At 50.9% G+C, this 120604-nt stretch overlaps 2 protein-coding genes and 1 long non-coding RNA gene across 7 annotated transcripts; 2 read left to right on the top strand and 1 right to left on the bottom strand.

Annotated features, from left to right (window-relative positions):
* Window positions 1–8146: 8146 nt before the first annotated feature.
* RCC1L (RCC1 like) lies at window positions 8147–31925 on the top strand. The gene is made up of 11 exons (NM_001192346.1): window positions 8147–8505; window positions 12303–12432; window positions 15155–15283; window positions 16240–16306; window positions 16775–16826; window positions 17579–17663; window positions 19955–20136; window positions 23062–23149; window positions 23955–24128; window positions 26470–26555; window positions 31155–31925. The coding sequence occupies exons 1-11, from the start codon at window positions 8182–8184 to the stop codon at window positions 31230–31232; spliced, it is 1395 nt and encodes a 464-aa protein (NP_001179275.1). The 5' UTR covers window positions 8147–8181; the 3' UTR covers window positions 31233–31925.
* A 4636-nt stretch (window positions 31926–36561) lies between these two features.
* CASTOR2 (cytosolic arginine sensor for mTORC1 subunit 2) lies at window positions 36562–91055 on the bottom strand. Of its 3 annotated transcripts, none has more exons than XM_002698179.7 (9): window positions 90799–91055; window positions 52385–52455; window positions 48125–48318; window positions 47019–47151; window positions 46366–46489; window positions 45544–45654; window positions 45013–45095; window positions 42344–42438; window positions 36562–42264 (listed from the first exon to the last, which is right to left on the bottom strand). In XM_002698179.7, the coding sequence occupies exons 1-9, from the start codon at window positions 90909–90911 to the stop codon at window positions 42199–42201; spliced, it is 990 nt and encodes a 329-aa protein (XP_002698225.2). In that variant the 5' UTR covers window positions 90912–91055; the 3' UTR covers window positions 36562–42198. The 3 variants fall into 3 exon arrangements, with proteins under 3 accessions (XP_002698225.2, XP_024841192.1, XP_059737573.1); XM_024985424.1 differs by lacking the exon at window positions 90799–91055 and adding an exon at window positions 90437–90462; XM_059881590.1 differs by lacking the exon at window positions 90799–91055 and adding an exon at window positions 56667–56939.
* LOC132343867 (uncharacterized) lies at window positions 82376–90269 on the top strand. Of its 3 annotated transcripts, XR_009492866.1 has the most exons (5): window positions 82376–82681; window positions 86012–86321; window positions 88033–88146; window positions 88469–88994; window positions 89787–90269. It is a non-coding gene; the product is annotated as an uncharacterized lncRNA (long non-coding RNA). The 3 variants fall into 3 exon arrangements; XR_009492867.1 differs by having other exon boundaries at window positions 86191–86321; window positions 88033–88994; XR_009492865.1 differs by having other exon boundaries at window positions 88033–88994.
* Window positions 91056–120604: the final 29549 nt, after the last annotated feature.

The raw sequence follows: 120604 nt of genomic DNA, 5'->3' as shown, positions 1-120604 counted from the left end.
AAGCAGAGACATTACTTTGCCAACAGAGGTCCGTCTAGTCAAGGCTGTGGTTTTTCCTGTGGTCATGTATGGATGTGAGAGTTGGACTGTGAAGAAAGCTGAGCACTGAAGAATTGATGCTTTTGAACTGTGGTGTTGGAGAAGACTCTTGAGAGTCCCTTGGACTGCAAGGAAATCCAACCAATCCATCCTAAAGGAGGAGACCAGTCCTGGGTGTTCATTGGAAAGACTGATGCTGAGGCTGAAACTCCAATACTTTGGCCACCTCATGCGAAGAGTTGACTCATTGGAAAAGACGCTGATGCTGGGAGGGATTGGGGGCAGGAGGAAAAGGGGACGACAGAGGATGAGATGGCTGGATGGCATCACCGATTCGATGCACATGAGTTTGAGTAGACTCCGGGAGTTGGTGATGGACAGGGAGGCCTGGCGTGCTGCGATTAGCTGAGCTGGTACCTGCTTTATGATATTTTTAAAAGCGATGTTTGAAAATCCTCGTGGTATGTTGAGTCTTCATTATTCAGAAGAGTCATGGCCTGTAAAGTCTTAGCAAACAGGATTCTGCCAGCCTCTTCACATTTTTGCTGCTACTGCTGCTGCTAAGTCACTTCAGTCGTGTCTGACTCTGTATGACCCCATAGATGGCAGCCCACCAGGCTCCCCAGTCCCTGGGATTCTCCAGGCAAGAACACTGGAGTGGATTGCCATTTCCTTCTCCAATGCATGAAAGTGAAAAGTGAAAGTGAAGTCGCTCAGTCGTGTCCAACTCTTAGCGACCTCATGGACTGCAGCCTACCAGGCTCCTCCGTCCATGGGATTTTCCAGGCAAGAGTACTGGAGTGCGGTGCCATTGTGACACTATTAAACATAACTTTGTTTTTTGTGTGTGTCTATTTAAAGACACCGTATTTCATGTATTTTGTAGATTCATTACTTGAACTCAACAGTGTTGTGAAGGAAGGAAGCTTAGCTAACACAAAGTGTTTTCTACCTAATGCTCATTGCTGTCTTCAGTGCTTACAGTTTGAGGACCATTTTAAATAGCAAAGTCATAAAAAAAAAAAAAAAAAGCAGAAAATGTGGAAAGTGTGGCATTAAATAGACCAGGAAAATGACACATTTACAGTGTAAGAGCTGGTGCCGCCCTATTCTACCTCAGCCTGGAACGGGTGTGGCAGACAAAACAACTTCCCAAATCTGGAGCTAGTGAATAATAATGATTGATTTAAAACTTAACCTGTATATCAAGAGCTTCAGGCTTCCCTGGTGGCTCAGTGATAAAGAATCTGCCTGCAATACAGGAGATGTGGGTTTAGTCCCTGGATTGGGAAGATCCCCTGGAGAAGGAAATGGCAACCTGCTCCAGTACTCTTGCTTGGAGAATTCCATGGACAGAGGAGCCTGGCAGGCTACAGTCCATGGGGTGGCAAAATAGTCAGGCATGACTTAGTGACTCAACAACAATAATATGTAGAAAAGAAATGGAAATTTAGCTAAAATAAATAAGACATTTGTTTTAAAATTATTGTTTATTTAATCTTTATCTCATTATTTAAATAATTTCCTTGTATATTTCATAAACTTCATATTAGTATCAGTTCAGTCACTCAGTCGTGTCTGACTCTTTGTGACCCCATGAACTGCAGCACACCAGGCCTCCCTGTCCATCACCAACTCCCGGAGTCCACCCAAACCCATGTCCATTGAGTCAGTGATGCCATCCAAGCATCTCATCCTCTGTCGTCCCCTTCTCCTCCTGCCCTCAATCTTTGCCAGCATCACGGTCTTTTCAGATGAGTCAGCTCTTTGCATCAGGTAGCCAAAGTATTGGAGTTTCAGCCTCAACATCAGTCCTTCCAATGAACACCCAGGACTGATCTCCTTTAGGATGGACTGGTTGGATCTCCTTGCAGTCTAAGGAACTCTCAAGAGTCTTCTCTAACACCACAGTTCAAAAGCATCAGTTCTTTGGCGCTCAGCTTTCTTTGTAGTTCAACTCTCACATCCATACATGACTACTGGAAAAACCATAGCCTTGACTAGATGGACCTTTGTTGACAAAGTAAATGTCTCTGCTTTTTAATATGCTGTCTAGGTTGATCATAACTTTCATATGCAAATAACTTGTATATATTTTCTCATGCTTACCAATTTTTCCCATAGGGATGCATAATCAAAATAATTTGAAGACTAATGCCCTAAAAAGTTGAAAGTACCCTTTTCTTAGAAAATTGAAAGAAGAATTTATCCCCAAGTAGTGAGCTGAATTCATCAAGCAGATGGCTGAAACCAATGGAAATATTAAAGTATACCACATTTATGTGACACGGGAAGACTCAAGATTGTAAAAATGCCATTTCTTCTAGTTAATTTCTCTAAATTAGCTCATGAATTTAATGCAACTCCAATAAAAAAAATCCCAGTGGGATTTTTTTAATGCAACTTGGCAAGATGATTTTAAAATTTATATGAAAGTAAATGTTATGAATAGCAAAGGCAATTTTGTAAAAGAACAAAGAAGAGGGATTTGATTGAATAAAAGAACATATTGTAAAACTGTAGCAGGTGAAACATTGTCATGTTAGTTGAGAATAAATCAGTAGAAACAAAAATTGAGTTCAGAAGTTGACCAGTGTATAAGGAGATTTATCATATGTTATAAATGGCATTTCAGATCTTCAGATAAAGTCTGTTAACAGCCAATAATTTGGGGACAGTGAGATATCTGTTTGAAAGAAGAATTATACAGTCTGGTCTCACACCACTCATAAAAATCAACTCAATACAAGTGTTACATTAAGAGCTTTACAAATATTACATAATATCCTTATTTTCTTGGGTAGTACTTTTCCTAAACAAGACATAGAAAGCAAAAGCTCGAAATGATAAATTTAGTAAAACTAACTATAAGAGAATGAAATTGTATAGGACAAAAGACACCATAAATTAAAAAAATAAAAATTTTCAACACATTTCAACACATAACAATTTCTATGTTATATATCAGTCATTTCTATAAATTGGTAAGACAAACAACCCAATAGAAATGTCTCCAAGAATATGAATAGACGATTCTCTGTAAAGGAAAAGCACGAAATGCTAGTAAGCGTGTTTAAACCTTCTAGAGATTACAGAAATAAAAAGTGAATCAGTAATGAAATGTGCTTTAGGTATTAGATTGACAAAAAATTGAAAAGTTTGTATCCAGGTGTTGGGTGTATGGAAAAATGAATCTACCCATATTCTATTGAAGCACAACTTTTGGAAATTGAAATCATTTATTAAATTTTCCAAATGAGTATTTTCTGTGACCCAGCAGTTTTGTTTTTCGGTATTTACCCTGGTTGGGGAGGTTGCGTGTATGTGCTCAGTCACGTGACTATTTGCCACCCCATGGACTGTAGCCAACCAGGTTCCTCTGTCCATGGAATTTTCCAGGCAAGAATACTATAGTAGGTTGCCATTTCCTCCTCTAGGGGATCTTCCCAAGCCACGGATAGAACCCTCATCTCCTACATTGCAGCCCCAGTGGGGCTTCCCATCTACCCAAGAGATACCCTCAAATAAATGCAAAAGGAACATATACAAGAATATTCACTATAATAGAAAAAACTGGAAACAACTCGAATGTCCATCAGAAGAATGGTTAAATAAGATGTAGTTCACTTACACTGATATCCAAGAGTGGAAAAGAATGGGGTAAATCCAAACACATTGTTGTGAAAGTATTTCCAATATAGTTTTGAGTGAGAAAATGAAGTTGAAGCATGAAATACATATTATCTAATTTTAAAAAAACACACATGTAGCAAAAATAAAATATTTTTCCATAGTACCATATATATGTGGTGCTGTGGTTAAATGAGTCTTTAGCCTTAGCCATGTATAGTGTTTTATTAGTTCTTCTACAAAGGTAAAAGTCATAGATTAATTGTGTAATTCAAAGTTAATAATAAAAATATATAGGACTAATTAAGTTCACTCTTTCCCTAACTGGAGAATTTCATCTATCACAAAGTAACAAAGAAATTAGGATGTCTACAGAAAGATGACATTATGAGTGGGGAGAAGATTTAGTTTGGCTAACAATTCGCAGACATTTTAACATTTGGGGGTAACTGATATTTTACTGTAGGACCGTCTATTCAGAATAGCAATTTGGACAAAAATGTAAGTCTTTGCCAGCATAAAGCCAGTATAAAAAACCACCCGGGCTTTGATAGCAAAATGTAAAAGCCCAGGTGTGACTAAATTCAGGTCTCCTTGGGCCAAACTCAACTTTCCCGCTGTTTTATCTGTGTCTTCCTTAGTGGGAGCCAGAAAATTAACGGGCAAACATTGCCACCCAGTGGCTCTGGTTCACCTTGCAGAGTATGAAATGGCGCCCTTTTGTTCCTAAATCCCAAACCAATGGTTCTGTCAGATATCCCTTAAAAGAAAAATGTTCTGGAAATTCAAAAGTCTCGTGTAGGGCTATTGATTATTTAATCCTGGCAAGTATTGTCAGCATTGTCAGTTTTGCAAAAAAACAGATATTTAAAACCCAAAACTGCACTAAATAAAAAGACAGCCCGGCGTATGAAAGAACAGTTGACAATTATATATGCATTTTATACATATGCAAGTATATCGTAACTATATTACTAATTGTGATGCTTGATTTAATATGTCAACTGAGCTGGGCCGAAGGATGCCCAGAGGTGGTTAAACATTTCTGAGTGTGCCTGTGATGGTGTTTCTGGAAGAGATGATGAGCATTTGTATGGGTGGACTGAGAACAGAAACTGGCTCTCCCCAACGTGCCTGGGCCTCAGCCAGCCCACTGACAGCCCCAGTTGAACAGAAAGGCAGAGAAGGTTGAATGTTCTTTTTCTTTCTCTCTGCCTGTTTGACCTGGGGCATTGATCTTCCCCTGCCCTCAATCTGGAACCTCCAGCATGGCTACTCTGGTTCTCAGGTCTTTGGGCTCAGACTGGAACTACACCAGAACTACAGTGGAATGACACCAGCAGTGTAGTTCTACACTCAGTCTACAACTACACCCAGGCTCCTGGGTCTCCAGCTTGCAGATGGCACATAGTGAGAATCCTGTTCCCCCTGTCGGTTTTCAGGAGAACCCGTATACAGTAATCTTTACATAGTTCTCCTTTATCAATATATGTCTCAGATTTATCAATAAAAGCAGAGATGGACACAAAGTCTTGTACACAGAGCCTCAGTTTTGGAGGTTTCAGGAGTGAGGGCAGGGAGAAGTAACGAGTAGGAGCATCCTTTCCATACAGAGGCAAGCTGCCTTTGGTCCTCTTTACCACTGGGATTGAAAAGAACCCATTCACCAGATCAGTATTATCTGGAAGTTCCAGAAACCGTGTCGATCTGTTCTAGTAAAATACTACCCTTGACTCAAAAGCTATGATTGGATTAAGCAACTGGCTAAGTTCATAGTAGTTTACAGTTGTCTGCCATTATCCATCTGGTGTTTGCAGGAGCCAAACATGCTCTCAGGTCTACAGTTCCAACTGGGGTGCAGTGTGGCTTCTCATTTAATACTGCCTAGGTCAAGACATCCAACCGGAGAAGGCAATGGCACCCCACTCCAGTACTCTTGCCTGGAAAATCCCATGGATGGAGGAGCCTGGTAGGCTGCAGTCCATGGGGTTGCTAAGAGTCGGACACGACTGAGCGACTTCCCTTTCACTTTTCACTTTCATGCATTGGAGAAGGAAATGGCAACCCACTCCGGTGTTCTTGCCTGAAGAATCCCAGGGATGGGGGAGCCTGGTGGGCTGCCGTCTATGGGGTCGCACAGAGTTGGACACAACTGAAGCGACAGCAGCAGCAGCAGCAGGTCAAGACATCCAACCAGTCCATCCTAAAGGAGATCAGTCCTGGGTGTTCATTGGAAGGACTGATGTTGAAGCTGAAACTCTAATACTTTGGCCACTGCATGCAAAGAGTTGATTCATTGGAAAAGACCCTGATGCTGGGAGGGATTGGGGGCAGGAGGAGAAGGGGATGACAGAGGATGAGATGGCTGGATGGCATCACCGACTCGATGGATGTGAGTCTCAGTGAACTCCAGGAGTTGGTGATGGACAGGGAGGCCTGGCGTGCTGCGATTCATGGGGTGGCAAAGAGTCAGACACGACTGAGCGACTGAACTGAACTGAACTGAACTGAAGATCAGTTGGCACCCCACTCCAGTGTTCTTGCCTGGAAAATCCCAGGGACGGTGGAGCCTGATGGGCTGCCGTCTATGGGGTCGCACAGAGTCGGACACGACTGAAGTGACTTAGCAGCAGCAAGATCAGTTGGTGAAGAATCTGCCTGTAATGCAGGAGACCCTGGTTCGATTCCTGGGTCGGGAAGATGCCCTGGAGAAGGGAGCGGCTACCCACTCCAGTATTCTGGTCTGGAGAATTCCATGGACTGTATGGTACCTGGGGTCCCAAAGAGTCGGACACGACTGAGTGACTTTCACTTTCCCTAGATTAGCCGGTAAAGAATCTGCCTGCAATGCAGGAGACCAGGGTTCGATCCCCGGGTTGGGAAGATCTCCTGGAGGAGGGCATGGCAATCCACTCCAGTATTCTTGCCTGGAGAATCTCATGGACAGAGAAGCCTGGTTGGGCTACAACCCTTGGGGTCCCATAGAGTCAGACACAACTGAGCAACTAACACACAGCTAAAATTGGGCGTCGGGACAGGCCTGTAGGTGAGGGCTTGTGTGCCTCACCATGTATCTTCAGTTATTCCAAATAGGAATAGACAAATCCCTACATCTGGGACAGGAAGATGCCTCTACCCCACCAATGGGAAGTCACCATACTTTGGAGTCCCGGCTTCTTCCAAAGGACTCTGGTTATCACAGCCCTTCCAACTTGGTTATCACAGCCTCTTCCAACTATGCCCCTTTCCCTATAAAAGCAATCCCTTCCTTGTTCTCTGGATTTGCCTGTGGTCTACCATAGGGTGTGCTCCCTGATTTGCGATTTCTCTTCCTATTCCTAAATAACCTCACTTTTGCTGGTTAAATAACTGGCTCTTACATTATTAAAGTTGACACAGGTATCACGCTTATAAAAAAAAGAGAAAAGGGAGGAAGAGGAGGGGAAAAAAAGAAATAATTTGCCCTTAGCATTTGGGACTAATTTCGGATCATGGATCATAAAGGGCTGCAAGAGATCCCATAGGCCATGATGTTCAAACATCACATTTATTTAAAAAAAAAGATTACTTTCATGTATTGATTTAACCTTCTCATTTTAGAGGTGAAACAACTTCCCAACGTCACTGGACAAGTCAGTAGTGGAGCCAGGACAGGAACCCAGGCCCCTAGACTCCCAAATGGTTCACGAGGGCCTCCCTTGTTCCTGGCTGCACGTTAAACTCTAGGACAAAACTGGTGAGGACCATCTGAGTGAACTGGTTCTTGGCTTCATGGAACTTCAAAGGAGGTGCTCCCGCTGGATCTTAGATGAGCAGGAGTTTGCTAGATACAAGTAGGGAGAACAGGGTATCTGGACAAGCATTCAAGGCACTGTGTGCAAAGTAAGGCCTGAAACGTCCCTGGGATTCAGAAATTACAAGTGGGACCACTTGACTTCAGTGGAGTGGTGATGGGCTGAGGGGTTGAGGAGACGCTGAGAGGACGCTGCACTGTTAAGACAGCAGGGAGCTCTCTGTGGCTGGAGCACGAACTGAGTGGTGTGCAAGCGGGAGCAGCAGCGACAAGGCCAGGTAAGAAACGACAGGGACAGTGGATGGGGGGAGCACTACGCTGGAGTCGTGCAGAGCGGGCAACCCCTAACATTTTACTTCTGGTTGCCAGAAAAGCAAAGGGCCTTTGTAAGATGAAAGGGCTCGCCAGGGGCGGGAAGGTGCTCAGCAAACGTGCGCTGTGGGGGAAGGTGAGTGAGTTCAGGGTGGTTTCGGGAGACCGAAGAAAGGCTGCGCGTTAAGTCGGGCCGAGACGGATCCCACAGGATCTCTCAGGATCGGCGGATACCGGCTTCGGCCTAGTCCAGCCCAGCCATCCCGTTCGCCCTCAGCCATCGGCTGCCCTCAAGGCCTTTGCTTTCAGCCAATAGTAAACGAGGCCGCAGGCTCTTCCGCCGGGGCGTAAGGTCAAGGGTCACCAATATGGCGGCGCCCAGGAGCTGTTAAGGCGTGAGACGGAGGATGGCGGTGGTGACGCTGGCGGCGGTGGCTCGGCTGGGGCGCCGGCTGAGTGGGCTGGGGCCGGGCCGCGGACACTGGACAGCGGCCGGACGCTCGCGGAGCCGGCGCGAGGCGGCGGAGGCCGAGGCGGATGCGCCCGTGTTCCAGTACGTGGGTGAGCGTGCAACTCGCGCCGACCGAATCTTCGTGTGGGGCTTCAGCTTCTCCGGGGCGCTGGGCGTGCCCACCTTCGTGCTGCCCGGCTCCGGACCCCAGCCCCGCGCCGGCTCGCGGCCGCGCCGCAGGATCCAGCCCGTGCCCTACCGCCTGGAGCTGGACCAAAAGGTGAGGACTGCGGCTTCTTCCCTCCCTCCCTCGGTGCCGCTCTCTAGTCTTCGCCGTTCCTCCTGAGACCCTCTTGGAGGGTTGGCGACTCTGGGTGGACAAACTTCGGGGAGAACGACCCTCCCCGAAGGGGAGGGTGTTGTGTCCGGCTCGCGTCATTCTCGCGACACCCCGTGAGCCGGGGTCGTTGCCACAGTTACGGGAGAGGAAAGGGAGGCTCAGAGAGGTTAAGGGACGGGCCCATTGCCCCAAGGTTCGTAGGTGTTCGGTACTTAGGGATTCGCCCTCGGGCTAGACCCCAGAAGTTCTTCTGCTAGGAAAGTGAAAATGAAGTCGCTCAGTCGGTTCCGACTCTTTGCGACTCGTGGACTGTAGCCCACCAAGCTCCTCTGTCCATGGGATTCTCCAGGCAAGAATACTGGAGTGGGTTGCCATCTCCTTCTCCAGGGGATCTTCCCGATCCAGGGATCGAACGCAGGTCTCCCACATTGCAGGCAAACACTTTAAACCTCTGCGCCACCAGGGAAGCCCTTAAATACAAGAAAACAGTCTCTCAGAAAACCTCCTATAGAGACACGGAACTTAAGTGGACTTCAAAAGGTCTGAGAAAATGTGGGCCGGTTGGAGTCGGTGAATAGCTCGGAAAGGAAATGTTAACTGGAGAAGTAACAGGAATGACAGCGAGGATGAAAGGTCTAAACACACTGGAATGGTTGCACAGGAGGCCCGTGAGTTGACTCAGACTTGAAGAGATGCAGTAAAGAACAGCTCCTGGAGGGCGCCTTATTGTGGCAGCCAGTATATAGAAAAGCAGAAAAGGATGTTTAGGATAGGTTCTTGCTTGGTGTGGTTGTGGACATCTTGGTAGGCGGTGGAAAAGAAGCAGATTGGACCGCTTTGGCTTCTGACTTTTCTGTCAAGGATAACACATGATCTTTTGCCCTAAATAGGGAGCACGTAAACAGGGATTATTAAGCTTCAGTGAAAGGTTTACTTCTTAATGTTGAGTTGTGAGAGTTATTTATGTGTTCTGGATGTAGGTGCTTTATCGCATATATGATATGTGCATATATTTTCTGCCAGTTCTTGATTTTCTTTTTATTTTAATAGTGTCCTTCAGGAAGCAAAAGTTTTTAATTGAATAAAGTTCAGTTGATGAGGTTTTCTGGTGTGGATCAGGCATTTGGTATATCTAAGAAGTCTTTGCCCATCCCAAGATTGCAAAGATAATTTTCGTATGTTTTTGTTTAGGATCTTCATAGTTTGAGTTCTTATACTTTGGTCTGTGAGCCAGTCATTTGAGTTAATTTTTGTGTATGGTATGTGGGCCTCCCTCGTGGCTCAGTGGTAAAGAATATGCCTGCCAATGCAGAAGATGCGGTCCTGGAGGAGGAAATGGCTGGCTAGCCACTCCAGTATCCTTGCTTGGGAAATCCCAAGGACAGAGGAGCCTGGCAGGTTCGTGGGGTCGCCACAGAGTCGGACAGACTTAGCAACTAACTTTTCTGTAATCTAGGACGTCAGTCTCCTCTGCTGTGTGTGGCTGCTGACATTGCTTGTGTTTTTGTTTTGTTCCGCCCCCCTCCCCCAACTGTCCTTTTTTTTTTTTTTTAAGTCAGCCTTCTTGGCGTTTGCCAATGATTTGGGCAGAGGCTGTGCTCAGACACCTTGAGCTAGTAAGTCTTCTGCTCTCCACTTTGATTCTGTGTGTGGGTTGGGGATCACATTCAAAGTTCAGCCTGATCTCAAGTCGGCCTCAGCTTTTCTTCCCACTGGGAGCTCCTTGTGCAGTTTCCCTGTCAGCCATGCAGGTGTGAAGAGCTTTCTGTGACTCTCATTTCTAGGACCTGCCTGTTACATTTCTCCTCTTACCGGAGTCAGGATTGCAACCTCAGACTCAGTGAATCGCGAATCTTCCTTGTTTGTTTCCTGCTGAATTTGCTGTGGGGCATGAGTTTTCACCTTTTACCGCAAATTAAGTCTGTCTAAGCAACAAAACTGATGGTTTTCACTGTCAGCGCTGCCCTTTTCTAACTCCTGTGCCAACTGAGCTGGGTTAGCTGGAGCAACTCCGGACAAGAAGTCTACAAACCCTGGTATTTCTTGCCTGTAGGTCTAGCAGCACTTTGTGAGTAATTTCTTGATTTGTTTGCCTTTGATTGACTTCTGGAGCCCTGAAATGGTTGTGGTTTTTTTTTTTTTTTTTTTTTCCAGTTTTCTCCAGTTTTTTACTTGTTTTTTGGGGGAAAGATTAGCTAACCTCTTTACACCACCAGAGTTGGAAAGTCCCCTTCTGGTGCTTTATTATAACAAACATTGCTTAATGCTGACTCTGTGTTAGGTACTGTTCAATGCCTTTTCACATACTGGCAGATTTAATAATATAGCAGGTGCTACCCAAATATTTGTTGGCTGTTGAACAAACAGATGAGAGTAATCGTATCGTGTGCTGGGCAGCGGCTTCAGAACTGTTTTCTGTGTTTCCTGCTGTGTGGTCAGGGGTTGTATCCGGCCTCCCCAGTGGGTCATTTCCTTGGAGGTGGAGCCGTTCCAAGAGACCAGGGGACTGAGGTGCTTTTCCGTTTTTCCTGATGTAGTGGTGCATCTGTGTATGCTCCATGTGAGTGTTAGGAGAGCAAGTGTCACAGGGCAGAAGGAGGGGTCTGTAACTTTTGGATGGCTCGATTAAACAGGTCATCAACTTTAAAAAGAAATATTTAGCTCGCTTTCTTCAAGATATGCTGGAGTTAAAAAATGTAAAAACAAAACAACACTCCTGTTTGTTCATTATCGTGGTAAGCTAGCATTTTCATCAGGATCAGGTTAGATTTCCAGGTAGTCTCTGAGATCAACTATATAGGTCTTTGGTAAACTATAAACAGCCAAGAGATAATGGAGGAACGTTAGGGTGACCATGCGATGTGTTCTCATTTGCTTGAGAGTGAACTTTAGGGCATCAGGTGTAAACCAGGATTGTCTCAGGCTGCTCTGGGTATTGTGGAAAGGGAGTTGACCTTAAAGCCAGGCTGCCTTTGGTTTGTTACCAGCCCCACTGAAGACTCAGTTTCCTTATCTGATCTTGAAGGTGGGGATCAGTCAGTGTGTCATATTCATGGTAGCTGTGATAACTAATTCTTCTTCATGGAAGTAGTGGTTTGAGACTATTAACACTGTAGCATAAGGATTAATAGCATGCGCTCCGCAATCAGACAGCTTAGGCAAGGTACCTAATCTCTAGGAGGTTTGAATTTCTTATATACCAAATACTACTATTACTACCCTTAGTAATAATAATAAGCACATTATATAGCTCTTACATTAAGCCAGGTACTGTTTACTCTTAAAGTTTTAACTATATTAACTCATTTAGTCTTCACAACTACTCCTAACTATTATAGGAGAGACACTGTTGTTAACTATTTTGCATATAGGGAAAGAGACACAGAGAAGTTAAGTAGTCTGTCTCAGGTTACACAGCTGGTAAAGGTCTACCCAGTGGTCAACCCTTTGATCTTGCCAAGATTCAAACTAAAACTAAGGTAGTCTTCAAGTTTACTATGCGAGACTATGTCTTGGTGAATGGGGATCATTTGATACCTAGACAACTGGGTGACAAGATTAAATGAGGTTGTGCATATCAAGCCCTTAACACATGGTAAACCTCCAGTAAGTGTTAGTTGCTATAGTAATAGTGGTGGTTCTTGAAATGGATAAATAACCTGTGATTTATTGCTGGGAAAACTTATGTCCCATATCAGTCAATGCTTTATGGGATTTTTTTTTTTTTTTCCATTCAGATTTCATCTGCCGCCTGTGGATATGGATTCACATTGCTGTCCTCTAAAACCAAGGATATTACCAAAGTTTGGGGTATGGGGCTCAACAAAGATTCTCAGCTTGGATTTCACAGGAGCCGGAAAGATAAAAGTAAGTATTCTCACCTTGATTTCTCTCTGCTGTGAGTGGTCTGAAAAGGTACTCTTTGACTTTTAAGAAAATGGTTTCATAAACCAAACCATAGCAACAAAATAGATGGAGTCTTTAAAGTGTTGTTTGAAACCATCTAGACCAGATTATTTTCCAGTCTGTTTGGTAATAACATTGAAACTTTAGGCAAAGGAGCATTTGCTGATGAGTAAAGGTATTCTTTTTGGCCCCAAAGAGATGCCCCTTTTTTCCCTAGGTTGGAGATCACTTGAAATATTCTGCAGTGCCTACAATATGGTCTAAGAGGAAAAATTCAATGAAATCCTTAAGATGGAGATTTGATTCCAGGTATTCGAAACTTGAATTGTAAGAACGTTAATTATTTATAATGACAGCTTTATAAGTAGACAGTAGTAAATCAATTATAAGTACAATAAGAAGCATTTATTTTTTTAAATAAAGGAGTAATTACCAGAAATATACTGGATAAGCCTCCCCCCCCATTTTTTCCTATTCCTTTATTCATATGCAAATATATTTAAAAATATAATTTTGATTACAGCATATGTTTTGTTTTCTGCCTTTCTTCACTTAATTTTATATTGGGAGTCTTTTATAAATTAGTAATGAAGGCTTTATTAGCTGCAAGATACCACATTACTAAGAGTCTAGCGCACCCCATGTACTGCCACCAGCTCCAGCAGTCATCAGCTCACTCGTCGTGTTTTATTCAGCCTCCACCATCCCCCTCAACAAATTTGAAGCAAATCCTAACATTATTGATTTTTTTCATGAATATTTCAGTACATATCTAAAAAAATTAAGAATTCTTAAAAAAAAAAAAGATACTATTATCACACCCAAAAATAATTAGCAGTATAGTCATTTGATATCATCAGATATCCAGTGTTTATTTTATTTTTTTTTATGGCTGTGCTGCTTGGCTTGCAGGATCTGTTACCTGACCAGAGATTAAACCCCGGGTAATTAAACTTTCACAGCAGTGAAAGTGCCAAATCCTGACCACCAGGGAGCTCCCCCTCAGTGTTTAAATTGCCTATTATCTCATAAATATCATTAGGCTTATATTTTTAAAAATTTATTTGAATCAAGGTCCAGATAAAGGCCAGACATTGATTGGTTGGTAAGACTTTTGAAAGTCTTTTGCGTTTGTGTCCGTCTTTTTCTCCTTGATATTTATTTATTGAAGGAATCATGGCGATTGTCCTGTAGAAGCGTCCAGGCTGGAGTTTGCTGATTGCATCCCTGTGGCGCTCTGTGGCGTGCTCTGCTGTCCTTTGTTTCCTGTCAGTTGGTAGCTGGAAGTGGAGTCAGATTCCCCGAGAGCTGTAACACTTCCGATTCCCTTCAAATGTTATGTCTTTGCTGCTTCCCAGGCCCTTAGGGGTCAGTGACTATAGTAATAGGAGATGTGAAGTTTTTAGTATTTTAAAATACAGTATTACACTAATAGCGTTATCCAGTGCCTTTGGTTTAGCTTAGAGTTACATCATCTTCTTGTGATAAATTACAGTTATTCCATGCTGATCAAAAGCTCTGTTTGAAAATTGTATCAGTCACAAGTGAATACCAACAGGCATGTATGATGGTAACGCCATATATTTGGTAAATGAAATGTTTTTAAACGTGGGGTTCATGGGAGAAAAGAGGAGGGTCATGAGTGGTTGAGAACCAGGACATTGGCAGATCTTAACTCCAGCCTCTGTTACAAATATTCAGAAGTTCATCGTTTAGAACCTACCGTAGTGAAAGTGTTATACCTCAGTCATGTCCCTCTCTTTGTGACCCCATGGACTGTAGCCTCAGGCTCTTCTATCCATGGAATTCTCCAGGCAAGAATACTGGAGTAGAGTGCTGTTTCCTCCTCCAGGGGATCTTCCCAACCTAGGTAGGAATCGCCTGCATTCCAGGCAGATTCTTTACTGTCTGAGCCACCAGGGAAGCCCAAAACGTACTGTAGGATTTCCCTATGTAGGCCAATCTGGCTTCTCCAGTAGGATTATAAAGAACAATAAGATTCTTCTTTGGGGTGCCTTCTAAAACACTTTCCTCCCTTTCTTGCTTATTTAAATATTAAAATTTTCTTTTTTGAATAGATAACATACATACTTCAGAATCCTAAAGGCGCAGTTAAATATACAGTGACAAGTCTGCTTTCCACCTCTGTCCTCCAAGCCACACAGCTTTTCTCCCTGAAGACAACATATGTCAGGAGTTTCCAGTTTATCCTCCTAGAGAGATTTTGTGCATATGGAAGGAAGCACATGCATCTATGTATTCTTTTTACTTTTACTCTAAGTTGTATCATACTGTATATGCTATTCTTCAGTCTACTGATGAATTCTAATGGTGCTTGCAGGAAGAAAGTGCTTTTCCTTTCCTTAAAAATCCAGAAGGTGGGACTTCCCTGGTGGTCTAGCAGTTAAGACTCCACACTACCAGTGTAGGGGGTGTGGGTTTGATCCCTGGTTGCTAATATTTCTGCAGGCTGTGTGTTGTGGCCAAAAAAAGAAAAAAAAATCCAGCAGGTTTTAAATGACATGGGAAGAAATTTCTTTAATAGGACTAAGTATGCTTTACAGTAACTCATCGTGTGATGGACGCCGGGGGCAGGGAGCGGGGCTGGAGTTCTCTCCGCTCTGCCAATAACGTCCGTCTCCGGGCCGTGTAACGCGTGTGCGCCTGCGCATTCTCGTTTCAGCGAGGGGATACGAGTACGTGCTGGAGCCCTCGCCCGTGCCGCTGCCGCTGGACAGGCCCCAGGAGACGCGGGTGCTGCAGGTCTCCTGTGGCAGAGCCCACTCGCTCGTCCTGACGGACGGCGAAGGAGGTGATGGACGTGTTCCGGGGGTGTGGGAGAGTGGGGGCCGCTTTCCGGCGGCCGGGCCTGAAGGGGTTCGTGGGGTTGGGCCCCATCTAGTTAGTGAAGCTGTTGGCATTTCCTGAGCAAGTCAGTGGGATGGCTCAAGAGAGCGGTGTGGGGCCGACCTTGGCAACTCTTGCATGTTCTCTGCCCTCTGTGGCTCTTGGGAAATCTCGGTCTGTATTTATAAACGTGATAGCGCGCACCGGATCATGACCTACTTCTCCTTAGCCCTGGAGCCACCAAGCCGGACTCTGTGTGTGTGTGTAGATGGCTTTTTCCCTCGTACTGAAAGCAGCCTGTTTGCTGACACGCCAGACTGTGTGTGTGTGTGTGTGTGTGTGTAGGTGGATTTTTCTCTTGTACTGAGAGTAGCCTGTTTGCTGACAGTTCTTCCACATGGGGTGGGGGTGGAGAGTTTCCCTAGTTCAAGCTCCTGGCTCACCCCCGGCCCTCTTCAGAAGAGCGGTTGTTTCCAGGGGAAGGTCAACTTCACTAAAGTTTTCAAATTTCACTCTTTTGGCTCAGTATGCTTTGTAGGAAATGGTGAAGGTGGTGTTAGGAGCTCTTTTAGCGGGGGAGGCTTGGCGTTGAGGGCAGCCTTGTGACAGGTCCAGGGAATGGGGTTGCTGAGGCCTTCCTTCCACGAGATGTGCTCACCTCATCATGTAGCATTCCTGAGAAGCACTCCCAGGGCCCACGTGGGGAGGCAGAAGGCATGGCAACAGTGGCCTGAGCTGTCCTGGCCGGCCTGCACTCCAGCACTGCCGTAGGGGTGCCTGCAGAGGCTGGGAATGTTGGAGAAGGAGGCTGAGTGGCAGCTGGGGCAAGTGGTTGCACTAGAACCGCATGTGAGACTCTCCTCCCAGTCCTGAGGATTCCAGGACCTGCAGAGCTCATTTGATTGGCGTTTTATCCTTTAGTTTTCAGCATGGGGAATAATTCTTACGGGCAGTGTGGAAGAAAGGTGGTCGAGAATGAAATTTATAGGTGAGTTCCTGAAATTGCTACCCCTTCCCCAGGTTGTGTGGAGTGTTAAACACCTTGTGAGATGTGAGAGACCCCAGAGTCATAAAACGCAGTGGGAGGTCCCCGGAAGGTGTGGAGAGTGGGAGGGAGGGAGCCTGAGCCCTGTCTGATGTGGGAATGTCTTTGATTTCATTTGCTGCTTTCACCAGACTGATTAACTTAAAAATTCTGCTAATCTTTAAAAAAATTTCCCTCTAGCTCCTCATATTATGCTGGTAGATCTAAATTACACTCAGAAGTCTGCAGCATATTAAAGTCACCAAAGGATTTTGTTTTACTTTCATGCCCAGACCTCCCTCTCCTTGTATTTGACCCTGAGATCTCCCTGACGTTACCGTGTGCATGTGGGGGCCACCGGTTGGGGTGACGAGAGGGGCTGGAATTACCCAGTGCTTACCATGCTTCTTCCCAAATTTCTCCTGGCTGTAGTGAAAGTCACAGAGTTCATAGGATGCAGGACTTCGATGGACAGGTGGTCCAGGTAAGAGATGGGGGCTGAGGACCACTGGTCTTGCACCCCCACCCCACACCCGGGGGTGATTTTGAAAGGGTGAAAGTTGGGTGAGCTGATGGCAAACTATTACGGTGATTTTCTGAATTAATAAATTATTTTGGTAAGCATTGTTGCCAGCCTATTCTAGGTCAGGGCTTACGCCAGCTTGTGGGGATACAAAGTTTAATAAAAATTGGTGAGAGTGAGTAACACTCTGGGGAGAGGCAGGTTATATACCGGCGTGTCAGAGTGTAATTCGAGCTCTGCGTTCCAGGCTGCTTTATCCTGCTGACCATTTTATGCTCATCCACGGTATAGTGCCTGGCACACAGTAGATACTTAACTGTGTAAATGAGTGTATACAGAAAGCGCTTATGAGGGCACCAGAAGGAGATCTGTTACTCCTACCTGGGGTGGACTGGAAGGAGGGAAGGGCTTCTGGAGGACGCCATGGTTCCTGGGGTGGAGTGGGGTGGAGGGGCGCTTGGGTTCGCTCCTTAGGACATGAGGCACCGTTTTGTTTTTAGCCAGAGCAGTTTCAGGGGAGTGGGAGACACAGGCTGGGCTGTGCTGGATTGAGAAAGAGTTGGCCGTGGAGCAGGGTGGGGCAGCCTGCCACCCAGCCCCTGCAGCATTCCGGGGTGGTGGGCAGTGGTGCCTGGCTTTGGGCACTTGGGCCAGGACAGCGGGGCTCTAAGGATTTCTTCTCACCAGTCATCTCGCCTCCATTTGTGTGGTAGGTCGCCTGCGGTCAGGACCACAGTCTGTTCCTGACGGATCAAGGAGAAGTGTATTCTTGTGGATGGGGTGCGGACGGGCAGACAGGTAGTGTCCCTTCCTCCCCCGGCCCCTCCCCGGGGATGGCACAGTTGCCTTCATCCGGCCCTTCCCTCTCCTGTCCCTTCCCGCGTGTCCCCTCCCTTTCCCCTCAGCCCCGGCTCCTGGATTGGATGGAGGACTGGGGCTGCCCCACCATACAAGTCTGAGTCTTTTCAGAGACAAATGCCCCCTAATGGGAGCTCGGCTTCAACTGATTTGAGAAGATTGTGATTCAGGGAGAGAGGAATGAGAGAGGAGGTTTATCATCCTTGCGCAGCTTACCTTTCTGTGTTCTGTGTTTGTCTGAAGGGAGGACCTTAAATTTAAGATTTAAACCTTGTGTAAATCCTCTATCATCCCGCCACCTCAACACATCATCTTTGTCCCTTGACTCATGTTTTTTCCCTGTCCTTATTCATATGTGAACATCGTTTATGGTACTCAGAGGTGTGATTTTTATATGCCTGTTTTATTGTTAAATTTACTTGAAACATTTTCCCACGTTGGTATAATTTGCACAGTTTTTAATATTTGTATGATAGAGCATCCAATTCGTGTACTATAAGGTGAATTAATAATTTAGTTATTTGATCAGATAGCTACTCATTACCCTGTAGTCAGGAGGCATACTTTTGGTGGGGGTGGGGTGGGGGGTGCAGTAGCCATTGCAGATACGACATTTGTCACATATACATGTCTAGCTTTTCCCTTCATTTGGATTGTTGCCCTGGGATGAATTTCCCAGGTGTGGGTCAAAGGATTCGAGTATTTTTATTGTTTTCAGGATATACTGTTATGTTGCTTTCCAAAAGTTTCAGTGTTGGAAATGACTTATATTGACGTCAGCAGTGTACGGAAGTACTGATTTAATCATCAGCCCTCTAGCAGGGATTATTGTCAGTTTAAGTGTCCTAATTTAATCCCAGTGCCAGTTTTTAAAGTGTGCATTTCTTTAGTATCTGTAAAGTTGAAGCTTCCTTTTTATTTTTTCAAATCTTGGTGTGAGTAACTTTTAAAAATCAGCTTTTTATAAAAAGAATGAAATTGATACATTTTTGACAGCACAGACCAAGGAGTGAGGTGAAAGTCTCAGTGCTGGAGAGAACCCTGGTTTAGTTTCCTGGCGCCACTCCAGAAGCTCTGCTGTCCCGTGGCCTCACTGCCCTTGCTTGCCAGGCTCTGAGTCCAGCCCCGAGGTCCCCCTGCACCCTGATCGGGAGCCCCTCCTCTGCTGCTGCAGGGCCTTTGCACATGCTGTTCCCTCAGCCTGGCATGCTCTTCTTCACTCTCCCTTTCATCCTGCAGACCTTGGTTTGAGGTTGTCTTTTCAGTGAAGGCCCCCCTGACCATCAGGTCTAAAGCAGTTTCTATCTCCGTATCCAGTTTCTTTAATAACCCTTCAACATTTTGAGTTAATTTTTAAAAATCTTTTTTAGTATATGGATTATACTTTGTGTATACAAAAGATGATATATAGGTTTTGCGTTGCCTGTTCCCAGAGGGTGTTGCCAGTCCGACACTGCTTTGGGCTCCTTGCAGGAAACCTAGTATAAGCAGGGCTCTGTGGTTTGGGGTCTCCCTCATCTGCTGCCCAAGGGGTTACCCTCCATCGCCGAGCTGGTAGTGACGTTTGCCCTCCTGGCAAGCCCTATCTTTTCCTTGGCTCATTGTTTACCACACCAGTTTGCCAGTTTCTATTTGTTGTTTTGGGGGAATGGCGTGGGGGGTTGACATTGCATGGGCTCTTATAAATTTCCTTTATTTTCTCCCAAGCCCAGCAGTGCCTCAGGAATTGCTTGTTGTAACTTTGGTTTCCCAGTGCATATAGAAGTTATGTTTATACTGTAGTCTATTAAGTGTGCAATAGCATTATGTCTAAAAAAAAACAAGGTACATATCTTAATAAAAAAATACTGCCTCCAAAGTATTAACCATCACCTGACAATACAGGGTTGCCACAGACCTTCAATTTGTTAACAGTGCAGTATCTGCAAAGTGCAATAGAACGAGTTGTGCCTGGATATCGTATACAAGGTCTGGTAGGCTCATTGTGTGGTGGCGTTTCATCTTGAAAAGGTTTCTAACTTGAATCAGACTTAGGAAACATCAAGGGTTTTACGTGTCAACAATCACTATGATGTTTTTTCCTCTTAGAGAACGTGGAACAGGAAGTTGTACAGCGTGCAGGGGGAACTGATTAGGATTCTGAGTTGATCTTTGTAAAGTGCTTAAAACGGTGTTTGGCACATAGTAAGTCAAGGCAAATGTTTGAGTAACACAGTTTTCCATTGTGTCAGGCCTGGGTCACTACAATATCACCAGCACGCCCACCAAGCTGGGGGGAGACCTGGCCGGAGTGAATGTCGTCCAGGTGGCCACCTACGGGGACTGCTGCCTGGCCGTGTCGGCTGATGGTGGCCTCTTCGGCTGGGGCAACTCTGAGTACCTGCAGCTGGCCTCTGTCACTGACTCCACACAGGTACGCGGTCACTGGCAGCCCGGGCTGGGGGCTTGGAAGTAGTATTAAGGACATGCAGAAGAGGTCCGTCACCAAGGGGAGATGTCCAGACTGCTGTGTAGCCTCGCCTGACCTGAGGCTGCCTCTTCAAGGGGCCGAGTGCTTGACGATCTCTTTGGAGCCTAGAAAGAAAGCTTAGGTTCAAAAGCCTTCATTATCAATACTTCTATAAGCTAGTCCTGGCTTAGAGCAGTAGTTTGAGTATGTCTGTCTGCCCTGTCCTGTTCTGAAAGGGGAAGTGAGGCTGTTTACACATGATCCTGCGACATCCCAGTGGGCCTTTTGCTTCCGTCCAGCGTGTGTGCCCCTTGATGAAGACGCCGTGCGGCCCCCAGGTCACGCAGGAGAGCCCCGGCGCCTGGCATGTGGGGTCTCCCCGTCGCGACCCCGCCGTCACCGCAGGGGGCCACCGTCCGTACAGTGCAGTAGGGTTTTAAACGTTCTATTAAGGAAAGTTCCAAATATAAGCAAAAAGTAGGCCTTACTGCATAATTAATCTCTATGTAGCCATTACCCATATTCAATAATTGCCAACTAATGGCCCGTTTAAAAAAATAGATAATATACTGTTTTAAATTGTATGGCTTAGTGGTTTTTAGTATATTCACAAGGCTGTGTAACTGTCACCAGTATCTAATTCCAGAACATTTTCATTAACCCTCCCCCACCCTCCTCTCCAAAAAGCCCCACACACCTAATGGCCAGTTCTGTTGCATCTGTAACTCCATCTACTTCTCTGTCCTACATTATTTTGAAGCAAATCCTAGACTTTATAAATCATTGTGTCTCTAAGTGATAAGGACTTAAATTAATATCATCAAGCTTCTGACAACACACAGAAGAGTTTTAAATATGTTAATAGGTAAAGAAAGGGATAAAGGTCAGCTAATCAGACAAAGATAATCCTCAGTTCTCTGTGGTCTGACACACTGGCTAGAAGTGGCTGCAGATTAGGCCCTGAACTTTCTAGTAGCTGAAACAGAAGAAAAGGTCATCGGTTACTATTTTAATATGTTTATTTTTATTTATTCATTTGGTTGTGTCAGATCTTAGTTGTGGCATGTGGAACCTAGTTCCCTGACCAGGGATTGAACCTTGGCCTCATGGAGTTGGAATCTCAGAGTCTTAGCCACTGTATCACCAGGGAAGTCCCAGAAAACGTGGTCAGTTAATGATTCATTGTTTTCATAAGATAAATTGCAAATAAAGTGTTCAGAAGAAGGACTGGGCTTCCTGATACCAAGGCCTGAGGTCAGTGTCTGCATGGCCTTCCTGTGGGGGCAGGTCTAGGGTCATGCTGTTGTTACCTGTGCTGCGTGACAAATGACCCTACCATGTAATGGCTTAAAACAACCCATGTTTATTTTCTCTCAGCTTTTGTGAGTCAGAGATCTAGGGCTGGCTTGGCCAGGTCTTTGGCTCTGAGTCTCTTTCTTGGGGTTCACCTTGGGAAGGCTCTGCCTTTGAGCTCACACTGGTGGTTTGCAGCAGGGAGCAGGTCCCCATGGACTGCTGGCCCCGGGGCCCCCCGTCCTCACTGGTGCTTGGCCAGCTCACAGCGGTTGGCCAAGCCTTCCTCAGCTCCTTGCTATGCAGGCTTCTCCACATGGCGGCTCCCAGCACAGCAGTTGGCTTCAGCCGAGCAGGCAGATGAGAGGGTGAGCGAGCATGTCAGTGAGACAGAAGCCAGTGCTCTACAAGTTCATCCCAGTGGTGGCTTCCCCTCATGTTTGCTGGAGGTCTGTTCTGTAGAAGTAAGTCACCAGCCCAGCTTCCTGCATGGCAGGGCGCAGACAGCACACGGTGTGACCTGCAGGAGACAGGTCACTTGTTTGGAAGCAGCCCACCACAGCCCTGATCCTTTATGTGGCCTGGGCCTCACCCTGTCAGGGACAGCAGTGGTGCGTTTCCATGGCTCTTTGCTGGAGCATTTCTCAGTCTTTGCTGAGGGCGGTGTGCCAGAGCCCAGTTGGGCAGAGGAGCCGTGTGAGCCGGTAGCGGACGCCAGGCCCGGCCAGCAGCCTCGTGCCATCTAAGATCAGTAAGCCCCTTTAATCAACTTAGGGGTCCTTATCCTCCAGCTGTCTCCATCTGCCCGTGACTCTGAAAAGACCCATGCCTGTCACTGAAGCACTTAAAATCCATCTTTCCAAAGACACTCCTCAGTAGAAGCGCCAAGACCAAAGCCTGCTGGAAGGCTAGGTAGGCCACTTGGCCGTCTCTAGGCACTGTAGGTTCAGAACATCCTGGAGTGAATCCGTGCTCATCCCCCTACCCTGGCCCTTCTCCATCGTTTCCCACGTCCACTCACCTTCCCCTCTCGAGGTCACATCCCTCTCACTTGGAACCCCTACTGCCTCCCCGTTATGCTCAGGGTAGAGACCAGATCCTTACCGCGGTCAGCCACTGTCCCACGTGGTCTGGTTTTCCTTCTCTCCACCAGCATCTTGCAAATACTCCCCCTCGTTTCCGGCTGCGGCCACCCTGACCTGCTGAAACTCCTGAGCGTGCCACGCGCGCCTCGCCCCCTCTGCACTTCCACCTGCCTGACCTGGGGTTTCCTTCTCTCCTCCCCTGGCTGCTTCCTCCTGACTGCCGTCCCGACACGCGTCCTGCCTTCACTGCACTCAGCGCAGGTTCATCCTGCGTTCATCTTGGCTCACATCTGCCTCCTCCACTGGACTACACTCCCAGAGCAGGACGGGGTGTCCTGCTCCCTCGTCTCCCCCATGCCCTGTTAGACCCTCAGCACCTGTAGAGTATTTGGGATTATCTAGGGGAGGGCATGAATGAACTGGGACTTAGACCTACCCTGTACACGAAACAGTGTTTCCAAGTTCTTGCTGGTTTGTCTTCCTAACGGTGTGGCCCCTTCCTCTGATGCAGGTGAATGTCCCCCGGTGCTTGCCCTTCTCAGGAGTGGGGCAGGTGAAGCAGGCTGCGTGTGGGGGCACAGGCTGCGCGGTGTTAAATGGTGAGCCCCTCTTGCGGGCTGTTTGCTGGGAAGCTGAGGGTGGGATGGCTGCGGAAGGGCTGGTGTCCACTGGGTCCGGCTCTCAGTGTGGGGAGTGGGCCTGTGGAAAGATCAGAGTTCAGTCCACAGAGGGGGAGGGTGACTGATGTTCTTGACAGAAGGCTAACAGCTGTGATTTATACATCGACAAAGAGCCAGTGTAGAACTGAGGATTGCAGACCTCTGGCTTGCTTGCTCCCTCTCCCTGAGCCTGGGCCAAAGACTCCAGCCCTGCCTTCTCCAGAGAGACTGTGCTGAGAGCCCATGGGCACACAGGAGGCGGCCTAGGGTCCAGATCCTGAGAGCCACGCCCCCTGGGATTACGCATCTGGCACCACTGATCAGTGTTAAACTTTTTATAACCTGAAAGTCATTGCGAGTTTTAGAATCTGGCCAGGAGTCGTGTGGGTACTTGGCTCCATCTGCTGCTCATGTCGGGAAAAGCTGTCCTTGTCAGGCTCCCCTATGTTCACGTGGGGTCTGTGGGTGATTTATGGAGCAGCCCTGTCCAGCACCCTCAAGATGTGGGATTTGTGTTCTGAGATTGGTTAGCTGGCGAGACATCCTCCACAAGCACAAATTTGAAAGAGGAGAAAAGAAACATTAAGTATCTATCTCAACATGTTCTTGCCAAGCAAAAGGGAAAAGAAAAAAGGAAAAAAAATGCGTCTGGATGTAACACATCTTGGTGGCGTGGTTTGCATTTCTTGAGAGGGAGGGCTGTGCTTGGTTTGACTTCCTGACTGTTGTTTTTACTGTAATCCAGGAGAAGGACATGTTTTCGTCTGGGGCTACGGAATTCTTGGGAAGGGACCAAACCTCTTGGAAACCGCTCTTCCAGAAATGATTCCACCCACTCTCTTTGGCCTGTCGGAGTTCAACCCGGGAGTCCAGGTTTCCCGCATTCGCTGCGGGCTCAGCCACTTCGCCGCCCTGACCAGTAAGTGACCAGGCCCGTGCGGCCCCAAGGCCTGGCCGGGCTTCTGCCTCTCGGGTTCAGCCCCAGGCCGAGGGCCGCTCTCAGTTCCCATCGGTCCAGCGGAGTGGCGCCCTTGTGTGGATAATTAGAGAGAGCGGCTGATCCAGAAGTTGTTCAGCTTGAGGTTGTGTAATGTGTCTCCTTTTCATCCCGGAGGTTTGTTTTTGGTTCATCTGGTTTGTGGTTAGGCTAACATTACGTGAGTTTCTCAAGAGGACACAGTCGGTGGTTGGGAGAGGGGACCCTGGAGTGGGCCCGGGGGAAACCAGTGGGGGTTTGGCGGCATCCGCTGTGGGCGAACAGGAAGCGACCTTGCGGGGCTTCCTCCTGGCCCCCTGGCCACGCCCACCCCTCGTCCAGCCTGGAGTGCAGGAGGCGCATGCGTCAGGCCGGCCTGTGGTTTCGGGAGGTGGATGTGCCTGGTTTCTCCAGAGTGCTGGGGCAGAGTGATCAAAGGGGAGGCGGAAATGGAGGCTTTCTCAGAGGTCTGCCCAATCACGGAGCCACGAGCTATCCAGTTACCCTGCAGACCTCCAGCGTGCCTGCGCTCCCACCACTGCGGCTGTCGGGTCAGCTTGCTCCCCTTTAGTTGACTTGAAAAGTAAGACTGAACTAAACAGATTTCATTTTATGACTTTGAAGTATTATAAATTCGCTTTTTCCTTGAAATTTTAAAGACCTTTTTGTCTCATGGCAAGTAGTTATTTTCTTAAAACATCTGAGCTGGGACAGTCAGTTTGGGGTCCCCCTCGTCTGTTCTCTGGCCTCCTGCTAACGTGAGGCCCGCTCCAGATAAGCACCCTCTGGAGGCTCCAGAGTCCTCACGGCCTCTCAGTCACGGTCCGCGTTTCGGTTTGGGGGTTCTGAAGCAGCGGTGGCTGCTGTGCTGGGGGCTGCAGTGCTGTCTGACTGTGCCCTGAGGCACCCCAGTGATAGCAGGGGCAACTGGGGTGATCCCTCACCACCCCCCACGCAGGGTCAGCCACCTCCATCTGCAAATATATGTGTCACATGAGCGTTTTGAAGCTGTTCTGACGTGGCAAAGAAGAGTTGGTATGGGTGAATTCTAGAGGTAACGATTATCTGTAATTTCCCAAATGTTTAAGGCTTAAATTGTGTGCAGAGTCACGAACTTCAGAATCCACACACAGCCTTCACCTAGGACTAAGGTAGATTCCTTTGTCTGCTGTTCCACCATGTAGCCATGTGGGTCACACTGAAATGAAATCCTACTTAGATTTCCCCCAGAATCCAGCAGCCATCCTCCCAGTGCCAGTGACTGTTCCTCAGTAGAAGGAGCCCCAGGACCCGGGTGTCTCCCATGTCTCTGGGCCTGGCATTTGCGTGCGGCCATCTGGTTTACCCTGAGGTACTCCCCCCTCGGGTGGAAGACCAAGGAGGGCAGGCAGGACAGAGGCTCTGACGTGTGTCACCAAAGGGCCCTTTACTGAGCCAGCCGGGTTGTTTCAGTTCAGCTCCTGCGTGTCTGTCCTTCCCACGACCAGAGCCTTCTGCCTGCTGGGGCTGTGAATGGGACCTCTGTGCTAAGGATGCCCCAAGCTGGTGCGGGAGGAAGTCTGGACCGAGGGGCCTTCCCAGACTGGAGGCTGGGATTCCCAGAGCCCCAGTCTGGCTTCAGTGTCCTGGCCTGTCCCTACAGCACTCTGCCAGTCCTCTTCCTTCGTGGCACTTGCTACAGTTGGAAATCATGCATTTTCGGGTTATTTATTGTTCTCTGTTGGACTGGCTCCACCCGGACGAGGACAGGAACACGCCTGGTGGTCCCCATACCGTCCCAGGTCCTAGCACACAGATGTAGACCCAGCCCAGAGAGGCGCCCCATCACCATGTGTCACTTGACCAAATGCTCCCGAGACCAGACAAGGAGTGACCGATGACCCTACTTCTCACTCTGTCAGGGTGTGACTGGGATTTGAGGATGCTGAGGTCTCAGGATTGTGGAGCGCAGGGTCACACAGCTGGGCGATGGGGGGTGTCCGCAAGGGCTGAGCAGAGGGGGCTGTGTGTGCAGGAGCCCCCAGGCCCACCTCTGGGCACGTGCTCATCTCCCCTGAGAAAGACGCTGCGTGAATCTGGGCTGGGACACGTGTTTGGTTTGGGGATGGTGCTGTTTACTTGTCCCTTCAAAAGCAAGCATTAATAAATCCGGGGAGAAATTGAAGGTTAACATTGATCTTTCTGTACCGGGTTCTAGAAGGCCTATTCTCATGACCCTTCCTTCTCTTGGAGACTTGCCCTTAGCCTAAGCCCCAGCCAAGCCACCGTTGTTCTTTCTCTGCAGACCGAGGAGAGCTGTTTGTGTGGGGCAAGAACATCCGAGGGTGCCTGGGAATCGGTCGCCTGGAAGACCAGTACTTCCCGTGGAGGGTAAGGCTAGGCCAAGCGGCTTGAGGGCATGCTTGCGGAGCCGACACTGGAAGCAGCAGCTGGGCCAGCACCGGGTCCCCAGGGTTCTGGTCTCGTGCTGTCCTTAGGGTGCTTCAGGGAGGAGTGAGCTGCAGGCCGGGTGTCCCCACTGTCCACAAGGGAGGGGGTCGGGCTGAAGGAGCTGACGTGCCAGGAGCTGTTTACCAAGGCCCATGGAGAGGAATGTTTTACAGCGAATTTAAAAGAAAGCAGGATGTTTAATATTTAGAGTGCCTTACCACAGCCACCAGACTGAAACATACAGGCTCTTCTCAGGAGGAGGGTGCAATTATACAAAAAGGCTCATTTCAAAATTAAAGGGAAAGGAGATTCCTTCTTAGGTTGTAGTTTATTTTCACGTTGTTTACTAAGTCAGTTCTTTAAGTTCTTCTAAACAAGGCTATTTATTCTTCTGAGTATAGAACATATGGACCTGGAACAAAATGTATTATGAAAAATAAGCCTCCCATCTCCTGTCGCAGAGGCAGCTTCTGGTTTCATCCTTCCCTTCCGGAGATGGTCTCTGTAGAGAATCAGGCGCTCGTGTGCATGCATGCTTGTGTATGTTCGTGTGTGTGTTTGCATGTGTGCCTAAATGTTTTGTTTTGAAGGATCATTTTTAATAATGTGTTTTGAGGTTGTGTAAAAGCATCTTTTAAAAAACACATAAAAATGCAAAAGAAATGTTTTAATTTTTAAAAAGAAGATTTATCTGTCAAAAACCCATGGAAAGTGTCTGGAGGTGCTTTGTTATTTCACTGGCTGTTTCTCCCAGCCTTTCCCTTAGCTGCTGGCTCTCCTGGCTCCTGTGAACCTCGCTGGCCCTCCCTCCGGTGCAGTCTCCAAGAGACACTGGTCAGAGGGAGGCTTTGAACTTGTTGGGGAAAGATGAGTGCACCCCCAAGTTGTTTCCAGCCTGATGGGGCGGCCCTGCTGTCCCCTGGGGACCCCAGCCCGGGAGAGGAGAGGTGTGGCGGCGGCAGGCAGTGGTCGGCTGTCCGGGAGCAGGAGTGTGGGGCAGTCAGGATCCTGCTTGTCCTTCGGGAGCCCCGACCCCACCCCAAGGGCTCTGTTCTGTGGGAGCAGTTTGGGAAATGGCCGAGCAACCGGGCTTTGAATGAATGACCACTGTGACTTGAGGCTCCCCACTTGCCTTCATTTCCTCAAATTAGAGCGAAGATTAGCTGTGAAGTCGGGTTTGACATCAGAGGGTGTCTTCACTGCTGAAGTGGCCGGGCCAGGCTTGGCCTCTGAGGCGGAGCAGGGGGTGCCAGGCCTGTGGGCGGACTCCTTGCTGTTAAGGCTGGACCCCCGAGCGTCCCTCTGACGTGCTCCCGGCCCCCACGCCATCAGGGCAAGGACGCTCCAGTCTGTTCCTGTGACGGCTGCCCTCAGGCCACATGCTGTCTCCTCTTGGGCATCTGTGGAGCTCCTTCACCCCCTTGTCTCCTTTCGGTTGGGGTGGGAGGATGGTGCTGAGGTCTATGCCGGCTCCAGGATGTGGGGCTGGAGCTCTGGGAGAGCGATGGAGACAGGAGCCAGTTTTTCAATCAGCTAGGTTGGAATCTTTAAAGGTTAGTCTGATGTTGAGTAGTTGGATCTTTCTCCAGTCTGTTCTGTTGTCTCACTTAAAAAAACAATTGCAAGTGATTTTTATTCCTTAAAAATTATATTTTCTTACTTACCTTCAGCAGGGAATATGTTACATCATTTAAAAAGTATTCCACAAAAGGAGGAAAGAAAACTAGAACCGTGTTTGTAGCTCCTATAGTGGTAGTGACTGGTTATTCTTAGACGCACAGAACCGGGGCTTTTCTCATGGTTCACAGGCCCAGGAGGTGACGTCTGAGTCACCTGATCCAAGCCTCTCCTTCCAGAAGCGTCCAGGATGTCTTCCTGCTCCACGTTGGTGCTCAGAGAGGTTCGGTGATCTCTTTAAGGTCACATACCTAGTGAGAAGTGGAGCCCAGATTCGGATTCAGTGTCTGACTTTGAGATGTCACCAAGGCCCCCCTCCTCTGTGAGGGCCTGAGCTGGGTCCCCCGCCATGGAGGAGAGGTCATGTGCAGAGGGAGACCATCTGCGCAATAGCGGCCCAACAGGCCTGGACTCAGGCCACACCCCTGCCCAGGGAAGGGTGATGGCCATCCTGGGGGCAAGGCGCTCTGCTGATGAAGGTGGGGTTGCCCCCCCAGCCTACGGCCGTAAACACTGACTTCCCAGTCGCTCAGCCGTCCGCTGGGCTGGGCTGCGATGTGAACTTGGTCCTTTGCAGACTATGCCTCCCCAGTGCTCTGCGCCCCTCTGGTTGGTTGGAGCCCTGCCTGGGGACCCGCTGCCTTCAGGGCCCTTTTCTTACTTGGCCTCTTCGGGAGCCGCAGGCCCTGGCAGTTCTGACTCCCCGGGGGAGGGTGCGCTGCAGGGCCGGGCCTCCTCACAGGCTGGGCGGGATCCCCTCTGGGGTGTGGCCCCACCTCTGGGTGCCGGGCAAGGTGTCTTCGGGTGTAGCTGAGTGGGGACATGGCGAGTCTGGCGGCCCGGTCACAGCTGTCCAGTGCTCCTCTCGGCCTTCCTCTGTCCTTGATCTGGTGGGCGAGTGTCCTCTGTCCCTGACCTGGTGGGTGTGTGTCCTCTGTCCTTCACCTGGTGGGCGTGTGTCTTGGGAACTTGTCCTTGTGTAGAGAGTTGCTCCTACACTAATTCTGCTCACACTTTTCAGAGTTATTTCAGGCCAGATAGGGGTTGGCTTCTGGAACTGTTTGCCTTTGCAATAATGGGAGTGTAAGTTGGTCTAAATAGAAACTCCTTTTAACCTTGAGGATGACACAGATAGAACACGGCTGAGGGCAGCCGTCTCTTGGATTCAGTTCAGAGGCTGAGGGGTGTGTCACCAGGGAACCACCTGCTTCTCCCCAGAGAGGCTCCCGGGGCCAGCGTGAGCCAGGACCATGTGGTCCTCTCTGCCTTGGGCTCTTGGGCCACAGCCCTTGGGGAATGAGGACAGAGGCGCTTAAGTGCGGCCGCTCGGCTGCCGGTCAGCGCGGAGAGTGGCCTCCCCCGGGGAAGGTCAATAAAGGCGCCCTCGTGGCCGGGGAGGTTGCTGGGAGCTCACCTGGCCGGTCACCCCGGGCAGCATGTTTTCTTCTGCTTCCATGGCCAGCCCGGAACACTTTATGCAGCCCTGGGCCCTCGTGACGGGCGGGGGGCACTGTGGCGTGTTTGCTCAGTGATCCTGTAACAGGTTTTGCTAAGGGCGTTTGTTTAGAGCAGGACGGGCAGCATGACTTGGTGCTAGCGTCCGTTTGCCTTGCGGCCCAGAGCCCTTAATGGACTTGTCTCTGAAGCGTGGACGCTGCTGCCTCTGGGCTTTTAAAAGGCCAGGCCATCTGGCCGGGGTCGTCCCCTCGGAAGCTCAGTAAACTCTGCAGGCTGTTGCAGAGCCGTCTCCAGCTGTCACTTTGCCGCCCGGGGGAGGGTGGGCAGGAGTCGGATGCAGGCAGGAGCGCAGGACCTGCGCCCGGCAGAGGCCGGGGAGGAGCCGGGGCCGGAGCTCAAACGAGACGCCGCACTCCCACTGGCGCTCTGCACCCAGACTCTCTGGAAGAGCAGAAACCAGTGAGAAGTCGTTTCCAGTTCCTCGGGAAGGTGGGGAGCAGGGCAGACGACGATGCGGTGGTATCCAGAGGCAATAATACCTTTCTTTTCTATTGAACAGTCATTTTATATGGTAGCCATGTGACTGTCACCTATTCAGATCAGTAGTAATAATAACAACAACAATGATACTACAACAATAGGAGAAAGGCAAGTGCCCTTTTCCTGGAGAGCTGGGGGCCTGTGTGGGCCTGGAGATCCCGCTTGTGTCGTGGGCACCGTTTTTGTGTGTGTGTGTGTGCGCGCGTGTGTGTGTGCATGTGTGTGTATGTCCTTCTCCAGGGCCCAGCTGTGGAGCTGTGGGACGACGAGCGTCCGTGTAAAGGCCAGCAGGCCAGGCTGTGGCCTCCACACCCTGCGGGGTTGTCTGCATGTCACCTGGAGGGTTGGCCCTACTGGTGATAACGTGTTGGCAAGGCCGCCAGCCAGGCCTCTGGCCCCTTCTAAGACGCGGTCAGCACCCCTCCTGCAGCCTGCCTGGGCCTGGGGCTGACGGGTGAGACGGGTGAGGACGCTGGGCTGGCAGGACTCCTCCCCACAGTGGGCCCCGCGGGCAGGACTGGGCGGGATGGTTTCTGGAGCCGCTCAGGGAGCTGCCTGGTGACCCCTGGGGCAGGTGGCCACCTCTGGGGAGTCACCCTCACAGGGGAGCAGCCTCTGTGGGGTGTCTGCGTCCTGGGACGGTGCACGCAGGGGCCCAGAGCGGCCTCTCGGGGGTTGGGGGTGTTGCCCTTGACTGTGTGGGGCGTTAAGATGGCCCTTCCCAGCTAACCTTCCAGGTGCGTGTAGGTGGCTGAGGCTCAGACCGGTTCCATTACTGACCCGGAGGCAGAGCCAGGGTCAGGCCCTCGTTGGGCCCCTGCCAGGCCACCTCCCTTCACGGTGTGCTGGGCCTCTCTTTTTCAGGTGACTATGCCTGGGGAGCCCATGGATGTGGCGTGTGGTGTGGATCATATGGTGACTCTGGCCAGGTCCTTCATCTGAACCTCCTCCTCGATCTGCTGGAGCCCGGCCCTGGCCTCAGGACTGCCTGGCCTGCTCAGCCAGGGCAGCCACAGGGCTCTGGATGGGGCCCAAGAGGGTCAGGGCCCGCCGTGCGCTGGGCCGCGCTCCCCACAGCCTGGAGCGGGGTGACTGGAAGTGCTGGAGGTGGTTCCCCTTCCAGCCCAGGGTGAGGCACTTGGCGCAGATTCTGCCCCTGGGCTGAGTGGCCCTGGCAAGGTGAGGACGATCTGCTTCATCTCAGCTCCTTCCCAGGGACACACGGTGGTATCTGCTGTCATGTCTGGTCTTCAGAGAGCTTATCTGCTCAGCCATGTCTGCGCGCTGCTGGAACGCCAGCTGACAGCCCTGCACGGGGGTCCTCCCTGGAAATGCCAGTGGGTGCCAGCCTGGAACCCTGTGGGCCCACAGCAGTCACCTGCCTTGTAACACTTCTTCCTGCCTGGCTCAGAAGACTTGAGAGGCCCCTTGGGAAGATGAGCAAGGCCAGATTTCTGTGGGCCAAGGGCTTTGAACACAATCCGCGAAAGCTTGGCTCGAGTGCTTGCCTTGGAGAAGGAAAACTCAGACGGTGAAAAACATTTGCGTTAATAATGTAACATGTCCTTTTCTTTAACATCTTTTAAAACTCTTTTTTGGAATAAAGTCTATTTTCTGCCTTTTCGTTTTTAAGAACTTGAGAGGCCTTTTTATTTTAACCTAATCATTTAGGGATTAGCTTTCCAAAACAAGGCATTTGGTGAAGAGGCTACTAGAAGCCAGTGAAAGGTACTCTGGAAGACAGTCCCGCTCGGAAACTGTTTTCTGACCAGAGCCTGCCCCCCCTCCCCCGCCATTGCAACTGGGAGAGAACGATGCAGTATAAAAATAACCAGTTATCACGTCACAATCTGGGGTCTCACTCGAGTGTACATACATCCCCTCCTTTTATCTGTTCACTCAACAAATGTTCACTGTTGTGTCCTGTATGTGCCAGGTATTGTTAATCACATAAGAGTCACACGGGGACGGAAAGCCCCCGCAAGCAGGTCTCACAATGCTTACATTTCGAGGAGGCAGAACAATCAACAAGCCAAGTGCAAAGTGTGTTAGATGGTTGCGTGGGCTGTGAAGAAAAAGCAGGAGCGGGCGAGCGGTGCTGGGAGGGCGACATGAAAGTGAACGGTCACTGTCGACGTCCCCGCTGCGGCCCGAGGCAGTGGGGACCAGCCACATGGTGTCTGGGGGGGCGGGGTGTGGTCCTGGGAGCCCTCCTCACCTGGGCACGTGCCACCTCCACTTCTCTGTGGGCCGACCAGTTCTTGTGTTTCTTAGAGCAAAGCTCTTCCATAAACTTGAAACAGAAATTGAAAACCGTCTGTCATGTTCCTTCCCAGAGCTCCTCTTGGGCCAAGGACCATGTCACCCCGGCGGTGAAGAACAGTAACCCTTCCTCCGGGGATACACGCCTTGAACTTCATGATTTGCAGAGCGTGATGCCCCCGAAGGACAGGCAGGGGACCCCCCAGTGATGCTCAGGGACCGTAGGGCATGGTGGTGATGGGGGGTGGTCTCTGTCGAAGGTGGGGGTGGTTTTTAGCCTCCCCACAGGTGGCAGCCATGATCAGATCCGGCCACTGCCTCCTCCTTGGACACCGTGTTAGTCGCTCAGTTGTGTCTGATGCTTTGCGACCCTGTGGACTGTAGCCTGCCAGGCTCTGTCCGTGGGGTCTTCCAGGCAAGGATATCGGAGTGGGTTACTGTTTCCTTCTCCAGGGGATCTTCCTGACCCAGGGATGGAACCTGGGTCTCTTACGCCATGGGCAGAATCTTTACCATCGGACCCACTGGGGAAGCCCTGGGACACAGTACCCAGCGTATATTAAGGGACGTCCTTAGATTTGTCTTAAAACTCAGGGCAACACTGGCCGGGTCTGTTCCCCTTGGGCAGGTGGCACGGCTGTTCCGTTTGTGGTGACAGGGTCCTGGCTGGAGTGTGTGTGCCGGGTCCTTCCCATGACTGTCCTCTGTGCTCCTACCTCTTCAGTTTTGTCCTCTCATTCCCAACCCCACTCCCCAGCCCCGCAGCGTTTAACAGAGAGGCCTTCTCCGCCACTGGCTTGGTCGCTGCGGTGTCTCATTTTGTTCCTGCGAAGGGTCAGGCTCTGGACACCTCTCACGAGCAAATGCGTGGCTGACACCCTGAGTGAGGTGACCCCGGGCTGCCCCTGATGTGACCTCTCTTCTCACACTTGGATTGCGTCCATTCACGGACGTTGGGGTCAGTAGCTGGGGCCAGTGCAGACCCCTGAGAAGGCATAGGGACTCCACCACCGGCTCTCGCGGTGGACGGTCCCTTCTAAGATGCCTGGGTCCTTCTTTTAAGTTTTGACAGCTGTCAAGGGGCTGTCGGAATAACTCCCATTTTCTTGGCCATCCTTCCTGCCGTGCATCCACATCTGGCTTCTCTAGCACATTCAGTTTTTTAAAAAAAAATTGAAATGTGAGTCATATACTCTTAAAACCATTTTCAAGTGTATAATTCAGTGGTTTTAGCCTGTTAGTCTTTTGTGCGACCATCACCACGATCTCATTCCACATGCTCCTTCTGGAGAGCTTTTCACCATCATGAGCCCCCTGCTTGCCACTGGCAGGGTTACACATGATCAAACCAAGGGGAGGTGGGGACTTCCTGGTGGTCCAGTGGCTAAGGCTCTGCACTAGCAACGCAGGGGCCCAGGTTTGATCCCTGGTCAGGGAACTAGATCCCACACGCCACAACTAACACCTGGAGCAGTCAAATAAAATTTAATCAAAACCCAAAAAACCAAAGGGAGGCTGAGTGACCACAGAGGGCGCCCTTTCCTTCTGTGGCCCTGTATTTTTCAGAGCGGGTTCTGTTCTGGGGCTCAGTCATGTCCAACTCTTTGCAACCCTCCGGACTATAGCCTGCCAGGCTCCTCGGTCCAGGGATTTTCTGGGCAAGAATACTGTATGGATTGCTATTTCCTCTTCCAGAGGAGCTTCCTGACCCAGGGATCGAACCCACATCTCCTGCACTGCAGGTGGATTCTTTACCTACTGAGCCATCAAGAAAGCCCCTAAGAGTGAGGTGGGGAACTTTAAAAACTATACTGAAGCCAAGAAGAGTTGAATCAGACTCTCTGGATGGCGGGGCAGGGGGCCGGTGGGGGTGAGTCCTGGTACAGGGAACTCCTCCCACCCTCCAGGAGAGTCTGATATGCTGCGGTGAGATCCCTGCTAAGAAGCGGCCAAAGGCTCCCACGTGGAATTATGTGCCTGGCTGGGGGGAGGGGCACCAGCCACCTTCCATATCCATGGTGCCCACCATTCCTGACTGCAGTGGGAAGGCTCACGAGTCGGCCAGGGTCACCTCTCCTGAGATACAAGGCCGGGACCCTGGCTGCCCCCTTTCCCCCTCCTATCAGTCATATTCAGTAACCTAGACTCACCATTCAGATGCCAAGTTTGGTCTCCTGCACAAAGTCCTCTGTGGCTCCCCATGGTCTGTAGTAGAGTGTGAAGCCTCCAGCTGGCCTGACAACCCACCTTGTATTTCAGCCTCATTTCCTTCCAGCCCCGTCCATTTCTGCCCTTCTCCACCCTGCTGCTCTGCTAGGCTCTCTGCGCCTTTGCTGTCCCTTGTTTGGGTCCCCCGGCTTAATCAAGCTCAACCTAACGTCCTGGGTTCTTGTTCCTCCTGCCTGACTGTGGTCATGGCCCCAGAGCATGGCACCATCCCCTTGTGGTCGAGCCCGGTACTGCACTTCCCTGAGATAGCCCATTTCCACATCTTTAAATCTGGAGCCACTCAGGTGCAGGGGGCTGTGGCAGAGTCATCTGGGTCTCCACCGCCACACCACCACCACCCCCACTGCCCCCAGCCCCCAACCCTAGGTTTGGCACTGCCCTACAGACACTAAACATGAATGAGCAGTGGGAAAAGGAGGCTTTTGCCACTGTTGGGGGCAATTGAGTTCCCACCAATGCTGTGGTCCCTGTTCGAAATGTGAAGGGTTGAGGAGGGTGCTTAGTCCTTGCAAACCCAGGGAGAAAAGCCTTCGCAGCAGCCAGAAGGGCTGAGGGTCCAAGCACCTCCTTGGACTGAGGGTGGTGAACGAGCGCTTCAGCTCCCATTTTCACCCCCTTCCATTGTTAGGGCTACTTTTCCTGCAAGGCAGGGGTGAGGGGAGGCTGGGGTCTGATGCAGGCAGAGCCCTGCCCCGCTCACACCTGCCCTCCATGGAGAACACCAGCGAGGAGCAGAGTGAGGGTGTGCGAGGTCCAGACCTGCTGGTCTCAGGCTGCTTCCTTCTTTTTCGGCCACGTCGCACAACATGTGGGATCTTAGTTCCCTGACCAGGGATTGAACCTGTGTCTGCTGCATTAAAAGTGCAGTCTTAACCACTGGACCCCCAGGGAAGTCCCTCAAGCCTTTCTTACCAGGGCAGCCTGTGTCCACCTGCTGAGGGAGCAGGAGCCCAACTCCAGGTGCTTGTGGGAGGGACGCTGAGCCTCCTGACCTCAGGGTGTCTTGTCTGGAGGCATCGGCTCCTGGGCTTCCAGCACCAAGAGACCTTTCCTGGGGGTGTGGTGTGCACAGCAGGGCCCCCGCCCCCAGGCCCACCTCTGCCAGATATTTGGGCTGAGGGGAGGGAATGGTGAATGTAGCAGCCAGTTCCCAAGGTGGCCCCAAGGTTACCTTGACCTCTTGGTTTTCACACCCCTGTGTGGTGTGGACTGAATCCTCCAGGGTTCAGTCAGAGCTGAGCTGCAGTGCTGACAGAACATGGTGGAGAGGATGGTACATGAATTCTGAGGCTAGAAGAAAGACAATTTTTTTTTTTTTTTTTTAAGGTTCTGCCTTGGTCCTTGAATCCCTTACTCTGGGGAAAACCAAACACTTACTGTCAGGATATTCAAGCAGCGGAGACTCATGTGGGGACAGGCCGGCAGCCAGGCCCGTCTCGCCAGCCATGTGGAGGGGAGCACCTTAGAAACGGACCCTCTGGTCCCAGTAGAGGCTCTCAGATGCCTGCAGCCTCCTGAGACTCTGAGCCCAAACTGCTCCCAAATTCCAAACCACAGAAACCAAGACACACAAATGGATTGTTTTAAAGCCTTAGGCTTTGGGGGCAACTTGTGACAAAGCATTAAGACAACCCTTCTTGCTCTCAGGGCGATTTCCTCTCATATTCTTGTTTTGCCTCCTTGCAGCTCCAGGCCGGTGTTCCCCCAACCACGGTACAGAGAAGGGAGGGAGGAGACTTGGCCCTGGATCAGCATGAAATCAGACAGCCGTTAGCCAACATCATTTGTTTTTTCTTCCATTTTAATGAACACTTTACAAAGTACAAAATATACTGTCTTTTTTGGGGGAACATTAGGTACTTTTTTCTCTCCGTCATACAGTACATGAATCTCGAGGGTTTTGTGTTTCTTCAAGAAAGAAAGTGTGAGGGCCCTGGGCAGGGCTGCTCCGTTCTCCCCGCGCCCAGAACGTGGGACAGATAGATATAAGTGCCACTGGTACTGCTGGTGACCCGGGGCGTGTCAGACCCCCAAGGCAAGGCCCTGGGCAGGACAGCGGCCTCTCTGAACCCCGCTGTGCAGCCAACATCCACTCACCCCCATCTCGGGATAACGGAAACGATTTTGGCAAAGAGCAAGAGGTGGGCTGGGGTTTTGTTTGCCGTTAGCCCCTCCGCTCCACCCCCAGTTTTGGAGCCAATGCTGCCCAGCTCTCCCTGGATCACTTTCTGAACAGATAAGCTGAAGCAGTGGACAGGAAGATGCACGAGGCTTGGCCTCTGCCCTGGGACCTGAATTTGGCGTGTTTTCCACAAGCTCCTCACCCCCACCCTCTGGCCTTCAACTTTTTGGGACGCTCTCTGTGGATCAGCCCCAGTAGGCAAGGGGGCACTGGCCCCTAGAACCTCTCCTTGTAAATACTGTCTTCAGGGCTGGCTGCTTCTGAGGAGTCTGCTGGGCAGGTCTAGCCCTTGGGGCTGGCTGCAAGGACCACTGGGCCTCTGCAGGGCGGAGCAGAGCCCCATGGGGACACCTCTGACCTCTCCCCAGTGTTAGTAGTTCGGTCATATCTGACTGCCACCCCATGGACTGTAGCCCACCAGGCTTCTCTGTCCATGGAGTTCTCCAGGCAAGAATCCTGGAGTGGGTTGCCATTTCCTCCTCCAGGGAAACTTCCCAATCCAGGGATCGAAACCGGGTCTCCCGTGCTGCAGGCACACTGCTGTCTGGGGCACCGGGGAAGCCCGCCTCCTCCCCAGAGCGGTTTTAACAAAGTCAAGGGGAGTTCAAGGCCTGCCATCCCCACCCCTTCAATTCTGCATGTGGCCCACAGTAAGAATATACCGAGGCCTTGAACTGCTGAACGAGTCAGTCCTTTTGCTCTAATTTGGGCTCTGCAGGTGTGTGCTCCCATATGCACAGCACATGTTCACACTTACATGCACTTTTACACACACGTGTGCCCAGAACTCTGCTCTGATGCCCAACACTTCCCACTCTCAGCCTGCCCGACCGAGAAGCAAGAGCCACAAGCCCCGTCACCAACCAGGGTGCCCTTGGAAGCCACAGGCCAGGCCACAGGCTTCTACCTCCATTCCAGGCCACTCTGAGGCCTTCAGCTCCAAGGACAGAGGCTGCCTCAGCCCACAGCTCCCATCCTCCCCTCCCAAGAAAACAGGCTTTCTTGGAGGGTTTGGGTTTCAAAGCTGAAGGCCATAGCCCACCCCACAGCTTTCTCCCTTGGTCTATGGAAGAGAGTCCTTTTGCTGCCTCTAATTTGAAAAATGAAAAGGAAACTGGAGTGTAAGAAAAGGTATCTAGCTATACCAGGGCTCAACTCCCCTCACAAGTCCCGGCCACTCTTCCCAAGTCTGCCCTCTGCTGGGCTGGCCACCATCCGCCATCTTGGTTGCTCCCCTCCTAGACAGCCTCTCTGAATAGAGGGCTACTGCCCGCTCCAGCCTCGCCCTTGCCTCAGCACAGTATCCAGGAAACCTGAAAAGCCAAAGCCCCTGTCTTTCCACTGTTGGGAGACCCCGTCGTCCTCCCCCGAGCTCTGGTTGCCAAGCCAACCACCAACTCCATGGTGGCCATGACTGGCAGGTTGACTATCCCCAGCCCTGGCGGGGCAGACACACCGGGGCGCCTCCTTTCTATGCCCCACCACTTTCACTCAGCAAAGTGGCAAGACACCCTCGTCAGCCACCCCCTGGGCGGTCCCCACTCTTAAGCTGGGGCTGGGACGGGCCCTAGTAGTGCCCACATCCAGATCCAGGGACTCAGAAAGGTGGCCCCGGGTGGCTGGGAACTGTGGCCGAAGGCGCTGGTGGCGGCTGGGCAGGTTCATCTTCGACCATCAGGCAAATGGTGCCCTTGGCTTGGGGTCGGGGGCTGGCCCTTCCCGTCTCCCTGGAGCCTCCTGTCCCAAGCTCTGAGGCCTCCTCCTCTGTCACCTCCGAGGGGTCTGGACACACCACTCTGGTCACCAAGGCTGCACTGCCTGAATGGGGAGGTCACAGTGGCCAGCTCCAGGTCACCCGGTCCCTCTCTCCCCACCGGGGGCCTGGGGCCTGGAGCTGACGGGAGGGGGAGAATGCTGGTGCTTGGGGGGCTCTGGGACCCCTGAATCTTGGGGAAGGGAGGGCTGTGAGCCTCTCCTGCTTGGATGGGTGCTCTGGACGGAGGGCAGTGGGGAGGGCACCACTTACTAGGGGGCTTTGGAGACCCCCGTGGAGACAGGGGGTGTCAAGTGAGGACTGCTGAGTCTCTGCTGGGCCAGGACTGGGGCTGAGGCAGAAAGGGGTTTCTTAGGAGCCAGGGGAGCCCAAGTTGAGTGTTGAACCAAAGGGGCAGATTTTCATAATGGGGGGTGGAGGCGAAGCAGCGGTCTCCACTCCCCATCTCCCTCACTCTCCCTACCTTAACCTCTCACTCTGTGTTCACGGATGACGCAGGCGAGGAGTGAGGGGGGAGGTGAGACGGCTTGAGCTCTTCTTACCAAGGAACAGCGCACACTTGAGACACACGGGGGACCCTGGTGGCAGCTCCAGGGCTCCATGCTCAGTGAGCCAGAGCCAAGAGTGTCTCAGCTCAACAGGGCCCCTTCGGGCCACCTCCCTGTGGGTCTGGAGACCCCTGGGGGCAGCCAGCCAGTGGGGTATCACTTTCTCTTCCCCCAGGGTGCTGCACATCAAGCCGCTGGCTCACGGGCACGTGGACACCGAGGATGCTCCGGCCTCCCCACATGGCAAGAGGACGGGGAGGGGTGGGGAACAGGGCGGGGCTCCCAGGGTGTCGGCTCCCGGCCCGTGGGTTGGACACACCAGTGTAACCGGGAGAGCCAAGTCTTTGCACCAACCCCTCAAGGAAACAACGTCCAGGGCTTCCATCTTTCTCAGTTACCCGGGGCCAGTCCCTAGGAGGAGACCTGAGGAAAGAACCTGTGGCTTCTAACCTTGCAGGTGAAGGAAATCAGGTGACGGAGGTGCTGGCGGCGGGGAAGCAGACCTGGGCTGAGCAGTGGCGAAGGGGCTGTTCCTTCCCAAACGCTCTTCCCCTTTACAGCCCTGTCCCCAGAATAAAACAAGGGGCGTCCAGGGGCCTTGGAAACAGAACTGAAGGGGCTGAACCCCAGCTTTCAAAGGCAACTCGGGGAGGAGGGAGGAGGGACCCTCAACCCCCACTCTGGGGCTCTGCTCTCGGATGCTGGTCTAATTCTTCTCTCAAGTCAGGGCCGAGGCAGCCAGCCGGCTCCTCTGATCATCGTATTGCCTATATACTTGAATTAAAATTACACGGTGGCTCAAAACGTGCCCGTGTGCACGGCAGACACAGCGGGGCGGAGGCCCTCACGCCCACACATACAGCACACACGCGTGTGCACGCTCACACGGTATATATTAACATATATATTGCTCAAGTATATATGCTATTTACAGTATATATCTATATCAACATAAAACACAGGTATTTATATGTGTGTACAATATACGTCCTAGGGGGTCTGGGGGAAATCACACGTTTCTTGGGGTCACGGGGCCGACACACTTGCTCGGCGGGGAGGAGAGGTGGGGGAGCGACACGGGGAGGGGGCTGACAGGGAGGGGTCTGGAGGGCACGCCACAGAAAAATCAAGGCCTTCTAGGCACAGAGGATGCTCGGGACTTGAGAGGCTGCCCTGCCCACGTGGTCACCCCAGTTTTGGAACCAGCAAACAATTGACATGTTTTGGTTGTTCTGGAGTTTTGTGCAAAATGACTTCCAAAAAAAAAAAGGGTTCCGAATCAGTGCTTGGGCTCTGAACATCTGTAAGGATTCAGAGACACACCTCCAACACCGGGTGGGTTTCCCGGGCTCAGAGGGTCCCACGTGGCCTGGAGAAGGGGCAGGGTGGGGCCTCACCCGGTCAAGAGAATGGCCCTTCTCCTCCCAGCTTCTCAGGGACGACACGGACAACACCATCAGCTGGAGGAGGCAGGGGGTCGCCCTGCTCTCCGGGGCGGGGGCTGCTCTGCCACCTGGCTGTCCGTCTCCCCGCAGCCCGTCGAAACCTTCCTCTGAGGCTTAGAACCACTCTGCCTTGGCAGCTCTGTGTGGGGTGCCCCTGGGGACCCCTGGATCATAACTGACCTCTGCTCCCAGCTTCCTGCTCTGAAGGGAAAGCCAAGGCCCCTGGTGGCAGCTCCAGTTCTCAGGCTTGTCCCTGGAGCCACAGGATGTCACACCAAGCGATGTCACACTTTGGGTCCCGACAGCATCAGCAGGCCCTGTCCCCTGAAACTACTGCCAGCCGCAGCCTGGGTAACAAATACATTAAATAGGAGACTACAACAAGGAACGGTTTTCTCTATTAAGGCTCAGATAAGCTGCCTCCCAGGTCAAGTACTCATGAACGCCACAGTCCCTGGACAGAGGGGCGGGCGGGCGGGCGAGTTGGGGGCAGGGGCCTTCCACGTTCCCCCACAAGCGGGGCAGGGAGAGAGGAGGGCAGGATGACGGGGGAGCCCTCTGCTGGTCTCGTTGATTGCTGGGGAGGTGGGGGTGACCTAAGAAAACCCCAGCTCAGAATGCTGGGGACGCCCCTACTTGGGGAAAACCGAGGCTCTGCCGGCCCCAGGAGAGTCCAGGGAAAGCAGAGGGGATAGGAGCTGTTGCCCTAGGCTGGTGGGTCTCCTGGGAACCACCCCCTCAACCCCCAGGATGAGTGCTTGTGGTGGGGAGGGTCTGGACAGGGCCCCCTTGGCAGTCTTGCTTGGAGTCGGGGTACAGGCCCTATGGTTGGCAGCCAAGGAAGGTTCTGGGTGGCCGGGGTCCTCCGCCCAGCTCAGGGCCCCACCCGTGTTCCCTTAGAGCCTCACCAGCACAGGACTAGAGGGCTGCCCACTGGCCTCCACTCTGCAGGGACCAGCCCAGAGCCGATGGGACCAGAGACCAGCGACCACAGGGTCCAGAGCCCCCGCCCTCGCAAGGGCCTTCCCCGGCTCCATGAACTCGGCCCTGCTCGGCAAGCCCCCCAAGATGACATGACAATCGGTACCCCAGTGTCCCGTAGGAGGCACCAACTTCCTTCGGCGTTTGCCCTCGGCCGTGGGTGAGGCTGGACAAGAAGGTGGGTCAGCGGACAAGCTCCCTCAGCCCTGGACATCATTTTCTGGGGTGAGGGTGGGGGAGGAGAAGGGGGGGTGCTCTCTGGAGGGTCTGGGGGCTCCAGGAAGCCAGGAGGAGGGCATGGGGAGGCCTTGGCTTGGGTCCCAGGCCTGGCGGGGTCAGTCATCGGGGGCGTCTCCTAGAGACTCCACCTCTGGGGGCCCCGGGGCCGGTTTTCCAGTCTGTTGAGAAATACTGCAAGAAGAGTCTTCAGGGTGGGGCTGGGCCCAGGCCTGGGCGGGGTGGATGGGGAGGAGCGGAAGAGGCCCTTCTAGTGCTTCTCTGCTTGGCTGACTTTCAGGGCGCTGATGACGCCGTTGATGTTTTCTTCCGGTACCTGCAAGGGGTGGGAAGTAAACATCTGGGAGCCGCCGGACGGGGCCTCCCCTGCCCCGGGGTGGGGGCCCGACACTCACCAGTGCGTGGTCGAACTTGAAGGTGCTGATGTAGTAGGCGGGGATGTCTGCGGCAGCCAAGGGCTCGGAGATCTGGGCCACGATGCCGCACTCATCTGGGGACAGAGGCGGGGACCAGGCTCAGCCCTCCCCCTGCCGCGTCACCCAGTGCAGCCTCGGCCGTTCCCCGACAGGTCTCTTGAGCTCCTGCTTTTCTGCCTGGTCTCCCGGGGCTCCTGGCTGGAGGTGGTCGTACAGGCCCCGTGCCTGCACTCCAGATGACTGACTGTCCTGCTACGTGGTGGAGACTGGTTGTGTCCTAAGATTCTTAAACTACAGACACATTCGTTTTTATTTCTATAAAATAAGGCGGGAGGGAGATGAGGGTCTAGAATGGTGCCTTTCAAACAGTGGCTGGTGACCGTTTGGGACATGAATTTAGAAGGCTGGCGACTAGCGCTTTATTAAGCGACAACAGGGGACTTCTCTGGTGGTCCGGTGGTTAAGAATCCGCCTGCCAACGAAGGGGACCCAGGCTTGACCCCTGGTCTGAGAAGACTCCACATGTTGCAGGGCAATGAAGCCCTCATACTGCAATGAGTGAAGGCCTTGAGCCTATGCTCTGCAGCCAGGGAAGCCACCGCCACGCGATGCCTGTACGCTGCGACGAGAGAGTAGCCCCTACTCGCTGGCCTTGAGCCTGTGCTCCGCAGCCAGGGAAGCTACCGCATCAGGAAGCCTGTACACTGCGACGAGAAAGTAGCCCCTACTCGCTGCAGCTAGAGAAAGCGCTCGGGCAGCAACACTGACCCAGGGCAGCCAAAAATAAGTAAATAAAACTAACAACAGCAACAAAAGACAACAGCAAAGGGAAGGGCAAGGAGCTCGGACAGCACGGCTGTGAGTGCAGTTTTGTGAAAGCGTAGAGTTGTTAGGGTGTGTGTGTGCTGGGCTGTGATGGAAAACACATTTCCTGCAAACCATGGTCAAAAGCATATGACATCTGCCAATCTAGAATCTTTCCGATTCTCAAAAAGTTGTTTTTCTCGCGGGGCTATTTTTAATTAATTTACTTTTGGCCGTGCTGGGTCTTCATGGCCGCATGGGCTCTGCTCTAGGTGCAGCAAATGGGGGCTACCCTCCCGTTGTGGTGCGTGGGCTTCTCATTGCTGTGGCTTCTCTTGTTGCAGAGCATGGGCTCTAGGGCGCGTGGGCTTCAGCAGTTGACACCCCCATGCTCTAGAGAGCAGGCTTCATAGTTGCAGGGCGTGGGCTTAGTTGCTCCGCGGCATGTGGGATCCTACCAGATCAGGGATCGAACCTGTGTCTCCTGCACTGGCAGGTGGATTCTATACTACTGAGCCAGTAGAGAAGCCTTGCATGGCTATTTATAGCTATTAGCCTAGCGTTAAAACCCTCCACATTCCAGGAAGGTAGGTCCCATTGCTGCTTCTTATATGCCAAATGCCAGGACCCCTGGTGCCTGCCCATGAGGCCACTCAAAGCGGAACACAGCGTCTACAGATGCTAAGATGATTCGAGTTTCACTCACTAGCCCACCTGAATTCTCCCTTCATCCTTTCTTTTTTCTGTAATGTTATTATACTGGTGTGCTTTGGTAAACTCTAAACCAAATCTGGGAATAAAAGGAGAAGCTGATACGCATGGCTAATTATTAGAGAAATGTATATAACGTGACAATGACGTACCGCCTCTCACCCCAGTCAGAATGGGCATCATTTAAAAGTCTACAAATAACAAATTCTGGGGAAGGTGGGGGAAAAAGGGAACCTTCCTATAACTGATGGTGAGAATGTAGGTTGGTGCAGTCACTGTGGAAAACAGATATGGAGGTTCCGCAGAAAACTAAAAGCAGAATTATCACGTGATCCAGCAATCCCACTCTGGGACATATATGTGGACAAAACTCTAATTTGAAAAGAAACATGTGTCCCCATGTTCATAGCAGCCAGGACATAGAAACAACCGAAGTGTCCACTGACAGATGAATGGATGAAGAAGATGTGGTACATTGGGATACTACGGAATACATCGGAATATGCGACGGAATACTGCTCAGTCTCACAAAAAAAATGAAATGATGCCATTTGCAGCAGCAACGTGGGCGGACCTAGAGATGATCAGACTAAGAAGAAGATCAGGAGAGACAAGTACCATATGATAGCGCTTATATGTCAAATGTAAAACATGATACAAGTGAACTAATACACAGACTTCCCTGTGGTCCAGCGGTTAAGGATCCACCTGCCAATGCAGGGGACACGGGTTTGATCCCTGCTCTGGGAAGATCCCACGTACCAACGGGCAAGTAAGCCTGTGCGCCACAACTCCTGAGCCCACGAGCTGTACTACTGAAGCCCCAGCGCCCAGAGCCCACGCTCTGCAATGAGAGAAACCGCCACGGTGCGAAGCCCGAGCCCCAAAACTAGACAGTAACCCCGACTCAATGCAGCTAGAGAAAGCCCATACACAGCAACAAAGACCCAGCCCAGGCCCTGCCCTGCAAAAAACTGAACTCACTCACAAAACAGAAATAGGCTCACAGACACAGCAAACAAACATGATTGCCAAAGGGGAAAGGGGGTCAGGGGGGGATAAACTAGAAGGAGTGTGGGATGAACAGATACCCACTACTACACATAAAGCAGTGTCGAACCCCAGGGGCTCACCAAATCCCAGGGGCTGTCCTCCAATCCGCACCATCTTCCAGAGCTCCCCAGATGCGCTCGTGAACAACAGATTACTAGGAAACCTTAAAAGGGAGCGAGAGACGTCAACCCTAGATGCTGAGTGCTCCCCCCGCCAGCTCTCCCTGGAATGCTCCCTGTCGCTGGGGCATTTATGCTGGACTGGAACTCAGGGGCCCCCAGGACCCTCCAAGCCCTCAGTCCACACGCTCCGCACATTCCCTCCTCCAGGGGTGGGGGGGGGCAGGTAGGCAAAGCTGGGATTGGGCTTTGGGAACAACTGCCCCCTTTGCTCCGGCTGGTCAGGGTACCCCTCCTCAGCTCCAGATTGGAGGATGGGGTGGGGGAACAAAGAGCACTGGACAGTGCTGGGTGACTCGGGCCTTCGTCTCTGAGAGGCCTGTCATCTGTAAGCTGGAGTTGCTCACCTGCAATGAAGGGCTGGGGCGGGGACTTGTTAGGACCAAGTGGGTGACGGGCCCATTGTCAGCCTCCACCCGGGGCCTGGCTCACCTCTGCTGGGTCTGCACGTCCATCACCAGGGAGATGTAGCCCTCGATGAGAGAGAAGGAGAAGAAGCGGATGTGGTCGCAGTCATCGCCGGACACCAGGGGGTCCTTCACTCTGGGGGCCGGGGGAGATGGTGAGGGGTGGAGTGAGGGACCCACTGCACCCTGACCCTCACCTGGCCCACCTGCCCTGCCTGTCAGCTGTGGGGTGTCCGGGGAGGCACGACCAAATCCTGGCTCTGACCCCGCCTTGCTGGGGGACTCTGAGCCACTGCCCCCTAATTGGTCTCCACACCTGAGATGTAGGTGACTCCACGGCATTCACAGGGGTGAGCACCGCACTTCACAGTGTTGAAGACCCAGCTGGCCCTCTGCATGGGCTATACTTATCCATTCCTGGCAGGGTTTCTCTGCCAACATCTCAGGGGACAGTCTGTGGTCACTGCCAGCTTGCTGGCCCCTGATCCCACCCCACTTGGTGTTGGCCAAAACTTAAAATCTGCCCTGAGGAAAAATGCAAAGTTGTCATCCACCAAATGAAAAAAACCTGAGTTCCTGGCTTTTCAAATGACTGGGCTTGTCCAGGAGCTCAGGGGACCCTGGAGTGTTCATAACATCTACATGTGGGCCTGGGGTTTCAACAAGTTTTGGGGTTTGCAATGAATCAATTCTCCCCTTTAAGAAATGGGATTTGGGGTAGAGTCATGTCTCTCTTCTCAGGCTAGCTCCCAGGGCAGGCCTGTGCCTCCCCTCAGACTGGGGCTTGTAGGCAGATTCGTGTCTCCTTGGCCCACCCTGCAGCCCCTCACCCCCGAGGGGGCCCTACCCGTTGGAGTAAAACATGACGTCCATGAGGAGTGTGGCAACGGTGGGCAGCGTGTCGGGGTCCAGGCTGGTGACACAGAACCTGTTGCTTGGGCTGGACAGTGGGTGGATGACGGGCCTCTGGACTGTGGGAGCACAAATACAGGGGGTGCTGAGGGCAGGAGGAGAGGAGGCGGCAAGGGGCCTGGGGGCGGCGGGGGCGGTCAGCCAGCAGCTGCTCTGGGAGGCCCGATGGCAGGCTCTGAGATCCGGCCCCAGTCACTTCTGCAGCTCCCAGCAGCCCTTGCAGCTCTCCTAATTCTCTGGGCTCACCCCGCCAGACCCCTGGGCCTTTGCATGTGCCATGCATCTGCCTGGAAAGCCCTTCCCAAACTTCACCACCTATCTTATTAGCTCCTACTTGTGCTGTAAGTGTTTCAGCCTGAGAGTCACTGCCTCTGAGAGGCCCACACTGACACCCTGGGCTGGGTCAGCCGTGGCCCCTGGCCATTTCTGGCTGTGTCCACATTCATCGCCCTTTGGAGACCCTGGGAGGACTGTTGATCCGTGTGATGCCAGGCCCTCAGCCGAGGCTCTGAGAATGGGGGTGCCCTGGGGCAGGACCTGGTCATTTCCTGAAGTTTCTCTGCACAACTCTCCCCGCCCTCAACTCACCCATCTTGGGCTTCACAAAGCCGTTGGTGATGCCGAGGTTCTCAGCCGCCACCGTCTCGCCATTGACGACCCGCAGGATGGTGAACTCTGATGACAAGGTGTGGGTGACGAAGGGCAGGTCCCGCTCACGCACCTGGGGACGAGGAGTCCATGAAGTGAGTGTACCATGATCCCCGGATGGAGTGGGGCTGGGGGCACCGGCCCCTTTACTCTGAAATTCTGTGCCCAGAACCAGTGTCCCCCTCCCGGCCTCCCACTGTCCTGGTTGAGACAGGGGCATGTGGGACCAGGGACCAGGGACCTGGGACCAGGGGCACGTGACTCTCCAGGGACAGAGGGAGGACCAGAGGGGAGAAGATGCTCCACCGAGGGCCGGGACGTGTGGGTCCACACCCCCTCCCTTTAGAATGCGGTGCCGAACCTGCCCCCGCCGGCCATGCCCTCCAGGGTGGCCACGCCCCCACGGGAGAAGAGCACAAATAACACAGTGGCCAGGAATTACTGTCAGCTCTGTGACTGGACAGCGAGATCAAACCAGTTCACCCTAAAGGAAATCAACCATGAATGTTCATGGGAAGGCCTGATGCTGAAGCTGAAGCTCCAATACTCTGGCCACCTCATGTGAAGAGCCGACTCACTGGAAAAGACCCTGATGCTGGGCAAGACTGAGGGCAGAAGGAGTAAGGGGGCAGCAGAGGATGAGATGGTTGGATGGCATCACCGACTCAGTGGACATGAGTCTGAGTAAACTCCGGGAAATAATGAAGGACAAGGAAGCCTGGGGTTGCAAAGTGTCACACATGATTTAGCAACTCAACAACTCTGATCAAAAACGCCTACTCCCCTGGAGGAAGTGCTGTGGGATTGGGGAGCCAGAAATCTAGCTGTGAGGGTGTCCCACAGACACATCTGGTATCCAGTTCAAACCAAACAGGGTCCACTCGAAGGGCAGGTAGTGGATGGAGCCAGAGCCTAGCCCGGGCCATGTGACACTGGACTGATGACCCCAAGGTCCCCTTGACCTTTCTCTGAGCAGACCATGAAATGGGGGTGGGGGCAAAGACTTTGCGGTTCACATCGGTGGGGGTGCCTGCGTCACAGCTTACCAGGATGAAGTCCGTCTGGTAGGTGGAAAGCATGAACACCGAGATGTTCTGATCGGCCAGTGGGGCGATGACCGACTTGGCGATCTTGGTCACGCCAATGGGCTGGGAGCTGGAGAAGCTGCCGCCGCCAGACACCACATTGAGGGCCAGCCAGGTGGCGTCGGCCACGCTCAGGTGTTCCGAAGAGGGCAGTTCTGGAGGGGGACACGGAGGCCCGGCCTGTGACTGATGGGCCCCAGCTGTGCGACCCTGGCCAGCCCGCCTTCTGGACCCCAGCGCCCTCATCTGTCAGAAGAGGACGAGAGACTGGCCTCCTCTGTCCCTCCTGGGAGGACTGAGCAGGGAAGACCTTCAGAGGAGTCTGGACATGCTGGGCAGCTCAGTAGGGTGGGGGCCCTGGGGTTTATCTGCGCGGGGCCTCAGTCCCCAGCTGTGAAGTGATGAGTACTTGGCAGCGATTCTGTTGTTTCTGGTTCTCATGACCCTTCCAGGTGCCAGGTCCTGCTATCACCTTATCCAGGTGGAATGGGTCCTATGGTTTTCAAACTGGGTTCCCAGGAATCTCCGGGGTGGGGGGGGGGGGGGCTGGGGGTGGAGGGGAGGGAGCCCAGGAGAAGACAGGATCGAGGGCCCAAGATTTCTCTCCCTGCTTCCATTAGACCCGTCACCCAGGTCCCTCCTGAGAGCCTGGGGATCCTGCGGGGGGGCCCCACCAGGGACACGGTGGGGTAGGGTCAGGGGGCCAGTGATCCTGGAGTCTCCTTGACTAGCTTGTGAAGACCAACCTACCCCGCCCGTCCTGCAGAGAGAGCACCCGGGGAGGCTATGCATGGGACATGGCACACGTGTGTGCAGCTGCACGGACAGGCAGCCTTGGAACTCTCTGTGCATCGCGGCTGTCTGTTCAAACTGACCCTGGACCAAGACTGTTATTTCACCCCATTCATGTGACAAACCAGAGCTCTGAGGGACTGGTGACTTAACCAAGATCACTTAAGGAATAACAGAGCCAGAGTTCAAACCCAGGTCTGCCTTATACACAGACTCTCATGCTCTGTGCGGGCACTGCATGGGAAGAAGGGCCAGGTCCCCAATTGGCGCAGGGGCTAAGAACAGGGGCCTGGAGCCTGGGGAGTTAAGGGGGCTCTCAGGATCATGATGATGCCCGAGGGAGGCTGTGCAGGACGGCTCTGGTGGCCTCACCCAAGTTCCTACCTGCCCAGCTCCGGTCGTCATGGCAACCACAGCCTAGGGAGCCCATTGGCCCTGCTGCCTGAGAAGGGCCAGTCCTCCGCTAGGCTGGCTGGAGAGGCAGGCTGCCTCCCAGAGAAGGGAAGGGGCTTGGGAGGTGGAGCGGGAGGAAAGGCTTTAAAAAAAAGGCTCTGATTTCGGGCTTCCACCTGTTACCCGGGGTGTTGGAAGAGACTTCTCAGCTCCAGGACCGCCAGAGGAATCACAGCCCCACCAGAGCCAAGAGTCCCAGCTCAATTCTGAAATCCTACGGGGCCTGGAACTGGCCACAGGGGACTTCCCAGGGACAGTATTGTGAGATGCCACCCTGCCATCTATTTTTTTCTTTTGGTGTTTTTAGCCTTGCCATGTGACAAGTAGCATGGTCCCCCGACGAGGGCCTGAACCTGGGTCTCTGCAGTGAAAACACCGAATCCTAACCACCAGGCCACCAGGGAATCCCCCTAACCATACCATCTTGAGCAAAGCCCTAGGAGCCACTGGGGGCTGGGGTGCCCCGATGGTCCCGTCAGCTAAAGCCATTTTATAAACATACTGATAAACAAATTAATTAATAAATAGATTTAACAGGAAAAGTTTTAAAAAGTCTCTTTTTACGAGGACTGAATCCCAAAAGCCTTCTTGGGAAAACTCTGGAGAGGTCCTTCCTGTAAGGGTCAGCTCACGCATCACGACCATGTTGGCTGTCACGAACCTGCCCTCTGTCTGCCTATTCCAAGCTCCTCGTGACTCAGAGCCACCCAGGCGGCTCCCACGTCCTCTGGAGCAACAGCTGAAGTCCTCGTGACCTGGGAACCAGCGCTGCCCCAGAGGGCGTTCTGGGTTCAGGGAGATAGTCTACACCTATGCTGTCCAAGGCCACTCACCTCACATGGCTACAGGGCACGTGAGATGTGGTTAGTGCGACAGAAACAAACGCAATCGAGCATTTTATTTAATTTTGGTTCATTTAAGTCTCCACAGTCGTATGGGGGGAGCAGCTGGTTGGAGTCAGCAACTGGCCCCGTTAGCCCGTCAGCTCCCCCAGGGCAGCGGCCTCGGTGGCCTTTGCTTTCTGCCATTCTCAGTGCAGGGGCACACGGAGGCTCCAAGTGAAGGGCTGGGCAGGGAGAGGGCGGCTGTCCCCAGCTCTCTCTACTCGGCCCAGGTCCCTCTTCTCACTCCTCTGCCTTCGCTGTTCCCCGCCCCGTCTCCCTAGCTCGGTCTCTGTGGTCAGGCTCCGTCTCACCACCAGACCCGGGGCACAGGGTCACCTCTGACATCATTTCATGAGCTCCTATACTCGACTTCCCAGGATGGGGCAAAGGGCCCCAGGGGAGCCAGTGCCATCCCCTTACCTGGTCTGCCTCTGGATTCTCAGGGCAGAATGCCTGTCCATTTGCTTAGAGACCCGGCTCAGAAGTCAGCCCCTCTCCCATTTCACAGACTATGAAACTGAGGCCCAGAGAGGGAGGCTGATGGGTAAGAGATCACGGTGTAAAGGCGGGGGGGCCTCATTCTGGCCTCATGGCATGCCTTCCAGCCTCGCCTTGCCACCAGCCTGCAGCAGGGTGTTGAGAAAACCCCTCTCGCAGGGCTGAGCTTCAGGACTGTCAAGCAGGGGGGTTCAGGCAGCTGGGGCTCCAGGGCCCCAGTTCTGACAGCATGGTCCCACTGGCCCTGTGGGGCCTTCACCTGGCAGGTGGAGCTTTGGCTGCCCCAGCCTCAGGCCTGCCCTTCCCTAGAGGAAAGGTGGACCATCTCAAGACTGAAAGGCATTATTATTTCTGTCACTACCCATCACTCAAGGCCCTAAAAATAGCCTCTTAGAGCTGAGGACGGTCCCTGGTGGATTGCTGAGGACGCCTGTCACCTCCCAGACACCAGGTGGGCAGCTCTGTTGTTGGGAGCCCCCCGCTACTGACAGCAGGGCTTGCGGGTCCCTGCGCTACGTGGCCATGTCCTCCGCACAGTCAGGTCAGGTCTTTCCCACCCTGCCAGCATCAGGGTCAAGAGACCTGGGGTCAGGTGGGCAGGGTTTCATCCTGGCTGCATGACTCTGGACAAAATTACCACGTCTCAATTTCTTAAGCTTTCAAACGTGGGCTGCTGAAATTAGGATGGGCTCCAGAAGACGCTTGGAGGATTATGTGAGATAAACCCCATCAAATGCTTAGCTAAGGGCCTGGTGTTTGAGGGCTCACCAAGCGCCAGAGTCTTTCTGTTTCAACACAGGTGATGGCAGTGGTGCTGGTTTGGGGACAGGAGTTGGGGAAAATGTATCAATACCAAGAGTTTAACATGTGATTTCACTGTAAAGGAGTCACTTGTGGGACAAAGGGACAGTCATGGGTCTGAGCATTCAACTCAAAAGAATTTAAAACAAAGACCTAGGAACCACCTCAAAGTCCATGCTGGAGCCCAAATGGAAGAAAGATAGGGTAGGAACTTTGGTGATACCCTGAGGTATTGTATAAATTGTATAAAAGATGGAAGAAAGTGTTATTCGCTCAGTCGTCTCCGACTCTTTGCCACTCCCATGGGCTGTAGCCTGCCAGGCTCCTCTTTCCGTGGAAATGTCCAGGCAAGAATACAGGAGTGGGTAGCCATTCCCTTCTCCAGGAGATCTTCCCGGCTCAGGGATCAAATCCAGGTCTCCTGCACTGCAGGTGGATCCTTTACCATCCGAGTCACCAAGGAAGAAAGATAATGGAAAATCACAGAAGGATGGTGACCTTGGCTTGTTGCCATGGGAACAAGGACTGAGGACGTTTGAAAGCACCTCCCTTGTGGGAGGAGCCCCAGAGAGCAAGCCCCCTGCCTCCCTGGTGGCCTTAGTCCCAGGGGGGGTAAGCACTGCCCCCTCTCAGCTGTGGGTCCTTTCTCGAGCGATCAGAACACGTGGGGAGAGAGGGAAGCTCTACCGACTTTGTAACCCACCAGCAGGAGGAGGCAGAAACAGGCGGGGGAGCGGCCAGCACTGACCACAGGCCACGGTCCAGCCAAGCCCCCGGGGAGAGAAGCACATACCAAGAAAGCCCTCCTCATCCACAATGATGGTGTAATCCTCCGGGGTCTCAGTCAGACTGAAGAACTTGCACCTGGGTGGACGGACAGACAGACACAGCATATTGTTAAGTCCCAGCAGACCCTGCGGCAGCCACCCACTCGTGACCCCGTGTACCCAGCGCTCTGACCCAGGCTGCTGGAGCTGGGTGGGGGGTACTGATTCTTTCTCCCGCCAGTGCCCCAGCTCTGACTCAGGGGGTCTCAGAGAGGCCTACAGATGACGATCGTTTCCTCCGCCACACCCAGTCTGTGGGGACCCCCGAGCTGGCCAGCCTCCAGGGTCGCCTCTAGGCCCAAGGGCAGCTCTGGCAGGAACCATGCAGATGAACCGTGTTTTCCAGCCTACCCAAAGCCCTACATTCTGACCTCTAGGCCTCTGTCGCTGTGCTGTGTGGCCTGCCCATGGTCCCAGCCCCTCTCCTCACCAAGTCAAGAGCCCCCACTGTCATTCAGGGGCTAATTCGCATTACCCCACCGAGAGCCCCGCCTTTAGGGCACCCTTCTTCCTTGTACAAGAGAGGGGTGTGGCCGTGTGTGCCATTTTGGGGCATGGATCCCTGAACCGCCTCTGGTAACACTGCTTAGCCTGGGGTGTAAGTTACTCATCCTCTACCTCAAGTGGGACCATCAATTTCCCAAGGCCAAGGAGGGTCTGGCAATCACCCTGTCCTTCTGTATCTCGTCCCCGCTGGTCTCAGTCCTGAGCGCGCTCTGGGCACCTGGCAGACCGGCTGGGCTCTGTGTCCAGGCTGCCCTTGGGCTGGGCTTTGAGGCTGTCACCGGGTGAGGGGGAGGGTTACCTCCTCTCACTGCCTGTCTCCCTGCTCCCCATCCAGCTAGTGGCCCCCAGAACACCCCAGGCACAGCGACAGGGAGAGCCGGCACGCTCAGGCAGTGGTGTGTGGGAAACTGCCCACGGTCATTTACTTTTCCGGTGTCACCAATCTCAAGAGTGAGGCTCAGCTCGGGCTCCACGCCCAGCGTGTAAAACCCATCCATCATGGGAAGTCATGACACAAAGAGGCCCAATGAGTAACCTGGCAAGGGTCCGAACGGCACTTCTACGAAGATTAAAACGGGAAAGGAATCCTGAAGTGTCATGGGATGGGGGAGGCCGGAAGGTTACACAAACCTCTCTCTTCCTGGTTTCCCCTCTCCTGGCAGCCGCCCTCCAGCATGAAGCCTTGTCACCAGAACCCCCGCAGCACCCTTTCTCCCTTTTTAAAAAATTAATTTAACTGGAGGATAATTACGATACTGCCGTGGCTTTTGCCATACATCGACATGAATCAGCCATGGGGACACACGTGTCCCCCCAATCCTGAATGCTCCCTCCCACCTCCCTCCCCTTTTTTCTTTAAGTTTTTCACAAGGTGTGAGATCCACCGGAACTGGTAAGAATGCAAAATGGTACAGCTGTTAGAGAAAACGGCTTGTCAGTTTCTTACGGAGTGAAACAGACATGACCACAGGCAATCCTACCCCTGGGTATGGACTCGAGAGAAATGGAAACATGGCCATACAAACACCTGTATGCAAAATGTTTACGGCCTTTATCTGTAACCACCCCGAACTGCAAGCATTCCAAACACCCTCCTTGCAGCTGGAGAAGTGGGGAAACTGTAGCACATCCACGCCAGCGAACACGAGTCAGCAACGAGGAGGCATGAATGAGTGACTCCTGCAATAAAGTGGATGAAGCGCAAGAGCAAAGGGCCAAGGGAAAGCCACCCTCAACAAGTTAACGTACTCCACGATTCCATTTATGTGAGATTCTGATTTACCTTTCTTTTTAAATGAAACTTTTAATCTTGTATTGGAATATAGCCGATTAACAACGTTTCGATAGTCTCAGGTGGACAGCAGAGGGGCTCAGCCATACGTATACACGCATCCATTCTCCCCCAAACTCCCCTCCCACTCAGGCTGCCACATAACACTGAGCAGAGTTCCCTGGGCTCTACAGTAGGACCTAGTGGTTATCCATTTTAAATACACCAGTGTGTACCTTCCCAAAGTCCCTAACTATCCCCACTGCTCCCCCCACTCCCAGCAACCATAAATGTGTTTTCTAAGTCTGTGAGTCTCCTCCTGTTTTGTATAATGTCCTTTAGATTCCACATATAAGGGATGTCATACAATGTTTCTGCTTCTCTGACTTGTGTGTGACATTCTGGAAGAGGCAAAACTGTAAGGATGGAGAACAGACAGATCCCTGGTTGCCTGGGGCTGGGTTGGGGTTGTCTAAAAGTCACCAGGAACTTTTTGGGGTGAAGGAGGTGTTTGGTTTCTTTTTAAAAAATGTATTTATTTATGGCTGTGCTGGGTCTTCTTTGCTGGGCACAGGCTTTCTCTAGTTGTGGCAAGCAGGGGCTACTCTCTAGCTGCGGTGCGCGGGCTTCTCTTGCTGTGGCGCATGGGGTCTAGGCACACAGGCTTCAGTAGCTGTGGCCTGTGGACTGAGTTGCTCTGAGGCGTGTGAAATCTTTCTGGACCAGGGATTGAACTCATGACCCCTGGTGGATTCTTAACCACTGGACCACCAGGGAAGTCTGGTGTTTGGTTTCTTGATCGTTGTGGTGGCGACGAGATTGTATATGTTTTTCAAAACGGAAAGAACTATGCCCTAGAAAGGGTAACTTTTACTGTATATCTAGATTATACTGCCATGAACCCAGACTTAAGAAAAGCGCTGGTGCCAGAGTCATAAATGGGGTGGCACCCTTCCCCCTCCTTGACATTCGGCTCAACCAGCAGCACACACTGTTCAATTTCCCTCCAGGTCTTTGGTTTTCAAATTACATCTCTTGCCCCTGCCTGTCCCACATCCAATTTGCAACTATTGTCTGGACAAGCGAAATCTGTAATTGCTGGGGGACAGCAGCACATTATCACCTTGGTGAGTGGCAATCGCTGGTCTGGCCTAGTTCCTTCCTGGGGACCCCCGTGTGCTAAGAGCCTCAGGAAGCCCCTCTCCCCAGCCATCACCAGAATGCCACAAGCACGAACACCCTGGCTGGGTGGGGGGTGGGGGTGGGGGCAACTGAGCCATCCGAGAGCCCCGGGAAGGCAAACAGATGTGGTGCTTGCTCTTGGTGCCCTCTTGGCGGTGAGGGATGCTCCAGAAATAGACGGTATAAATGACCCTGAGGGCGTAAACACCGGCAGAAGGCAACACCGGCCTCTGTATAAATGGAGGTATGACTATACTGTTGATGTGACCCGCGGCTGAGGGCCAGCTGGTAGACATCCATCTTGGAATGTGCACCTTGGCATGGGCAGGCCTCTGGGAGGGCGAGTTGGCCAGAGGGACCTGCAGCTACTCCTCTGGTCATCAAACTCAGGAGGACCTATTCTCATATTCCCCCCCACCACCACGTCCTACAGGTCTCGGAGCTCACCCCATCTCCACCCCACCCCGACAGTCGCTCTGATTTTGCCTCTCTCCATCACTCTCCTCCACATGAATGCGTGCCTAGCAACCTCTCCAGAACTCTTGCCTGTCTCATCTCACGCATCCAAAGGCTGACAAATATTCTTTCCACAGCCCGGCACCCCTTCCCTGTTCTTTGGCTGGACACGTGCTGCTCATCCTTCAAGACTCAGTTTAAGCATCTTGTTTGGGGTGAAATCTTTTCTAACTGGCACTGGCCACCTCCTCTGTCTCACTTCCCACCATAGGAGGGGTCCTCCCCGGATGTTAAAGCCACCGTGGACAGCTAGGCTTGGTGGTGCATCACACCTTTAGGGGACAGTTCATCTCAGAGTGTCTGTGAAGGATGCCTGTAAGAGTTGGGCAGTGCACAACCTGTACAACTGCACTTGATGGTCCTGAATGCTTTCCACAATCTAGTCCAGGTAACACTTGTTTCCCACAGTGGACCATATAAGCTCTCAAAGGGAAGGAGGATGGGTTCTCTGCACATATATCTTGTACCTGACATGGCCTGGACAGAGTGTCGATACTCAAAGCCTGATGAGCAAGAGTGAACTATGGCCACATACCTACCCCCAGAGCCAGAGAAGCCCCGATCAGAGCAACCCCTGCCTGTCCTGTGTGGCACTGCTTTGACTTACCCCGCCGCTGGGGTAAGTCTCCAGTCAAGTCAAGTCTCCAGTCCCAGCTCCACGCTCTCTAACGCGCTGTGGCTAAACCCATTCCCCAGACGCCGGGCCTCGGAGTTTGTGGCGTCTCTGTGCTTTGTCTAAGGAGCCGGAGAGAGGAACAAGACCCAGCAATTACCCAGGCTGCTGCTGAGTGCTGTTAGGAAATCCGAGGAGGAGGGGAAGCATTTGCCCTCTAGATGCCCTCATGGTGCTAAGGAACAGGATGAAATAACAGGGTTAGAGAGAGCCGCCTGGGAGAGCGGGAAGAGGACCAAGGTCCTGGAGTCAAGAGGTCCGAGTTCCAGTCCTAGTCCGGCGCTGGGGGGTGGTGAACCCTGGGCTGCCTCATTCCTCTGTACATGTCCAGTGAAGGACATGTTCAAGGGGGACTAGGTTTTCTGAAGCTCCAGCTTGGGCAAGAAGGGCACAGGCCCCGTGGAACCCTGCCAGATCCATAGCAACGTGGATCTCAAAGGGCCTGGCGACAAGGCATGGAGAGACGATCCCAGAACCATCAAATCTGTCTGGGAAAAGCTTTTCAAGGGCAGGTAAAAATCCCATCCAGCTCTGATCAGAACCCAAGACAGATCTGTTGCCCAGGCAGCTGGGCAGGTGGTAACATCACACCTCTGGGGGAGGGCTCATTCATTGCACAGTCCGTGTGAAGAGCACCCTCAGGGCTGGGCAGTGTATGGCCTGTGCACCTGTGTGATGGTCGATCGGCAGGAGTGGTCAGGTAGAATCCTGGGCAACGTAGGAGGGAGATTGGGAGCAACAGCCCTAGGGACACTCCTGGTTCACCGTGGTTCAGGACACACTCCAAGAATCGTAACGCAAGTCCCCTGTCCAGGAGATGCCAACACATCCTTGGGCTCTGTGAACGAAGCACGGGTGCTCGATAGTCTATGTCTGTTCAGAGACTCACAGGCCTGGTAGAGCACGCCCAGGAGAAATGAGGGGGCTTTAGACTGCACCCCCTTCCCACCTGGAGGAAGAGTCCAGCTGCCATCTTTAAATCTCTGTGGCTGCTGTGGACCAGGGAAGGGAACCGTGCTGCTGTCTGTGGCTGTGTGACCTCTGGCAAGTCACTTAACCTCTCTGTGCCTCAGTTTCGTCACGTGTACAGTGAGGATGATGACAGAGTCCACTTCCGAGGGTTGCTGCTTAAGAATAAAGGAGTGTACACCCAGCACGACCATGGAAAGCACCTATACGTTGGCCATTTTTCCTTCTCGGAGGACAGAGGCCGCTGTGATGTGGTGGGGGACCACGGGGAGGCCAGCTTGTGTTGCCAGTTAGAAGGGCTCTAAAGCCAAATGAGGGCTTCTCCCGTGGCTCAGTGGTAAAGAATGCGCCTGAAATGCAGGAGGGATGAGGGTTTGATCTCTAGGTTCAGAAGATCCCCCTGGAGGAGGAAACGGCAACCCACTCCAGTATTCTTGCCTGGGAAATCCCCACGGATAGAGGAGCCTGGTGGACTATGGTCTGTTGGGTCACAAAGAGTCGGACATGACTGAGCAATTGAGCACGAGCAAAGCCAAATGGGCTACAGAGACCAGGAAGTAGTGAGATGTTACCTTTCTGAGGGGCTGAGCCCCAGGCTGGTGGGCTTCAGAGATGATGCTACATTGATGGGGAGGATGGATTAAGCCACCTCCAAGGTTCTGGGGAGTGCCGAGTCTCTGGATTCCTTGAGACACTTAGTCCTTACACGCTGACCCCAAGCAACAAGCTTTGGCTGAAAAGTCTCCGTTCACCTTCCAGTAGTCTGGCACCCATCAGGTAGCCAGCAAAGGGATGATAGTCTATGATGGAAGAAACCAACTCAGCCTGCAATTCCCAGTGGATCTGCTGGAGCCAAACCCACTCCCTGGTACGCCATGCTGGGACTTCATGAGTCTTCAGACATTCAGCATGTCTGAGCACATGGACTGTCCAGATCAGGGGAGCCAGGGAAGTGGCCTCACACATCACCATTGGTTGGGAGCTCCTATCAGCATCCTTCTTGCCTTCCCCATTCACCTGAGGGCTGGGTGGTGGTCCTGCCCTCCCCTCCTCGTTTCCCAGACATCACAAAGACCCCCTGACATAGTCAGGGCTCAGCAGAAGTCGCCTTTCCATGGAATCCTGTGCAGAAGTCTTGGTCTCTGGGAGGCGGGAGCCAGCTTCGTGGGCCAGACCCTCCCGGGACTGGGGCCTGTTTTCTGCAGGGTCACCACGTGCTCCTCCCAGCCAGACCTTGCTGAGGTCGCCAGGCCACAGAATAAATCTAGCCCTTTGCAATTAGAGCTTGGTCAGCTGGGCTTTTTGTCTTTTTATACAGTTCATGGGGTTCTCACGGGAAGAATACTGGAGTGGTTTGCCATTCCCTCCTCTGTGCTAAAGCTGAAGCTCCAGTACTTTGGCCACCTGATGTGAACAGCTGACTCACTAGAAAAGACCCTGATGCTGGGAAAGATTGAAGGCAGGAGGACAAGGGGACGACAGAGGATGAGATGGTTGGATGGCATCACCGATTCGATGGACATGAACTTGGGCGAACTCTGGGAGACAGTGAGGAACAGGGAGGCCTCGTGTGCTTCAGCCCATGGGGTCGCAAAGAGTTGGACATGACTTGGTGATTGAACAACAGCTGGGCTACGACATGACAGGCCAGACAGGCCCTGCAAACCGGACTGAGAACAGGCTTCCAGCATGTCCCAGGTACCCGTAATTCCTTTGCTCAAGTAGGGCCTCTGAACGCTCATTTTGAATTTCAGCACCTGGACACCCATGCCTGTTTCCCACCAAGGGTAGCCCGTTCAGGATGGAATGAGGGAGGTTCAACTACATCTTCCTCTGTAGCACATCACAACGAGCAGACGGAGGGGCCAGGCTCTGACCCACTTCTGGGGGCATCCCACTGCCTCCGCCAGCCCCGCCGATGCATTCCTGCAGTGGAACACAGATGCCTCGAACTTGAACTCCAGCGAGGGACAGACGCGCTTTTGGGGTGCTCACTGTGCTGGTCTCCCGCCTTCCCAGGCTCTTCTTCCCTAAGGACATCCAGGTGGAGAGTGTGGGTCAGACTTTCTTCTGTTACCCAACTGTGACTTTTTCTTCTGCTTCTGGGTCTTTGATAGGTCTTTTGTGTTATTTACAATTCATTTCTACTGTTATTAACAACTAGAAGCTGCCAATTGAAATTTTAGTTAGAAAAAACTAAATTAGTTGTTTTAGTTAACAAAGAAGCTGCCGTTTCAAGCATGGTGTCAGTGCTGTGGTTTGAAGGGCAATCCTAAAGAATGTCCTTTTTCTGTTAAGATTGAAAAAAAATCTGCTTCAGTCTGGGGTGGCCAGGAGAATCAGACAGCGTGGGTATCAGTGCTCACAAATTCTAGGGTGATACGCAGAGACAGGACTGCAGAAAGGGGCTGGGTAGGGCAGAGGGTATCGGTAAGGTCTGGATAAAGCCCCTGAGAGCCGAATGCAGTGGCTAGATCACTCAGTCTTTTGACAAACAAACGGTTAAGTGCCTTTAATGCATAAAGGCACTGCTTCGTGAGCTGGAGACACACCTTAAATAATTGGACAATTAGAATTTCCATGGGGGCTGGATAAATGGTGAGTCAGACGGTGGTGTGTGCCTCAGAGCCAATAAAAAAAGGGAATTTGCAGTTTAAAGCAGAGTGGGGAGTGGTTGCCAGGGGCTGGGGTAGGGGTAATGGAATGGGGAGCAATCATTAAATGGGTGCAGAATTTCACTTTTGAGACGATACAAAGTTCTGGAGGTGGATGGTGGTGAAGGCTGTGGAACAATGCAATGTAAGGATTTAATGCCACTGAGATACGCGATACACTGAAAAGCTTCTACAGGACTCACGGGGACCTTCTCTTGCTCTCTTTTTTAAATGGTGGACAAATGTATTTAATAAGAAATATTACAAAAAATTAAAATGATAATACTTTCTGTTAAGTACATTTGTTGACCATTAAAAAAAAAGAGGGGACTTCCCCGGTGGTCGAGTGGTTAAGAATCCACCTTCCAACGAAGGGGACTCGGGTTCGATCCCTGGTTGGGGAACTCCCAATCCCACATGCCACTGGGCAGCTAAGCCACAGTGTCACACCTAGAGAGAAGTTTGCCCACCGCGATGAAAGATCCCACTGCTGCAAACAAAGACCTGATGCAGCCAAAAAAATAAATCTTTAAAAAAAAAGAGAGTGAGCAGGGAGCGTCGCCCATGAGTTCTGTAGAAACTGGAAGGGTGAACACGTGGCTGTCCCAAAGCCCCGAGGTGGGTTCCTGCCCAGGAGTGGCTGTTGGTGGGGGAAGGGGAGTGGCAGGCTAAGATGTGGGAGAGAATGTGGGAGGGCCGAGGATGCCTGGGGCCCCTCTAAGGACCAGGTGGGGCTGACAGGCCAGTGAGGAGGTACCTGTGGTCTTCAAGGGGGCTGGCTGGTGAGAGCTGGGGGCTCGGACCTGGCTGGCGCTGGTGGGCGTGGCTCCGTTTAGAAGCCAGGAAGTTATATTCAACAACTGGGGGCTGGTGAGATTGGTGAGAAAGACTGAGGCCAAGGCAGGAAACCATCATCCACGGCACGTTCTCAGCAGAAGCACCAGGGGAGAGGTCAGCTGGCGGATGGGGCTGCCCTGAACTGGCAGAATGTACACACCTCTGAATCCCGCCCGGACCCACATCTTTGGTCCTTTCCTCCATGGAGACCTGCAGCTCCCTATCCCTGCCCCAAAGGCTCAAGGACAAGCCACAGGGAGCTTCCACATGGCTCCTCTGATGGCCATCCCTGTGGCCTGGGGCACCGGGCAGTGTCAGAAGGGTCATGCCCAAGGGCAGGAACCGTGTTTGCGGAAGGCTGGCTTCTTGTTTTGCAAGCAATTTCCAAGTGCAGGGCACACATGAGGCACTGACTAGTGGTTCCCTTTCTGCCTTGGGAGGGACTGAGATGGAAAAAAACCCAAGTGGACATCCTGGCTTTTGCCACCACTCCAAGATGAGGCTGGAACAACTGACTGGTCATCGAATCTTCCCAAGTTCCTTATCTGTGAAAGAGGTTTGAAGATACCTCTCCTGCAGGATCGTTCAGGATTTAAGGAGGTTACGGAACACACATGGGAAGTGCTCAAGACCCCGCACAAGCATGCACAGTCTCTTGATGTTGTGAGCTGGCCTGGAGACTTGAGTGGAGGTCCAAGGCAGTGTTCCCATCCGGGTAGTGCTCAGCCTTGCAGTGGGCTCTGGGTCTCTGCCTAACTTCTGGTCTCCCCACTTCTCATGGCCTCCACCCCAACCCTCACAAGCAGGACAGTCAAGTCTCGTGCAGCGGCTAACGAACCCAACCCAGGTACCCCAGGCAGGCCACTGCACCCCGCCCCCGCCATCCCCCAGGGTCCTGTCACCCCACCTGCCCATCAACTCCCAGCGATGACTGTATCCATCGCGGTGCCGAGATGACTTCCTTCACGGTCTATCTCTGCTGGTCAGATACCTGCTCCTCGGGAAATGACTGAGTTTTTCTCATCCAAGTTCCCCATGCCACAGGACTCCACGCAGGGTCTGCGTGTCATCTGCTAACTGAATGTATGCATAGTGTCATTAATGATTCCCATTTCACAGGTGGGAAAACTGATGTTCCGTGAAGTTAAGGCAGTTGTGGCCTTGGGACCACTGTGCTGTGCGGTCTCTAGGATCGAGGCGGGGGCAGGCAGCCAGGGGACAAGTGTGGCATATTCCCTATGACTCAGCTCTTCCCCTGGGAGTCATCCACCCTCTTAAACATGGGTAACCAGAGACAGGGACGAGAGAATTGATAACAGCCCGTCCTTGGTAACAAACTCCTGGCTGCAACCCAGATGCCCATCACCAGGAGAGGAGAGTGATGACAGAATACTACCCAGCAGCCAAAATGAACACTCTGCAGGGACTTGCAAAACTATGAATGCGTCTCAGCAATATAATCGTAGATGGAAAAATAAGTGCCCAACTGTTATATGTAGCACGGTATTCTCTTTATAGAGTGAAAAGCAGCTACAATGAAAAAACAACAACAAAACCCAACACGTTTAAGACTCCACGGAGATGCAATATAACTCCATGTAAAGGAAGCCAGGGAATAAAGAACATGTTACTTGGGGTTGGGGGGAATTCCCTGATACCTCAGTTGGTAAAGAATCCGTCTGCAATGCAGGAGACCTTGATTTGATTCCTGGGTTGGGAAGATCCCCTGGAGAAGGGAAAGGCTGCCCACTCCAGTATTCTGGCCTGGAGAATTTCATGGACTGTATAGTCCATGGGGTCACAAAGAGTCGGATACGACTGAGCGGCTTTCACTTTCATTTCACTTCTGGTTGGGGGGTCTGGTTAGATGAAGGGTGATTTAAAAAAAATAATTTATTTACTTGGCTGCACTGGGTCTCTGTTGCTGCTTGTGGGCCTTCCCTTGTTGGGGCACACAGGCTCCTCACGGAGGTGGCTTCTCTTGTTGCACAGCATGGGCTCTAGGGCACACGGGCCTCAGTCGTTGTGGCTCATGGGCTCAGCAACTGTGGTTCCCGAGCTCTGGGGCACAGGCTCAACAGGTGTGGTATGCAGGCTTAGTTGTTCTGAAGCACGGGGGATCTTCCTGACCCAGGGATCGAACCCGTGTCTCCCGCAGTGGCAGGCGGGTTCTTTACCACTGAGCCACGAGGGAAGTCCCAGATGGAAGGGACTGTTTCCCGCCGACTTTTGCCCTGGCTGTGCACGTGCTGATTACACTATTAATATTAACTAGTCAATTAAGCAAATACAGGTGGGCTGAGCAAGTGACACATGATGGGTGAGGGTTATGAACCTTACGATGAAAGGCTGCAGGCAACTGGGATTGGGTCCTGGCAGAAGCGACCTGGCCACAGATGAGAGGCCAGGGTAGGCTGCAAAAAGGTGGAGGAAATGCAACTGAAGAGCCACCCAGAGGAGGTGGCTGGAGAAGTTTCTGGTCCAGGAGCCAGAACCAGGCAAGCGTCCTAGGATGAATGGACAGGTCTGGTCCCAGGGTTACAGCTCACCACCATAGGGGTCATTCACTTTGGCTCTGGCTGGCCAGTGATTTGGGGCTCACTTGAGTTCAAGAGATGTATATCGGATCCCCAACTTGGCCCCCATAGCCCAGCCTCTAACACTCTGACCGTGCTGTAGGTAACAGGCTAATGCTCTGGGTCTCAGTTACTGCACCAGCCCCAAAGACCTTTTTTTTTTAATTTAAAAAATAAAAAAATTTTTTAATTTTATATTGGAGTATAGTTGATTTACAATGCTGTGTTCGTTTCAGGTGTATAACAAAGTGATTCAATTATACATATATATATATGTTCTTTTTTACATTATTTTCCCTTATAGATTATTACAACATATTGAATATTGTTCTCTGTGCTACGGGCTTCCCAGGTGGCTCAGTGGTAGTAAAGAATCTGCCTGCCAATGCCAGAGATGTAGGAGACAGTGATTTCCATTCCTGGGTCAGGAAGATCCCCTGGAGAAGGAAATGGCCACCCACTCCAGTATTCTTGACTGGGAAATCGCATGGACAGAGGAGCCTGGCGGGCTACAGTTCATGGGGCTGCAAAGACCTGGACACGGCTGAGCACACACACAGCACTCTGCAGTACAGCAGTTCCTTGCTGACTATCTATTTTATACATAGCAGTGTGTATATGTTAATCTCAAACTCCTAATGCATCTCTCCCTCCTCCCGATTTCCCCTTTGGGAAGCCCCTGAGCCTGTGTCCTCTCTGATAGTGGCTCCCTGGCTTTCTCCTGACTTAACGGGAAGCTTGTTCAACAACCCCCACCCCCGTTCCTCATGCTGCAGCTGAGAACACACGCAGACACACACCCTCCAAGGATGCAGACAGCGTTTGGTCAGCTGACTGAAAACAGTAATCAAAAGACTCGACCCTATAGCAACTGGTGGTCCTTCTCCCCCTGCCCTGCCCCACCAAGCCCCTGACACCTTCATGGGAAACCAATGGTCCCTAGACGGTTTGCCATTACAAGACTTTGGAACCATACTGAGGTACCGCCTGGATGGAGTTGCCAGCCTGTTGCCTGGCAACTCCGTGATGCCCCCACTCCCAGGTCACTCTGTGCCTCTCTCATCTCCTGCGGCCACTTCAATTCTGTACCGCCTGTTGCTGCCTTGGGGACAGGGTGTCCTGGGTGGCCTGCTTGGCCGATCCTTAGATGGTCCCTGATCAGCACCATCTTCCTCGGCAGTGACCTCCAGCTCAGAGATCCCCCGGGTCCTGGCTCTCACCCCTCCACCACTCAGGGGAACAGCTCAACCCTCCCTCTCCCGTGCCTCCCTGTGCCCACGCTCTGTACCCCAGTGTCCACCTCCAAGTTTCTAAGGAGGTGAGGGCCTCCTTCCAAAACCCCTCTGCCTTTCCATTCATCTCATCCCCTCTCTGACCTTGGAAAAATGGTGCCACGGGGCAACCTTTTAAGTCCCTGTTTCCACCAGCACCTCTCTCTCAGGAATCTTGTCTCATACTTGGCTTCCTCCTAGTCTTAGTGACAAACAAGCTCAAGTTTCCTCCATCCTAAAAAAAGGCTCCCTTGTGCCCATCAACCTTCTTCCCTCCACTACCGCCAGCCCTCCAGCCCCTGCCGCTGGCCGGCCTCAGCCCTCCAGTGGATCCTGCTCACCTGTGACCTCTACCAGCCAAAGATGATGGCTTCTTCCCTCACGCCCTCCTGTCCTTGGGCCTTCTGGCAAGACCCTACATGGTTGCCCAGGGGGCCTCAGCCTAGACCCGGGTATTGAGCACAGGGTCTTCCAACGTCGACCCTCCTTTCGCTTCCTGCAGTGTCCTCTCTTCCAAGCCTCCCCAGTGCTCTTCTCACATTACCCCCTCCCTGCAATTCTCTCCCTCGCAGGCTCCTGGTCACTGCGACCCAGGCTTTCTCCCCAAGCGTCAGACACCCACTTCTCTGATGGCGGCTGGACTCGTCTCAGACTCATTTTTTACATCCAACTGCTTAGAGAGGAAGTGCTGGTGCCCATTTCACAGATAAGGAAACCGAGGACAGCAACCCAGCAGGCAACCGAGGCCACCTCCTGTGCCCTCATCCCAATGGGACAAAACAGAATCGAGTACCATTCGCTTGACTCTAAAAACCCACTGCTGGACGTTCCCTGGTGGTCCAGTGGTTAGGACTCTGGGCTTTCATTGCCGAGGGACAGAGTTCAATCCCTGGTCAGGGAAGTAAGATCCTACAAGCTGTGAGGCATGGCCAAAACCAAGCAATCAAACACCCCTGCTGCTCCCCTCTGGGCGTGGCCAACAGCTGACCACCAGGACAGAGTCAAGGACAGGGGACTGCACCGAGCCTGGGGCTGAAGGCTGAGTCATCTCAGAGAACATTCTCCTTTCAATGGCTGTGGCCGCCTGTTATGGGCAGTCGGCTGACACTCGATCTGTTTACTCTTGGATTCCTAGCCCAGCAGAGTGAGGCCCTCACGGGGGCCTCTCTGGGGCATCCTGGGCAAGGAGCCCCAGCCAGTCAGAGCCTCGCGGACCTTAAGCCAGGAGGGGGAGGGCCACTTCCAGGTAAACTTGTTCAGCAGACCCACCCTGAGACTTTAGATTTATGAACCCGATAAAATTAGCAGAGGGAAGAGATTTGCAAGGGTTGGTTTAATTTGGTAGAATCGCTTACCACAGATTCCCATTAAAACCACAACACTCGGGACAAAGGGGGGATCTTCCTGGAATCACCCAGACACGAAGGCGGAGCACGGGGAAGCAGAGAATCAGGCGGGGGGCCACTGTGCTGCCTCTGGGTAACGGAATCCCGGAGACCCCGCTGCTGCTTGCTTACCCCTGGGGAGGGGGAGCTCACTCCTTTGTGCGGCCGGGAGAGCTTATTTCTAGAAAGCTCTATCCGTGGGGCCTCCTTAGTAACTGACACCCAAATAGTCTTAATTCTGCCCTCCAGGGACCCAGGGAGATTTATTTCAGCTGGGAAAACGGCAGGAAAGGAGCCCAGGAGGACTACCACCTCTTCTCACAGTGGGAACAGGGCTTACGGGCAAAGATGTTACATAAACCTCAGCTGTTTGCTTAAAGCAGGGGTCCCCAACCTCCGGGATCTAAAGCTTGATGACCTGAGGTGGAGCTGATGTAATCATAAGAGAAATAAGGTACACGATAAATGTCATGGACTTGAATCATCCTGAGACCACCACCCACCCCTACCTGTTCCCGGCAGCACTAGTGGTGAAGAACCCGCCTGCCATGTAGGAGATGTAAGAGACATGGGTTCGATCCCCGGGCTGAGAAGATCCCCTGGAGGAGGGCATGGCCACCCACTCCAGTATGCTTGCCTGGAGAACCCCCATGGCCAGAGGAGCCTGGAGGGTTACAGTCCATGCGGTTGCAAAGAGTTGGACACAACCGAAGGGACTTAGCATACACACCCCCACCCAGCCCCGGTCTGTGGAAAAACTCTCTTCCACGAAACTGGTCCCTGGTGCCAAGCAGGTTGGGGACCACTGGCTTAAAGCATGGGTTCTCAACCTTGGCTGAACACTGAACTCACCTGGTGAGCCCTAAACTGAGGGAGCCTGCGGAGGATGTACAGCTGATCGGAAAGCCAGAGAGGCAGGAGGCCAGCGTCCCTTGCCAGATGCCTGAACCTTCCTGGCCAGGAGAGGCTGCCGGCAAGCTGCCTAGCCAGGGGCTTGAGCACAGCACATCCGCCACCACGTTCTGGGGGGGACCACCCTGGGCAGATGACCACCTGCAGGCACTGTCCACTTACTGAGCCTCTGCTCTGCAGGCCCCTCTAGGAAGCTGTGGGGGTGGCACTCCTGGCCTCCCCGAGACAAGGCTGAGCACGCCTGTGAGACGCCGTGGAGGACACTGCCCCCTAAATCAGAGGTGCCACTGCTCCCCAGAATGTCAGTGCCCAGGGCTGCGGGTTTAAGCTGGTCCCGACAATACCCACTCACTGCAATGCCAGCAGGGAGGTGACGGACGGGGACAGCTTCTTGGTTTGCCTGGGACAGTCCCAGCCTGGGCACCAACAACGCCTCAGAAATGGGCAGAATCACGCAGAGGCGACAGAAGTCGGGCGCAAGTGGGCAGGAGAGGGGAGTGGTGACCGGAGGTGGGTAGTGGGAAGACTTCCGGGAGCCCGGGAACGTTCTCTAGGGGTTTCTGCCTGGGAGCTAGGTCTCCAGGTGTGGTCACCTTGTAGGAATTCACGGAACCTCATTTATAAAATCTGTGCATGTCCCACCTGGGCTGCTACTTCACTAAAGTAGAAGGGAAGTCCTGGGGCAGGGTGGGGAGTGGGGAATAAAGGCTAATGGGTCAAGTTCATGCCTTTCTTCCTGTTTAACCTGAGTCTTCTTTGCATCCCAACTGAGCACACATGCTCAGTGGTTTGCTTGGAGGTGGCTATGAGGCTCATGTGCCAGAGTAGACCTCAAGGGTCCTCCAAACAAGGGTGTGAAGGGGCAGAGGTGGTGAGGAGGTGACCTGAAGATGGATGAAGAGAAAGGATTCTACAATGTTCCATGGTGACACCCCTCTTGCTGTGCCAGGGCTGAGCAGCAGCTACTGAACAGCCCTCATTGATTTAGGCAAGAAATGCTTAAAAAAAAAAAAAATTATTTGGCTGTGTTGGGTCTTAGCTGTGGCACTTGGGCTCTTTGTTGCATCATGGAGGGTCTTTCGTTGCAGTGCGGGGGCTCAGCAGTTGTGGCTCCCCGTCTGAGCTGCTCAGCAGCTTGCGGGATCTTAGTTCCTTGGGATTGAGCCCGGGTCTCCTGCATTGCAAGGTGGATTCTTAACCACTGGACTACCAGGGAAGTACCTGAGAAATGCTTTTAATGACATCAACTTGGGTTTTGATCATAATTTTTTACAGGTTTTATATATGTATACATCTTTTTTCTGAACTGTGGCATAATTTACCAAAATGATATGTGCAGACTTTAGGTGTATGGTTAGATGAATTTTCACAAATGTATACTCCCTTTTGACCAACACCCCAATCAAGATACTGAACATTTTGGGAGGGAGAAAAATTGGGAGATTGGGACTGACATATACACACTCAGTTAAGTCAGTGTTAAGTGTTAGTCGCTTAGTCATGTCCAACTCTTTGTGACTTCATGAACTACATACAGCCTGACAAGCTCCCCTGTCCATGGAATTCTCCAGGCAAGAAACTGGAGAATTTTCCTTCTTTCCACTTCCTTCTCCAGGGGATCTTCCAAACCCAGGGATCAAACCCAGGTCTCTTGCATTGCAGGCAGGTTTTTTACCATCTGAGCCACCAGGGAAGCCCTGACATATACACACTACTATATATAGAATGGATAATTAATAGGAACCTGCTGTATAGCATAAGAAACTCTAATTAATACTATGTAACGGCATATATGGGGAAAACATCTAAAAAAAAAGTGGATATATGTATAACTGATTCACTTTGCTATATATCTGAAACTAACAACACTGTAAATCAACTATACCCCAATTAAAAAAAAAAAAAGATACTGAACATCCTCTTCACTGCAGAAAGCCTTCTGTCCCTTGCCTGTGGGTCCCTACGACCACCCAGAGGCAACCCGTGCTCCAGTTTCTACCATCATAGACTATTTAGTGGTTCATGCGCTTCACAGCCGTGAAATTGTATGGTGTGTAGTATTTTGTGTCTGGCTTCTTTGGTTCAGTGTATTGTTTTTGAGATTCATCTGTTTTTTATCATTTGTGGCAGCTTTGATTGCTGAGTATATATGTTTATATTTATTTATATTGTATTATATTTTCATCTATTCTTTCTCTTGTTGATGACATTTGGTTGTTTTCAGCTTTGGGTTATTATGAAGGAAGCTGCTATAAACATCCTTATTAAAAAAAGATTTCCTGGCTGGCTTCCTCTGCCCCAAGTTCCCATAATTCCACAAAAGCAGCTCGAGTTTGCCCGAAGAACTCCTCCGCAGACCTCAGCCCACCCAGGGGCACCTGAGCCCTGGCCTCTCCGCGGGGTGGGTCCTGCGGCAGGGCAGTCACACCTGCTGAGATGAGGAAGGACCCCACTGATGTGCAGCTAGGGAAAAACAAGCACGTTTGATTGTGGGAAAGGAGGTGAAACAAAGATTTTAAAAGGGAGCAGCTGTGTGGACTTCTTTTGGACAGGGAGCCCGGGACGGGCTCAGGGAAGAAGAGATCCATGCAGGACAAGCAGCAGACATGGGGGGGCCCCAGAAGAAAGACCCCCTGACTCTCGGAAGAGAAATACCCTACAGGGTTGTGGTCCAACCATCTGTAGCCGTGGAAATGTCCAGTATCATCCACATGATGTAATACATCGCTGAGTGGGAAAAAAGCAAGCCCCAGAAGATAACACACAGCCCAATACCCTTGCCAGCTATATATCCAGGACAAAACTGTTTGTAAAAGTCAAGGGAAAGATAAGCGTGGATGGACTGCAGTTACTATCGATGTCACGGTCGCAGTGCGGGGGATATTCTTATTCAAACAATCAACAGGTGAAACGTGGAAGCTAGTATCAATAAGTAAGTCATAGGACAAGGATGGTGAGTAATCACACTCTGTGCACCTGAGGTCTATTAAAAAAATAAAAAAGAAGGCTTTGAAATGTTTGAGGGTGTATGTCTTATTTATACAGAGAGCAGTTCCCGCATCTTGCTGGCAGTCTCGCTGTTCCATCTTTGCACCTGCCTCTCTGTACCTGCTCGAGTCCCATCTTCTCTTAGATGGGGGAGCTGGAGTCATGCTCCATTCACTGTGGACCACCAGGGGGGTGGGGGACCCTGGGGAATGCAGGGGGATGCATAGACCCCGAAGTCTATGAGCCTAGCCATATAAGACCTCAGGCCCCGTGTCCCTCCAGCTGGGAGCCAGGGAGGATGGTCAGGAGCCCCAAGACGACGTTGCTACTGTCTTTATTAAGTGAGTGGTATCAGCCGAGCCCCTGCCAAGACAGGGAGTCAGACACAGACAGGTTTGTGTTTCTGCAGGGGTCCTAGGGACAAGACACAGGAGGGGGTGGAGCGAGAGGATGGGCGGAGGACCTCAGTGAAGGAAGAGCCGGGAAATGCCTTGAACGGTGGGTTACAGCTCAGAGGTCCGCAAGATACTCGGGGTGAAGAGAACCAGGACTCAGACACGCTTTGCACGCTCCATACCCGAGAACGTTCTTCACTCGCACCAAGAAGCACGTGGCTCCCTCACTTTTTGTCCCTAGCACTTTTAGGAAAGAACAGTACAAACATATTTTTCTGTACCCAAGAAACAGGCCAGTAATAGCATGACAACAAATGGGCCTGGTACCTGGTCTCAGTGGAGGGCTGTGTGTGTGGGGGTGGGCAGGGTGGGAGGTACCAGGGTATGAAAGGGACTGGGGCTGCCAGGCAGGGAGGTGGGGGGTGCTCCCTTCCCACCAAAACAGGGGCAGCTGACACTCAGCTTCGATAAACTGCGGGCCCTGGGTTGCAAGATCTTCCAATTTTTCCAGAAAAGCTGGAAATCCAGATTTTGGTGATCTCTCGATACTTAAATGTTAGTATACTTAAAAAAAAAAAAAAATACACCAAGGTGGGCCAAAGAAAACATGTCTGACCTACAGATACCCCATTTTTCCCCCTCCCAGCCCCCTACCTCCCTGCAAAGTTCTCATATGGGATTTAGGAGTTGCAATTAAGCCCCCTAAGCCACCAGCACTGGGACCATCCCGGGCTCGGATTTCATCTCTGGCTCCATAATGTCCGGAACCTCACGGAGGTCCTTAAGAGTGAAGGACTAGAGACTGGCATGAGGTGGGGTCTTGAGTTTACCACTATCTTTTCCCAGGAAAAGCCCCCTCAGCATTCACTTAGCTCAGGGGAGAAAATGTTTAGCATTGACACTTGGCTCTTTTTTAAAATTTTTTATTTTTGGCTGAGCTGAATTTTCATTGCTTTGCACAGGGTTTCTCCCTAGTTGCGGCGAGTGGGGGCTATTCTTCATTGCGGTGGGAGTGATTTTCATTGCAGTGGCTTCTCTTGTGTGGAGCACCGGCTCTAGAGCGCACAGGCTCAGCTGCCCTGTGGCGTATTTAATTCTCCCAGACCAGGGATCGAACCCGTATACCTGCAGTGGACGTGCAGATTCTTAATCACGGGACCACCAGGGAAATCTGACACTTGGCTTTCTTAAGACGTCTTTGCCTCTCTCTAAACCCTCCCGTTAACAAGCAGGGCTCTGTTTACTAACTGGACTGGGTGGTCCTTCCAAAGTGCTCGGGCACCTGGCCTGGGGGCCCAGTTATGGCCAAGACATGCCCGCACAGGAAGTCTGGGCTGTCACGCGGTCTTGCACTCCTGGCTGATGGTGACACCAGCTTCCCGGAGTCAGGGCTGGGGCTGAAAATCAACACAGGCAGCCACTGCCGGCTCCTCACTCCCCAGCCTCTCCTGGAGGATGCAGCGCTTTGTTTTCTGGGTTTGTACCTGTCATTACCTCTCTGAGCTCCCCGGAGCAGCTTAATGACCATCCAGGAGTCCTGCCCCACAGTGAGGAGGGCAGGCCTCTAGGGCCCTCCATGGACTCTGGGCCAAACACTTCACTTTTATTAAAATTCTCACTTGACTGGGGCCAATATCCCTGGGGCCATGTCCAATTTGCCAAAGTCACGGAGACAGAGAAAAGTAAGGGAGACTGCGGTGTTAGAAGACGAGAGAGAAAGTCTTTAGAGCGTCCACCTGCCAATGGAGGAGACACAAGAGATGTGGGTTCGATCCCTGGGTCAGGAAGATCCCCTGGAGGAGGAAACGGCAACCCACTCCAGTATTCTTGCCTAGAAAATTCCAAGGACAGAGGACCCTGGCAGGCTGCAGTCCATGGAGTTGCCGAGTTGGACGTGACTGAGCATATACACACACAACTGGAGCGTAACCTAAAAGTGCATTCTGGACAAACTGGCCAAATCAGCGTCATCACCCCGTTTTGCGGATGAAGAAACTGAGGCTTGGAAGGTCAACACCCCACCAAGGGCCGTGAGCTAATATGTTGCCTGTGACTGGTAAGGGGGTACACCCGGGCCTCTGTGGTACCAGCATCCTCTACTCGCACAGGAGTGGGGGTTCTCAGGGGAAGGCGTCTTTGGTAACAGTAAGGAGGCTCCTCAGAACCCTCTGGGGGCAACAGGGGTCAGTGGCTGCCTCCCTACCGCCCTGGGGAGAGAAAGTGCCTTTCTGGGGTGTGCAGCATTTTACTGCTGGGACAGCTATGAAGCCCTGGGGAGGGCACTACTCAGACTCAGCTGCTCCCAGAGCCTGGAGCCTCCCCATCAGCTAAACCTGGCAGGAAGGTGGGAAAGCCTGGTGTGCTGGGACCCAGGACAGTTTCTGACATTCAACACTGGTGGAGGTGAGAGAGCTCGGGAATCTGGGAGGGGGCAGCCCCTGGAGGTGGGGACTCAGCTTCGAGGGCTGGGGATGGCCGAGAGTGGGTCTGGCTACCTGGGCCTGGCAGATGGGTGCCTTCACCTGCACGTGGAGGGGCCAGAGCGGGAGCTGGCCACACAGATGGGCAGATACACTGCTATGCGAGCAAACAAAAGCAGGGCTTTAACTCTGATGGCCCAATAACAGGCTGGGGGTGCTCTGGAGGTGAAAGGCTTAAGACCTGTCTCAGCCCACTGGGGGCCTGTGCACTGGCTGGGCGAAAAGATAAAATGCTGATGAAGGACCCCAAACAAGAAGACAAGCAAATGCCCCAGGGCCTGTATGTACCTGCATAATCACACACCCCCAGGATGGAAGGGGACACACGAGGGTCCTTCACCCGCCAGGCTGATGCACACTGGGTGGTGAGGCGGTGGGAAGCAGGCTGGGGACACCCAGATGGATGGATGAGCTGCTTTGGGCAAACATCACCCAAAGACTTTTCCAACACGTGTGCTCTGACCCCGGACTCTGCTTCTATGCATCTGCCTGCAAGCATATTTCCACACGTGCAAAATTAAGGCCTGTGCCCCGAGTTATGAGTTACAGCATTAATTGTAAATAATGACAAAAAAGATTGGGAAGAAATGTCCACCAGTGAGAGCCAGTTTAAAGATATGATGGCCACCTGGTCCTCAGGAAACTATGCGATGGTTAAAAGTGTGAAGGTTGCTCAGTCATGTCTGACCCTTTGTGACCCCATGGACTGTAGCCCACCAGGCTCCTCTGTCCATGGAATTCTCCAGGCCAGAATACTGGAGTGGGTAGCCGTTCCCTTCTAGAGGAGATCTTCCCAACCCAGGGATCGAACCCAGGTGTCCCACATTGCAGGTGGATTCTTAATTCTGTCTGAGCCACCAGGGAAGCCCAAGAATACTGGAGTGGGTGGCCTATTGCTTCTCCAGGGGATCTTCCTGACCCAGGAATTGAATCTCCTGCACTGCAGGCAGATTCTTTACCAGAGGAACTACCAGGGAAGCTCCAGTGGTTAAAAGGAGGGATGCAAAGTATTGCTAAGACGAATTTCAGCTGAAAAATCCACAATGCAGAACAGGAACAGTGAGCATGGTTTAATACCAACTTATGTTTAAAAAAAAAAAAAAGAGGGAAATACCAACTTATGTTTAAAAAAAAAGAGGGAAAATATTGCATATGCGTATTTGCATATATATACATACACGTATATATACACACAGACAGACATAGAAAATATCACCAAGATCCACCAATCTCCTTGTGGGGGTGGGAACTGGGTAGCTGAAGAATAAGGGTGGGAGGGAGCTTTTACTGGGTACTTTTGTGTACCTTTGGAATTCTAATAAATTATGAATTTATTATCTATCCAAAAAAAAAAAAAACAGGCAAGGAGGCAGCGGCGCTGGGCTGGACTGTCCAGGCAGGGGAGCCAGGTAAGAGTGGGGTGCCAGAGGGGGACCCTGAGAAGGTGTGGGAAGGAGGGCACAGTGGCCAAGGGCGTGGTGTCAGAAGCCAGACTGCTGGGGGTCAAAGCCCAGGCCTGCTGTTGACCTGTGTGGTGACCTTCCTGCCCAGGGCTGGGGCACGGCCCAGATACAGCTTGATGTCAGGAGGACCGATGAGAATCTCCTGCCCACCTGCAACCCTCTACTTGGTACGGGTGCTGACCCTGAGCACCTAAGGGGCCAGGTGACATGTCATCTTAAAGCAGACCCTGGGGCTCTGCCTTCTTTCCATGCAGGGCTCCCTGCAGAAGTTGCTGGAAGCTGCTGGGTCATCACCCTCCAGTAGTAAGCCTGAGCCCTTTGCGGGTAGGCAAACAAAGGATGGGGGAGGTATCTCAGGGTCTCCAGCCTCCATGTGAGGACAAACAGCAACCCAAACCTTCCTGAGATCTTCTGCTCACCTTCCAAACCCCCTCTTAGAGACCAGAGCACTAGGCCAGTTAGAGTGGCCCAAACCACATTCTGTAAGTGCGGGGTTGGGAGGGGAGGGACAGGGGGGTACTGAGCATCTCCAGACCATCTGGGGACACGGGGAGGTGACGGACAGTGGCATACCGCACATCTCGCTTATCCATTCATCAGTCAATGGGTACTGGGTTGCTTCCATGTTTTTGCTATTGTGAGTAACGCTGTGAATGTGAGACCCTGCTTCCAACCTTCCCAGTATACATGCAGAAGTGGCACTTCACTAGCCTGCCTGCATGTGGGCTCAGTTGTGTCTGACTCTGCAACCCCATGGACTACAACCTGCCAGGCGCCTCTGTTCATGGCAAGAATACTGGAGTGGGTTGCCATTTCCTCCTCCAGCCTTCTTTGGCCCAGTGACCAGATCCTGATGGAGGAGGCTGGACGGAGCCTGCCCTCCCCTCGTAACAGGGCCACCCTCTCCAGCCCCCGGGGTGCTCCAGCTCACTGTGGGCCACACCAGCCAGGCCTCTGGGCTTCCAGCACATGCTGTTCCTCCTTCTTGGAAGTCCCTTCCCTACCTTGGTGTTTCAAGCCTGGCTCAAATGCCCCTTCTCCTGGAAGCCCGCTCCGACCCCTCTGGACTCCACTGTATTTCTTCCCTGCACCTCGAACTCCCGAGCCTGGAGGACTTTTCCTCTCACTAGACTAGCATCGTCAAGAGCCTGGAGAGAGCTGTCTCCCCCACCATGCTGTGCGTAGTGAGTCCAGGGTCGGGGTTCAAGTCCTCAAAGGGCCAGCATGTGGCACAGAATGGGTATCATGGGGGACTTCCCTGGTGGTCCAGTGGCTAAGACTCTGTGCTCCCAATGCAGAGGGGCCCAGGTTCCATCCCAGGTCAGGGAACTAGATCCCACAGGCTGCATCTAAGAGTTCCCACGCCGCAGCTAAAGATCCCATGTGCCGCAACTAAGACTCAGTGCAGCCAAATAATAAATATTTTAAAAAGAAAAAAAAAAAAGAACTAGTGGAGATGAATGAACCCCCGAGGGCCAAGAATCCAGGCCAGGTGTCAGGAAACCCCAGACAGCAAGAATGAACTGTCTCTCTACTCTCGGCCTCTGCCTTCCGCGGCCACCCTCCCATGGGCCTGATTCCCCCTGGGGTGACAGATGACAGATAAGCCCTGGGAGACTGGAGGCACAAGCTTCCCGGGACCTCACACTCGCCTAGCTGCTCCCTCGGGGCCTGTTCCTGCCCTTGGAAGGAGAAGGGACAAGGCTGCAGAGGAAACCTGACCTCACAGGACAGAGGTGTGTGCACCGGGTCAAGACAGGGGTGATGATGCAAGAACCTTCATTCTTGGGGAGGATGCAGAGGTCCAGGCTTTTGAGAACAACCGCTCCTCGGGGCATTAACCCAGGGCAATCTTGCAATGGTTTGGTTTTTCATGGGGCATTTTAGCATCACAGCTGGTGTCCAAATGAGGCCGGCAGTACAGGTGGGCACTGAGGGGTCTTATGATCGCCAGTGTCTCCAGTCCCGCAACCCTCCTTGCACTCAGACGCAGGGCTGGGCACCCACCTAAGCACCTGACCTGCTGCTACTGCTGCTAAGTCACTTCAGTTGTGTCCAACTCTGTGCGACCCCATAGACAGCAGCCCACCAGGCTCCCCCGTCCCTGGGATTCTCCAGGCAAGAACACTGGAGTGGGTTGCCATTTCCTTCTCCAATGCATGAAAGTGAAAGTGAAGTCGCTCAGTCGTGTCTGACCCTCAGCGACCCCATGGACTGCAGCCTTCCAGGCTCCTCCATCCATGGTATTCTCCAGGCAAGAGGACTGGAGTGGGGTGCCAGTGCCTTCTCTGACCTGACCTGCTGGATCTCATTTAATCCTTGAACGGCCCTCGGACAGGGTGTGATCGCTTTCTGCGTTTTTTTCAGTGGAAGTTGACAACTCAAGGCAGTTAAAACCAGGCTGATTTGGACTGAGAAGCAGAGGGAGGAAAAGGGCTGGAGGGAAGCTGAGGGGCCATCACTCTGAGTAGGCCTACTCTGAAGAGCACTTAGAAAAGAGCAGATAAAAAAAGAAATGTGGGGACTTCCCTGGTGGTCCAGTGGTTAGGACTCGGAGCTTCCAATGCAGGAAGGGTGCATCCCTGCTCGGAGAACTAAGATCCCACATGCAACGTGGTTTGGCCAATACATAAATAAAATTAAAAAGAGAGAGAAAAAAAAAAAATGCGGTTTCATTGCTCCAAGCATGTACTCCATCCACCTGGGCTACCTGCTGGGGTCCTCAGAGACCTGGCTCCAGGAGACGATGTGGACCAACCATCCCACAAGGACTCTCAGTTCAGGGGGCTCCAGCCCGAGTGGGTGCAAATGAGTTCCACCAGGTGGTTCATCGTGGGGTGATCCCCAGGCCAGCACTGCACCTCCCTGGGGTCAAGCCCGGGGAAGGGGAGAAATGGATTCCATCTCTGAGAGCCCCTCCCTAGTCTCACCGGGAGGCAGTGAAGGGGGTGGAGTCCAAGGAGACCCTTCTGAACCCTCCCTGCCCCAGACGTCCACCTGCAGGCTCCCAATCCTAACCCTTGCCGAAACAGAGGGACACCACGTGTTCCTTCCCACTTCTACAGCTCATTCTGCAAAGCGGGGGTGACAGCTCTGTCCCCCATCCTAAGGCTACGTATAAACCCTCCCACAGAAAGCACAGTGTGGGCAAAGTAGAGGTTGTCCTGGGGAGAGAGGAGGATCCGGGCATCGGAGGGGAGCGGGGAGCAGGAACGAAGCAGCAAAGGAGAGAAGGCGGGGCGGGGCCTCTGCTCAGGACCTGGACTTCATCCCAGCACATCTCACAGTCGCAAGATGGGATTAGATTTCTGTGCAAATCAAAGCTGCCCTCCTGTTGGGAAAGAGCCTGGAGGGGACGATGAGGGTCAAGGGGTCTGGTGAGGGAGGCAAGGGAGGCGGAATGGTTAGAGAAAGGGCCTGCAGAAGGGCTCGATAGAGACAGATGGACGTGGGGATGCAGAGGAGGGTAGGAGAAGGTCTGGGCAGATGAGGAGGACCACTTGGGACAGGCCAAGGATGGGCAGGGAGTCTAAGCATCAGTCAGGCAGCTCCGGGTGCAGCAAACAGGTCCCAGGACCTGGCTGGGAGCGGACCTCAGTACTCTTGGTTCTGACAAGCTGCTCTTACAGAGGGCCCCCTGCCTAACCCCAAAGGTTCTCAGGTCTGTATGCCTGCAGACTCCTACTCTGCTGCGAGCAAAAAGTCCCTCGTCAAAAAAAAAAAATCAGAATTAGACATTCCATCCTGCACCCACCAGCTCAGCCCTTCCAGTGATTCCAAAGCTGAGCAGACCATCAGCGCTGTGGGAACCAAGGCCACCCCTGAGGCATGCAGCCCAGTGAAGGGCACTTCGGTCCCCAAAATAACATCCCGTGAATTCATACGAATAACCAGCTCACTGTGGGTAGGATGCCTAAGCCCTTGATATAAAGTTCCCTACTTAATCCTCAGTGCAACGCAAAGGGCCCCATATACTGATGACCATTTTAAAGATGCAGAAACTGAGCCTCCTTTGAGGCTCTCAAGAATCTGCCCAAGGTCACAGAGCTGGCGAGTGGCGGTGGTGGTGGTGATTTAGTCTCTAAGTCGTGCCTGGCTCTTTGCAAGCCCATGGGCCGTAGCCCACAAGGCTCCTCTGTCCATGGGATTTCCCAGGCGAGAAAATTGGAGTGGGTTGCCATTTCTTACTCCAGGGGATTTTCCCAACCCAGGGATCAAACCCACGCCTCCTGCATTGGCAGGTAGATTCTTTACCACTGAGCCACCAGGGAAGCCCTGGTAAGAGGTGGACTTTGAATTAAATACACGTTTTCTTAACTCTTCCACGTATGCACATGCCCTGAGAAATGGGCCTTAGCACAGGCCTGAACCCCCGTCTGCTAGGTGTCCGCCGCGTGACTGGGGGTGAGTAATAGACTGCTGTCTCCCCTGTGGGCTGGGGAGGGAAAAGGATGGAAACCCTACCACGGCCTGGCACGTAGTAGGCGCTCAAGAAAGATCTCTGAGGCTAAGCTTTGCTTGTTCTAAATCCACTCTATCAGTCACCGCCTCAGTGACTTTTGAACTCCTTTGAACTCCGAAGGAAAAAGACTGAACTTGGAGAACACCTTTCCACCCCCTGCCTTTTCTGCCCAAGAAAGGGAATGCATCGTGAGGTGGGGAGAGGCTGGCACTGAGGGTGGGGAGGAAAGTCCAGGGGAGCGCCCAGGAGGTCCGCCTTGGAGGGAAATGAACCCTACCTTCAGAGAATGCACCTTGTTCCTGTCCAGGGTCCCCGCCGGTGCAGGAGGAGAAGCCTGACCGGATCGCCTCTCCCTCCCCACCTCCCGGGACTGTTCAGTTCCCGGCAGCTTCAGCTTAGGTCAAATGGCCACAGCCTAGGCTGGGTCAGCTGGGGAGCCTGCCTTCCCCTGACCCTTCCCCAGGGCCCCTAGGTATGGCCACCCCAGCGCCCCCCGAGCCTCTTGGAGCCCACCACTTCAGCAACCACCCATTCCAGACAGGTGAGACATGGAAGGTATCTGGCAGTGGTCTCCAAAGAGCCCAAGAGCCACGGGAACCTCCATATGACACATCCTTAGAGATGCACCCACTTAGGTGACACCAACTTCTGGTGAGCTTGGTCCCAGGAGGACCATGGGCGGAGCCTGCTGTGGCCAGGTGCTTTATCTGGGTTATTCTTGCCCCATAATCCTGTTCGTGCACAGAGAACCTGAGTCCAGGCTGGGGTCATCTGACCGGAAGGAGACTCCAGGCTCCTACCCAGGCAAAACTAATATGGTGGTTTACAAACATGGGCTCTGCAGCCAGAGGCCCTGGGTTCAAAGCCCTACTTCTCAGGTATTTTAAACAGTGCAGCCACCCTGAAAAACAGCCTGGCGGGTCTTGAAAACGTTACACACAAGAGTTACTGCTTGACGCGCCATTCCTACTCCAAGGATCTACCCAAGAGAGATGCAGACACATATTCACACCAACATCTACACACAGACGTTCACCGCGGCAATCTTCATAATAACAAAAATGGGGAAACCATCCAAATATACATCGATGGATGAATGAACCAAGATGTGGTCCATCCATACGATGGAATATTGTTCTACAGTAAAAAGGAACGGTGAATTGACATACAGGCTACAACACAGATGAACCTTAAAAATACGACTGATACTCAGTGAAAGAAGCCAGATACAAAGAACCACATACCGTATGATGATCCCGTTGGTATGAAACGTCCAGAGAAGACAAATCCCTAGACACAGGAAGTGGATTAGTCCTGCCAGGGGCTGGGGATGTCTGCTTAAGGGGTACGGTTTCTTTTAGGGCGACAATGGACGAGTTCTGGGATTAAGACGGTGGCAACAGTTGCACAACTCTGAATACACGAGCCGCTTGTCGTGTTGCTGTTTAGTCGCTAAGTCACCTCCGACTCTTTTGCGAACCCATGGACTGGAGCCTGCCAGGCTCCTCTGTCCATGGGATTTCCCAGGCAGGAAGACTGGAGTGGGTTGCCACTTCCTTCTCCAGGGGGGATCTTCCTGACCCAGGGATTGGCCCTTCTACACTGGCAGGCAGAGTCTTTACCAATGGACCATCAGGAAAGCCCACCCAAGAAGCTACTGTGTTGTAAACTTAAAGAGGGTGAGTTGTATGGTATTTTATGTGAATTTTATCTCAATAAAGCTATTTAAAAAAAAAAAACTGCTCTTCACTAGTTGGTTTTGTGATCTTGGGCGAGGCATGAACCCTCCGTGCCTCAATTTCCCCGTCTGTAAAATGGGGCCAGTAACTGTACCTACGTGCTAAGGGTTGTTGTGAGGATTAAGTGAGTTCATGCATGACGTGCTCTAAGCAGCTGTCTCGCTGGGTGCCAGCACTTCCCCTCGGTCTGACTCTGCCGCCCACGCTGCCCTGGCGCACCGCCATCTGCTCACCCACCACACTGCCCTTTGATTCTGCACACTCACCTCGCTATCTCTTCCCACCCAGTGCCCAAATTTTCGTAAAACATACATCCTATCAAATTTATCACCTTGATCATTTTAAAGCTGACTTTTCAGTAGTTAAGTGCGTTCATATTGTTGTGTAACCGATCTCCAGAACTCTTCATCCTGCAAAACTGAAACTCTATACCCGCTGAATAACAACTCCCCACTCACCCGCCCTCACCAGCCTCTGGCAACCACCACTCAACTTTCTGTCTCTACGAATTTGACTTCTCTGGGTACTTCATGCAAGTAGAATCACACGGTGTTTGTCTTTTGGAGAATGCCTTATTTCACTTGGCACAATGTCCTTAAGGCTCATCCATGTTGTAGCATGTGTCACGATTCCTTTTTAAGTCTGGGTGATATTTTATTATCTGTAGAGACCACATTTTGCTTATCCGTGCATCTGTTGATGAGCACTTAGGTGGCTCCCACCTTTTGGCTATTATGAATAATGCTGCCATGAATATGGGTGGGCAAGAAAACCCCAAGCTTTTAAGGCCAGGCCTTAGAGGTGTGAGTGTGTCCATTATAAGGAAAGGACTATAAGTCCACTATATGTGTGCTGGCTTCCCTGGTGGCTCAGTGGTGAAGAATCCGCCTGCAATGCAGGGGATGTAAGAGACACAGGTTCAATCCCTGGGTTGGGAAGATCCCCTGGAGTAGGAAATGGCAACCCACTCCAGTATTCTTGCCTGGAAAATTCCATGGAATTGTGCAGGGCAGGCTACAGTCCATGGGGTCACAAAGAGGATGTTACCTTTAAGGCAAGGAATAAGGTTTTGGGGGACTGGCAGCTGGGGGAGATGTTCATGGTGGTTAAGAAGCAGCACCGGGTCTTGGACAACCAGCGCAGGTGGGACGAGGCTGGTTCATTCAGGGCTAGTTCCTCAGATCAGAGGTCTGTTACAAGAAAATCCTTTGCCAACACGTGCAAGCTCAGGGCTTTGCAACAGAAGATGAGTCAGTGCGCTGAAGCTCTGGTCCTGAGGCCTGGACCGCACCTGGGGCCAGCACAGGGGGAGATAAGCCCTCCCCCCATGGCCTGAGGCACAGGTGATTCTAGAAAGTCACTCACCCAGCCCCAGGCAGCTTTGAGAGCTGTCTGGCCAGATGAAAGCCAGCTAGGGTGATCACACATTCTGGTTTGCCCTGTTGTCTGGGGTAATTATTTTTAGTGCTCCTTGTTATTCTCAGAAGTGTCCCCATTTAGATGATAAATTACATAGTCACTCTATCAGTTACCCACTGCATGACAAATTGCCTGAAAACCTAAGTCACTTGAGACAACAAACTGGTGTAGCTTTCACAGTTTCTACGGGCTAGGCAGGTGTGTCTGGCTCAAATAGGTACTTCTGGCTGAGGGTCTCTTATGAGGTCACAGCCCACGTGCAGGCTGGGGCTGTGGTCACCAGAAGGCCTGCCTGGGGGCAGGAGGATTTAAGGTCAAAGTGACTCCCAGGCTGGCAGCTGCTGGGAGGTCTCAGCACCACTCCACTATGGGCCTCTCTGCAGGGATGCTTGAGCGTCCTGACAACATGGCAGCTGGATTCCCACAGTGCAAGTGGAAGGCAGAGGCAGAGCAAAGCCATGCCAGGCAGAAGCTACCATTTTGATGCCTCAGAAGCATCACAGGATCACTTCTGGCCCTTCTGCTCATTAGAAGAAAGTCACTAATCCAGACCCTACACGTACAGGTAAGGGAGCTTTAGCTAGCTTTTCAAGGGAACATTGTCAAAGAATCTGGGATATTTAAAAACTACCACAGTTACTCTAAAACTAGGGCATATGAGGTGGAGACAGGGAGCAAAGCCAGAGAGGACATAAGAAGTCAGATCAAAGAATATTTGCAATGCCAGATAAGGAGCATGAACCAGGATCTGGGGACAAGGTGAGAAGGGACTGTTTTGAGCAAGGCACAGATAAAATCAGGGATTCACAGTGAATCATGACATCCACCCCAGCACCAGCCTCTGGTGGGGTCACAGGGCTCCATTCAGCCCCCGCAATAGCAGCCATCACCTCCTTCTGGGTCTTTGGGCCTGTCACCCTCTGTCTTTGGCAGAGAACACACCTTTTCTTTCCACTGGACCGGAGCTCCTTTTGTGCCTCCCACAGGGCCCTGCGCACAGCAAGTGCACACTGCAGGGTTTCTGCATGAGCAAAACAGATCAATTTACACCAGTCTCAAGCTGTGGTCACACGGCCACAAGTCCTGGCCTGCACCCACCTTTCTCTTTCCAGCCTCCAGGCTTTGGTTCTTCCTGCCCAGAGGGCTCTGGCTGTGCCAACCATCTGCACTGCCCTGGGGGCAGATGGGACTGGTGGGAAAGTGGTTTGGATAATTTAGGGGGATATGAGCAGGAAGAGGTGTGGACCTCACTAAGCAGGTGGATGTAGGGCAGGCCAAGGATAACTTTGTACTTCCCATACCTTGGGCTTTGGAGCTGGTGCTGAGCCTGTGTCTTTCTCTGGGGCAGCGACAGGCCATGGATACTCCAGACAGGCGTGAGGATTGGCTCTGTGCTCCCCCACTCTCTCCATCTGTGTCCACCCACTCCTGCTCACGGCCCAGCCTGTTTTCCTTCGTCCCCAGCACCTCCACCTCCTGACATCTCCCCATTCCATTCAGACTCAGCTCACACGTCCATCTCTTCTAGGAAGCTTTAACTGCTTGTAGCTTGGGATGCTACAGGCTTCCCAGGTGGCTCGGTGGTAAAGAATCCGCCTGCCAATGCAGGAGACACAGGAAGATTCCCCTGGGGAAAGAAATGGCAACCCACTCCAGTATTCTTGCCTGGAGAATCCCATGGACAGAGGAGCCTGGTGGGCTACAGTCCACGGGGTCGCAAAGAATCAGACACGAGTTAGCAACTGAACGACAACTGTGATGCTACAGCATTTTGGCTGTCACACTCAGAGACCCTGAACGCCTGGTGTCCTCAGCGAGGTTCCTGGAGGGCAGTGACAGACTCTCCACCTCCTATAGCAGAGTGTGACTGTATGTGCATTGTTTTGTCGCTAAGTCGTGTCCAGCTCTTTGTGACCCCATGGACTGCAGCATGCCAGGCTTCCCTGTCCCTCACTATATCCCGGAGTTTGCCCAAGTTCATGTCCATTGAATCAGTGATGCCATCCAGCCATCTTATCCTCTGTCAGCCTCTTCTCCTCCTGCCTTGAATCTTTCCCAGCACCAGGGTCTTTTCTAACGAGTCAGTTCTTTGCATCAGGTGGCCAAAGTATTGGAGCTTCAGCTGCAGCATCAGTCCTTCCAATGAATATTCAGGACTGATTTCCTTTAGGATGGACTGGTTGGATCTCCGTGCAGTCCAAGGGACTCTCAAGAGTCTTCTCCAACACCACAGTTTGAAAGCATCAATTCTTCGGCGCTCTGCCTTCTTTCTGGTTCAACTCTCACATCTGTACGTGACTAGTGGAAAAGACCATAGCTTTGACTAGACGGACCTTTGTCAGCAAGGTCATGTCTTTGCTTTTTAATACACTGTCCAGGTTTGTCATAGCTGAAGGCTCCTTAACGCACACACATAGCTTTGTGTGTGCGTTAAGGAGCCTTAACAAGTCCCCTAACCCTGGGCTTTTCAAACTCTGCCTCCACAGACTCTCAACGGCTAGCTTAAAGAGCATTTTCTCAGTTAACACTGGGGTCCGCAGTGGACCCCAGGCTCTATGTGAAGTGCTTGTCACGGTTTGTCTAAGTCCCCACAACAACCTAGGCGGGGGGCATGAACACTATTCTGATTTAGAAACGGCGCGCACAGAGAGGTCAAACATCGCGCCCCAGGTCACACCGCCAGGATGCAGGGGTGCTGAGATTCCACCCGAGGCGCCAGGCCCCAGGCCCTCACTCCCCTGCTCATCTGTCTTTCCCTAAAGTGATCAAACAGTGGCCTCAGCCCAACACCCTCGGAAACAGTGGACTGTTTGCAATTTTGAGCTTTTCTCCTGTAAATGCCTCTTAAGTCTTCAGTGCTCACGATGGCTCACTGGCAAGATTTCCCAGAGGCAGCACCGTGGATGAATGATTGCGGGCCAAACCAAACCTGAGACTTAACAGACAGCAGATCCGGCCCAGGCGGGCAGTGTGGGTTTCTGTGAGCACGGGCTTACTGCGTATCACTTAGGTGCTTTTTCTTGCCAATCAAAAGAGATGGACTTTCTAGATACGAGCATCTCATGGGCAAAAAGAGGATGCTGCAGCTTCCTGTGCCCCCACCCCCAACTTGCATTTCAGGATAATGATCTTGCCCCTGCCCCAGCTTCATTGTCATGGCCTCTCAGTGACACCTCTGCTCAGCGGCCCCCAGGAGGGGGTATGTCCAAACCAGTGTGATTTTAGACCTGGCTGAGAAGTCTCAGGATAGGTTCCACAACCAGATTGTTGTTCAGTCGCTCAGTCATGCCTGACTCTTTGTGACCCTTTGGACTGCAGCTCACCAAGCCTCCGTCCTTCACCGTCTCCTGGAGTTTGCTCAAACTCATATGAGTCAGGTCGGTGATGCCATCCAAGATTTTCTGGGTTCAAATCCCAGTTCTACCACTTGGGTGTGTCCCTGGGCACTCAAGGTTCTCAGTCTCCTCACCTGAAAAGTGGGGACAATCCTGCTTCAACTTTTGAGGGTTGTGTGAGAATTAAATGAACTAACAGATATAGTGCCTGAAGTGTACTAAGTGCTTTATAAGCATCGGCTATTATTGTTGTCGTTGTTTTCATCATACACTTATTGATTATTGCCAGTTTTGCCTTCTGTGGTTGCAGAGAGCAAATGGGGGTCCCCGAGGAGCTCCATCTCCAGATGGCCCCAAGACTCTAGCCAGGTGTCCCCAGCTGCCATGGTGCATCCTGATTGGCTTGTGATGGTCTCATTTCCTGTGCCTGTGATTGGTGGAGATATACTTACGTGCCTGGTTCTGACCAATGAGATGAGGAAGTCTGTGTATGAGGGGAATGTGATCCCAGAAAGGTTTTCTCATAGACTTCTCAAGGCAACAGCCTTTTCTGTCCCCAGGATCCTCGCCACTCCTTCCCATGACTGGCCATATTGCCTGGAGGTGCCCCAGCCATTCCACAGAGCCAAAGAGAAAGACTGGGCCCTTGATGACATCAAGCCTTTAAGTTACCAGCCCTCAAACAGCGCAATTCATGACTTCATGGCACAAAGTTCATACTTCTTATTGTTTGCGCCAGCTTATTTGCAGCCCAAAGGATCCCAACTATATTCCATGGTTGGTCACATTATATCTTCTTGGGATTAAGCCCACCATACCAGAGGAAGGATTTGAGCTCAGCTGTGCGTCAAGGAAGACTTCCTAGCGGAGGTGAGGCTAATACGGGGTCTAAAAGAACAAGTAAGGGGACAAAGCGGGTAGGGCAAAGAGCAGCATTCCAGGCTGAGAAAGAAAGGCCTGAGGCTAGAGACACCACAGGGTGTGTGTATCCATGCAAATAATCTGTGTGGCTGGGAGCCATATGAGATGAGACTGGAATGGTGTGGTGGGCTTTCCAGTGGGCCCTCAGCCAGGCTACAGAACCTCAGGCTATCACAAGGCTGAAGGAAAGCTCTCTGGTCAGCCATGATTTGGCTCACCTCAGGTCTCCCCCTCCAGCCCTGGGCCTAGAATAAATGTACTCAGCCTGCCTTCTGCCCCCTTTTCCAGCCACACTCAGGTGCTGCCCTGACAGTCAGGGCAGGGGCACTGGGCCTTGTTTCTCCAGGTGTGATTCAGTCTGCCGAGCCTCTTCCAGCCCTTAAGGCTCTCAGAAAAGACTCCGGCTGGAATCTGGGTCACTCTGCACGAGCCGGACATCCATCAAGTAAGCAGTTACTAAGTGCCTACAAAGCAGAGTGCTAAGCACAGCGGAGAAAGGACCTGGTTCAAATCCCAATTCTGTTTCTTCTGTGACCTTGAGCAGGCTGCTTTACTTCTCCAAACCCGGTGTCTTCACCGCTTAGGAACACACGGTACAAACAACAGTGCTAAGTCGCTTTAGTTGTGTCCGACTCTTTGCGACCCCATGAACTGTAGCCCATCAGGCTCCTCTGTTCATGGGGATTCTCCAGGTAAGGATACTGGAGTGGGTTGCTGTGCCCTCCTTGAGGGGATCTTCCCAACCTAGGGATCAAACCCACGTCTCTCACATCTCCTACACTGGCAAGCGTAGTTCTGGTTTCTCTGGTACTGGCAGGGGGGTGGGAGAGAAGAAAAAGATAAAAAGATGCACAAAAAACTTCCTGAAAGTAAGGTTTATAAACTAGGTGGTGGGAGAGTAAGACAAGCAAACGATATGCTCCTATGGACAAAACTTGAGAGGTGATGGTTACAGTGAGGAAGTAGGACATCTGGATGGGGGGTGATGAGGGACAAGCATTCCTAGCGGAAGATTAGGCAGGGTGGAAGGCATGTTCCTAAAGCTTTAGGACAGTATGCTGCAAATATATGGGCTGGATAAAACTGTTGAATATAGGTGTCACTGAACCTGTAATAGCAGATTTCTGAACTTGAGCCAGAAAGACGCTGATTCAAATTCAGGCTCTACACTGACAGTGTAACCTTGAATGAGTCACTTAACATCTGAGCCTCAGACTCCTTCCTTGCAAAGCAGGTGTAAAACCTAATTCAGAGAGTCGTGTGCTCAGTCGCTCAGTTGTGTCTGACTCTTTGCGATGCCATGGACTGCAGCCCACCAGGCTCCTCTCTCCCTGGGACTATCTGGGCAAAAATACTGGAGGGGGTTGCCATTTCCTCCTCCAGGGGATCTTTCCAAACCAAGGATTGAAACCACCCTGCACTGGGAGGTGGATTCTTTACCCCTGAGCCACCTGGGAAGCCCCAGTTCGAAGAGCTGTACTGTGGTATATGCAGGATCCTGAACCAGGATCTGGCTAATTCCCACTTTAATGCCCTAAGATGCAGTGCCACCTCCTTCAGGAAGTCCTCCAGGCTCTCTCAGGTCATCCCCCAGATCCAGCTGCTAGGCCCTAGACACTCCCCTCTCTGCTGTGATGGCCTCTTCTTTCTCTCTCACCAGGCTTGGGGCTTTGAAGAGGAAGAGGCAGGGATCTCAGCATCTCTTGAACCCAGCTGCACCCCCACAGGGAGTGGGCATCTATTGATGCCACATCCCTCCCAAGCCTCCACCCAGGTAGACATGAGCGGGAGGAAGTGACTAAGTCTGCTGGGGGTGGAGGGAAGCGGGGTTCAGGAAAGTTTTGGGTGATAACACTAGATCTTGAGGGTTCAACAGGAATTTACTGGTGGGAGGAGGGGGTTTCAGGCAGAGAAAGAGAGACAGAAAAAGAGGGAACTAAAGCAGGGAGGTGTGAGTGGAAGTAAATTGTGGGTCACACAGTTGTGCCAGAAAATGTCTAACTCAAGATGAGAATTCTGGATTCAGATCCCAAAGGGTCTCAAATGCCACGCCAAGGGTTTGCCCCTTCAGGGAGTGACCGAAAACTTGTTAACAGGCAACACAGTGACAAATATGACAAGGCTCTGGGCCACCACTTGGGGGCAGATACTGATGGATGAATCAAAAAAGGACCAAAAGTTCTACCTGGATGACTGACTGTTGAAAATTGCTCCAATAACACATCCACACCCTGCTCCCCCTTCTACGTGCAGAAAAGCCAATTTCCACAATCATTCCACGCTACACCCACAGCAGCTCTGTGAAACCTACAGGGCCGGGCCGTGCTATCTTCATTACAGATGGACAAAGTGAGAATCAGAGAAGGAGATGGACCTTGCCACGGTCACAGGGGCAATGAAGGGGCTCGTCACAACCTGAAGTCAGCAACCTGGCCCTGCCTGGGAGGCAGGCCTCTGGCCATTGGACAAATGTGCTCAGCACCTTCTAGAGCCAGATCCTGGAGACAGGGAGATGACCTTTGACCTCTGAGTCATCTTGAGACTGGACTGATCACCTGGGCTTCTTGCAGGAGAGGGAGAAGCGGGACCTACTGATCGGTGGGGTTTCTCTGGTCCAGACAGGTCAGCAGGGGCTCACCCCCAGGACAGGCCTATCTATGAGACCTCCAAACTGGACCCTGGGGTGGGGGCCAATCCCCCACAAATGGAATGGGACAGAGGGAGTGGCCCTTGGCTGCCTTTCTAAGAAGCCCCCAAATGCCCCCTCCTGCCAGCACCCAGGCCCCCGCACAGCAGCAGCCTGAGTCATCATCCTGGTCTTTTGAATGGTAGCCGAGAAATCAGCCAGGGGGGCTGCCTGGGGCTGACGGCCAAGGGTTGGAAAAACAAGGCCTCTCTCTCTTAGCTCCAGCCTTGGAATTTCAAGACAGGCTGGGGGTGGGGAGCAGACGGCAGGTAGGTGCAGGAGGGGTGGGTATCAAGAGTGGGAAGAGGCTGGGGTGGGGGGCCAGAAGGTGGGAGGAGAGGTTCAGAATCTGAGCTGGTGGCTTTTGTTTTCAAATGACCTGTTTAATAATTACCTTTGCAATCAAAGGAGCCAGGGCCCAGGGAAGGTGAGCATTCAACCCTCCATACCCCACCAGGCAGCCGGGCAGCCAGAGAAGAAAGTAAACAAGATGCCACTGGCTCTCTGCTCCGTCTCGCAAACAATGGCGGGACTGAGCTGCCGGCTCACACACACACATCAAAGTGAGATTTCCAGGCAAGAACTTTAACAGGCAGATAAGAGGCTCGGATTGAATTTTCCCCCCACATCCCGGGAGCTCCCCGTGAGCTTGCGTCCAAGGGGGTAGCCTAGGGGCTCCCGTCATTTTAAGTTAACCTTGATCTGTAATTTATTCATTCATTTTGCAGAGAAGAAGAACTACCTCCGTCTCAACCCCCGAAAAGCCTAGCCAGCAACAACTTCATCCCTTTAAACAGTCACAATGGTGGACAAACAAGGGATTTAAGTTACAGCGGCTAGCTAGCACTCACACTCCGGCTCCTTAAAAAAACATCATCCTAATCCAAGCCCGACCGGGGCTCACAAAGTCAGACCCTGACCGGCAGTGGGAAAAATCCAACTTGGGTTTTTTTTTTTTTCAACCTCCCAAGGCCTTCAACTATTTTTCCCCCTGCAGCATCCAAGCCCAGCCTCAAGGCAGAGCCGTAAACACGCCCGCTCCTCCCCCTTCCACGGTTCGGCAAAACAGCCCCCCCGCCCGCCGCCGTCCCCCACCTTCCCGGACCCCAAGAGAAAGAACCACAGCGACCCTCACCCGCAGGCCCCCTCCCCTCTCCTCCCCTCCCCCAGCCTCCGGCGCCGTCCGCAATCGTCGCAGGCACCTTGAGATAAACACCCACTAATGATTTTATGATTTTTCTGCTCTGGGTAGCCGCGCTCAGCAGAATCCCTTCCCCCGCCCTGACGACGGGGGCCGGCCCAACGGAGGGATTGGGGGATGGGGCGGGGGGGGGGGCTTAGTTTTTTTTTTTTTTTTAACACCGCCGCGAGTCCACACCTGTTTTTCATTCATTCATTCGTTCGTTCATTCATTCATTAACGGATTCGTCACAGCTGCCTGCTTGGCCCTCTGGATCTAGGGGAGAGGATGGGAAGGGGGCTGAGATGGGGGGAGACAGCGGCAGGGGTGCCTCTTGTGTGTGTGCGTTGGGGGGTGGGGTGGGTGGCTCGGGGTGGAAGGACCCAGTTGGAGGGCAGATCGGGTGGCTTTGTCAAACACAAGACAAGCGATGCGGCGGGGGCGGGGCGGGGGCGCTCCCCGGGGCTCGAAGTTGTTTTCCGAGCCGCGGCGGCGAGGACAGCCGCCCGGGTGCGCCTCTTTGTCTCTCCCCGGCCGGCGCCGCGTCCCCGCGCGCTCACCTGGTCTTAGAGGACAGGAAGGCAAGTTTGATCAGGCCGTAGGTAAAGAGCGGGATACTCTCCTTGGCGACGCTGGCAACTTGCAGCCGGTGCTCCAGGATGTGGAGTTCCATCGTCCGCCCGCGCTCCGCGGCGGCTCATCCGCGGGGGGCGAGCCGCGGCCCCCGCCCCCCTGCGCGCGCCCAGCCGGCACCGGAGCGCCGCGGGCAGCCGGCCGGGGGGACCCGGAGCTCGGCGCCGGGCGGGCTGGGGCGGACAAAGTGGGAGGCCCGCCGAGCCGCGAGGGGGGCCGCGGGCGGCGGGCAGGCGGCGGGCGAGGGCGGCAGCGCTGGCGGAGCAGCGGCGCGCGGCGCCCGGCGCGGAGAGCAGCTGGTGTTCGCTGTAACAAACAACTTGCCACTCAAACGCCGGCCCGCTGGGCATGCGCGCCCGCCGCGGGGCGTGTCGGGACTTGTAGTCCCGTGGCCGGGGCGCCGGCGGCTGGTGATGTCAAGGGGGCGGGCGGCCGTGCTAGGGGCCGGCCCGGTGCTGGGGAAGGCGGCGGGGCTGGGGGTGGCCTGAGGGGCGGGTGGGAAATGCTGGAGCGCGGATCCCCGCGGGCTCACGGGGAGGCGGAGGGCAGAAACGGGGGCCTTTGGAGCCGGCTTGGGCCGGAGTGGAAGCTCTGTCCCTCCGAGCTCGGGACTTGTCGCTTTTGGGTGCAAAGCGAGTGGCCCACAGAACTCCCGCTCTTGAGGAGGCCCGAGTTTGGGAGGGGAGAAATTTGGAGAAACCGGTAATTACAGTGCAGAGAAGCAAAGCAAAATAAATAAAGCGGGGCGGGGGGCGGTGTGTGCTCGGGACGGAGATGGGGCTTCAGGGGAGTTTCCTGGAGGAGGGGACATCCAGGCTGGGTTCTGAAGGATGAACTGGAGCTCGCTGAGGAGGGGCAGGGGCATGCGGGGATGGAGGCGGCCGGCGGCCTTCCAGGCAGAAGGAACAGCGTGTCCAGAGGCACAGAAGCGTGAAAGCCCCCACGGATCCGTGTTTGGCTTTGCTGGAGCGGAAAATGTGAGGGAGAAGAGGCCAGAGATAAGGCAGGCGCAGTCACCAGGAGCCAGGTCGAGAGGGTCATGTGTGCAGAACTAATGAGGTGGCCGTTTATCCTGCGGGACAGAGGGTGAGGGGGCTGCGAATGAGGGAAAAGTCTGAAATACACCCCCAAGGGCTTCCCACCCCAGGGCCGGCATGTCCGCGACTAATGTCCTGCCACGGCTCCCCCTTAATGGCTTATTGGAATTTTGAAATTTTCTAGGTTAAAGTTACTGGTGCTTTGCTCTTGGGCAGAGTATTTTGGGGGCATGATGGATTAGGTTTACCTGCTGGGGCTGTCTGGGAACTTTCTTTTTGGGGAAGATTCTGACCATCCCCTACCTCCATTCCTCAACCCACCTCTCTGAGGTGGGGGGACAGATGGGCTACCTTGTTTCCACAAAGGGGCTCGAAGCCTGCAATCTGGTGGCTCTTAAAGCATCTTGACCCCATTCCCACTTTACTTTCACTCAAGAATTTATCTGCATCTAATGAAGAATATTCTTTTTTGTTTTGGTTGTCTGTCTCCCTCTTCTAGAATCTCAGCTCTGTGAAGGCAGTGGGTTTTGTCCTCTTGCTGTATTCCCAGTGCCTGAAATGTGGCTGGCAGGTGAGAGACATGTATTCAATATTCATGGGATGTATAAATGTATACAGCTCTTCCTTTAGCACGGAGAGACTTAGAAGGCCCAAACAGAAATGCATTCAGGGGCCAGGCAAGTGTGAAGGTGAATAAAGCAGTTGGCTATCAGACAGTTGGGAAATGGTACAGCGGAAGGGAGGCTTGACTGAAGGCCTAAAATTCTTAAAACAAATGAAAGCAACCCAAGAGGTGAAACCAAACAAAGGCGGGATTTGGTCAGTTTTCAGACTTCTGCTCTGGATGGCCTTGGTCAGTGTTTTTTAATCTGTAATTTATGATCCATGAGTGGGTGGTGAAATCAATTTAGCAGGGCATGACTAGTATTCGAAAAGAAAATTGAATAGAAAATGAGACAAAACTTTGCACATAGAACAGGTGGTCTATTACTGTGATCTTTCCTATGTTTCAGGAAACTGTCATCTTGGCCACATGTGTACATGTGTGCACGCTGGCCTAGATGTGCATCTGTGAGCATACATGCACTGGATCTTGATGCAAAGGTATTTCTCTGTGACTTGGGTCAAAAACCATTTGAAAACCCTGGGCTTTCTAGTGAATTAAGCCAGGCTGTAGTGAAGTTTGAAAATTTAGAGCATACTGGTTGGATTTACAGAATTGCTTTCACTGAGCTGTATTTGGTGCTTAAGTTTTGGGACACTGACACCTGAAATGATTGTTGGGAATTTGAGGAAACTGACCAAATGGCAACCCACTCCAGTGTTCTTGCCTGGAGAATCCTAGGGACGGGGGAGCCTGATGGGCTGCCGTCTATGGGGTCGCACAGAGTCGGACACGACTGAAGCGACTTAGCAGCAGCAGCACACCTCTAGGTTGTCACATCGAGAGGATGGTTTCAGGCTGGGGCTAGGGTGAGACATTCACTCTCAAGGTCATTCCTGTCTTGGCTCTGCACATGCTTGTGGAATTCACTTCTCTCTTGCTCCTTTAGCTTTGCACCCTTCTGGTTCTTTCTTGGTTCTCCTGGTTTTTCCCTCTTTGGTTTCTTTCCCGCCCAATCCTAAAATATGTGGAGGCCCACCTGGTGTTCCTTCCTGTAGTGTGTTTTTACAGCGCTGGCTGCCAGTGACATCTTGTCTCGTGGCTTACCACATTGATTTTGGCCTTGTGACTTTCTTTGGCCAATAAGGTCTTAGCTTGGTAGTACACGCACTTGGTAACTCCTGTGCATTGACGCTTGCCCTCTGGGTTGCTCCCCTGAGTCCATGACGCTGTGAAGAAGCCTAAGTGCAAGTTCACATGGAAAGAGAGGCCAGGTGTTCCAGCTGTCGCCGCTGAGCCCCATCCTCTGCTGACAGCTGGCATCAACCAGACACGTCAGTGAGCTGATCTGGGACCTTCTAGCTCACTATCCAGACACATGCAGCCACATGAGTGAGCCAGGTGAAGCCATAAGAGGAACTACCCAACCAATCTATGGAGCAGTAATAAATACAGCTGACCCTTGAACAGCTGGGTTTAAACTGCTCAGGTCCGTTTATACATTGTTTTTTTCAGTAATGAATAATGCAGTGCCTTACGATCCATGGTGGTTTGAATCTGTGGATATGGAGCCATGGATACTGAGGAACCACATATATGGTGGGTCATTTATAAGTAGAAAGTTCCCTAAGAATCTGCCTTGCAGGAGATGTGGGTTCAATCCCTGGTTGGGGAACTGTTAGTAAGATCCCACATGCTGTGGAGCGACTAAGCCTGCACACTGCATCTACTGAGCCCAGGGGCCTCAAGGAAAGATACTTCATTGTGCCACTAGACCTGATGCAGTCAAATAAATAAAAATAAATATTAAAAAAAATTATAAGCAGATTTTCAACTGATGGAGGATCAGCATTCCTAATCCCCACCTTGTTCAAGGGTCCACTGTAGTTATTTTTAGCCACTAATATTTGGAATGGTTTATTGTGCAGAAATAAATAGCTGATATTTTCCCTCACCCCTTATCTTCTTTCACTCTGTGGGTGGACTCAGCCTCTGACGTCTGATATGTTCAGTTCAGTTCAGTTCAGTCGCTCAGTCGTGTCCGACTCTGCGACCCCAGGGAGGCACGCCAGGCCTCCCTGTCCATCACCAACTCCCGGAGTTCACTTAAACTCACGTCCATCGAGTCGGTGATGCCATCCAGCCATCTCATCCTCTGTCCTCCCCTTCTCCTCCTGCCCCCAGTCCCTCCCAGCATCACAGTCTTTTCCAATGAGTCAACTCTTCGCATGAGGTGGCCAAAGTACTGGAGTTTCAGCTTTAGCATCATTCCTTCCAAAGAAATCCCAGGGCTGATCTCCTTCAGAATGGACTGGTGGGATCTCCTTGCAGCCCAAGGGACTGTCAAGAGTCTTCTCCAACACCACAGTTCAAAAGCATCAGTTCTTCGGTGCTCAGCCTTCTTCACCGTCCAACTTTCACATCCATACATGACCACAGGAAAAACCATAGCCTTGACTAGACGAACCTTTGTTGGCAAAGTAATGCCTCTGCTTTTGAATATGCTATCTAGGTTGTTCATAACTTTCCTTCCAAGGAGTAAGCGTCTTTTAATTTCATGGCTGCAGTCACCATCTGCAGTGATTTTGGAGCCGCCAAAATAAAGTCTGCCACTGTTTCTACTGTTTCCCCATCTATTTCCCATGAAGTGATGGGACCGGATGCCATAATCTTTGTTTTCTGAATGTTGAGCTTTAAGCCAACTTTTTCACTCTCCTCTTTCACCTTCATCAAGAGGCTTTTTAGATCCTCTTCACTTTCTGCCATAAGGGTGGTGTCATCTGCATATCTGAGGTTATTGATATTTCTCCCGGCAGTCCTGATTCCAGCTTGTGCTTCTTCCAGTCCAGCGTTTCTCATGATGTACTCTGCATATAAGTTAAATAAGCAAGGTGACAATATACAGCCTTGACGTACTCCTTTTCCTATTTGAAACCAGTCTGTTGTTCCATGTCCAGTTCTAAATGTTACTTCCTGACCTGCATACAGATTTCTCAAGAGGCAGATCATGTGGTCTGGTATTCCCATCTCTTTCAGAATTTTCCACAGTTTATTGTGATCCACACAGTCAAAGGCTTTGGCATAGTCAATAAAGCAGAAATAGATGTTTTTCTGGAACTCTCTTGCTTTTTCCATGATCCAGTGGATGTTGGCAATTTGATCTCTGGTTCCTCTGCCTTTTCTAAAACCAGCTTGAACATCAGGAAGTTCACGGTTCACATATTGCTGAAGCCTGGCTTGGAGAATTTTGAGCATTACTTTACTAGCGTGGAGATGAGTGCAATTGTGTAGTAGTTTGAGCATTCTTTGGCATTGCCTTTCTTTGGGATTGGAATGAAAACTGACCTTTTCCAGTCCTGTGGCCACTGCTGAGTTTTCCAGATTTGCTGGCATATCGAGTGCAGTACTTTCACAGCATCATCTTTCAGGATTTGAAATGGCTCCACTGGAATTCCATCACCTCCACTAGCTTTGTTCATAGTGATGCTTTCTAAGGCCCACTTGACTTCACATTCCAGGATGTCTGGCTCTAGGTCAGTGATCACACCATCGTGATTATCTGGGTCGTGAAGATCTTTTTTGTACAGTTCTTCTGTGTATTCTTGTCACCTCTTCTTAATATCTTCTGCTTCTGTTAGGTCCATACCATTTCTGTCCTTTATCGAGCCCATCTTTGCATGAAATGTTCCTTTGGTATCTCTGATTTTCTTGAAGAGATCTCTAGTCTTTCCCATTCTGTTGTTTCCCCTATTTCTTTGCATTGATCGCTGAGGAAGGCTTTCTTATCTCTTCTTGCTATTCTTTAGAACTCTGCATTCAGATGTTTATATCTTTCCTTTTCTCCTTTGCTTTTCGCTTCTCTTCTTTTCACAGCTATTTGTAAGGCCTCCCCAGACAGCCATTTTGCTTTTTTGCATTTCTTTTCCATGGAGATGGTCTTGATCCCTGTCTCCTGTACAATGTCATGAATCTCATTCCATAGTTCATCATGCACTCTATCTTATCAGATCTAGACCCTTAAATGTATTTCTCACTTCCACTGTATAATCATAAGGGATTTGATTTAGGTCATACCTGAATGGTCTAGTGGTTTTCCCTACTTTCTTCAATTTAAGTCTGATATGTTGAGAGCCCCTAAATTGACAGTTCTAACCCAGAACATGTTCCTGAAGCCCCCATTCACATATCTAACTTTCTGATGGTTGGGGATGTGTGTGTATGAGTGCTCAGACATGTCTGACTCTTGTGACCCCCTGGTCTGTAGCCCACTAGGCTCCTCTGTCCATGGGATTTCCCAGGCAAGAATACTGGAATGGGTTGCCATTTCCTTCTCCAGGGGATCCTCCCAAGCCAGAGATTGACCCTAAGTTTCTTGTGTCTCCTGCACTGGCAAGCGGGTTCTTTACCACCGTGCCACCAGGGAAGCCTGGTGGTTGGTTACGTGCACCTAAATGGTCACAGGCTTGGGCAGCTCACCCTCTTCATGCCTTCCCTCATCCTCTAACCCAGGTACCTCCAACCTCTGGGTCTAATGTCTTACGATCTGAGGTAGAGCTGATGTAATAAATAATAGAAATAAAGTGCAAAGTAAGTATAATGTGCTTGAATCATCCCAAAACCACCAACCCTGCCACCGCACCCTAGTCCATGGAAAAATTGTCTTCCATGAAACCAGTCCCTGGTGCCAAAAAGGTTGGGGACCGCTGATCTAACCCATCCCAGACCTTCTCCTCTTCCTCCTGTAATCTCTGTCTCGGCTGATGACATTGTTGCCAATCCCTGGGGTTACCAGCCTGATCTGGCAGGTTGTGTTTTCCAAGATGGTCACAAGATCTTTTATTCTGCATGCTCTCCTGGCAACATGACATTGATCATCGTCTCATTAGGCAGTGGGTCAGTGTTCCCTTGTCTTGAATCTGTGGCTTCTAAAACTGGGTCATACCTGGTCATTCTGTGTGCACCTGGTCCCCTTGGGACACTCCTCTCTGAAGCCATATGCCATGCTGTGAAGACGCACAGGCTCCGTGGGCGGATCGCAGGTGGAAATTTGTACTGGTTTGTTAGGTCTGCAGAATGCAGACTTGGGGCCTTAAACAACAGAAGTGTGTTGTTTCACCATTCTGGGCTCTGGAAGCTCAAGACCCAGGGTACGTTTCTTCTGAAGCTTTTCTCCTTGGTTTGTAGATGGCCACCTTCTCCCCAGTGTCCTCGTGTGGTTTTCCTTCCAGTCTCCTGCTCTTATGAGGACACTGATGATATTGACTAGAGCCCACCCTAATGACCTTGTTTTAACTTAATTACCTCTTTAAAGACCCTTTCTCCGAATACAGTCATGTTCTAAAGTAGTTGGGGTTGACTTCCACATATGAATTGTGAGGCATGGTGGACACGCTTCGGCCCATAGCAGTGTTCCAACTTCCCCAATGGCTCAGCGAGTAAAGAATCCACCGGCAATGCAGGAGACGCAGGAGACACGGGTTTGACCCCCGTGTTGGAAGATCTCCTGGAGGAGGGGATGGCAACCCACTTCAGTGTTCTCACGTGAAAAATCCCACGGACAGAGGAGCGTGGTGGGCTACCGTCCACAGAGTTGCAAAGAGTCAGACACAGCTGAGCGACCAAGCACAACACAGTGTTCAGCCAACAGCCCCAGTGGGAGACAGAAACCTCAGGGCAGATCTGACAGCCCCCAGACCTGGGGAGGAAGGCTTCACTGGAGACAAATGAGAGACGCTGAGCAAGAACCACTTAGCTGAGCCTGATCCCCGTCTCGGACCACGAAAGGCAATAATTAGATAATTATAGTTGTTCTAAACCACTATATTTAATAGCAGTAGATTATTGGAATATTCTAGAATCAGTCTGGTTGCTGGTGGTGATGGTGGATGGGGGAGGAGCTGACCAGGGAATTATCCTGGATTGGTCCCTCTTGCTTCCCCATGGCGCCCCCCCCCCCCGGCCCCCACCATCTAAAACAGGTCTTGATTTTATTTACTGCACACCTCTGTGATCCAGCTGTCTCTTCACCTTGACCATCATGTTCCCATGTCCTAGATTGTTCCAATGGCTTCCTAATGTCCATCGTATCCTCCTTGTGTTGCCTAATAGATGTTCTATGATGTGGGCCTCCCACCTGTAAGTCTTTTAGGGACCATGGCTCTCCTGAGAAAACTGAGCTCTGATCCTCCATAGTTGGTCTTATGGGAAGGGAAAGAGGCTTTCTGTCTCATAGACCCATCCTCTCCAGTATGGTAGACATTGGCCGTACATGGCTATTGAATACTTGAAACTGGAGCTAGTGCCATGAGACATGGCAGCTTTAATTCTACTTCATTTTAATTAATTTAAAGTTTAAAAATGATTTAGTTATTGGAAAACATTCACGTATGTTTGGAAGAGGCTGCCCAGCTGTTCTGGTTTTCCTGAAACTGGGCTTTCAGGTTGTGGAACTCTGAGTTTTAAAACCAGGACTTGTGGACTTCCCTGGCAGTCCAGTGGTTAAGACTCTGATCTTCCACTGCAGAGGGTACAGGTTCAATTCTTGGTCCGAGAACTAAGATCCCACATGTCATGCAGCATGGCCAAAAGAAAAACAGAAAACCAGGACTTGAGTAAGCAAGGATGAATTGGTGATACTGCTTTGAAACAGCTTGGTTATGGACATCTGTGAAATCCAAATACAGCTTGAGTATCGTGGATGAGAATTTAGCAGCTGGATGGAGATGTGCCATAAATGTCAAATGTACCCTAGCTTTCAAAGACTTGGTATAGAAAAAATAAATCTCCTTAATAATTTCTTATATTGATTACACATTGAAATGATAATATTTGGGATGTTGGGTTAAATAGAATATATATTAAAATTCCATCTGTTTCTTCTTCACTTTTTAAAAGTCACATATGGCTTGCATTATATTTTTATCTAGCCGTGCCCTTGAGTAGTGGCTCTCAAACTGTGGTTGGTGTCAGAATCACTGGGGCACTTGGTAAAGATACCCAGGCCCAGGCCATGCCCTGCCTAGGAAGCCTGGGCCCCTGTCCTTTGTCAGCTTTCCTGGTCCCAGTCTCCCTGCTGTGGTGGGATGTGGTGTGGGAATATAGATGCCAGCAACCCCTTTTTTCTTAAGACTGGGGTTTCTCTGGCCCAAAGAAAACAATGCCCCAGGACAGGCAGGAATTCTCACTCTGCCTGGCTAAGGCCTAGCATGGTCTTTACCAGCACGAGCTGCTCAGATGGCATAGAAATAGAAAAAGAAGAGAGGGAGGGGAGGGCCAGGAGAACTAAGGGGGCATCTTTTTCTGGGGCTTTGGTTCTTTCTGGATCCTTCCCTAGTCCCCAGGTGAGCGGACCTTGAATCTCCTTCCCTGGGTTTGGCAAACAATACCAAGGACCATGGGGAGTCATTGAAGGTTCTTGAGCAGGGGAGGAGCCTGATGAAATGGATATCTTTCCGAGGGAGCCCAGGCCTCCACCACCTCCTTTTTCCGCACTTCACCACAAAGCTGCAGGAAGAAGAGACTTCTCTGATTCCTTGCTGGAGAGTCCCTTCCCACATGCTCGCCTTCACCCCCACGGAAAAGGATTGTGTGCTTAGCTGCTCAGTTATTTCCGACTCTTTGCGATCCCATGGACTGTAGCCCACCAGGCTTCTCTGTCCATGGAGATTCTCCAGGCAAGAATACTGGAGTAGGTTGTCACAACCTCCTCCAGGGGATCTTCCTAACCCAGGGATTAAACCCAGGTCTCACATTGAGGTGGATTCTTTACCGGCTGAGCCACCAGGGAAGAGAAAGGATTATTGGTCCCGAGTGCGGTGGACTGAGTTCATATGTGAACTGTCACAGCTTAGTCCCCATCAGCCATTATCCTCATCTCAGGCACAGGCTCTTCTTCCTTCATGCTCCCAGGCCTGCCCAACCTTGCCAGGATCCCCCAGAGACCAGGTGCCGGCCTCTCTGCTGCAAATCCACACTTAGACACAGACGCCAGGCATCACTTGGCCCCACAGAGGGAGAGAGTGTGGGGTGTGGGAAACCAGCCAGCCAACCATCACTGCATCCTTGAGAACCAGGCCTGGTCTGAGTTTGGCCTCTATCACATTCCGTGCTGTGCAGATTGCATCTTTCTCTGCTTTGGTTTCCTCATCTATAAAATGGGCACGATGGTGCCTTTCTCACAGAGCATGCTCATGCAGGGATGAAAGGAAAGAACATCCTTTGGGAAAACATCCAGCACTGCTCCTGGCACTTGGTAGATACTCATTCATCAAATATTTGTTGAATGAATGAATGAGTGTGTGGATGGGCATATTGGCACTCTGGCCTCAGAGTGCAGCCAAGGGCAGCTCCCCTCTGTAGTTTCCAATCTACTCCCTCCTGGCTGTGGCTCCCCTCAGTGATGGAGGAAAGGAGGGAAATGGACGTGTCTAGGGCTTCCCCTCGGTGCGTGTGTGTGCTCGCTGAAGCTGATTCCCAGAACAGGTAGGGATTCACATGCTCGTTTTGCAGATGGGGAGACTGAGGCTAGGGGAAGGTCAGGAGGAGCCGACTGTGGACACAGCTTTTCTTGGATCTCCCGTGGGCCTGCACCAGGGCTGAGCGCATCATGCTGCTTAAGGAATGCCGATTGTTTGAGTCGGTGAGTGAACCTTGGGCTCCAAAGTGACAGGAGAAGCCGTATCCTCTTTACTGTGGCAAGGAGTCTTTCTCTCACGCGCTGTCTTGTATTATTTCCTTCCATACCCTCTTCCTGCCTCCTCTCCTTCTCCTTCTCAGCCTGTGCTCTTTCAGCAACACCCCCCTCCTTTTCTTTCTTCCTTCCCTCCTCCTTTCTTTCCTTCCTACCTTCTTTCTTCTCTGTCTTTCTTTCATGTAACCTGTGACTGAGGACGAGACTGCATAGCCTCTAAGAACCCAGAGATTGACATGGTGGAAGATAGAGGCTGAGGGGCCTCCAAACCCCTACCATTCACACCCTGGTGCCTCATTTTCCTCAACTGTAACCTGGGTTGTTTTAAGGAGGTGGGATGGTATGTGTAGGTGCCAAGTACAGGCCTGACCAATGGAGAGCCTGAGGGATGTGACTTGCTGATGTGGTTGTTTCAGCTGTGCTTAAGGCTGGCCTTACTGCAGCTCTTTGATATCCTGGGAACTGATTTGAAAAGCATCAGGGCCTGAGATTCTGAAGGTTTGACTTGGGGTAGACTGTGCATCAGTTTTACGATCCCTAAAATGCAAGTGTCTGGATGGCTGCTTCCCAGGACGGTGGTGAGCTATTGGTCATTAAGTCATTGGTATGGGAGAGCCATAGCTGAGTCCTGTGGAACTAAGGAACTCTGGGATGATGTGTGGGCTTCCGCGGGGTGGTGTTCCTTCAAGGCTTGTGGAATGACTCAGGATGCACATGTGGTGACTGACCAGTGGGGGTGGCCTGGGGGTCCTGGGTGACCTCTGATCCAGAGCAGTTCCAGAATTCCTTCTAGCAGGTGACAGGAGAGGGAGCTGTACCTGGGGCGTCTTTTTGCACATCGCAAAGGCGATTTGCTCTCTTGGGAGGGAATCTGATTTCTAACATCCTTTGTGAAGATGCAGAAACATCTGCAGTGGACACTGCTGGGATTGCTCATGAGATATTAGTCTCGTCTCAGTGAAGAGAGTAATTTATCAGAGGCCATTCCTTCCAGCGATGAAGAACCTTTCAGAACTTGATTGCACTTAATGCATCAGCCTTTCCAAAGTGTTTTATTCCACCCTCAAATGAGATAATGAAGCCCTGTAATTTACTGTTCAACTCCCGCACAGAGTGAGTGGGTCAGGCCCGAGGAGACAGAAAGCTGGACCCCGGCTCAAGAGGCCAAGTACACCCAGGGTGTTGTCAGCCTGGAACTGCCCGTCTCCTGGTGGGAGCTGGCATGGAGTCCCAGGCAGCCCAGAGTAAATCCCAGTCTGCTGGCTTCCTTCCTCTGCATCCCCAAGCAAGTCACTTACTCTCTTGAAGCCTCGGTTTCGTCTTCTGTAAACTTAGGATGGGTGAGGACACTGGCGTGGCAGGGTTGTGGAAAGGATTAGGGATGATGTGGCTAAGGGGGCAGTGCCTGTCACTAGATAGATCCTCAATACATAGCAATTGTCACAGGGTAGTGAGACTGAGCTCTGAGACCTCAGAGGAAGTTGTTCTTGCTCCTGGTCATGGGGGACATTCACATCCATGGCTCTGCCCTGGAGTTACCGTCAGCACCCAGTAAATCAGCCTTCAAGGTCTTCACCTCCTGCTTCTCTGCCCACCTCATCCTGACCATTTCAATTGGAGCTAGCCCACTCAGACAGTAGATGATGGATGGAGCTAGCCCACTCAGATAGTAGATGATGGACGAATGGCTGTAAAAATCCAGCCATGGGCAGCATCGGAGCCCAAGCTGGACCTTGCCCAAGCCTCCTTCAACCTCCCATTTGGACCTGGGAGCTTCTCGACCTCCCCTCCCCTGGCTCACACCCCCTATTGGACAAGAGTATTCTGACATATGTGATGGTGCAAGCTCTGGGTAAATTGAAGGGGCCTCATTAGATTTGTGTTGATTATAATACTCTCCCCTGAAAGCAATAAAGTTGCTTTCTCTAACAATATCAGTATGGGCTTCCTGGGTGTCTCAGTGGTAGCAAATCCGTCTGCCAATATAGGAGATGCAGGGAAGATCCCCTGGATGAGGGCATGGCAATGCACTCCAGTGTTCTTGCCTGATAAGTCCCATGGACAGAGGAAACTGTCAGGCTACAGTCCGTGGGGTTGCAGAGAATTGGACCCAACTGAGCATGTGTGTGTTGCATGTGCGTGTACACACACACACACACACACACACACAAAATATCAGTATATTATGATACTTTTCCAAGGATGGAAGTAAAGCATCTTGAGAAAGGGGTGTGTTTTCTAATTTGCTCACAGGTCAGTACAGATCACTGGCTTACCCTTCCTTCCTCCACTGCCTCAGTGACCTTCCCTGGCCCAACCCCACATCCCCTTATGGCAGGATTCTGGCATTTGTCCTCTGTTCCTGCTCTGGCGTGGAGGGACCAGCCAGGACTTGCACTGTTGGCTTCATCTCAGGCAGATTCCTGACTGGCTCTTGTCGCCTTGGATCCTGACCCCAGAATGACTCCTATCGACGTCTTCTCCTCCCTCAACTAAGACCCAGTGCAGCCAAATAAATAAATAAATCTTTTTAAAAAAGTATTCCTTCGACTTATTTCCTTCCTCTCCTAATGGGACTTCTCTGCCTTTCAAAGTTTCTGCTATTTATTTCCAGGAGCCCCAGTGGGTGTCTCACTGGTGCTCACAAACATTTTTCTGCTACATTTTATTGCCATTCTCCTCCTCCTGTGATTGATTTTCAAGCTGGGATGGTTGCTTTCAATGTTTCTGCTGTCTTCTCCCATCGCTGTGGTCCTCACTCCTCGGAAAGCTGAAGACCTCTCTGGGATGAAGGCTGGCTTGGAACACCCCTTTAAGCTGCCCCCATCACCCTAAGATGACTTTCCTATCCCTTCCAGGCTTGCCGTTTCATGGTCACACAGCTACAAAATATGCTGTTATCTCTTAGTACTGTGCAGACTGTATTCCCCCCAAAATTACCAACGATGACTCCCCATCTTCACATGGTCTTCGTACAATGGGACTCTGACACCCCTTCTTCTTGGATCAGGATGGATTTGTGACTATGGCTGAAAACACAGAGGGTCATAAAGAGTGATGTAGCTTCAGCTAGCTTGCTTGGGATGCTTGCTCATGGGACCTAGCCACTATGCTGTGAGGAAGCCCAAATTGTATCCACCTTCCAGCCAGGTGAATGGTGCTATTTTAAAAAAGTGGATGGTCCAGCCTTAGTCAGCCATCCTAGCCCATGCCACCTGGAGCAGAGATGAGCTGTTGCCACTGAGCCTTGCCCAGACTATGGATTCATAAGTAGAATAAGTGTTGTTTGAAGCCACCAAGTCTGACATGGTTTGTTGCACTGCTGTAGACAACAGACACAGGGTTTCTCCAGTTTCCAGTATTCTCTTTCCCTGGGACTCAGACCTGGAGCCATGGGGCTGAGCCCAGCACCAACCTGAAGGACTGATCTGGCTCTACCCACTCGGGAATTACATTTCCCTTTCCTCAGGTTGAGCCTCTTCCTCGGAAACTCTTGGGTCCTCTCAAAGACTGACCCATGGGGGCAACTGGCCCTCTGGAATTGACTGAAAGTGAAAGTCGCTCAGTCATGTCCAGCTCTTTGCGACCCCATGGACTATACAGTCCATGGAATTATCCAGGCCAGAATACTGGCATGGGTAGCCTTTCCCTTGTCCAGGGGATCTTCCCAACCCAGGGATCAAACCTAGGTCTCCTGCATTGCAGACAGATTCTTTACCAACTGAGCTATCAGGGAACTGGTAGTCCTTAAATCCTGGAGGGCCAGAGTTTAGATTAAAACCAAGACATCTCCTCCACTTCCTTCTTATCCTCCACTCCTAATCACAATCTCAGTTATTTTATGAGGCTCAGAGAAGTTGAATCACTCTCCTCAGGTGGTACAGCTGGGAAATGGGAGACTGAGATTTGGACCCACATCTGTCTGCCTCTCCACTTCCCTGGGGACTGCTTCTCTGTGTTATGTGCAGAGGCTGGTGCTTCACAGGGGCCCCTTGTGTCTCCCTAAGGCCCTAAGCCACTTTATCACCCTCTTTACAGACGACCCTCAAAAAAGATGTATGTTCAGATGGCTAATAAACATATGAAAGGCACTCAACCTCATTTGTAGCTAGGAGATGCAAATAAAAATCCCAAGCTGGCGTTCCAGTGGTTAGGATACTGTGCTTTCACTGCCAGGGGTGTGGGTTCAATCCCTGGTCAGGGAACTAAGATTCTATAAGCCACGTAGCACAGTGAAACAATCCCCCCCGCCCCCGACAAAACAGCAACAACAAAAGCAAACCAAGCATACCCCTACTGTGATAGAATGCAAAAGTGCATCTCTCAGACCACCTCCCACAGATTTGCGGCCCCAGCAGTCCTTGTGGCCAACTTGGGTCATTCCAGCTTTGATGCACCCCCTGGATTCAGTGGAATCAGATTGGGCTTCCCTGGTAGCTCAGAGGTTAAAGCGTCTGCCTGCAGTGCGGGAGACCTGGGTTTGATCCCTAGGTTGAGAAGATCCCCTGGAGAAGGAAATGGCAACCCACTCCAGTATTCTTGCCTGGAGAATCCCATGGACGGAGGAGCCTGGCGGGCTACAGTCCATGGGGTCCCAAAGGGTCGGACACGACTGAGCAACTGAACTGAACTGAACCGAACTGGATTCAGTGGAGGCTCACTTTCTCCCTCTGCTTGCACCTGCTTCCTTCCTGACCACAAGTGTTGATCTCAAGAGCACTTCTTAATAAACATCCTGGGTGCTAAACTCCTCTCTGTTTCCAGGGGAACCTTACCAGTGACAACTACACATCCACTAGAATGGCTGAAATATTTTGAAAAAAAAAAAAATTGAATCCTGTTTTTCGTGTTTTTGAAACATTACAGACTGGAAACAGACTCATGCATATATGGCCAGTTGATTTTTAACAAAGCTGCAATGGCAATTCAATGGAGAGAGAATAATAATTTCAACAAATGGTGCTGGAACAACTAGACAGCCATATGAGAAAAAGCAAGCAAAAGAAAAAAAAAAAAAGCCTTGATTACCCATACCTCACAACTTATACAAAAATCAACTCAAAATGGATCAGAGACCTAAAAGCAAAACTTAAAATACTCCCCAGAAGGAAACATAGGAGAAAATCATTGTGACTTCAGGTTAGGCAAAATTTTCCTTAGTTATAGCTTCTTTATCCATGAGCTATAAAAGAAAAATATGGTAAATTAGATTTCATCGAAATTAAAAACATCTGATTTTGAAAAGACATTCTTACGAAAATGAAAAGACAAGCTACAGCCTGGGGGAAAATATTTATAAAACACATGTGATAAAGAACTTGTATCCAGAATATAAAGCATCCTGAAAACTTCATAATAAGCAAACAAAGGACCCAATTAAAAATGGTCCAAAAAATTGAATCAGCCCTGCAGACAAGAAGATACGTGGATGGCAAATGAGCACTGAAAGGATATTGAGCATCATGAGCTACTAGAGAAATGCAAAATGAAAACCAAAATGAGAGGGACTTCCCTGGTGGTCCAGTGGTTAAGAAGCTGCCTTTTCTCTTCTCCGCCATCCTATGTGGGGTTGAATTTGCTCCTCGGCAAGTCCTCTCACGAGACTGTCAGTATCAAGTGATTCCTGGCCAAGAAACAAAGGCAGAATCACCCCATTCCCCAATGGACTCGAATGAAAACTGATAATAAAATCAGGTACAGCTCTAAGAGAAGGCAGACATTGGAGAAGAATCAAGCTGGGTCTATAGGGAGCCTCACATGTGAAGTGGCACATTTATGCTCCGTCAAGGTCACTTGCATCTTAACCGAATCACAGTGCTGAGAGCATCACTACTGTCTGAATAGCTCATGGGAGAAATGGAATGTTTGGCTCATGGTGTTTCCTGACTAGTGGTCCATTTGGCTCAGAAATAAATATGTGAAACCTTTTATTGGAACTGCTATTGTATTATTCTGGTTTGTGATGATGTACTGAACAAATGCCTCTCCTGTCAGGTGGAAAAAAAAAAAAGAATCTGTCTTGCAGTGCAGACGATACAGGTTCGATCCCTGGCTAGGCAACTAAGGTCCCACATGCCTCAGAGCTAAGCCTCTACACCGCAACTACTGAAGGCCATGCAGCACAACTGGAGAATCTGTGCAACACCATGAAAGATCCTGCATGACGCGGTGAAGATCCCGTGTGCCACAACTAAGACCCAGGACAGCCAAATAAATGATAAAAAAAAAAAAGCAAAATGAGATACCACTAGACATCTGTTACAATGATTTAACAAACAATCTTGACAAGACCAAGTGCTGGTGAAGATGCAGAGCAACTAGAACACGTGCAAAATTGTACAGAATATTTGGAAAATGGTTTGGCAGTTTCTTATAACAGTAAACATGCACTCATCATTGGAGAAGGCGATGGCACCCCACTCCAGTACTCTTGCCTGGAAAATCCCATGGATGGAGGAGCCTGGTAGGCTGCAGTCCATGGGGTCGCTAAGAGTCGGACACGACTGAGCGACTTCACTTTCACTTTTCACTTTTCATGCCTTGGAGAAGGAAATGGCAACCCACTCCAGTGTTCTTGCCTGGAGAATCCCAGGGACGGGGGAGCCTGGTGGGCTGCCGTCTATGGGGTCGCACAGAGTCAGACACGACTGAGGCGACTTAGCAGCAGCAGCATTCATCATGTGATCCAGCAATCCCATTCTGAGTTGTCTACCCAGGAGAAAGAAAAACATGTGTTCCCACAAAAACCAGCTCTCCCATGTTCACAGCAGATTTATTCATAATTTTCCTTTCTTGGAAAAAACCCAGATGCACTGTAATTGGGGAATGGATGAATAAACTGGTACATCCATACAGTGGAATACGATTCAGCAATAACAAACTGTGGAAGCACTCAGTAACATCAATGAACCTCACACACATTATGCTAAGTGGATGAAACCAAAGTCAAAGTGCTTCATACTGTTTGATTACAAATGTTGGGAGTAGGGTAAAGGATTTGGTGCCTACCAAGTATCACCAAGGAATTTTGGAAGGTGACAGAGCTGTTCTACAGTATGATTGTGACAGTGACCACTCCACCGTATGCATTTACCATAACTCGCAGAACTGTACACCAAGAAGAGTAAAATTTACTGTATGCAGATAAACTAGACTGAAGTATTGAACCCAAAAGCCCTTTATGTAAGTAGTATCATACTGCATGTATCCTTCTGCAGCTTGCTTTTTTGGCTTGCCCTCAAATGCTTTATACAAGTTGACACTATGTATGTAATAAGGATACATGTAGCTCTTGTTCATTCATTTTAACTGCTACATGATAACTCTATTAGGCATCCTATCTTAAGTTGTCTCTTTTCTTCTGATGGACATTTCTTTGTGTCTGTTTTTTCTTCCCTCTGTTTTAAATGATGTAACAATAATTAGACTCCTATAAATGTATTCTGGAGCACAGGTGCAGAGATTTCTCTCTTGAATATTTACTGAAAAGAGTAAATTGAATAGGGATAAAGACTATGATGGCACCCCACTCCACTACTCTTGCCTGGAAAATCCCATGGACAGAGGAGCCTGGTGGGCTGCAGTCCATGGGGTCGCTGGGAGTCGGACACAACTGAGTGACTTCACTTTGACTTTTCACTTTCATGCATTGGAGAAGGAAATGGCAACCCACTCCAGTGTTCTTGCCTGGAGAATCCCAGGGATGGGGGAGCCTGGTGGGCTGCCCTCTAATGGGGTCGCACAGAGTCGGACACGACTGAAGCGACTTAGCAGCAGCAGCAGCAGCAAAGACTATGAGCATCTTCACATTGCTCTCCAAGGGCTTGTACCAACTGACTGTACCAACAGTGTATGAGAATTTCATTCCTCTACATCTTCATCAGAAATTGTATTATCAGGCTTTAACTTCTGCTTAGCTGATAAATGTAAAATGATACCTAATTGTTGTCTTATTATGCATTTTCCCTGATTACTAGGGAGGTTGGTTTATATGTTTTTTGGTCAATTTGGTTTTTTTTTTTATGTGAATTGCCTCTTCGTTGACTTTTGTTTTTCCCTACTGTGTTATACATCTTTTTCTTCTTGAAATAGTTTCTTTGTTTTTCCCACTCAACCTCTTCCCGATTGTGATCCCTTACTGGGTAGTAGATATCTTCTCAGTCTGTGGAATTTTTAAAAAAACAATTTGATAGTATCTTTTGTTGATTAAAATCTGTAAATTTATTAGTCTTTTTTTGTTGTTGTTCATCCTTTTTGTGTCTTTTCTAAGAAATTTTTTTTTACCTCAAGGTCATAAGAGATATTTTCCTGTAAACTTTAAAAAGTTTTGCTTTTCACATGTATGTCTTTAGTTGGAATTGATCTTTTTGTGTGTTGTAGAGCTCTAATTCAGAGAAGGCAATGGCACCCCACTCCAGTACTCTTGCCTGGAAAATCCCATGGATGGAGGAGCCTGGTGGGCTGCAGTCCATGGGGTCGCTAGGAGTCAGACACGACTGAGCGACTTCACTTTCCCTTTTCACTTTCATGCATTGGAGAAGGAAATGGCAACCCACTCCAGTATTCTTGCCTGGAGAATACCAGGGATGGGGAAGCCTGATGGGTTGCCGTCTATGGGGTCGCATGGAGTCGGACACGACTGAAGTGACTTAGCAGCAGCAGCAGCAGAGCTCTAATTTTATTTTTTTATGCATAACCCTACACCATTTATTAAGAATCCACCCTTTCCCCACTGATTTATATAGACTTATGGGCTCCCTATTTTATTGGTATAGCTGTCTATCCTTGCATCTATGACACTATCTTAATTATGTCATCAATCTCGCTATCTAATAAATCTGTCTGGGGCTATTCTTGGCCCTTAGCTCTTCTCTATAGATTTCGGAAGCATCTTGTCAAGTTCCCAAAGACAGTTTTGGATATTTTTGAAATTCTGTTTAATACATAAATTTAGGTAGAATCGGCATCTTTATGATACTGAATCTTTCTGTCCATGAATGTGGTATATATTTCTTTACTTACTCAGATATTCTTTTGAGTCTTTCAATAATGTTTTGTAATTTGGACCATATAGTTCTCGCACAACTTTCTGCTGCATTTATTTTAGGCACCTTACAGTTTTAATTGCTTTTTATTTTTTTGCTATGGTTGGTAAGTGAAATTAAAAATAATATATTCTAGTTATTTGTGATACATAGGAATGGTATTGATTTTTACATGTCAATCTCATGTATAGCAATCTTGCTGATTACATGTTTGTGTATAGATTCTTTTGGATTTTCTCTGTAGATAATTATACTTTCTCTAGATATACTTTCCCTTTATACTTAATGTCTTTTTATATCTTTTACTTGGCCTTATTTAATTGTCTGGGTACTTTAGTGTAATGCTAAAGGGAAGCAATGACCGAGGACTTCCTTTATTGCTCTGCATACGTGCTCAGCTGCTTCAGTAATGGTCAACTCTGTGACCCAATGGACTTTAGCCCGCCAGGCTCCTCTGTCCATGGGATTCTCCAGGCAAGAATACTGGAGTGGGTTGCCATGCCCTCCTTCAGGGAATCTTCCTGACCCATGTCTCTTTCATCTCCTTCATTGGCAGGCAGATTCTTTACCACTGGTGCCACCTGGGAAGCCCCTTTATTGCTTTGAGTCTAATTGAGTTGCCTTTAAAGTTTTATCCTTAAATATGCAGTGAGTTTTGAACAATTACTCTTTATCCCATCAGTGACATTATATTCTATTTCGAGATTGCTTTTGAAAATCTTTTTAATGGTATAAGTGAGTACAGAATTTTGTCAAATGCTTTTCCTGCAGGTATTGAGATGATCATATGCTCTCCTTTCCTTTTAATCCTATAATGTGGTGTATTACATTAATAGATTTACTTATTATTCATGAGATAAATCCCACCTGGCCAGCAACCATTTTATATATATATTTAATTTCACTGAAATTAAATTAGCTGCTGAATTTAATTTGCTGATTTTTATTTAAGATTTCAAAATACATGTTCATAAGTGTATAATGGATCTATAATTGCCTTTTAAAAAAATTATCCTTGTCTGGTTTTGCCATTAAGGTTATACTGGCTTCATAAAATGAAATCAGTAGCTTTCATTCTTTTCCTGTCCTTTGAAACATTTTTGTAAGAAGTATATATTTTCTGGTCCTCAGAATTTTCAGAAAATTTGCCTCTAAGCTTGCTCAAGCTTGGGATGGTGGAGGTCAACTTCTGGATGAATTAAACATGTTTACTAATGTAGTTACTCTTGGAATGAATATCTTCCTTTTCATTACTTATTTTGATTATTTGTACCCTTTTCCTCCTCTTCACACCTCTTTGTCCTCTGTCTTCTTGCACAGGCTAACTAGTAGCGCCTTTATTTGATCACTCCCCACCTCCCCTGCAAAGAACCAGCTTCTGATTTTGTATTTGAATAGGATATACATTTGACTGCTACAACAGAAACCTGAAATTATTAATGACTTAAATAAAGACACAGATGTCGAGAACAAATGTGTGGACTCGGGGAAGGAGGAGGAGCGGGTGGGATGAATTGGGAGATTGGGATTGACACATATGCTCTACTATGTATAGAATAGATGGCTAATGAGAACCTATCGCTCAGGGAACCCTACTCAATGCCCTGCGGTAACCTAAATGGGGAGGAAATCCCAAAAAGAGGGGATATATGTATACATAAAGCTGATTGCCTTTGCTGTACAGTAGAAACTAACACAACATTATAAAGCAAATATCCTCCAATGAAAATGAATTTAAAATAAATGAAATTTAAACAATTTTAATGACTTTAAAAAATTATGCATTATTACCAGTTATGTTCTCAATTGTGTACCCCACCGTCTTGTTGTTGAGTTCCTCAGTTGAGTTTGACTCTTTGCGATCCCATGAATGGCAGGCAGCACGCCAGGCTTCCCTGTCCTTCACCATCTCCCGGAGTTTGCTCAGACTCATGTCCATTGAGTTGGTGATGCCATCCAACCATCTCATCCTCTGTCATCTCCTTTTCCTCCTGCCCTCAATCAATCCCACCGTCTAGCTCCCTGCAAATTCACATGTTGCACCCTTTGAATGTGACTGTGTTTAGAGAGGTAATTAAGGTGGAGGTGGTAATTTCCCACCTTTAAAGAGGTAATTAAATTAAAATGAGGCGCCTTTATGATGGATGGGCCCAAATTCAATCTAACTGGTGTCCTTATAAGAAGAGGAGGACTTCCCTGCTGGTCCAGTGGTTAAAACTAAGGATTGCAATGCAGGGGGTTTGGATCCCTGGTCAGGGAACTAAGATACCACACTGCATGGTACAGCCAAAAATAAAAACAAAACAGAAGAGGAAATCTGTACACATACGGAGACACCAGGCATAAGTGTGCCTGGAGAAAAGATTATGTGAGGATATGGAGAGAAGAGGGTCATGTATAAGCCAAGGAGAGAGGCCTCCGAAGAAACCAACCCTACCAACACCTTGGTCTTGGACTTCCTAATTTCTGTTGTTAAGTCATCAGACTAATATGTTAGTATGGCAGCCTGAGCAAGCTAACACAGCACCTCACATAAAGTCCCAACTTTTATGGAGTTCATCAGTTGCCCAGGCTCTTTCTATCTTGTTGCTCTACCATCTTCAACATGACCTGCCTTCCTGCCTGCATCTCAGCCAGCTGGAAAAGAAAAGGGGGGAGGGAGAGCACACTCCTTCATTTTATAGACATGACCTGACATTTGTGCCCGCTTCCATGTTTTATATCTGGCTGCAAAGGTTACTGGGTGACCAGTTAGGAACACAAGAGTGGAAAGTGGGGAGCAAGGGCAATTTATGCCACAAGTTTTTTTTTTTTTAAATTCCTTTCTGGGAATTCTGTAGAGGTCTAGTGGTTAAGACTCCATTGCCCAGAAAATATTTTAAAATTTAAAAGTTATGTGTATTCTCAATTTCTTAAATTTTCAATTTGTTGGGTGGTATAATCTCTCTCAAAACCAGGAGCTGACTGTGGCTCAGATCATGAACTCCTTATTGTCAAATTCAGACTTATATTGAAGAAAGTAGGGAAAACCACTAGACCATTCAGGTATGACCTAAATCAAATCCCTTATGATTATACAGTGGAAGAGAGAAATAGATTTAAGGGCCTAGATCTGATAGAGAGAGTGCCTGATGAACTATGGAAGGAGGTTCTTGACACTGTACAGGAGACAGGGATCAAGACCATCCCCATGCAAAAGAAATGCAAAAAAGCAAAATGGTTGTCTGGGGAGGCCTTACAAATAGCTGTGAAAAGAAGAGAAGTGAAAAGCAAAGGAGAAAAGGAAAGATATAAGCATCTGAATGCAGAGTTCTAAAGAATAGCAAGAAGAGATAAGAAAGCCTTCCTCAGCAATCAATGCAAAGAAATAGAGGAAAACAACAGAATGGGAAAGACTAGAGATCTCTTCAAGAAAATTAGAGATACCAAGGGAATATTTCATGCAAAGATGGGCTCGATAAAGGACAGAAATGGTATGGACCTAACAGAAGCAGAAGATATTAAGAAAAGGTGGCAAGAATACACAGAAGAACTATACAAAAAAGATCTTCACGACCCAGATAATCACGATGGTGTGATCACTGACCTAGAGCCAGACATCCTGGAATGTGAAGTCAAGTGGGCCTTAGAAAGCATCACTACGAACAAAGCTAGTGGAGGTGTTGGAATTCCAGTGGAGCTATTTTAAATCCTGAAAGATGATGCTGTGAAAGTGCTGCACTCAATGTGCCAGCAAATCTGGAAAACTCAGCAGTGGCCACAGGACTGGAAAAGGTCAGTTTTCATTCCAATCCCAAAGAAAGGCAATGCCAAAGAATGCTCAAACTACTACACAATTGCACTCATCTCCACGCTAGTAAAGTAATGCTCAAAATTCTCCAAGCCAGGCTTCAGCAATATGTGAACCGTGAACTTCCTGATGTTCAAGCTGGTTTTAGAAAAGGCAGAGGAACCAGAGATCAAATTGCCAACATCCACTGGATCATGGAAAAAGCAAGAGAGTTCCAGAAAAACATCTATTTCTGCTTTATTGACTATGCCAAAGCCTTTGACTGTGTGGATTACAGTAAACCGTGGAAAATTCTGAAAGAGATGGGAATATCAGACCACCTGATCTGCCTCTTGAGAAATCTGTATGTAGGTCAGGAAGCAACAGTTAGAACTGGACATGGAACAACAGACTGGTTCCAAATAGGAAAAGGAGTCCGTCAAGGCTGTATATTGTCACCCTGTTTATTTAACTTATATGCAGAGTACATCATGAGAAACGCTGGACTGGAAGAAACACAAACTGGAATCAAGATTGCCGGGAGAAATATCAATAACCTCAGATATGCAGATGACACCACCTTTATGGCAGAAAGTGAAGAGGAACTAAAAAGCCTCTTGATGAAAGAGGAGAGTGAAAAAGTTGGCTTAAAGCTCAACATTCAGAAAACAAAGATCATGGCATCCAGTCCCATCATTTCATGGGAAATAGATGGGGAAACAGTAGAAACAGTGTCAGACTTTATTTTTTTGGGCTCCAAAATCACTGCAGATGGTGACTGCAGCCATGAAATTAAAAGATGCTTACTACTTGGAAGGAAAGTTATGACCAACCTAGATAGCATATTCAAAAGCAGAGACATTACTTTGCCAACAAAGGTTCGTCTAGTCAAGGCTATGGTTTTTCCTGTGGTCATGTATGGATGTGAGAGTTGGACTGTGAAGAAGGCTGAGCGCCGAAGAGTTGATGCTTTTGAACTGTGGTGTTGGAGAAGACTCTTGAGAGTTCCTTGGACTGCAAGGAGATCCAACCAGTCCATTCTGAAGGAGATCAGCCCTGGGATTTCTTTGGAAGGAATGATGCTAAAGCTGAAACTCCAGTACTTTGGCCACCTCATGCGAAGAGTTGACTCATTGGAAAAGACTGTGATGCTGGGAGGGATTGGGGGCAGGAGGAGAAGGGGATGACAGAGGATGAGATGGCTGGATGGCATCACTGACTCGATGGACGTGAGTCTGGGTGAACTCCGGGAGTTGGTGATGGACAGGGAGGCCTGGCGTGCTGCAATTCATGGGGTCGCAAAGAGTCGGACACGACTGAGCGACTGAACTGAACTGAACTGATAATCTCTCTCTCCTATATATGATTCAACTTCTTATTTGTGTTGTCCAGATGACATATACTGTGATTAAGAATATATTTGGACTTATTATACCACCCCATTATACGTTTTTTGCTTACTTTATCTTTCTTTCCCTTTTTGTCTCCTGTGGGCTATGTATGTATACACAACATACATACATACACATGTATTTTGAAGTTTAAGAATTTACTGATTTGCTAATGGAAAAGCATATGAAAAAAACTTTGCTGGTTTGGATGATTGAGATTTTATTTCTCTTTGGTGGTTATTCTTAATTTTTAATTTAAAGGATTTCCTCTTTATCCTTGATTTTATGTGGTTTAATTATAATAGAGCTATACATGGACTTAATTTATGCTGTATATTCTTGGGGTGTATTTAAATTTTTTTTTTACTTTTTGACCATACCATGCAGTATGTGGGATCTTAGTTTCCCAACTAGGGATTGAACCTGTGCCCCCCGCATTGGAACCACAGAATCTTAACCACTGAACTGCCAGGGAAGTCCCCTCTTGGGCCATATTTTTGATTTGCAGTTTCATATTGATCTTTAACTCTTGAAATTCCTCACTGATTGCCTTATTACATATTGCTTCTCCATAGTTTCCTCTTTTTCTGGAACTTCTATTAAATATATGTTGTAGTCCCTCCATCTGTCCTCCAGTTCTCTTAACTGCTCCTTTGTATACTTGTTCCCCCTTTGACTCTTGGTGCTGTCATGGGGGTCAGGACACTGCTGGTAACAGAGTGGTCGTCTGGATGGGTATCTGTCGAAGGTCACCCTCTGAATGTGGTGTTTGAGTTGAGATCCAATGGGGGTGGAAGAATGTCATGTGGGATCAGAGAATAGTGATGTAGGGGAGATTCCTCCAGGCAGAGGGAGCAGGATTTGTAAAGGTCCCAAGATGAGAAAGTTCATGAGATGAAGAGCAAGAGAAGGTTGGCCATTGGAAGCCCCCGAAAGCCTTTAAGCCAGGAAAAGACTTGATCCGCTGGCCCATCTTTCTGGTTGCCTTGTCGAGCAGAGGACAGAAGAAGGGCAAGAGCAGGAGTGGGGAGATCAGTCTAGAGGCTCCTGCGGCCTGGGTGAGAGATGGGAGGTAGCTGGGACCAGCAGCTGGCAGTGGGGATGGAGGGAGAGGATGAAGGACTAGATACTTAGAACACAAGCTGGATGGTGATGGGCTGCATGGGAGTAGGCTGGCGGTGGTGAGGGGAGTCCAGGGCCCAGCTGCCAAGGGGAAGACATGGAGGTTTGGGTGCAAATCCTTATCTTGCTTATCCTTGTCCAGGTGGAACCCTCCTGCACAGAATTCACCTGCTCTTCATGAGCCATTTTAGACGGGCTCCCAGGGATTGGATCTTCAATGGGTCAGGTGTCCTGTGGGCCCCCGGAATCCTATCTCCTTCCAGCTCTAGCCTCTTCTCTGACCCACTGGGTGTGTCAAATTATCCTTCTGGGCTTCTGCTCCTGCTGGGATGCACACTGCAGTTAGACCTTGACCCCGAGCCCGGTCCAGCTGCTCAGACCTGGCCAGATCCCTCTCCCAGGGTTAGACCTTGATGACACACCTTCAGGTCCTGCTCTAATCTGAATAGGCTACTTGGAATAGAATCCTGTGCCAGCATCCATTTGGGTAGCTTCTCTCCCTGGAGACTCTGCTGCTGGACCACACATCCCAGCGGCCAGCCTAGACGTCACCTTCAGCCTGGCTGTCCTGTCCCTGGACCACCTCCACCCAGGCTTTACAATGAGGTGGTCACAATTGTCCTCCTGGTTCTCAGCTTTCTCCTCCTTATCTGCTTAGTTTGAGTTCCCTCAGAAGCAGGCTTTTAGACAGGGATTCAAGTCGTCCCAGAAACCTAGGTAGGGTTGTGTCCGGATAACACAAGGACTCTAGCAAGCTAGTCTCGATAGAGATGAGCAGCTGAGCCAAATCTGGCATGGAGCTCCAGGAGACAGCGCAGATGCAGGAACTCGGAGTTTTCTCACCTGCTGGGTGAGGTTGTCCCGGGGTATAGGCACAAACCCCCATCGGTCGTTGGTGAAGGGCAGCCCGAGGGACATTTCATTCCCCAACACTTGCCCCTGTCCTGGTTGGGCAGAGCAAACTCAGATGCTGGAGAAAGCCTTAGCCAAGAGTTGCAGATGCTGGATCCTGGCCCTAGAATGGGGGGCCTGGGGTACCCTCTTATCCTAACCCCGAAGCTGGAGCTCCTGTTCCACCATCTGCAAAGCCAGGGCAATGCCACTCGCCCGTCCCCTTGCTGTCAGCACTGCAACTTAACACATGGACCGTGCCCGGCACTGCTGGGCACAGAGCAACCTGATAAGGCTGAGGAGGGCGAATAGTTCTCTGTGCTGTGCAAATGTGCCCTAGATACTTGGGCAGCAGACCCAAAGCTCTGAGACAGAAGGTAATCTCTTTTGCTTTGCCCCCGCCCCCCCATCTCTGGCCACTGGTTCCTGCTGATGTGACATTCTTGTTCTAAAAACAGACATGTAACACCTCAAGCAGATTTGCAGTCCCTTGACAACGGTCTTGTCTGGCACATAAAGGGCCTCTGCCTTTCTGCCTGGCTTCCCAGAGCCCAGGAGAAGAGGTCAGTCCAAGGGGGCTGCTCAGAGAGCAGCATGGTGCCTGACCCTACCACCCATCCCTCCGGAAGAGGGAGGTAGCAGGAGTCAGCTCTCTGTCTGTCTTGGAGGCCCCGTAATGGATTGCTGATGCTGTGGAAGGCTGACGATGTGTCCTTTGCTGGTGGTTTCATTCTTTGCCCCTGCAGACCCCTGGTTACTTTGAGTGACCATTCAGAGCATACCCCTGAGGTCAAACACTTCCTGTTTAGAGCAGGGTGACCCTACGCTCGGATGGAGGCCTTCCACTGAGGAGACACTGAGGCCCATGGAATCCAGGCTTGCTCCCCACTCTACTTCCAGGAGGCTGCCTGCCCCAGGCACTTTACAAGCCAACCGTGAAGCATGGCAGCAGGCCAGGAATGGGCCAGGCATTGCTGCCCTGGGGTCTCAAGGGCGCCCTGTCACTCTGGCCATTCTATTATTGCCACCCATGGGGGTGGAGGCTCTGGGCATAGTCCTGGCCAGGGCAGAGCATGGATAGTGCCTCAGCTCCTGTGGTGGCTGGGGCTGGCATTGTCTCACGGTCTCAAGCCTGGCACCCAGTGGGCGGGTGAGCCCTCTGAGAGCCCTGTGGGCCGCTTAGGAGAGCTGCCTTCTCTTGTCAAGTCCCCCTAGTGGCAGGTGGCAGGGGCAGCCCCTGCCTTAGTCTCCCCTCCCACGCTCTAGCGCCCCCTGGAGCTCCTCCCTGAAGCCTAGCTGCTTGGACTGATGCCCCTTCCCAACTCCTGCCAGCCCCTGAACTGGGGACTATCTCTTTCCCTGGGTCCCTTACTAGAAGACTCAGATTCCTTGTCATTAATAGGAGTGATGTCACCTGCCCTGCAGAGTTGTTGGAAGCGATAGTGAATATGTTTCAGAGCCGAGGGTGGGATGCATTGGAAGAAGGGCATTGACGTACATACGTGCACGTGTGCTCAGATGCTCAGTCGTGTCCGACTCTTTGCAACCCCAGGGACTGTAGCCCTCTGTCCATGGAATGTTTCAGGCAAGAATACTGGAGCAGGTTTCCATTTCCTGCTTCAGGGGATCTTCCTGAAGCATTGAGCTGCACCTGCGTCTCCTGCCTTGGCAGGTGGGTTCTTTACCACTGTGCTGCCTGGGAAGCCCGGCATACATACACTGCATGTATAAAGTAGCTAACTAATGAGAGCCGAGTGTATAGCGCAGGAAACTTTGCTCAGTGCTCTGTGGTGACCTAAATGAGAAGGAAATCCGAGGAAGAGGGGATATATGTTTTTGTGTGGCTAATTAACTTGGCTGTAAGCAGAAACTAACACCCCATTGTAAATCAACTGTACTTCAATTAAAAAATAGTTTCTAATGCATCTAACAAAGTCCCTGGCAGAGAGCAAGTGCTCCGTGGACAGTGGCCATGATCATTCCTGGTGTTGATAATGACCTTCTCCATCTCTCTGCCTCCCACCTGACTCTGAGAGATGCTACGGCCATGACCCCCACCTCTGCACCCCTGGGAGCAGTGCCGCCCAGTAGAACTTTCTGTAGTTGTGGAAATGGTCTATGTCTGAGCAGTCCAATATGCTGGCAGGCCCTCTTGAAATGTGGCCTGTGAAAACACGTTTTAAAAATTAAATTCAAATTAATTTAAATGTAAATAGCTTCACGTGACTAGCTCCACGAGCTGAACGGGACAGCACAGCTTTTGGTAGGAACACTGGCCTGGTTCATTCATCACACAGATATTTATTGAGAGCCAACTTGCTGCTGTTTAGGTGCTGAGATTTCAACAGTAGACAAGACAGGAGAGGGCCTTGCTGTCATGGTGACAGAAGTTAAATAAGTAAATAAGCAGTTCAGGCAATGACAAGGGATGTAGACAACTCCAGAGCGCCCTCAAGTGCTAAAGCAAGAGTGTACTTGCTGTCTTTTTTTTAAATCCTTTATTGGATTAAATGATTCCCATTCTTTTATTTTAAAAAATGTCCAATATTTCAAAAATTCCTGATCCATGTAGAGAAATTCCATCCTATTGTTTAAATAGATTTTAGTATATTGTTTTGTCTCTTGATGGACTAGTCCTGTTTATTATTATTATCATTGGCTTCATGAGTAAGCTTTATTCAAGATTTTAAATGGGCTTCCCTGGTGGCTCAGACAGTAAAGATTTAAATAACACATAATTTCTGTTACTTAAGTTATTCCAAGACAAAGAAAATGATGAACAGCTCCTGAATTTATTATTTGAAGTCATAGTGACTAAATAGCAAAATTTTATACTATAAAAAAAGAAAAATACATACCAATTCTACATATACATAGAGATGCAAATTTTCTAAAGAGTAGTAAATAGAATTTATTAATCTATCAGAAATAATTCATTATGGCAAGTAGGATTTATTGCAGGAATGCAAATGTGGTTCAAGAAGTTAATCAGATAGCTAATGGGAAACAGCTGTTTAGCACAGGGAACTCAGGTCAGTGCTCTGTCACAGCCTGGAGGGGTGGGATGGGGAGTGGGAGGGAGGCTCAGGAAGGAGGGGATGTAAGTATACTTATAGCTGATTCACATTGTTGTAGAGCAGAAACCAATGCAACCTTGTAAAGCAGTGATCCTCCAATTAAAAATAA

Source organism: Bos taurus, chromosome 25, assembly GCF_002263795.3.
Source record: "Bos taurus isolate L1 Dominette 01449 registration number 42190680 breed Hereford chromosome 25, ARS-UCD2.0, whole genome shotgun sequence".
NCBI classification, from domain to species: Eukaryota; Metazoa; Chordata; class Mammalia; order Artiodactyla; family Bovidae; genus Bos; species Bos taurus.
Note: the sequence above shows the minus strand (reverse complement) of the source record. Positions and strands in the feature narration are given on the sequence as shown.

Coding starts and splice junctions, on each gene's coding strand:
- RCC1L (NM_001192346.1), top strand. CDS start 8,182: ATGGCGGTGGTGACGCTGGCGGCGGTGGCTCGGCTGGGGCGCCGGCTG. Junction 16,307..16,774: donor GTCGAGAATGAAATTTATAG/GTGAGTTCCTGA, acceptor TCCTGGCTGTAG/TGAAAGTCACAGAGTTCATA. Junction 17,664..19,954: donor GGGTGCGGACGGGCAGACAG/GTAGTGTCCCTT, acceptor CCATTGTGTCAG/GCCTGGGTCACTACAATATC.
- CASTOR2 (XM_002698179.7), bottom strand. CDS start 90,911: ATGGAACTCCACATCCTGGAGCACCGGCTGCAAGTTGCCAGCGTCGCC. Junction 52,456..90,798: donor TTCCTGTCCTCTAAGACCAG/GTGAGCGCGCGG, acceptor CCGTCCACCCAG/GTGCAAGTTCTTCAGTCTGA. Junction 42,439..45,012: donor AGGACAGCCCCTGGGATTTG/GTGAGCCCCTGG, acceptor CTCTGTCCCCAG/ATGAGTGCGGCATCGTGGCC.